Below are 116719 nucleotides of genomic sequence, written 5' to 3'. Positions count from 1 at the left end.
TTTTTTTAAGTCCTCATTTCATGCTTGGAACACTCATGAAAGTTTTCTTGTTAATTTACATTTAACTTAACTTTTATTAATTTTATCAGAAATCATTTTGGAGGTTGCCATTTAGTTTCTATGAAAAATCAAGAATTAAGATTTCTCTTCGACTTTCCCTTACATTCATATATCATGACATGTTTTGTGCATTAACTTTATAGTGCATTGTTGAACAAGAATGCTTTTTGAAATTTTTTTCTTTGATTGATTGAGTTCTCTAAACTACAATTCTGATTGTGAAATGATATGTGATATATCGTCCATCTATCTTGATGCTGCTTTAAATCATCATATTCCCATTTCATATGAACATGAACATACGCGTTCCATGTTCATATGAACATGGAACGCGCTAGAGAAATTAGAAATTGTGAATTCTAGTGACAAGAAGGTGGAACAGTCTTACTTTCTAGATACTAATTAAAAACTTTTTCACATACTTTCTAATCAAAATTTTCTCTTCCCTCTACCTGCAAAAAACTGTGGAATTTGTGCACGGTTTTGAAAGCTGGAAGCGTTGAGATCTAAATTTTTACGGTTATGAATATGAGTTTTGTGCTATGTAGACCGAAAATCATATTTGCATTTTAGACGCCTTTTTTTTTTTTTTTACCAAATTCAATAACCTGTTTTTATTAATAGAGCTTAAACGAATAGTTTCTATCACAACATTATATTATTGTTGATTCAGAATTTTAATTTTTTAAATTTTAATTGGGATTTTTTACCACTATAAATTACTGCACCGATTACTATCCCTGGAAATTAACCCTTAACTGGGGAGGTCAAATTTAAGGACTTAACTGGAGAGGTGCGGTCTACGAGACCGCATTTCATTCACACTCAAATTAAATTTTCTAATGAATGTATTAGTATGAAAAACTGCCAATATATTTTGCAGATATTTTTCTTGATATATAGATATGTTTTAGAAATTTTTCAAAATATATTATCAATGAAAAAAGTAAATGCGTTGGAACATACATTTTATTCTCAAATTACATGTTACAATAAATAATATTCTTGAAAAGGCATATTACTTTTTACTTTTTAAGCCATATTTATTTTTACAGTATATGAAGGTATATAGAAAACAATATAATGTAAAATTCAACATTTATATGAAAAATTAAAAAATTGACAATAGGTAAAATTGGCCCTTTTTTTATCGGCTTGTGTGACTTTCATAGCACGGTTTTCTAGCGCACTTGAAACATACAGGTAAAACTAGTATAAAAATCAACTAATACATTCTGTATATCTCTTGGTATATTAATATATTAAAAAAAATTTCAAAATACATTATCACTAGAAAAATTAATTATATTTGAACATACATATCAAAATCAGTTGAATGCGAACTTTCATCGAAAAACTCTTCTGTATAATTATCCTTGTCATTAAAATCACTTTCTGTTTCATTTAAAAGTGTCTGGAGCGCTGCTTCACAATAGGATCAGTAAACTGGATGATATTTCGCGCCCCGAGTGTTAGCGTCATCTGCTAAGCCTTGTTTATCACTGGGACACTAACAGGGCAGGGTCTTAGAAACCGCGCTCGAAGAGATAACTGAATTATTTAAAAAAGCATCTGCTGAAATCGGTTGAAAAAGTGCACGTGTATTGAAGGTCACAAAACGGGAAGCTACAGGGTCAATCCATTCAATTGAGCTAAAAATAGAAAAGAGGTGACAGAAAATCCATCGCTAGCGGTCTCACAGACCGCACGTCCCCAGTTAAGGGTTAAAATCTCATTGCAAGTGAGATATTATCATGCTCTGGAGTTCAAACAAATTTCAATACCCAAAATAAATTATAATTGAAGGGTTTGTTGCAAAAAGAATGTAGCTCCAACCTAGGGCAGTTTGGAGTTACATGCACTATAATGTAGTTAAATAAAATAAATGTTTGTTTGGCGGCAGAAAAATGTAGCTCCAATCATGAGTTGTCGCTTACTCATGAGATGGAGATGTAAGTCTCATTAATTTGTTGCAATATAGAGGTAGCTACCGCCATTTTATTCTGCAGATTCTTCCACTTAAAGAGTGCAAAATATAAAAATGTAATTGAAATAGCCCGCAAATACGCCCTACAAAATGATATGTGGTTCTTCGATGGCCTACAACCCGACGACGCAACAGTTGAACCCGACGTTACAGAGGGAGAGTGTGATGATTAATGGGAATATAATTTTTTTGTTTATAAAGTTAAGTTGTATGTGTATTTTGTTAGTCGACTTTAAATAAAACAACATTATAGTAAATTGCATTTTTATTGTGAAATATTTTTCATAGAGGTAGATATATTATCTATTTGGTTGCAAGAAAGAGGTAGCTCCAACATTCTAACATGTGCCCACGTCATCTTGAAAATGTATTTTTGAGTGAAAATACTGTAATAATATGTAAAAACAATTAAGAATATTGACCAAAAGGAAAATCTTTACACAATTTGAAATTTGGAATTTTCAAACTTTGTTTACGGCTTTCTGCAAACTTGAATAATTGGAGCTGCCTCCTTTTTACAACAAACCCCTCAATTTACAACAATTCGTTTTGATTTTGCTCTGGCTTTTACGTGTAATTTGTTTCGAAATCATGACTGAAACTGAAACTGATCAGCTGCACTTACACAGTTTAAAGAATACACACACTAACAATGATCGACATTCGAAATTGTTATATTTCTGCTGAATCAGCGGACACTCAAATTCCGACAATCATGTTGCTTTTAATCATGTGCTTTAATCATGATCAATGACGACAAGAGAAGTTTCATTTGAAAAATAAATCAACATCGGATTCAGACTATTATGTAAGCAATAGGATGATTTATTCTTTACAAATAATTAATGGAAGCGCTGTTGTTTAAAATGAAATTTTTCTCAAAGCTCTTATTTTTTCATTTCTGTCGATTTAACGCATTATTATTGATGTATGTATATAAATAAAATAAAAATAAAAAATAAAGAACCCATAACTATTAGTTCAACTAATAATATATTATTAAGGATCAAAAGAAATATTGTAGGAAATGAAATCTAGCAAATGGCTAGTTATTTCATTGAATCACAATTCCATAGAACACATTCAAGATTTTCTAATAAAGGTCTTTGCATGACGTAAATATTTTCACAGGATCTTCTACAATTTTAAATTCTCGCTGTTCCATGAAAGAAATTTGTTACTAAACGTATCGATCAACATCCTATTTTTAACATGAAAGAAAACTGTAAGGTTTATAAACTGTGTGGGGTATTAACCGAACACTTTTGAAAACATCAGATGTTATGTTTTCGCCATTTTTAGTCATATTTATAAACTTGAAAATTTTTTATTCAATTTTATAATACTTTTTACTGATAGCATCGAGCAGGTACAAACAAAATTTATGTATAAGTCGATTGCATTCCAAATAAGATTATTATAATCTTTTTCTTTTGAATTTCGTGCTTTACATATTTCTTGTTTGTAGTCTAACTTTTGGACACTAGTAAGATGTAAAAGAGAGATAATAACAAGTATAAGTGAAATTTAGAATTATGGCCATTATAGTTCGTTTAAAACAATTGAATTATCACTAAATTAAATTTAAATATATAACAAAATTCACTCCCAGGTTCATTAATTTGAAACAGATTTAATATGAGTGAGAATTTTACAGAAATAACAATCAATCAGTCAAAAATCATTAAATGGTTTTAGTTTTTTAGAAACAAGTTTCACTATCTTTTTACCTTTTCGTATACACAGTATAAAGAAAATATAGTAATCGTCAAAAAATTCGAATTCGAGATGTTGATGTACCTCCATGTTTTAGATATCTCCGAGTTCGAAAAACACATTTTTGAAAAATGTCCATCTCTCTGTCTGTGACAAAGATAATTAAAAAAGCTTTGAATTAGACGGATAAAATTCGGTATACCATCTTTATGCTAAATTTGTCCGTCTCTATACATATACATGTAAAGATTTCGAAATCTTTTCGGCTAAATAATATGTAACATATTTTGATTGAAGTAGAATGCAGGTTCGAAACAGTGAAGAGACTTGGTATTTTTAATTACGTTTTATTCTATTCCGAGTGGCAGGCATGATTACTATATACAAGAAAACGCAGCGCGGCACACACAGAAGTAGGAAAAGGGAAAAAAGGGCCAAACAGATGATCACTAGCCTTATATAACATTGGATTTCTGGCCAGGCGCCAATTCAATACACGTGTGACCTTTGACACCTTTTGAAGGGTAAAAGTATCACTTTCATTTAATAAGTAGTACTGATGGCGCATTAGTTTTACAAAGGGATTAATTAAACCGAAAGTGGAATTGGATCACGGAATAAGAGAATATTTTAGAATGAAGTTAGGAAGGGCTGAATTAAGGTAAAGTTTTGGAAATTAATTTGGATTAAATTAAGAGTTTAAAATATCATTACATACATCATCTATAAAGAATACCGTCTCTGTCAAATTTTGAGAAAAATCCATTCAGCAGAAGTCGGTCTATCCGGCTGCTTGAATATAAGTTAACATCATAATTATAAAACGAAGAACGCTAAGTAGATACAATTCGGTACACATATTTAACACCTATAGTGTAGATATTTATCAAATTTTGAGCTAAATCCAAAGAGGGGTTGACCATCTACTGATCTGTACTTTTAGAAACGTAAATGCGGTAACTCAAAAGCGCAATGACCTAAATATATCAAATTTGGCAAAAAATTTTGTGACTACAAGTGTAGTTTTGTGTCAAATCTTTATTCCAATAGCTAGAGAAAAAAGTGTTCAAAACGCAACTGCAATTTTCGGATACTATTAACCACATGCCAGGAATAAATCGCTAAAAAACTCCCCAAAGACGCAAGAAAAATTCAATAAAAATGTTAAATTCAGGCCTAAGGCTGTTATTTCATATCTATTGTATGCCAATTCCATGCAAGGCATTTTCTAGGATAGCATCTTTATTAAAAAGTACACGAGAAAGTTTGGAGGATACTATTCCAGTTGGTTTTATTTCAGTTTCACTGACCGAGTAATGGTGTTTATTTTTAAAGCCTTTATTTTAATGGCACTATGTAAAAATATCTTTCATTATATAGTTAACACGGGGCCGGATTATCGAATATGTCTAGGATTGAGCAAAATCAGAAGGGTAGGGAGGTGAAAAGGGAGACGAAATTTGTATTGCCTAAGGCCTGAAATTTTATCTGGTCCCGAGTTAACAGAAACCTTGAATAGAGTCATTTCTTGGTTGAAATAAACTATGTGTCATATTTTTTTCACGTAATGCTCACCTGTTGATATGCAACAGAAGGAATGAAGGGTATCACATATCACTCATTTCAAAAGCTTGCAAATTTAAATATAGACGTTTAGTTTGAGATATCTGATTCTCGTGCTTTCGCAGTTGACTCAATGTATCAAAATAGTAAAAAACAGAAAATTTCACCATTCAGAATATGCAAAGCGTTGACGTGAACTATGCAGATGTCAGTTGGAGAGCAGATGGTTGATTGTTACATCTTTCTTGAAGTGTCCACACCAGTGAAAGCTTTATAAAGACAGAGGTAAAAAAAAATTTACAATGTTTCAACTTTGTTATTTCTTCTCGAAACTAGGAATTTTTCTTTCTTTGGATTAAAATGTGGATTTAGAAAAGTTTTTCCGAAACATTATATTAAAAATACTTATCATTCTGATATTCTCGCCTTATAATATCGAAAAATGTTAATAAATAAAAAAAAATTCCGTGTAAAACAAATTTTTTACAAGCTAGACAGTTTGAATATAAAATGGTATCCCAAGATCTCCTTTAAAAATGTTTAGTAAAATCAATAACAACTAGAGGGAAATCATTCTCTCAACAGAAATATTTGATTTCTGTAAAGAAAGCTATTTGCAATAAAAGTAATTTAAACAAAATTTATACTATTTTCTTGTTTTGCATTTTAATATAAATTGAAAAGAACGTTTCACTTTTAATTGGTACTTATTTTTATATCTAAATAACTAATTTTGTTTCACTAGATATTGCGATAATATTTTTTAAATCTTGTCTCAATTTTAAATTATGTCGACAAGTCTGTGGTTAAGTTGCTATTCATCTTTCACCCAAAAGATTTGAATATCTAGGGAATTTAATTGCCTATTACAGAGCGTTTTATCAGATGTTTGACAGATGATATCACCGGAAATGTAGATATTTACCAATTTTTATGCATTCTAATTTACTTCCAAAATAAAATGCATCATGTTTACTTCGATAAATTATTTAAATAACTAATATAAAATCAAGATCAAGAGTATTTATAATACTTACATTTATAATACTTAATATATAATATTTATTTATAATACTAAAAAAATACTTAAATATAGTGCATTCCAAAGAATTACTCTTTTGGAATTCAGTTTTCTAAAAAAAATCTTTTCTGAAATTAACTCTTATTATTCCATTGTTTATTGCCCAAATGTAATCAAATTAATTAAAATATTAATTTATTTAAACAATTAAAATATTAATTTATTTTTTAAATTTTAATATAAATAAAAGTCATTGTTTGTGGCTTTGTATGCATATATGTTTGTACGTTCCACATACTATATCCTAAACAATTTGTGGATGTGCGATTGCGAATTGCCTATTTAATTCAAATTTTGCACTCTTATAATATAAAACATGAGAAAAAATACTGATAACTTTTCAAAGAATAAAAATTGTATTATCAAAAATTATTTCTAATTAATTGAATAAAATATACATTAATTAGAAATTAAAAAAATATTTCGTCTTCTACACATTATGAATTACTCTACCACTATTTTTGTTCAATTTCTCTTTTATTTTAACATGCCTTTTGGCAATGTTCTTATTGGTCTAGTAGTAAGTAGTTATTTAAACATGTTTAAAACTAAGCTTAAGTCAATCGCTCAAACGAAACAATCTTTCTTATTATCCAGCATTTGTAAACTTTGCAAGATTAATATAATAAATATTAATAATTTATGGGAAAAGTAGAAATTGGCGGTTTTAAAAAAATTATATTCGAATTTTAATTTAAAACAAGCGATAAATATTTAATCCCGTACAAAGCTGGTGATATCATCTAGTTAATAATAAAGCAGATTATTTTATTTTACAATGTTCAAAATAAATCTAAAAGTCATTTTTAGCTTCAAAGTATATGAAAAAAAGGAAAATAATTTATTTTATTATGATTTATTATTAAAATGAATTTGTAGATATTTTTAAATGTTTCTTAAAAATTAGTAATAATTGTAAAAAAAATGGAGGGAAATTAAAGAAATTCTAATCCTTGTTCAGAACATCATAACGTCTGGCTTGATTGCAAGACAGTTGCATTTTGCGTGTAACGATTTTAATATCAAACAATTTACTGCAGTAAATAAACTAATAAAACAAAAAATTGCTATCTAAAAGCAAAAATGAAATTCTACTTGAATTTATATCTAAAGAAAGCATTTTTTCTAAGATAACTTTAACATTGACAAAAACTAGCGAGTGAAAGATTTGATGAAATAATAAAATTGATTCGCATTTTATCATGCTAATTAAAATTAATATCATGCTGGACCTCAACATCATATCTGCAGTATAAGGCCATTTTACTATAATCTAACCTACAAATATTGCTGAATAATTTTAAATTCTTTAAAAATTTGTTTGTTTGTTTTTTTAAAAAATAAAACATAATTTCCGTCTTTTTATAGATAAAAATGAAGTTTGAAGCAAAACTGGTATTGACTGTTTTATATCTTTTACTGGCAACAACAGACAGCTGCAAGTACAAAAAATTTTCAGAAGATCACAGTTTTTGTAAAGAGCCCAATGAAGAATGCGATTTACAGGAATCTGAGGTAACGGAGGCCGATAAAAAGATGATTCTGAAAACGCACAATGAATTTCGAATGAAGATAGCCACAGGAAATGAAAGCGGAATGCCGAAAGCTTCAAATATGATGGAAATAGTAAGTCAATAGTTAATCAATTTCTGATTTAAATTAGTTTACATTTATTATTGCCGAAGGAATTGAATATAAATCTAATGTCAAGAAAGTCTTATAATTCCAAGTCTTATCATCAATGTTCTTCTAAAGGAAAAAGAAATGTGCAAATTAATTTACAAATACATGGAGAAAAAACAAAAATACTGTAAGTTACAGGTTCATTTTATTGACTTGAAAACAATAACACTTTATAAAAAGCTTTTAATCCGGCTTTATACAAGTTTATTTTAAGGAGCATATTCTTCATGAAATCTTTTATATTTGTGCTACGATTGATTTACATTATCTGCAACATTCTATTTGAAATTATAATCCATTCATATAGTAACAAATGCTGTTAGCACTCCTTCTGTTGAGGATTATTTAATAACCTTTTCCTTCCTAACCTAACCTCTTCCTCCACTTTCATTACTCAGTGCAGTGTCTTCATTACATTTCATAACAATCGTTCAGCAATCACAATCTCTTCATTAACAAGTAGAAAATTATACCACTTTAAAGCTCTTTAACAATTTACAGATGTTGTTATTTTTCATGATGTCGATTTGGTTGAGTTTGTTAGAACTCTGATGCCGGAATAAGGGTAGCTTGTCTTCCCCGTGATCTGGGCGTCCCGGGTTCGAGTCTTGGTGTGGGCATGGTTGTTCTTCTGTGTTCTATCTGTGAGGTGTGTGAATCCCCCCCCCCCCGCAAAAAGGGGTTGTGCAATCGAATGTGCCGCATGAAGTAGCTAAGTCGTACTCTTGGCCCTAATTGGCGCTACTGAAAGAAACAAGAGAGGCTCACTCGGCTTAAATCGCTGTCAGCGGGCTTGTAAAGTGCCTTGACTCATAACACATAGAAATCTGATAAATGAGAAGTCGTGGTATTGTGTAAAAATAAACGAAAAGGAGTTAGTCAGAGCAACTTCCTCACAGAAATTATCTTTCATATTATGAAGAGTAGATAATTTTTAAATGTAACTCAAATTTAAATATTATGAATAATAAATAACTTGTAAATGTTGTTGTAGATTTAAGTTTTGTAGAAAGTTTTCATTAAATAAAAAACTTCGTTGAATAAGGAGTATGTGTTTTAACAGAATTCCCACAAAAATAATGTGCATGCAGTAGCATTAACTCCTTGACGAGTTTGACTTGATATGATATAACTGCACAAAAAAATAGCATGAGTGACCATTCCAAAGATGTCAAGAACAATTTGAATTTACTGGTTCTTTTGTCTTCCAGAAGAGTAATATCAAACGTAGCAAATAGTTACGAAAATTTTCTTTTTATAATTGATGACAGCTCAAATTGAATATTCAAAGTTGACAGTGACCACTAAATCGGAATTCATGCAATGCCTATTCATTTCTATCTAAGTAAGAATTTCAACTATTGTTTCGGATCGTTATTAGAATTTGCAAAGATGGAGCAAGCATTTTCCAAGAGTTGCAGAGAGACACCAATAAAATATTATAGCACATTTCTAATAGCATAAATTCATTCATTTTTCCATATGACTGCTACAAGAATTCCTAAGGATATCTTTGTAATCCTAACTCATCTTTATATTTTGCAGCTTATCCACTGATATGCTTACGAAACGTTTATCAGCAGCTGAGGTTATTTGAAAAATAACCGCTCTTCCAACGTTTACTGTAAGGAATTAGCCGCTTCTGACTGAATTGTCAAATTAACTAATTCTAATGTTAACAAAAATTTACTTTGAATCGGAGCAATATTTTCAAACATGTGTTAAATTAAAATGTTTGCATTCATAAAAAATTCCCCTTTTCATAAAAATGGCGGAAATAATGCATGATGCTCATATCAAAGCTGTTGTATCAGTAAAATTATTTGCTGGTCTTTTCGCTGTAAAAAGATATCAACCAATTAATTAACCTGTCAAAGCTGTTATTGGCATTGTTCAATAGGACTCTGAGATGTTTAACAGATTTCTTCAGAACAAGGAGCAACATTTGCTTTGACAAGTAAAATTCTCCCCAACTTATTTCAGGCTTGAATCTAATCTTAACACAATTTAATTTAACTTTGGAAATAAGTCTTAGTTTGAAATTAAAAATGTTTGTTGATCACTTCCAGTTTAAAAGAGAAAATTGTAGCAATCATATATATTATTATCATAGCAATGTTTAGAATTTTAAACCGAACCTCATCCTCCAAAAGAATTCAAAAGTTCTTGTTCAAAACATCATATCATGATAATATTTCAAGTTGAATCGTCTGGATTTTCATCTGGCTTAAGTACGTACAAAAACAAAAATCACTACAAAGGAGTTACTTGTATTCGTAGCTTAAGACTCGGGAGGAGGATGACAACAGATGACAACGCTCCCTCCCTCCCCCCCCCCCCAATTGTTTTTCCTAATCTTAATTTTTTTTTCTATAATCATTAAAGACTTGGAGCAAATATGTGAAAAAAATCGATCAAAACTGCTCAAAACATTAAGTACAAAATTTACAACAATAAATTTTAAAATTCCGTTTTCTTAAGGAGCATTGTGTCACTGTTGCGGCAACCTTTGTGCTAAATTTCGTGGCTGTAAGTAAGATAGAATTGTTTGGACACCGCAAACGCACACAAACAGTTACTTTTATGAGTTTATATTAAATATGGTTGTTACGTAATACCAGAATTAGATTAAAACTTCTAGAAGGTCTTTAGATAACGCAAATTTCAAAGCCACTTTTCTGCTCAAAATTTTCAAAACCAAATATTTTAATTTAATATTTATATAAGTTATTTTAAGAAGCAAATTTTGAGAAACTAAAATAACAGAACGCTTCTTTACAGATCACTTTCTAAAAATTTGATTTCTGTATATCGCACATAAAAAAATCCTCAACTGAAACTTCAACAAAATGATTTTAAAAAAATGTCAAAACCTTTCTTGACACAATCTAAATAATATTTAATAAAAAGATCGGACATTTTTTTAATTATAAAGCACCAAATTGCTTTTTAGAACTATAAAATGAGATAATAAATACTTGAAAATGGTTATTTTGAAATGTTAGTAGATTAATGTTCCAAAATTAATTTAAATGATCATAATTTTTAAAAACCTCATGTTTCCAGGGCTCTAAAAACAATTTACTATCTACTCGTACGTAATAATAAGCAACAAATACAAGAAATATCATTGGTTCCAATAATAAATTGGTGATACGCCTGTAACTGCTGAGTAACGTAATATGGATTACACGTAATGTAGCTATTGGACTAGTTAGCTGAAATACTCCATTCCATAGAATATACTCCCTGTTTTTTAAAATATTTTTTATGAAAATAAAAAGTTATAAAATAATAAAGTTTACAAAAATACATTGATAAAAATTTGATCTATGAATGCAAAATTTCATTTCTTGAAGAAATTGTAATACAATTTACATATTTCAGAAATATTGGTAAAAAGAAGTTTAATACATTATTGAGAAAATAATAAAATGATTCTGATTTATATTTCTATTTTATTCATATTTAAAATGCTGATATACAATGCTAATAAGCAACAATAGTTCGAAATTACTAACCTTACAAAATTAAACTACAGATATTAAACTTTATCAAAAGTATACAAAAAGTCAATACTTTTTATCATGATGTATCACTGGGGCATTTCTTTCATTTCACTGTTTAGAATACATTTAAACAAATTCTCAGAATGGTTTCTTTTTGCAGGTATGGGATGACGAGCTGGCATCCATTGCTCAAAAGTGGGCCGATCAGTGCACATTCAGGCATGACTGTTTTGATTGCAGGAAAGTTGGTAAAGGCATTCTTTATTTTCTTTTATCAACCCGCTTGTTATTATAATATTCTTCAAATTTTCCTTTTACCAATTTACATAGTATTAAATACTCTTTAGATTTTTTCTATCACCGATTTTATACATTCAGTAAACTATCAGATAAGTCAAAGTTTCTGTGTTTAGAATTTTGTCTTGACCCATGCAGAAAAAAGCCTTGCTAAATGTACCATCCGAACGAAAGAGTATGAATCACAAAAGACTGACAACAATGATATCGATCAATCTAGTAATATATTAAGTACTAGATTGATTGATAAATACAAAATACAGTTTTAAATATGCAAAGTACAGTCTGACTGGACATATATAATATATGTCCAGTCAGACTGTACTTTGGCATAGAAGAAATACATTAGCATTTTCAGGGGTATAAGTTGTCGCGTAAGTCATAGAAAACATGCCACTATATGTATCTAGATATCAGAATTGGTAGAGCGTCGGATTCGCGTCCTTTAGGTTGCGAGTTCGAACCTCGCTGGCCGTAGAATCCCCGCGTGCTTGGTGGCTGACGCGCGTTAAATCTGTCGTGGTCACAAAGTCCTCCTCCATGTCGAGAGTAATACCACTGGGGGTACTGGATCAGGGGTGATCGTTCTCTGATTCAGGTCTAAATTACGATCTGTGGTTGAGTGAATGAAATGCGTGAATGAAGTCCGCCCCGTAAAAAGGGTTGTGACGTGTGTGTAGCTAAGTCGTTTTCTTGGCCCTAGTTGGCGTTACTTTAGAAACAAGTGGCGCTCGCTCCCTCAGGCTTAAATCGGCTGTCTTCGAACAGCGGGCTTGTCAATGACAAGTGCCATAAGAAACAACAACAGGTATCAGAATGGATTAGAGTGGGAGGGGGTATGAAACTTGAAGCATCGCTCTTACACATTTAGGTAAAAGATTATAAATCTGACAGGAAAAGATTTAATAAAAAAAGTTACAGAGAAAAATAAAGATATAAAATTATTCTTCCTTTGTTATGAGAACTTAACAAGACAAGGAAAAAAAATGTTTTGTTAAAGAATTTTTTTTATTTCTATTTTTTATTTCGTCTATAAAGTTTTCAGTTATCCATTTAAATATAAACGAGATAAGACAGAATATCTATAAAATTTTTAGATATATATATGTGTTATTTTTCAAAGTATACAACTTCAAAAAAAAAAAAAAAGTCGCTGAAAAATGCCTGTAATTGCCATTTTAACAGTCTGTATTCAGTAAGTGAAAAAAGGTGCTGCTATATAATTTTAAATTGTTTTTATATGATAGGTTAATTAGAAGAAAAAATGAACTTTTAGTTTGAAGTTCCCATTTTTTCCAGTTATTATGTTTGAACGCGTTCTTGGTTACATTTGAATGCGTCCAAGATTTCATCGCAGATTAACAGCATTTTATTTAAATTCAAAAAAATCGACATTTCATCTTTCTTTTTCTACTTCTTACTTGATTAAACTTTTCGTTGTAAATATAATGTATATTGTTTTGGGAAGCCAATTTAACAACTTAATATTATTTTTCTAAAAGCAGCAACATAAAAATCTTTTCAATAATGAAATTTCACAACACATTTATCACTGTTTCTATATTTTTAAGAGAATTTAAGAAAATTTCATTGAGATTTAAGCTGCAAACAAATTTAGTCATTAAAAGACGTAATTTGAATTATTAGCATTATTACTGTCATAATTTTATATATATATTCTTTTTCAGAGAGATTCCCCGTCGGACAAAATATATACACAATTAGTTCAACAGGAAGAGCTGAATCCGGACACTGGAAAGAAATGACAGAAGGTTTTTATGAAGAAGTAAAGGACTTCGATAAAAACGTCATCAAATCTTTTAAACCTAATTCTGCCTACGGGCATTTTACTCAGGTAAGGATTTGATACATACGACATCACAGTCATATGATATGCGTAACATTAGCATGTTCTTAAGCTGGCGATACACGATACTTCGAATACCTACCAACGTTGAACACTAGAAAGTCTGTAGTACCATTGTGGCGTAGCATTAACTTAAAGCTTCCAATGTCAAGCGACGAACATTCGCATTGGAAGATCTTTAGGTAGTTGGTTGTCGGTCTTTTACACCCGCGTCAGTCTCGAAGCTAAGCCATTCGTTTATGCAGGAGTACGGTTGCAAGAGTGGTGTATAAACAAGTATATAATCAGATACTGCATTTCATATTGTCTGTCCATCTGGCGGAATATATTAACTAATAAATCCGAATATAAATTAATACGACAATTAGAAAGCGAAGAGAGCTTGATGGATAAAATTTGGGACACAGATTTAACATCTTAAGTGTAGATCCTTTCCAAATTTGGAATCAAATCCGTCAAAGAGTTGACTTCTGTCGGTCTGTATATTTACAAGCTCGTAAATGCGATGACTTAAAAACGCATTTACTTATTTTAAATAATTGTGGTTTTGCATTTAAATGTTGCCTTAAGCCTTTCATTTTAAAGAAATTCGTTGTGATCTTATAACTAAAATTGTAATTTTGCATCGAATTTCGATTTTAGTCAATTGGGAAAAAGGGCGTCTCCAAATGGCATATTTGGTTTCTTTACGATTGTGTATCAAGCGCATGGCAGCTATTATTCACTATCGATAACACAGTAATAGCTCTTCCGTTATTGTTTGCCGTTGGCAACAATAACGAAACAATACATGTACATTTACTACAGAGAATGTGAGAAAATTTTGCGGAAATCACTCCCGCAGGTTTGAATTAACAAATTAGAACAACTCGAGCAACTGCTGCAATCTCTTCTTCCGCCATCAACTGGTTCATTCAAACAGTTAACTGTTGAATCAGATTTAACTATATAAAACATTTACAGCCGAAACACTTGTCTCTGCAATTGACGAATCACTTGACTCAAATATTAGATGAAACATTTAAGTCAAATGTTTGAGTCAGCTTTCGGCGCATCGTGTATAGCGGACATTAACATCTATTTACATCATTTAATACAAACGTGTCTACTATTAATATTTGGACTTTGTTTACACGTTATTGATAACCTTTTAGATTTTTTTTTTTTTTTTGCTTTTACATCAGTATTATTGGTTTCTTAGTTGAATGTCAACAAAACACAGACTTACTGCATATGAAATATTTTCAAACGAAATGACATTACATTACATCACATTACGTGAACTCAATTCACATTACAAGAAAGACAACATAATTGAAACTTGGCATCAAATATTAAAGTGAGCATTCATTTGCATTTTTAGTGACCTTTCCTTCCAGCATAGAGTACCGTATTATCAGGTAGGTAATGACTGTTGTCGTATTATATCTAACCAAGTAGTGCACCCAAGCAATTGCAAAATTGCCAGATGTACCAAAACTTTGAGTATCAGAAAGGTAGGGTCGATTTTTTAAAAAAACATTAAGTATAATTTTTTGTTTTTATTTAATTTAAAAGATATAAGTACTCGATTTTATTCAGTTAAAAGAATCAAATATAGCTTAAATTAAAGAACAAAATTCTTAAAATTATTTCATGTTTTCAGAAACGCTTGCAAATCTAAGGGATTTTTTCTTTCTTTCTATTTTGTAATTGGCTGACTCATTGATAAACCTTGAAAAATTTATTATTAAAAAAAACTCATATTGTGTTAAAAAGTTTTCATTTCTTTGCCATTTTGCTTAAAATTATTTAAAATTTTCCATATGCGACCTACTAAAACCAACCCCCTTGATCTGCAATTAAATGGTAATTTTTTTTCGTAACAATCATTGTTATTTAAAGCTGCCTACAATGATTAATATTAAATTAAAATCTATAAAATAACATCTGATTTTCGACAGATAACACCTGATTTCTTGGGAAAAAGAGTGTTTCTAAGAATAACCTAAAGGCCCTTCAGTTGTGGATTTTCGGGTAAGCAATTTAGGTAGATGCTTAGGGCCGCTGGTCTGAGAAGAGACCACAGACAAGTCAATTAAAATTGTTATTAGCCAGAGTGCCAAATAAATTTCCGAAAAATACAAATTCTACGAATTATGAAATATCTGGACCACAATGTTCGATTTTATTAAATTTTAAAAATAAATATTAAATATTTTAAATTTGATTCTTTAATTCAGATTGTATTAGAATATTGATTATTCATTTAATTGTTTGGTCACATTTCATTTGACAAGCCCAGTTAAACAATAAGTTTGCATGTTGTAGTTCATTATAATCTTTCGTAATAATTAAACACTTTTAATTATAATAAAAAAAATCTTTTACTAATAATTATAGTTAATATTATTGGAATGACTAGGATTTTATTACTTTAGTTATCTTTTCCACGATATATACTCATATGATAAAAAAAACTAAATAAATAAAACATATATATTTTCACAAAGTTATCAAAATTAAAAATATAATTAATATGTTAATAATTTGTTTTAAGTTAAATAAAAAAAAATTTAGAAATGTGAAACTGAATTGACTACGTATTAAAAAAGAGGTCTTATAATTTGCGCGCAATGTATTTAAATTCCTTCACACAAAGCTCGATCAAGTTCTCCAGCAATATATGCAATGGATTTAAAAATTGAATTGATAAGGCTTGTGTAATGTGAACATGAAACACGCCATCATACGATCATTATTAATTTTTATGTCTAATTTTCTTCTATTTGAAATTATTGAAAATTTCTCATTTGATGTTTAAATATGAAAATCAAATCTGACGGTTTTTAAATGTCTAAAAACATTTCTTGGAGGTATACTGTATGCCCTTTAAATCCAATTCACGATTAAGCAATAAAGTGTGCGGCACACAAAATCAATGTTAGAATCTATCTCGGTGCCTAACGGAATGAAAAAGAATCTAACATCACAAAACAGAGAAAGACAAAGTGAAATTATAAAATAGCAAGAACAATTTCTTTCGGGAAGTGCATGGGCACCATGGCATAAAAACAAAACAATAAATGCAACCAAATAATACTAAGAAATGAAACTAATATTTAAAATAAGGATAATTATGAAATAATAAATTTTATAATTGCTAATTGGAATACTTTTACAATACCTTATCCGATGCAGACAAAATAATGTTCTAAATTTCCGCAAAGCACTAGAATTTACATTTGCATGTGCAGAGATATATTCTTTCAATGCAATTTATGTCCAAAATTCGCGAATATCCAAATTTATTGTTCTTTATTTTCAGCAGATGTATCAATAAGTAGTAATGAATTGATCTATTTCCTTATTTGGAAAAAGCCAATACAGCACATTTATGTATCTCATTTTACATATAATAATAAGAAAACTAGAAAATATAAAGAAATTTATCTATTTAACTTTTTATTTTATTTCTTCCGTTATTAAAAAAAAGTTCCGTTTATTACATTCAGAACTGAAGCGAAACTAAATTCCATTTTTTTACAGAAAAATCTAGATTTAATTTAATATAAATCGTTTTTAATAATCATCTGCTTAGATAGATAACATAAAATAATTCTTTTGATATTTTAATCGAGGTTACATTGGAAAGAAAATTTTGTTCTATTATTATTTTTTATTACATTCAGAATTTAAACAAAACCGAAATTCTATTTTCTTTTTTCAGGTAATCATAACCTTCATTTAATATGGATCATTTTTAATAATCGTTTGCTTAGATAGATAGCTAAGGATCTATTTTTAAAATTTTTCATCATGGTCACAACGGAAAGAAAATTTTACTCATGTAGGTCTGTAATTAAAGATAAATGAAATAAAATTCATTTAAATAAAATTAGAATCTGTACAGCCTTGATCGTGACCTGATGAATGTGAGTGAAATAAAAACCATGACATACAATAAAGCTATTCAAACGAAATAAAAACAACATAATATTAATTTTACACATTTATTTTTCTTCGTTTGAGCCTGAAAAAAAAAAAAAAAAAGACATGATAAAAATCAAAACGAATAAATGAAAATGAAGACAAGCTAAAATAATAAACAGAGAATGAAATTAGAAAATGATTTTGCAATTGTTACTGCTAGATTTTAAATCATATAAAAATAATTTTCATGATTCTTGGTTTCCTAGTTTAATTCCTTAACAAATCAGCAAGGAAATGAAACTTCACTCACCAGATTAGCGAAGAAATTCTCGGCTCCTTGCCAAATCAGAGAAAAAGTAAAACTTCCCTCAACAGATAAGTTCTCTCAATCGCACGAAGAAATTTTTTTAATTCACCAGGAAAATAATTGATTTAAAATTAACGAAAAGACATATTTTGTTCGTTTTTAGAGATCGCTTTAAATTTGAGAGAAATGTCCAAATAATGATCTTAAATTACGAAAAAATAACGGAATTAGAATGTCAAATGCAGATATTTTAAGTTCAATTCTTAAAATTTCTTAGAAATATGTAGATATTAATTTTTAAAATTTCTCAAAATTCATTAAATTATGTCAAAGGCGAAAAATAAATTTTTTTAGAACAATTATTTGCTTTCATCGATGTGTACAGATTTTTTTTCTATAATAATTAAAAACGAAATTATGTGCGAAAAATCATCCAAAACAATACAAGACACTAAAAAAAAAATTACGATGAATTTTAAATTTTGTGTTTTGATTTGCATTGAATTACCTATATGACTACCTTTATGTCAAATTTGCAAGTGCTATAGATTTTTTCGAACACTGTATACACACAGAACTTTCCTTTATACATAAATAAGAAAAATAATACCACAAGGTAAAAATTTAAAATTGTTTTATATATATGCTTCGATAATTTGAAAAAGAATATATGATTACATATTCTTTTCAGCTTGCTTGGGCAGAGACGTGGCTAATAGGTTGTGGTGAAGCAGTGTATAAAAAAGATGGTGAAAACAAAAGTCTTCTAGTCTGCAATTATGGTCCAACGTAAGACATCTTTTTTGTATAGTTAGACTTTGAGAATCTTCTTAATTAAAATTTTCTCATCTACTTACATAATCTGGTGCTTTTTTATATATTTCGTAATATGAAGGCAGGTGGTGTAGTTTTCACAACACAGAACTAGTCCCTATAATTTGAAAAGTAGATAATTTGTTTTGCTAGGTCAGTAGAATTGTATGAGACTCTCAATATTTGAATACAAACGAATCAATGTAAAAGACAAAATTACAGCTATGATATGTGGAATGGCATAGATAAATACAGTAGACTCCCGATTATCCGCGCCTGCCGCACTAAGTGTTTGTTTTTGCTTCCAAGCAAAGAGAAAATGCTTCCAAAGCAAGAAGCAAACACAAATGACTGATTTCTTCAAAAAGGTGTAGTTTTACAGTTATGCTTTTGTAATTACATAATACATTACAGTATTAAAACAGTACATATGTATTCATTTTTCTGTGTATCCTTGACGCCTCTCGTAAGTACAAAGCACTTTCCTATTTTCATTAACAAAATGCATTTTAGGTTAGTTTTGAGTGATATTTTAAAATATTAAGCGTTAGTTAAACATTTCCTGCTGTTTATTTTACGTTTTATTGTACATAAAACGATTTTTCAAAATTGGAATGACTGTTTTCTCTTTTGCTATACCCGTTTTTAGCTTTTTTCGGATTATCCGCGATTTTTGTTATCCGCGGCGGCCGCGCCACCCAATTCCGCGGATAATCGGGAGTGTACTGTATATACATTATATAGTGTTATATATATATATATATATATATATATATATATATATATATTTATTTATTTATAAATATATACATTTATAATTATTTGGCGTAGATAAATATATACATTATATATACATTCATAGTCAGTATTTTACATATTAACTACTTTTGACATGTTTTCATTTTTCAGAGGAAATATTGAAGGTGCAGAAATGTATAAAGAAGGAGAACCTTGTTCTGATTGTCCGTCGGGAACTTGTTGTTGCAACAAATGTGAAGAGTCTGGTGTGACATCAGATTACCACGGACTATGCAGTAAGTCAGTGCTATATTTTACTTAAACCTTTCTGTATCTTTCTGCGTTGAAACTAGAATTTGGTATATATATTTAATAATTCTGCTCATTCTCGATGTACAGATAATTTTCAAATGTTTCGATAGTATTTGGAGGAGCACTTTATCACAGCAGAGACAGCTGGAAAGAAATCAGATTATTTTGTTGATAATTTATTTTTGGAATAATTTTTACAATTTTAGAAATTGAGCGGACTAGATTTTTCGGTAAATTTTCAGGATTCATAGCCTTATCAGACTTATTCAACTTAAGTTCACATTTTTTTTAATAAAATAGGTTAAGGTTGAAGAAATAATTTTCAACTCTGCTTATTATTTTTTAAAAAGTAAAATAGAACAAATATTAGCAACCTTATACATATTTCTCAATTTCAAATAAAAACACTGTTTTATTACTAAGTATATTTTAGGATTATGATGACACATCTTTGGCAATGAAAATTACGAAGAAAATGAATAACATTAATATTTATATAACTTAGAAAATATTTCCTAGTTAACATCAGCGCAAAGGAAAAAACTAATAGTATAAATACACATTTTTAAATTTATATTTAGATTTGAGACTCGGTACTATCATTTAAAGCACAGAGATAAAATTAATCTTAATCTGAAAAACGATTCCTTAGTATAAACTTTTTCCGTTTCAGAAGATTTCGAACATCCTGGAAGTGTTACTCTAAAGTTTATTTTAAGTTAACTTTGCAGGAATTATTTTCCCAACAAGTTTTCTTTAAGATGACATATCCAATCCTTTTTATATCTGTATCCGATTTAAATGCCAAAGAATAACAATGCATTTCTTATGGTCACATTTTCTTTTAGATGCCATGAAAACTTTTAAAAATAAAAAATCTTGTAAACTATTTGAAATGTAAAATGATACTTTTTCAATACATTAAATGTTTCACTTGATTTCATTAAACAATATTTTAATTTTTACAGAAGTGATTGATGAAGAGCAATTCAAGATGGATAATAAGACAGAATGAAAGACACTGTGAAATATTATGTACAAATCAAATGTTTTTATTGTGCCTCTATAAACCTAATAACTCAGCTAAAAAAATATTAGTTCATTGGAATTCCATACATTTTCAAATTCTTTATTTTTATTAAATTTATAATATGAAAGATATATGTGTGTATCTGTTAGTATCAATATATATATATATATATATGAAAGGCAATTACTTAAAATTCGTACATGACATTCTGAAGTATTTTTGTGCCATTTTAAATTTTAAAAGTTACTGAATTTTTAAAATATATAAATAGTAAAAATTAAGATAATTTACAACATCTTTTGCCACTAACTCATTGCACAAATAATATTTTTTTAAACAAATAACTTTAAAGAAAAATAAATTAATCTTTTAATTACATTAATTCCATTGCAGCTCAATTATTTTTGTAATTTTAAATTACACCCAAAATAACTTTAACAAAGCAATTTAGAACAATTAAATTCAAACAAATTAAAAAAAAGTCTCCATATGAAGACACACATACACATAGAGGAATGAATGGGAATATATATATATATATATATATATATATATATATATATATATATATATATATATATGGAGGCTTTGGAGGTAAATGAATTCTGAGGTTTGTTTAATTAGAATAAAAATGACTGCCATTAAAATCTCCAGCCATTTTAAATTCTAATTATTTAAAAACTCAGAAAAATACCATATATTGGAAGTTTTAAAAAAAATTAGCTTTACAGTTAATTTAAAAATAAATTTCATTTCAAAAGGCGATTATTGTCACCATTGCCATATTAGACAGAAAAAAAAGATGAAATCACAGATTGCATAAATATTTAGTATATTATAGAAATCCAATGAATTTTTTTAAAATTTTTTTCTCTCAAATACTATGAAAGGTCTTTGAGTTAGTTAATTAATTAATTACTTTATTAACTGAAAAATATATTTTTGTGTTTAAAAAATATTTTGTCTTTAGTGATCATCCATTTATATTGATTGAAAACATTACAAATACTTTAAATCATTTTACTAATTTTCCCCACCATTTCCTTTCATATAATTCTGTAAAAATTATCAATAATTTATAAGGGCAACCAATTTTATAAAAGGTGTTTTCTCTTCTCCCCTTAGCATGAAAATTGTGGACCTTCAGCAACATCTTGAACTGTTATTTTTACTTTCGGTGTTGCGTATATAAGCTTGAGTTTCACAGTACAGTACAGAAAGCTGTGTATACATGTCGGACACCTTTTTGCCCAAAGAATAAAATCAAAATTTGATTTTTTAAAAAAAGAACATGCAGTTTTGTGTCAAATTTGTAGAAATTTTTTTTTAAAAAACGATAGGTAGATAGATGGTCAACCTTTTAGGGTTTAGTTCAAAATTTGACTGTGTACCAAAATGTATCCATTTACTGTTCTGCACTTATCGTGTTCGCATGCTCTCAGGTAGATAAACTTCCTGTGAATAGAATTCTTTTAAAATTTGACAGTAATCTGAAAATTTTCTCGTAATTCTATGTATCAAATTTCATTCGTTAAGCTCAAAGTGCTTTCGCGTTATTACGTTCAGAGACATATAGTTATAATTCCAAAAATATGTTTTATAAACTTATGGTGGTCTGAAACGTGGAAACATCAAATATCAAGCCATTTTTTTTTGACGATTACAGTACCATTTTTTTATATACTTCAATTACAAAAAAGTAAAAAATTACAATTTCCGTTAAGAAATTTATATGGCTTATATTAAGACTGAAATGCCCATTAAGACAATTCCTATGCATATATGCAACATATTCATTCTATTTTAAACATTCAACATTTTTTCTACAAAATAACTTTAGAATTTCCTAATATTTTTATAACAAAATTTGTAAAACACATTTAAAGTCTGGGACAGATCATTATTAAAATGCCGTAAAATACAAATATCTCGCCAACGAAATTTTCATATGAATATTTACATTTTTGTTTGGTCTGTTTAAGTGTATTAATAATAATAACATTCAAAATGATTTCAAAAACAAGAAATTTATATGATCTATTTCTGTTGGTGTATGACAGCATATAAAAAAGAACTCAAAACACAGAATGAAAATAAATAACATAACAATTTATATTTAAACACAAGACTTTTGTGAAACAGAAACATTTAAAACATGAGAACATCGAGGGCATAATGAGTCTTTAGAACTAGAAGCAAAAAGTCTACACCTAGGACATTTCTCCAGTTTTGTTTTAGCCAGTGTCACAGCAAACATTTCTTTATCACCTAAACAAAAAACAATACATAAATGATTTTATATTTACAAAGAGACCAAGTATAATAAAATATATAAACCATGAATTTTTTAAATTTTTGTAAAGCGAGTGATAATCCAAGCCGATATTACATGGATAAGCAACATATTATATCATTATATTTGATGAAAAAATTCTGCATAAGATTCAAATACAGGGATTCTCAAACTTTTAAATACTCCAAACAACTTTTTAGGAACTGAATATATAGTGACATACTATATCCTCGCAGCATTACATTTTTTTTCAGCGAAAAAAAAAAATGGTATATGTTTTTTCCAAAAGTGTTTTTATGTGCCAAAAAAGGAATATTCGTGGAGAACCCCCCTCTCCCATTTATTATTAAATATAAAGCTTACATAAAGGATAACCAATCAAATAAAATTATGAATTCTTAATGTCCTGCTTCAAGATTATTATGCAGCGAATTCTTCGTATATGTCACCCATTTGGTGAAACCCACTTATTTGTAGCCTTTTTGCTCCAGAAGTCATTTTTTACTTTGTTGTATGCAAAATACACATTGAGGAAAATGATTCCAAGATTTTATCGAATTTTCACGTTTCAGACCCCACAATTCTGTCTGTGAACAAAATAACTCAAAAGGAACTTGACCTAGATGGATGAAATCTGTATGTAGTTTGTACACCAAATTTGAAGACATTTAACAATTTTTGAAAGAAATCCAGTCGCAAGAAGGTTTGACTATCTGTCCTAGCACAAGTGAACACGTTAAGTACAGAATGGAATGAAGTAGGTAAATAAAATTTGTCACACAGATCAAACATCTACAGTATAGAACAATATCAAATTATAAACCAAATTCATCCAGGGATTAATAGCCTATTTGTCTGTATTTCCTCATGCGATAGATAAAAAATTTAACAGCTTAAGATAACGAAATTTTAGTACGTGATTATGATGCTAACATTGTAATTCTGCAATAATTTTTGGTTTCGTACGGTGGGCAAAAAGACATCCAAACTACATATTACGCTTATTTCTCCATCCTACCAAAGCACAAAACACTCATAAGTGGGAATCGGAAAAATAAAAAAAAGATTTTGCTCAATGTCCACAATTTGTATGCTGAGGGGAGAGGGATAACATCTTTATTAAGGAGTATGTATGCGAGAAAGTTTCGAAGAGACCATTCAAACTGGCATGCTTCATAATTAATTCCTCTGCTTCAAAAGAGTGCACAAAATTTAAAATGTCCTTCTGAAATGTGTGCAATTTGTTTTTTTTTCTAATGATTTATTGTAATTTATATTCCAGGCAATAATTTTTAATGATCATAATTTTTAATAGCAATATCTTTAAATGGTTATAAGCACAATGATTGATATTCTATGTAAGGAGGCTTTATATTTAAGAAAATAGATTTCAGAAATTCATTATTTAATTTTATTAAAATCTTTTTGTAACCTCAAAGCATATAAAAAATTGTATTGTGGCATTTATCAGTAATGTGGTCATTCATAACAACTTATGTATAGACAATGTAACTTGACAGTTATTAAAGAGTTATACTGAATAAATATTTCGACTTTAATTTTAAACAATAAATCCATCCCTAGAAATACATTTAACAATTTAGTATTTGACATAAACAGCTACTTCATTTCATATTTATTACTAATTTAACTTAAATGAGTAATTCAAGTACAGCAATTTTAAAAAACAAACTTTAAAAAAATCATATTACTGCTTTTTTAATGTTGTTGCAGAAGTTATTAAGCTGCAAAATCCATAAAATCATAGCATATGTGTTTAAAACCAGAAAATGCACAACAACTAACTAAACTGTGAAAAAAAATAGTTATTTATTGAAAAGAAATAGCCATCTTTGGTAATCTGCTGATACTTCGGTATTAAATATTGCAACAAATTTCATTTCGTGTTACTATAATTTAGAATTTCTATAAGTTTCACATAAATATTTTGAATAATTATTTCATAATTGCTTTTATACAAAAATATTTTAAAACTAATTTTGTTAGACATATAACTCATACAATTTTAAACCCTTAAACTTTTCCATTCATTGTGCTATGCTTTTTTCTATCTATATCTTTACACATTCAATTTTATCATAGGAAAGAGCAGCAATATTAAAAAATGGGCATGCCTAAAAAAATTGGCACCTTTGCAAGATTTTGAAGTTTAAACCTTTTATTAAAAGTATGCCTAATACTAAAAATTACTTAAATGAATAAATAAATCAAATCTCCATATCTTGATCATAAACAATGGAGAAAAAAAAATACAAGGATAAAAGTAGTAACAATGAAAATGATTTGAGTTTCACTGCAATAATGAAATATGAAGTTGTAAAATAGCTTTAAAATATTCTTTAAAATTATTTAAAAAGTGAAAAAAAAATTGCTATCATTGAAATGATAATTACACGATCGAAACCTAAAATATATTAAGTTAACCTAAACTTAATATATTAAGCTTAAAACTTAATATATTAAGCTATAAACTTAATATATTAAGTTAACCTAAACCTAAAATATATTAAGAAACCTAAATAAATATATGTAAAGCATTAAAGCATCCCTCACCCCCAAAAAAATTTTTAAGTTTTCATTACAAAAACTTACTATTTCCGGTAAGCTCTAAATCTCCTTTTATGGTTAATCCTTGAGATGGCTCCTCATGGCTATTTGTAAATTTAATATCTGCAACTTGAAAGAATTCTTTCAACCCTGAATTATTTGTAACATTTTTATTTAGATCCTGTAACAATGGAAAAGATATATTATTATTAGCATCGTCATTCTGAATAATTCACGCTTAATAAAATAACTAAAAAATGAGCCTGTTCTAAGAAATACTTTAATTACTTGTAAAGTATCCAAGAGTTTGGGATTGCATGCTATAGTAGCTTCCATATCAGCTGTTCTGACATCTGCTTTTAAAATCGCATCTCTTATCTGATTAGCACACAGGATTGACAAAGGAAATGAAGTATTTGCTAAGAATTCATCTAAAGATGGGAACTGGTTTTCAAATAAGCTACTAGAATCTATAAAATAAAATACAAAAATAACTTTCATATAACAGTTAAGTAATTCATAAATAAGGAAAATGTATCTTCATAACAGAAATATTTTCATGAAACATCTTTGAAGCTAAAAACTTACCTGGAATAATATTCACCACAAGTATTATAATTAAAGATAATATTCATTGAGAAGTAAATTTAAATTGTTCTGAATTACCTCTTTAAGTTTCTGAACCCGGACACACTGATGATTTATAATTGGATTCCAACATTAACTGTAGTAAACTAATTGATTCATTTTATAATTTACCAGCGCAACAGCAACAACGTAGATCATTACATAATTTAAATATAAAGAAAATCATTTATTAGGATGATAAATGAATTGAATTGCATTCCCTCACCCATTTATATGCATTTTTATAACAGAACAAGAAAAATATTACATGAAAAGAATACACTTGCACTTTTTTCTTTTTAAAAAATAATTTTTTTTTTAAGAATGCAAATTTTTTTGAAATAATAAAATGAAATTAAGTTAATAGTTTAGAGGTAAGAGAATTTTGTTTGGTTAAACTAGAAAGCATTTGAAGGAAATGTTAATGTTCCATAATACACATATGCAATCTGATGAGAAATGAAATATTAACAAAAAGATTTTAGATATTTCATGATGCACTATATGTAAGATTTGGAAGGAATTCAATATGAATAAACAAATATTAAAAACGGGACATAAGAAGTTTTTCAAAAATGAATTGCAACTAAAATTTAAAACAATGAAAAGGCCTTGCATCATGCAAGTCCTTTTTAGAAGCAACTGACTGCCACTGACAGGCTTCTGAGTCGCCCTATCTATATATTAAGTGATAAAAAGTTTCTCAATACTTTCAAATTTCCATTAAAAAAACAAACTAGATTAATTATTTTTGAGTTTCAATTTGTAAAAAATATGCTTAAATTCAATTTTAGTTCACTGCCATGCCAATATCGTTCTGAATCTTACTAATATCCAACAGAAATTTTTATATAAATTGTTTTATAATCTGGTTTTAAAATAATGAAAGGAAATATTTATTATACTTCATGCAAATACTCATATTACCAAGAATGTTATGAGAATTCTCATCAAATTTTAATATAATTAATGTAACATTGTCACATATTCTGCAAGTTTTGTATAATTTGGCAGGAAAATGCTGCCTTTTATAAGAAGAAGGGGAGGGGGGAACCTTGTTGGAAATTTGTTTTTTATAACCTTTTATTTTTCTAAATTTAAGGGTTATTTTTACGAAAATGCATGTAAGTATTTTTCAAAGCAAACAAAACTATTGTGGAAAGTTTCAAATCATTATCTGTTTTCTGTAAAATGAGGTGATAAAATCCTTTCCTTCATTATCAATTTCTGGTTGGTCCCAGAAATGCTCCTTTGATCGATTCTTTACAATGAAATGTTAGTTCAAGTATATATTTTTTACATCATTAAAATTCAAAAACAATTCACCTAGTTTTTGGAAAAGCTTTGGAATTAAAAAAAAAAAAAAAATGGGATCTGAATCCGAATGTCTTGCAATACTTTTGATCACATTGTATATTACTTCAAATATATTTCATCACAGCACTTAAAACAATGATAAGTTTCATAAATATTTAAAAATAAGATTCTAAAATCTTCATAGCAACAATCAAGAATTAAAAATAGTAACTTGTAAAATATATTTACTTTTTCTATAAGGAGAAAATAGATATACTTCTTCGGCAAGATGTGGGCAAATGGGTCCAACACTCTGAAGCAAAGTGTTCAAAATGAAAAACAATACTGCTTGACAGTCTAATCTATCTTTGGAATTCGGAGCATCACAATACAATCTGAAATGCAAAGCAAATTAAAGCCTTCTCATTAAAAAAAATAAAATAGTTTCACTTAAGGTATAAGGTGTCCATATGTTATTCAACTGATAAAGATTTGTTATAAATAGTATAGAACAAGAAACAAGAAGATAAAACCTTACTGAATTTAATTTCAATTCAAAAATCTTTATATTAATGGGCATAATTAATTGCTTGAAGAATATCAATCCCACTTTTGATTTTCATTCAGATGTTTTTAAGCATTTGTGGAATCACAGTAGATGTTTCTGTGGTGATTCTATGTCTTAAATTTCTGAAAGCGTAAATACCAAGACGCCAAAGCTAAAAATTAAGATGGCTGTCAAGATAAATCATACTATGCATGGTAAAACTACTGCACTTGTTTGTTTTGGTTACCATATTGGCAACATATTCAAAGGGCATAATTAAAGTAAATTCCAACCAATATTTGAATGGAATGAAAGATTCTAAAATAATCTAATTACGAAAGAATAATCTTACCGATCTTTGACTAAATGGCAATAAAAAGAAGACACTTCATTGGTGACAAAGTTTAAAACATCCTTTGAAACACCTTTATATTGAATCAAACTGTATTGCTTTAGAATCTAAAATAAATAAAATAAAGTATTAAAAAATACTCAATGATTGTAAAAATATAGAACAATGAAATAATATTTTCAAAATTTTAAATCACATATTTAAAATTTTCTTCTTTAATTCTCCTTTTGATTTCTTTTCTTTGTTTATTTGATTCTTTTGGTGATAAGGTCCAGAATTTCATATGAATCGTCCTTAAAGAATGAATTAGCATCTCGTGACTATTTCTATTTTTTCAAATTGCCATTAAGAAATTATAGATATAATAAAAGTTAAGCTTAATTAATTTTTAGCTCCAAATTAGCTGAACATTTAGCACTAAAATATCTCTGAAGTGTAACTCAAACATGCATAACAACTATTCGACACTAATGCCAATGGCAGACTTCTGAGCAGGCAGTTGATTCGAATCAATAGGTTGAAGGGGTGAAAGGGAGATACAAATTTATAGAACTATAAAAAAGCTTATACTCCTAATATTTTGTAATATATAATCAGCCAAGTTCATATAATTTAATTATATCTGCTTAGCCATTACAACATTTATATACCCATTGTGCCTACTTAAATGGTATTGCATACAAATGTGGATCTTGTGTAGTCAAGTGTCATAATAAATAATAATAAAAAAAAGAAACATGTATTATCACAAAGTTACTAAATTAAAAAATTAAGCTAAAATAAATCATTAAACTATGAATTAAAAATGTAACTGATTTTGACCAATTTATTAACTCAAATGCACTGCAAATCATTATTTTATACACTTTTTTGAAAGTTGCATTAACTTTTTCCTTTAATAAAACAAAGTTCTTATCCTAAAGCTTTAAAAAGATTTCACTATGATGATTTTATTGTATCTTTTCATTTAGATAATTAGATAAAGACAGTTATCGTATTGCTTAGATACAACAGCTCAGTATGGTTTATGATTTGTTACAGAATATATTTTCAATAGCATATAAAAACCTTTTTTCACAGTATACAATTTCAAGGGTAATATCCTATAATAAATATTGTACATAACTACACAATTTATGTACAATGAATTTATTAAATTAAGACTATACATGTTGTATTATAAGGCATACAACAGGATATAATATAGAACAAAGTCTTAATGATTCTCACAAGAATGAAAAATGATAATGAAAGATTAAAAAGCAAAAGAATTCTGATATAAATTTCAAACTTAAAAAGTTTTCCACTTAATAAAATTTTAAATACTGTTACACAATAATCTATAAATTAAAAATTGTACACTAAAATTAAGGATAATATATAAAAGAATGCTCACTTTTTGATAAAAATTTCTGAGAATATGCAACATATACAAGTCCAAATCCCTCATTTCTAGAGGTGAAGTTGGAACGGAAGAAAGATCATATTCTTTTAAATTCCCCAAGAGAAATTTAAATGTATTACGCAGCTACAAACAAAAATTTCAAAATTAAAAGAACACTTAAAAAACTATGCATTTCTACAAAACAAGGAAATTTAAAATAAAATATATATATACAGGGAGATCAGTAAAGTCGTTTTAAGCCCTTTCAGTTCAAAACTGCATGTTTTATAGTTAATCTTATATTTCTTTAGTCTACATTTCATATGAAGATATATTCCCCCTTAAAGTTATGAAATTTCTATGACTTGAAAAAAGGTTCGGCTTAAAATTGAAAAATGTATTCCCAGGTATTATCATACAGTTTTTCTGGGCTAAGCAAAGGCGAAGCAAATTTAAGCAATTAAGAAAGTAAACAGAAATAATCAGAGAAATATACTTGTGGGAGAATTTCATGATACATTTTTCAATTTTACGACCAACCCTTTTTAAGTAATGGAAAGTTCATAATTTTAATCGCAAATATCTATACCAATTTACAGATAACGTCATGGAAATTTTTCCTGTGTTTTTATTATGGTATGGCATACATTGTTTTAATAGGATGTTTTGGCTGATATCTTATACTTTTGCACTTCTTTATCCCGCCGCTAGGGATGTTGTAACGTGTCTCACTAAATTCAACATAGTTATTTTACTGTAATTGATCATTACTTCCCTAGCTATATGACACTTCATTTTGAATTAAAAGGGTTTAAAGGGACTTTACCGATCACCCTGTATACTTATGAAGGAATCATTTTTTTTTTTTTTTTACACACTGTACCAAAAAAATAAAGGGTTCATTTAATTTTCTGAAAAAATATAGATATTTCTGACAGCTTTTTTGGAAAGAAAATAGAATGGATGTTTCTCTGTAGTCCTAGGATGACAGACAAATTGGTGCACAAATTTAATTTTATTCAGTTCAATGGATTAAAAGCTGCTTCAGCTTTAAAATTATACAAATAGAGATCAAAGATTTCAAACACTGAAAAAAAAAATTAACAAATGATTTCTCTTGAAATTCTTTTGATATCAATAGGGGGTTGTGGTCTTTTCAAACAGCTAATATGTGGCTTGGCTCAGAATGAACTAAGGGATCTTGTTAATTTGTACGCTTCTTTCCTATTTCTCTAAAAGAATAGCATCTAACTAATGATGTGTAATAGGTGATCTTTATCCAAACATTAAATCATATACTGCACCGTCCTTACATGCATTATTAAATCCAAATTGAATGAAATTGAGGGTGACTCTAGAAGTTAGATAGACTGTTTTAAAATCAGCTTTTGACAAAATCAGCTCTGACACTAAGGGTTGCAGTCCATTAAGATAAATTTACCATCAGTAACAATAGCATACGATAAAAAAAAAGAATGAGAATACTTTTAATGAACCATCACCTGCCATTCTGGATGATACAAATATGAAAATTCACTGAGCTTAATCTTATTAGGATCATCAATTAACAGCCTCAAATCTATGATCTTTTACACACAAAATTAAAATTGATTAGCATACTTTCATCTCTCTATTTGAAGATACAATGATTATCTGATCAGTTGTCCAGGAAGTAATTGATTGTGACTAATCATAACATTGATGTATTGCTCAAAATCATTCTATAAAAAGTATTTCAAAAAAGGTAAATTTGCACAAAAATCAGCATAATCTAAGACATCAAATTATGCTGATTTCTAATATATACTGAAATCAGCATAATCTAAAAATAATACATTTTGACGTCATTAACTTTGAACAAATAATCTTTTTTATCTGATGCCTTTGAAGTACTACATACGAATTCAATACATTTTAATTAAATTTCGAAAGTTGTACACAAATAATGAGAGTAAAAAAATAGTAATTTTTAGTAAGTAGTAATAAATAGTAAGAGGAAAAAAAAAAAAAAAAAAAAAAAAAACCAATCACATGTCTAGAATTTTATTGCATCATGTCAAAAAATATGAAATAAATACATCAAAGGGAAATAGTTTCTAAACATATACCCATAATTTTCAAATCAAGAAATGATAAAATCTCAAAGCATCCTGGAACAAAGTCATTAAAAGATAAGATCTGTAGTCGTTTTCAACTACTTGTGTTATTACTTCTTTATTCATCTATACTTATAATAAAGCTCAATGTGTGTGTGTGTTGGCGCTCTACAGGCCAGACCGTTTGACATACAGCTACCAAATTTGGTACATATATACCTTGGAGGTTGGGAATGTGCACCTGGGGTTTCTTTTTTCGAATTTTTAATTAGAATTTTAATTATTAATTAAAAACTAACTTTCCCGCCAAAAAAATCTTCCATTATCCCCAGCGCCAAACGAGAAAGGCTTCAGTTTTTTTTTCTCCCAACAGTAATGAGGCTAGGGTTAAAATTTTTCGGCGGATTATTTCAATCGGTTCTGTTTATTTTCTTAATGTTTGATGCATTTAAAATGAAACATTGTTAATGAATCAATCTTTCAGATTCATTCTGAAGTACTTTTGAATTAAAATAAAACAGAATAAAGGAAATTAAAAATTTCTAATCCGCATAGCGTTACCCCAACTGGCGTAGAAAAAATCACGTATTTGCATTACGTAACCGGCGAAGAAAATTCACGCATGCGCATTCTGTTCAGATTGTTGCCATGACAATGTTATCAATGGATGATTTAAATTATTTTTGGGTTAGTTGCATGCTTTTGTAAGTAAATTGTATTTATGTTAGTTATATATTTTTTGTATATGCTTATAGTTTTAAGTACATCGTTTTTTAAGTAGTTTTTTTAAAACCTGTTTTCAACCGTTTATTTTAAACGATTCGTTTTATTTTCTTAGTGTTTGATGCATTTAAATTTAAACATTGTTAATGAATCGATCTGCTCATAATGAATCTAAGAAAATTTTGTTGACCAACTCTTGAGATATTACATAAATTTAAAAAGATATTCTTTAGTGCCCATAAAGTTTAAACGCTGAGTGACTCTATTTTCAGTAATCAGATTATAAAAAAATGCTTTGTTTCAGTAAAAAATATTATTATATTAATTGAAGATAAATTCTTTCCACTTTAATTTAAAGCATAAATTCTACGGGTGCTGACAGAAAATGAGAGAGATACATATTACGTTATGACTGAAGGCCTTTATAATATTATGAATGAATTATATGATCATCAAAATGTGAAGTTTTAAAATATTTTGATGAAGAAGTTATTAAAGTAGAAATTGCATAAAATATTTAATTATTAAAATTTTAACGAACATTAAGATTGGCGAACCGGCTGGTCACCAAAGGCGGCTAGTTTACAAATAAATCAAGGAGAAAAGATAAATAACAAACTAATAAATTTGTCACTAGTTCCTTTGTCTCCATAAAACAGTAGAAAGGTAAAACAATCTATATCATATATATTAGTGTTGCTGAAGGAGAGAAATTTTATTACCTCATAAAATCTGAATGACGTTAAGGTTCATCCATCCTTCTAGTTCGTCTTTTATATTTGAAAATCGTTTTTTTTTCCTTCTCAGATTTGAAATATGTAAAGAGATGGTATTATAATCGTCAAATAAATAATAATCTATATCTATACTTATAATAAAGCTCAATGTGTGTGTGTGTGTGTGTGTGTGTGTGTGTGTGTGTGTGTTGGCGCTCTACAGGCCAGGTGATTTGACATAAAGCTACCAAATTTGGTACATGTATACCTTAGAGGTCGGGAATGTGCACCTGGGGTCCCTTTTTTTGAAATTTGAATTAGAATTTTAATTATTAATTAAAAACTAACTTTCCCGCCAAAAAAATCTTCCATTTTCCCCACTGCCAACTTTTTCGCCAAAATAATCTTCCATTTTCCCCAACGCCAAATGATTTAGGTTTTAGTTCTTTTTTTCTCCCAACAGTAATGAGGCTAGGGTTAAGATTTTTCGGCGGATTATTTCAAACGATTCTGTTTATTTTCTTAATGTTTGATGCATTTAAAATTAAACATTGTTAATTAATCCATGTTTCAGATTCATTCTGAAGTACTTTTGAATTAAAATAACACAGAATAAAGGAAATTAAAAATGTCTAATCTGCATAGCGTTACCCCAACTGGCGTAGAAAAATTCACGCATTTGCGTTACCGTAAAAGGCGAAGAAAATTCACGCATGCGCACTGTGTTCTGATTGTTGGCATGGCAACCATTATCAACTAACGATTTAAATTACTTTTAGGTTGTATGCTTTTGTAAGTAAATTGTATTTATGTTAGTTATATATTTTTTGTATATGCTTATAGTTTTAAGTACATCGTTTTTAAGTAGTTTTTTTTAACCTGTTTACAATGATTTAAATTATTTTTAGGTTAGTTGCATGCTTTTGTAATTAAATTGTATTTATGTTAGTTATATATATTTTTTATATATGCTTATAGTTTTAAGTACATCGTTTTTTAAGTAGTTTTTTTTAGACCTGTTTTCGACCGATTATTTTAAACGATTCATTTTATTTTCTTAGTGTTTGATGCATTTAAAATGAAACATTGTTAATGAATCGATCCATTCTTGATGAATCTGAGAAAATTTTGTTGACACATTCTTGAGATATTACATAAATTAAGAAAGATCTTCTTTAGTGCCCATAAAGTTTAAACGCTCAGTGACTCTATTATCAGTAATCATATTATTAAAAAAAATGCTTTGTTTCAGTAAAAAAATATTATTATATTAATTGCAGATTAATCCTTTACACTTTAATTTAAAGCATAAATTCTACGAGGGGTAACAGAAAATTAGAGAGATACATATCACGTTATGACTGAAGGCCTTTATAATATTATGAGTGAATTATATGACTATCAAAATTTGAAGTTTTAAAATATTTTGCTGAAGAATCTATTAAAGTTGGAATTGCATAAAATATTGAATTATTAAAATTTTAACGAACATTAAGATTGGCGAACCGGCTGGTCGCCAAAGGCGGCTAGTAAATAATAAAAACAAAACTCGGAAGTTTGGCGGGTCTCCACATTTTTGATATATCTGAATTTGTATAAAATATTTTTGGAATAATGATTGTTTGAGAGTTTATGAACATGATAACAAAATTTTTTTGAGCTGAACAAGTAGAATTTGGTATGTGGTCTGTGCAACCAAAATTTATATATTCCTATCAAATTTTAAAAGAAATTTATTCACATGAAATATGTTAGTCTGTCTGTTTTAGAGCAGATAGATATGATAATTATGAATCTTAAGAGTTAAATGGGTCAAATTTTATGCAAACGTTTAGCATCTAAAGAGTAAATCAGTATTTTTTGAATTTACAATACATTTTCCATCTCTGTAGTGACTATCTGTTGGGCTGTAATTTTGCGTTAAGTAAATGTGATACCTTAAAAATGTAACAATTTAGGTAAACAAAACAATACGTGATTTTGTTTCTAAACTTGTAGTTCTGTGTCAGATTTTGATTTCAATCAAGTGGGAAAAAAATGCGATTTAAATATATATTTAGTTTTCTTTAATATATTATGAAGTACTAAATTCTCATACGTAAGAAATAATAAAAAAAACTTAGCACTTGTTGTATAAGTCCTGCCTAAGGTTCACAATTTTATTGTATACAAAGGGAGGGGATAACAACTCTATAAAAGAACATGCAAGAAAATTTCCATAAAACGATTCAAATCTTTTTCCCAGTAAGAAAAAAAGGTTGCCACATTTAGTACGTGACTGTATATTAATCATGTGTTAGAGTCGAGCAATGTCATCGTGATCAGTGCAAACGAAATATTCATGTAGTATTTTAAAGATTTCAACACTGGTCTACTAAACACCATAAACTGGATCAAATATTAAATCTTTGAAAAATTCCTTGAAAAAATTGCCGGTACACCTTTTATATGTGTTCTATGATTATAAGAGCACTGCATTTAACAAATAATTTGTACAGAAAATATTTGATTGTCAAACATTGCACACAAACGAATTAAATTTAAAGTCAACCTTATTCAAGCTCTGTGCACAGTCATCCAAAATCTCCATTTTCACAGGTATATTTTCAGATTGGCAGGCATGGGATGCCACCCACCATCGTAGAACATCTATACCATATGGAGGATTGCCGATCTTCTAAAACAAAAAAATTAAAAAAAAAATTAAGATAAGAAAAATAATACAATACAGTATATATATTTTTTTATTATTTTACATTAAATAAAACCAACCTACTTTTGATCCAGATATAATATCTTCAGGATTTATGACATTCCCTTCGGATTTAGACATCTTTCGACCTTCGGAATCTGTTGTAAATCCATGAAGAACAAGTGCTCTGAAAGAGAAAAACTTTATTCCTCTATGACATAAGATTGATAAAACGTTCTAACTTAGATGGATTTTAAACCATATTACTGAAAAGGCAATCGTAAAACTCGTAACATTAATCTAAAATTTAAACAGATAGAGAAAACAGATGCATATAATTTTTTCAGTAATTTAAATATCTTGTGATATTTAGTTACTGTTGGCGATGGTCAAGACAATGTTTGGAGCAGTCTTCCAAGTTCGAAACATTACACTTTGAATACAATAAATGTTAACAAAGGGGAGTGATTTACCTAGTTTGTCTTCTTTGTCTTATTACTTTGAATGAATTATATTCTCCCTATGCAATGTATTGCAATGAAGTCAAAAATGGGGTCCTACCCTTTTTTTTTTTTTTTTTTGCTTAAATATAGCAGTAAAATCTAAAATATATATCAATACATCTTCTAGAAATCTGGTGTCATTATTCTAAAATGGAGAAAACGTCATAATGCTTTTATAACAAGGAACTTATAATATCTTTTCATACAAATTGAAACAGCCTGTGCTGATATTTGATGACAAAGTTTAATTTTCTTCAATTTAAAACTAATTTTTTTCAAACAGAATAAAATAATTAAATTTTTATAAGAAATTTGGGAAAAAATAACGTAAAATAATATCATAAACTCGAAAATTATAATAAATTGCAAAAACAAAGAATCGCTCAGAAGACTTATCAAAAGCTATGTAAGGTGGTGAGGCTATAATAGAATTAATTTATGAAATACAGATTTAAGGCGTTATATGCATTTCCATAACATACAAAGAGATATTTACGATCACATTTAAATCAGCTAATATCTAAATATAGAAAGCGTCTACAATTTTGCGGATGTGCCAAGAGGATTTGTTTTCATCAAAATAGGGATGAATTAGAAAATGGAAGAGTAGATATTTAAATTTTATTAGACAATATAATAAATCCCGATATCCGAAAAACTAAAGTACGTAACAATCGCGGATGGATCGCAAATTTGCACTTGTCATATAAACAATAAATACAACTAGTCATATAACAATAAATAAATACAGTTTGAATCAACATAAATAGTATCATTAAAAATAACACGCGAAATAAAGAAAAAAAAAAAAAAAAATTAGAAAACTTATCTAACGGACCGACAGTCAAGTCCAAACGAAGAATGGCGGAAATGCACCAATTTCATTCACTCCACATCATTTTTCAGTAGGGTAAAATCGACCAATCATTATGTGGTGAAGCTTTATAAGCCAGATAACAGCTCCTGGACAGGAGTGATCACTTTTGTCTAGTGGTCATGTTACTCGGTTACGAATCCAAATGTTACGAGTTCGGCCCTCGCTATTACCAAATCACTACAATTATGCCTTCGGTTCCTCACATAAATAAGAGTTCGCTTTAATGAGATCATTTTAAAATTTTCTAATCGTTTTTTAATTTTTTTTTTTTAAAGTTTAAAGTTATTATTTCTTTTAAATTTCAGAAACCAAATCATAAACTTTTCTTAAAACTTTTTTTCGGCACGCGTAAATTAAAATTATTTCTATTGAAAAAACAGATTCAGTTCATATGCGATGTACAATGAATAAAACTGAAGTAAATACTTTAGCTAAATTATATTAAGTTATAATTCCTGTTTAAAATTTAAAAAATAATAAGTACAAGAAAGATTCTACAGTTGAGTTCTTACTTATATGGTGCTTTTCCTCTCATTGCCACAGATGTCAGCAAAGACGAGTTGAACCAACCTCGAATCTGATCGATGCCCTCGATACAAATATCAGATATGTGCGGTTCTGTAATAGAATGATTCAAAAATCTTAAAAAGTTAAATGAAACAGATGCAAAAAGTGCGAGGTGAAAAATTTGTTGCATTTACCTGGCAAAACACATTTCCAGCTAATGCCACTATCAAACCAGATGTCCATAATATCACTTCCTTTCTGATACTCTTCGAGCGGTAATTCTAGCTGTAAATAATAAAGCATAAGGTTAAGGTGAAGACCACAATCTATGGCGGATCTAAGAATTTTGTATGTAGCTCCAGGGAATACATCTTATGAAGCTCTAATTCAGTGTCATAGTAGCTGTAGAGTAAAGACACACGCACGCAAGCACGCACACGCATATATATTCTTTTAGATATCTTCCTTCATTGTTTCGCGTTGATTCCCGTTTCCTTCTTTGTACTTCTTCAGGCGATAACTTCTTAAGATCCATGCCCTTTATTTTCTGCCTACATTTTGAAACTTCAAAAACTCCAACCCAAAACAATATCATGTTCTCAGATATTAAAAATAATAATAATAATAATAATAAAAAAATCGAATTACTGGCTGAGTGCTAATTATCTTCACTACGTCACAGCCTTGAACAAACTCCTCAAATAATTTTGATATTTTGATGCATTTTCAACTTAATCAAAAAATTAATGATTTATTCATTCATTTTAATATCTTTGTAAAAATATATGTCCAATTACATTTTTTTTACTATTTAAATGATAGGAAAAAATGAAAAAATAATAAAATTTTTGCAGTAAACTTTAACTATTAATTAATGATTTCTTATGCTTCTTTTTTACATCCTTATTAACTATATAAGAGAATTTAATTATTATGATAGATTATAAGAAAATTATGAACTTCAAGCAAACATATCATTAAAAATTTTTACTTCACAGTACTTATCCAATAGAACATAACAAGTTAAATAAATAATATTCTGATATATAAATGAATAATACTTTAATTTATTTAATAATGATTTTAATAATTCAACTTGAATACATTTTATAGTTTAAACATTTTAAACAAATTTGTGTTTCTTATAAATCTATATATTTCATAACTTGAGATGTAACATTCTTTAATTGACTTGTCAATGACCTTCCCACAGCTCAGTGGTCCTAGGGTATTACCTATTCAGAAATCCATTATTAACCTCAGAATAGGACATAATTGAAGCAGCAATCTAGTCAGACATGGGATATTATACTTCAAGAACCTAGATCAAATTTTGAAATTCTAAAGAACAATAGCCAAAAATTTAAAGCCAGTTACATCACAAAATACATTGAATTAAAAAATAATAATAAAATAGTGGAAATATATACTTTATTTTTCAGTTCTGGTGGTAGTAGTTCATTTGCATTTTTCTCCCACCAACAATGGATCCCATGTGTTTGAATCAATGAACATAGATGGTTAGTTATAGACCTGCAAAGATATTTGTAAAGAAAAAAAAATCTTTTTCAGAGAAACATTTGCCTTCTTAATTTTTTAATAATGCATGCAAATGGACTTCATAAATTCTAGCAAATATTCTAGAATCAAAATTTACTTCTATTAATCACAACATAAAGCCTTACAATTTCATAAATACATTGTATTTATTTTTAAAATTCAATTTCTTTTTTTTTATAAAAAAAATTCATTTCAATACATAAATAAAAATAATGCAACATAATATCGAATATAAATAATAACCTGTGAACGAGGGGTTTATTTCGGTCAGAAGAGTAGAAGGCTGGTATAGGAACACCCCAAGCTCTTTGTCTAGAAATGCACCACTGAGGTGCCGACAATAACTGATGCTGGAAAACTTTTTTAAAGTGGTCTGGAACAATAGTTACATCCTTCAAACAATCCTGTTGTTGAAAAAGACAGTTTTATTAAGACATAAACAATGTCAAAATTAATAAATGGCTATTTAACTAAGTTCGATTTTTATCACATTCAGTGATATCTTGAATAAAATAAGCAATAACTAGTAATGACAAAACAGAGAATGTATAAATTAATGGTTCCAATAAAATATTGTAATCATCAAAAAATTTCAAACTCGAGATTTCAGATCTCATTCAGAACACTGGGAACATTTGTATCTTTTAAAAAAAACAATTTTTCAATTTTAGTCTAATAAAATAGGTCACATTTAACTAATTATAGAAATGTATAATTTGTATAGATTTGAAAAGTCTAGAATTTATAAATTATCATTTAAAATGAATCTAACACGAGTTTCTATGATAGAAAAATACAGATTTTTGCTTTTTTCTTGAAACATGTTTTCCTCAAATTTCAGTAGACTTCGAATGCATATTGTTCATTACAGCTGTATGAAATTTTATATAATATTAACAAACACTATGCATCTATTAAACATATTTCTATGTTTTCTGTGCAATAATATTAATCTTTAGAGGCTATCTATCATGCAAAATATATTTTTTAACATTTCAAATATCATGTCATTCATTATTTTTTTGCAACTTTTATTATTAGTATATTTAAATGAAAATAAGTTCACTGTTAATTATTAAACTTATGTTCATATATTATGCTAATTTAGAGTAATTTAACCCCGATTTTTTTTTTGTGAGGTACTGCTTTTTGGTTATAAGCTTGAAAATTACACATCACAACAAATATTTGATTTGCCATTAAAAAACAAATACTTTTGAGCTAAATCTGTACAAGGATTGACCAGCTATAAAAAAGTACTAGTGCGTTCTTTTGTATGAATATAAATACAATTACTAAAAAATAAAGTGTGTCAGAAAAGTGAAAATTTTTATGCAGTATTTGCATTAAAGTGTAGATTTCCATAAAATTCTGCATCCATTAAGGGGTTGTTCGTCTGTTGTTTGTACTTTCACTCACATGTGAACATGAAAATTCAAAAATGCAGCGACTTAGCTAAATGAAATTTGAGATGCGATCTAGTAACTAATATTGTAATTCTTTTTCATTTAAAATCAAATAGCCATTTTTTTTTTGTTTCAATCAGTTGAAAAATATGCATGCCAAATGCATATTCGATTTTCTTCACTATACTATGGAGCACAAAATGGTTGTAAATGGTATTCTGAAAATAAAAATCTGAACACTCGTGGCTTTACCTAAAATTTTCGATTTTATAAGAGGAAAAGGGGACAATACCTTTATTTTGGGGCATGCGAGAAAGTTTCAGGGAGATAACTCATTGATATTAATAAAAAATGCACAAAGAAAAAAAAACATGTTTACTTACAGGTTACAAGCTTTTGATCAATTTTCTAACTGTTTATTTTAGAATAGCAATCTTGCTGCATATCATATTTCTTAAAATTGTATTCTGTGATGCAAAAATTCATTTTTTTTTGTCTAAGTTTAAAAATTTTTAATTAGAATCAGTCCGAATAATCATTTTCTTTTTTTAAATTTAATATCTTAAAAACAGTATTCAAAATGTCATGATGCAAATTTTTATAATAACTATAATTTTGATAATTTAAAGTTTTACTTTCAAAATATTTAAGGAATTGTTATTCATTAACCTAGATTTACATTACAAATTCAGTTAAACAAAGACAGAATTATTTCTATCCAATTGGACAGAACAATATTACATTACTCTGAAAATGCAATAAAGAAAAAATTACATAAAAAATATATATACAAAAACTCACAATGGCTTTATCTCTTATCTGATGAACATCAATAAACCATTGATGGGAACTCCTAATGATAACTGGAGTCTTGCTTCGCCAATCATAAGGATAACTATGAACATAATCTTCCAAATGAACAATGTCAGCAGAGAGAAGGTCCAGGATAAGCTTTGTTCCTTCTTTCAGGACAGCTTTCCCTTGTAATTCTTTGCTTGCTTGGCTATTGTAACATCCATATTCATCAACAAGGCATGGCTGAAAAAAGAATAAATAAATAATGTCGTTATAAAATGAACATATTATAGATTAGCCGTCTTTGGCAACCATTTAATTTGCAGTGAATATTAGCTATATTTAATTTCAATTAATTCACTTAGGTATAATTTCAAGTCCATGATTTTGCCAAATTGTCAGACATTAAAATCATTTTATTTTAATAGTTTTATATGTGTTCTGTTTATTGTGTACATGAATTTTCCAAATAAAATCCAATTTCATGACAACACAGTGCTATTAAATTACATAATTGTTCAATTAATCTCTCTTCTAAAGTTCACGGTAATGTAAATTCACTATTTATTCATTTTGTAAATTACATAGATATATAACAGAATCTGTCTTCCTCAATTTCCAACAATGGAAGAAAATCCTACAATTAAATATTTGATGAAACAAAGACAACTGCTTGATTTTCAGGTCAACAGTTGAATGTACAAGGTAAAAAATATAAATAAATAAACAAAAAAACAACAAAAAAAAAAAACAACCAAACATTAAAAATCAAACATAATAATTAAATTAATATCATTAAAAAATATTTTTAAAAAATGTTGAAGCGATGTAAAAACAAGTTTTGTACAAGAATATTTTCAAAAGTTATCACAGGCAAACTTGAAAATGCAGCTTAATTTTTAATTAATTGCAATTCTAATTAATATTTTTAAAAATCGATCCCAGATGCTCACCACCTCCTCAAGCTATATAAAAGTTAAATGTGTCAGCTAAAGGTCAAATGGCTGGCTTGTAGAGAGCCAACACACATACATTCATCTTTATTATATAGAGATGGAATCAGACATTAGTTATAATAATTATTTCATCAAAAAATTGAAAACAAAAAAATAAAATACACTCACAAGAAAATATACAACAATCTATCGATAAAATATTAAATTACTTAAGAGAGAAGAAGATTGGAGTTGTTCCAAATGACCATCTATTACAACATTACCATATATTAGGATAAAGTTTATCATGTTAAAATAAAATAAAAAGTAAGATTAAAGTTTAAATAGGGTTTAAAAATGAAGTTTTGAACTATGAATAATATTCAAGCTCATTTGAATTTCACAAATTAGGATGTAGTTTCTACTCATTCATTCACATCAGTAGAGATGTCATTTGACTATAATTTACAGTTATGAGATACACAACAAATTAGGCTTCCTATAGTTATCAGTGGGACATTAACATACATTAACCCCTTACTCAGACACCATTCCATTAAATGTAAATAAATATTTAAGAAAATGAGGAATATTCTGAGGAAATAAGAGAAAAACAAAATATATAAAATAAGACTACACAAATCAAAGAATATTGAAATTTTTTTAAAAGTTCCATTTTGATGTGAATGAGCCTTCTGTTTAATGCATTTGCAAAATATTTCCAATTAAAAAATTACAAATATTTCTAACTTTTAATATATTTCTAAGTACTTAAAAAATTACAAATATTTTGCTTTTATAGAACATTTTTATATTATTGTAAATAAATTTACATCTCTGATGATCTTTTTTAAATGCACTGATTTAATTACAGTACCTTAAATTTGAAGTATTTGATTTGAATCTATCAATTATTCTTTCATTAGTGATCAAAATAATAAACCTAGAAAATTGTGAATTTTTAAAATTTTATTTCAATATTTTATTGTTTAAGTTTCTAATATGTTGTTATTAATATTAGAAATAAAAATCCTAAAAGAAAAATTTAGATTTTCATCAACAGACAAATCAGTTTCTTCCATAGCATTGCTTTTCCCGTTTTAAACTTTCATATTTCAATATTCAGTGAAATAATGTAAAGCCACAAAAGGATAAGAGGTATTTAAATCTTACATCAAGAGGTATCTGATGTTTTTTCATTACAATGTAATCATCTAACCCATGATTAGGAGCTGTGTGAACTAATCCAGTTCCTTTGTCCATAGTCACATGATTAGATGGAAGGAATGGACACTCCCTGTCCTTTGAAATTGGATGAGAATATGTAACTTCATTTAAAAGCGATGCTAAAATAAGATAACAAATAATTATTTACAGACAATTTTATGAAGAAAATAAAAATGTCATTATTTTTTATCATGCAAGGTAAAAAGTATTTAAAATTTCCTATAGAACAAAATTAATCAATGATAATAACTTCAATTCAAAACATCATTTAATAATTAACTTGGTAATGATAGGTTAATTCATATTTTAAATGAAAATGTTAATTAAATTTAATAATTATTCAAGTTCACAGCAAGAGGAAGATGGTGACCTGTATTATTACCCAAACAATATATACAATTAATTATAATGACATTTAAAAGAATTAGATATATTTCATCAATTCCATTGTTAGAATGCCAGTAATTAATATTTTAAAAACATTTTAATTGAAAGTACAGCTGTTTGATTTCATAAGAATTTTTTTAAGGCTCTGCATTCCATAGAATCATGTAAAGAGAGAGAGAGAGAGAGAGAGCGAGGAAGGAAAAAAAACACATTAGAAATACATATCTAGGATATACTATGGTTTGGTATCTATATACAAGGTACTGACAATTTGAATTATTATTGATTACAACATAATAATTTAAAGTTTCATCTTCAAAGGTCATGGTATTTCTCAGAAAGACCATTCTGAAACATAAAAGCACGCATATACAAAAATTTAATTTAATTTTTCAGTTTGCAAAGCAAATATCTTATGTAATTCTTCACTTATTTATAATAATTTTACTAAAATGAAGGGATATATAACAAATAATGAGAAAAAATTCTTGATCATCACTGCAAAAATTAATTATTTATTTATTACAAGCATAAGGTAAATATTCAGATATTATATACCTGATTTATTAATATTTATTACTAATTTTAATTAAAGGAATGAAGAAATAATAGATTAATTGGTAACTAAACTAATCCTTGAAGGGTCGAATTTTATAAGAAAAATAGTGAATAGTACTCCATTGTTATACTTTTACTATAATTAAAAATAGATCATAAAAATAAAAAAAAAAATAATCACAATTTAAAGAAATAATGAGATATTCAACAATAAGCCAGAAAAAAAAAAAAATGAGAAATCATTAATAACAGACAATTAACAAATATGAATCATTACTTTTTAGAAGATGAGCGATTTTTCTGCAGCTATATTTTTAATGCAAATATTGATATTAAATGAATGTATATCTTTCTTAACAGCATGTTAAAAGGTCTTTTTAAGTGATGTAGATATAAGAAAAAAAATTCACAACAATAATAATATTTAGCAAAACTTTTTCATTTCATTATTCATACAAAACATTTAATAAGACAAAATAAACACTTGAAAAAACATTAAAATTAAACATTTGACAATTTTTAACTTTAAAATTTCAAAAAGCATGTTTAAAAAGAGAAAGGTAGAGAGTATACCTTCAAAAGTTGTAACAACTTTGAGTTCTAGATTCAAAGATTTTTCTAGGAATGGTAACATTTCTACTGCTATTAAATAATATTCCTGCTTAGAACTGCAGAATGCCATACAGTACCTAAAAAGGTTAAAAAAAAAATGAAAAATAAATAAATAAAAATAAAACAATGACAATGATTTAATACAAACAACAATTGAAAATTTCAACATGACTAAAAAAAGCAGTAAATAACCACATTAAAAAGTAGTAATAATATATTTGATTATATATAAAGATTTATTTATACATTTTGCAAAGAATTTTTTAAATGTTTTTCAACAAATTTAAATATATATAGAGAGAAATTATTAAATTTGATACAGTATTTTTATTAAATTTTAAACAGTATATCTGAAACTATTAAAATGAGATTTTTGCAGTGCTTTAAAGAGATTTGTTTAAAGTATATTTTGAGCATCACTCTTTAGCTCTAGAGAAATAATATGCACTAATATACTGTTTCAAATAATAATGTCAGATATGAATTCCTATAATTACTTGAATCCATGAAATACTCACATAACTTTATAAATGTCACATTGCAATTCAGCAAATATAGATTTTTTCATGTTTTTAAATATTTTATATTCATTTTTTTATAGTACTTTCAATGATTATCTATTTACATTTCAGGGTAGCTATAAAAATGTGTAAAAAAATAAGTTTTAGTAAATTTAGTTTTTACATACATCAAAAATGAGATAGCATTATTAATGAAAGAATAAAGATTTAATAAAAAAGGGCTACAGGAATTTGATGTTAAAGTCCCAGTTTCATGACAGGAAGTTGAAGATTCGATTCCACCTAACCGTCCATTATATATGTATGCCAGGTGTATGTTAAATCTATCATATAAAAAATAATTTCAAATTGGTTGGAATGTAAACACAAAATAATGGGTAGCAAAGTTAAGCATTATAATTATCATAAGAAAAATGTTTAAAATTACAAGACACATCACAAAATAGTCTTTGTGTAGTTCTAAAATTGTATATTAATTGAACTAATCTATTACTAAATTAAAAAGCAATTAAGAAATATCTTTCCAGGTTTATGGCATAAATATAAAATTAATTATTATTTGCAAAAATATAGTGATGATATTTATAGCTATGGTTTGAAAATTTATGGCTTTAAAAAGCATCAAAGATTCAAAAACAATTTACATCTCATTAAATAAAGAAGCAGAAATAAAAACTGCATTATTTTTAAAGAAATGTAGTATTAGAATTGACAAACTAATTGAATTAGGTTGGGTTGCTAATTAAGTTTCATTAAAAAGCGGATGAGAAAAGAAATGAATGTAACATACTTTTGATTTGGAGCATAACATACTGCTTGGTTAGCAGGGAGAGTCCATGGAGTAGTTGTCCATATTAATACACTGAGATTTGAACCTGATACTAATGATAAACAAAGATTTAAACTTCAAAACATTCAATTTTTCAATATAATACTAAAAGTAATTTACTCAAACTAATGCTATTATGTACAATAATCAATTGCATTTTTTTTTTCTTTATAAAAGGATAATATTAACAAAATGCTGGGTTTTTTAAAATATTATTTATAAAAGCTTTTATACAATCTCCATTTCTCTTTTTTTTTCAATTCAACAGCTGTAAGTAAAAAATAATAAAAAAATTATGGTGGTTTATATGTTTTCCATTATATTTAGTCAGTTTACAATTACTTTAATAAATTCATTTCTTAAAATTAATTTCCAATCTTGAAGTTACAATAAAAAGTTTCTGAAATATTTTCCATCAGAAAAGTGGTCACTAACAGAAAACATTAAAGAAGCTCTATTATAGTTTATTTTCAGAGAAATTCTCATCAAAAATAAACAACTTTATCAAGTAGTTTCCCAGAAATCATTTTATTTCTTTTTATTCATTTAAAGAGGTAATCACATTTATATTTGCTTCTAAATGAAGTATGTTAATGAGCTATGAGTATCAGTTCCACTTTTTCTTCAAATTTAGTGCTAAAATTGATGAAATTTTGCACTCTGCAGTAATTTTAATGAATTTAAACATCATCTTTCAAGATTTCTAAGGGATTGAGCAATTTGAAGAGATATGAAATTAGAAATTATGTAAAATTTAAGATATGTATCAATTTTGAAAATCATGCATGATAATGCCATTATAATTCAATTAGAAATTATTAAAGAAAACTCTTGGGTAAATGATGAATGATCATAATTCAAAGAAGACCTATGTATTTGCAAAATGGAAAAAAATATCAAGATAAACCCTCTCACTATAAAAATATTGATATAGTAAACAGTTCTATGCCCTATTAGAATAAACACATTCGCATATTAATAAAACATTACTGATATTTATTTTCCAATTTTGTTCAAATATAAAGGGATAGTTAATTCCATATGCTTGGAGACTGATTGCCCAATTTTGTGATAAATTGTAAAAACTTTAGCATTTTATTCACTTTAAAACGTTGAAATGAAAATTTACATTTCAACCAAGAACTTGAATTCAAATATAAAGTTTTTCAAAATGACAGTAATATTTTGATATTATTATTTCACTTCAAAGAGATTAAGATATGTTAAATAAAAATAAATTTCATATTTGCAAAGAAAAATTAAATTTCATATTCACTCATAATATTTTAGCGTTTCTTAAATAGCCTAGATGGCTTTATAATGCTTTCTACGACACACACATGCAAATGAGCAAATAAAAAAAAATTCACAATAAAACAAGCAAATATCTTACATATATGAGTCTTTATAACATCAGGACACTTCTTCACAGAAAATTTAACAAACAGGGATGGACTGGAAAGCATTTCATAATAAATGATTTATAAGTTTAGAGTATAAAAATATCTTAAACTGACTTTAAAATATAAACTAAAAACTAACTAAAAACAAATCTTAAAATAAAATAAATATGTCATTAGTAACAAGAGTAACTAATTAAAGTTTCATTATAATAGATAAAGAAAAACTAACCTGACATGGCTAGAATTATATTCTAACTCAGCTTCTGCCAGTGATGTTCTAAAAATTATAAATTTCTATGTCACTATGGTAACAAAATAAAAATAAACAACGTAATATATAGTAATTAAAATTCACCTCAATAAGAATAATTTAAAAGACTGCAACAATAAAATTTTATATATATGATATATTAACATTTTCACGTTTGATAAAAGATAGAACTTACAGACAAAATTTTAAATAAAGAAAGGAACGAGTGAAGAGGAAAAGCTACTATATCAATGATATAATTCAAAAGTAATTAATTGTCAGAAAGAAAACAAAACAACTTAATTTTTTTAAATGTATGATTTTAAAAAAATATGTAAACTAAAACTTTATTTTCCCTATCCAAATTGCAAATAAACCAGAAACATACACATAAGAAAATATATAAATAGAGAATACATTTATTACACAAACCTATTATCAGGAGACCAAAACACTGGTTTATGATCTTGAAATATCATTCCCTGTAAGAAGAAAAATTCAAATATGATTTGCATTACTTTAAGGATTCTTTGCATGTAAGTAAATATTTTTATATACTTTTTTAAAAATATTTCTATCTGAAGATGCTTGATCTTCTAAAGTATAGTCACAGTTAGTTTGGAAACATTTGACACTTTTTTAAAACAAAGAGTTAGATACAAATGTATTTTATAAAAAATTAATATTTGTTTTCAAACCCCATATATCTTCCTAAATTATATCTACTACTCATTAACCGACAAAGTGGTTTAAATTTTTAATGCTTTAATAAAGTATTTAAAGAATTACATTTTTTAAACAGTCTTCTCACTTTATATTTTAAAGCTTTCAAGTTACTCCCTATTTTTCTCCAATACTAAATTATTAACACTCAAACAAAATAAATGAAATTGAACTCTGAATTAACAGAAGAAAAATTGAGAATAGAGGTATATAGAAATTTTTAATGAATTTTCCTTTAATAAATTTCCATAAATTATTTTTCTACATTCTCATTATGAATGGACATTGATAACAAATTGCAAAAAAGTAATATTATATGTGCTCAGTCTCCATCTTTTGATAATCCTCCCCCCCCCCTTTTTTAGAAAAGAAATTTTATACACAATCAGCTCCAATCTTTTTGAATAAATTATCAAACAAATTTATAAATTTCATTACAGTATAACTTGATACAGCATGATGATGATATCATAAAGAATAAATAATATGCCATATCCATCATACAATTCCAAAATGCAAATAATAAAAATTAATTTCCAAAAAAAAATTTTTTAAATGAAAATATTTATTTAATAAAGAAATACAAACTAAATAGATAAATTAAATGCATTGATAATATTAACAATGTATGTTACAACTGATACACTATATAACAATCTTAGAAAATATATTTACTTTTTCATACAGGTCCTGAAATACATGCAACTGTTGAATAATATAATGTGGTCTACAAGTAATATAGCTATTGGACCAATCTGTTAAAATACCCCATTCCATAAAAGATGTTCTTTGTTTTTCAATAATTTTTTGTGAAAATGAAAAAGCTGAAAAAAATTTAAAAATTTACAAATATACATTATAAAAATTTGAAGATCTATGAATACAAGGAATCAATTCATAAAGAAAGTGAAATACAATTTAAATATTTAAAAAATATTGGTAAAAGAAGCTTCAAAATTATTGAGAAAAATCAAATCTTCCTGATCTTATTTATATTTTATGCACATTAGAAAATAGTAGTTCAAAAAATGTTAATGTCAAACAATAGAAATTGAAAATTACTGACAATGCAAAACTAAATTACAGACAGTAACAGTAATCAAAATACACTAAAAACTCAATAATTTTATTATAAAACACAAGGTTCACAAGGTTTTGTTCACTCATTTAAAATTAGCGTTAGCCATTTTTAAATAAGTAGTGTTATGACAAGATTAATAATGCCAAATAATAAACTTAGGTTAATAAAACATTCTTATAAAGAAAATATAAACAAATGAAACAATTTATTATATGTTAATTATTAAATTCACTTTTTTTTATAAACCAAAAGCATCCTAGAACTTATCTTAAATGCACTAAGATTCCAGTTTACAAACACATTTTGCTTGTTTATATAATCTTTCAATGCATTAATTGCTGCATAATCCAATTCACAATGATTACTATAAGTAAGCAAAATAATATAACATGCATGCAAAATAATTAAAAAGGTTCATAATTCTAAGACGTTGAAAATGTTGCACATTTTTTAAAAAATATACAAAGTTATATCTAAATTATGAAATATTGATTGGATGAAAATTTAATAAATTGAAATTAATCCATAGAAATGATTTTATGATAACTATTAAGCTTAAAATAAGGCTATTGCTTCCCAAAACATTATCTTCAAAATCCCTAGTTCCTAAACGCTGCAATAGTATCTTTATTAACAGATATTAAAAGAACATAAATTATGAAGATATGAAAAACTGAGAATGAAACAAGTAATTTCAAATGGATTAAATATAAGAAATAATTGTTTTACAAAGTATTTATTAAATGCAAATAATTGGTGATGCAATAATGAATATACTAAATGGTGATGCAAAAAATGAATATTTTTTTACAGTTTTGGCCTCATATGAGACTGAAAATAGGATTAATCATATAGAATTTATTGTATTATATAATTTAAAACATATAAATACTAGATACATAATTTGGAATAGGTTTTTACCTTTTTGGCGAATATCAATTTCTGAAATATTTGTTTCAGATTTGTAATTTTCCTTTAGAACCTTGAGCTCAATTGGCAGTCCATGACAGTCCCAGCCAGGAGTAAAAATAATTCTTTTGTTTTGAAGAAGCTCATATCGAACTGTTATATCTTTTAAAATCTAGATTGGAACACAATAAAAATATAAAACATATAGCATTTTATAAATAATGTTTTTGTTTCACATTTAAAATCCAACAAATTTTTCTAGTCTTGACTTCATAAACTGTTAATATATCAATAAACACATCAAATAAATTGAAATATGCATAATTTAAAACTTTAGTTAGAAAGTGATTGATTAAATAAACTTTTAACATTATCTAGATTTCAAGTTTATTATATCACGATTTGTAATCGTATGCTGGAACTGTTCGCTATACTTGATTTACATGTATAACTGGAACAAAAAGTAATGTTTTTATTAGAAAAATAATTAAATATTCAGTACAATGAAAGGCAGTACAATTATATATTATAACCTTTAAATCCAGTGTAACAATATTATAATCTTTAGAAATGATGTTTAATGCAAGAATAAACTCCAATGAAGTTTCATTCATAACAGATTGAGAGTTATCTTTAGTATTTGAAAAAATGTTTTCAAAATTTCAAAATGAAACCATAATAACATGGATTTTAAGAACATTTCTAGAAAATATATTAGCTTAAGAAAATTTTTTAGTAAAATATTTGGTAAAGCAAATATATTGATGTGATGGGAATTGATTTTATAAGAACCTGTTATCTATTTTAGTCCTAATACATAATTATTGAAGTCAGTAAGACTTAAAAATTAATTTGTCAATCATTTGTGTGACCTCACTTATTATCAATTAAGTATTAATTTGTAACTTGTTATTCCTACTATTAAGTTAATATTTTGGATTTATTAATGGATTTTGAAATTTCATATAAATATTATTTAATTCATTTTGAAATTTTGTATAAGTAATAAAATTTCTGTATAAGCATTACTTATTACCAGTATGATTACTTAAAGAGAATTCTGACTTGCTTTTTCATAAATTCTGGAAATATTTGAGCTTATTGTAGAATCAATTTTAGAAAAGTACAAATTAAAAATAACTATAAAAAGTTAATTTATTTTCTTTTGGCCCCATCTATCTGAGATCTCATAATGGTCTGCTTTTTTTTTTGTGTGTGTGTGTTTTATGTCCGTTTAGAAACTGATTTCGTTACTTTACAACAAAATGAAGTATCAGCTAAACAACGAAAAGGGCTATTATCAAAAGAAAATAAAACAAACCTATTAACATACGGTAGTATTAGACATGAGCTAATAAAAGCTTATATTAATATGCTTTTTGCCGAATTTATTATTTATTTTTTTATGAATAAGAAATATCTGTTGCCTTATAGGAAAAACAGTATTTAACATTAAAAGTCAACTCTGAATACTCATTAAATTTTATGCGTAGAAAGACAACACTAGCACAGTATTCATTACTTTTTGTCACTTGGCCATGATTGCACCTATTTGTAGATATATATAGATTCCAATCATAAAGATGCATTTACTTCCAAACATTTCTACATCACCCAAGGATTTGTTTCATATTTTTAGCACACATAATTTTATATAAAGTAACTCTCAGTTGCTTTAACATTTTCAAAAGGCAAACCACATTGATAAAACTTTAAGAAATACCGTAATTTCCTGTGTATTATATGTGACAATGAAAAATCCATGGCACTACTTTTAGCCCTGCCCCCCCCCCAAAAAAGCAGATAATTTGCATTGTTACAGATTACACAGTGGATTTCCATGGTGGCATATTATTAGCAGTGATTTCATGGTTTTTTTAACAGATGATCTGTGGATTATACAAAAAAAAAAAAAAAAAAAGGTAATTGGATTCCTGATAATTAAGAGTTTTTGCTGTAAAAAACTATATGCAAAGGCATTCTACCAAATTCTTTTTTATTTCCTTGAATCCTGAGAATGCATGTCTTTTCTCTTATATTTCAGACAGTTAATCACCTTTTGTTTCTTCTAATGTTAAATTAGACAGTCTGATAGTTGAATCTGTTTGCATTTATTTGATTTTAGTATTTGCAATACTCTTCATTAAATTTCTTTTAAAAATTGAGTTAATTATAATAGCTATTATTAGCAAGTTTTTTAAAAAAATGGTATTTCACTTTATAAAATGCTTACATATGTATGCTACAACAATCAATATATATAAGAGGATTCTTTCCTCATCTGTAGAGCTTTACTAAATATTTACATATGGTGTGAATAAATATAGGCCATATCTATTTTGCATGATAATAACAGAATACCCATTTTTTTTCTCAATGAATTAATCTAAATACAGAATTTGTTTCAATAATAAGTTTTATTTATTTATTTACATTAAATGATAAATCAGTAACTAATTTCAACTGGGTAAAATTAGTTATAATATATTTTAGAATGACAGTACACTCCTTTACCAAGTACAAAATAGGAACAATTCCACGTTCTATGCACACAAACTGTAAGTTAAAAATATGCAAATGATTTCTTTTTCTACACAACAATAAACTTTTCTAAATGTAGAATTTCTAATTATGGTTTCTCTGAATTCGAAAATTGATATATTCAAGCTCTAACTTTCAGTTTTTGGTCAAAATTTAATTAAGCTTTAGGTATGCAAGAAATGTATAGATATACAGATTCAGCATCATAATACTTCTTTGTATATCTTTAATGTAAAACAACCAATTAAAAATGTAAATTCACATTTTTTGAAACTGAACATGATAAAAACAGATTTCAGACTTTGATTAGCTATCAAAAGCTTACTTTATTGACAGCATGGCCAATATGTACTTCTCCATTTGCATAAGGAGGACCATCATGCAAAATGAATTCTTTTTGTTCTTTCTTTGTTTTTTGCTTATTATATAACTCTCCAAATTTTGCATCCTAAGGAAAAGATAAAAAAAAAGAAAAAAAAATCAATAAAAATAATCCTTTTAGGCATACTTATATTTTTTAATCTTAATATATAGTAAAAAAAAAAAAAAGAAACTTTACCAACAATGTAATTTGCAAATTAAACAAAGTGATTCAACAAAAGAGCTAAATATTGAAAGACTACATTACAATTCCAAAGTTATACAACTAAAAGTAAACACCCCAGTTTTAAAGTAAGATATCCCATTAAAATTTTTTAACTGAATTAATCTACAAAGTTTGAGTACAAACTCTTTTTTAATAAAATTTTTTAAAATCCTTTATTATTTATCAATTACTACATTGTAAAGTTGTAAACAAGATAAATTCCTAAGTAATAATGAATAACTGCAACAAGGCAAAATTATAAATATATGAGATCCAAATTCATCTCACAGACTTTGGGGCATGCCAAAGTTGTACTTTTGTCCTATTTGAACGATTACTGTTACTTTTAAATATGGTTTGCCACTATTATTTAGCAGAACAGAAAAAAAAATGTATTTGAAAGAAAATAGGGTAAATGCATGTTTAAAAAAATAAACCTCCAAGGGAAAAAGAAAATCGTCGAAGTTCGATAATCTCAGCTTAAATCCATAGTAAATTTTTAACTGATGAGAAAGCTTTTATTATCTTCCACGAAACAAATGAAACTAGAACGTTCAATTTATATTTGAATATATACATAAATATGCCAAGAAATCCCAGCTTTTAATGAATAAGTTACACACTAATCTTCACTTAGGCCAATAAGTTTTATGAGAATTACAGCATTAATTGAATTCGAAGAATTCAAGTACAATTTTAAATAAAACTAATCAAATCAGAAGTACAATTTCGATTGAATGGTCTCTTTCTCTGCGGTTCTTGTAGTTCACTTTATGAGGAAATTTTGTTTGTGGTAGAAGAAGAGAATCTTTATAAGATGTTGAAGACTGTTGACGGCACAGTAATTTAATTCTTGAAAAATTTAGAGTGCGTTTTCTGAGTAACATCCTTTTAATGGAACTCATTTTGATTTGGTCGTCGAATCAGAGATCTGAACCACAATGTGGTTACCACTAACACATTTGTTTATTTACATTTTAGTTTAAAGTTACGGTTATGAGTATATTTTCGACCGGTAGTCACCTAATATATTTTTCCATTAGAATGTAGTTTATTCATACATTTTATTAATATCTTATTTCTTGGATATTTCAGACGTATTTAATCTTTAGTGTGACTTGAAAGTTTGGGAGTATTAAAGGAAGAATTAATTTGAAATATACGGAATATCATCGATGTTAATGCATTGTTTTGATTCGTAATTCACTGGGATCGTAACTGTGATTTAGACCACCTGTATTTGAATTAAAGAAACTGAGAAATTACGTCAAGTAGTACCTGAGAGATCTTTCATTTATTTTTATTGTTTCTCCACTGTGCTAATTTAATGCAGAAGAGCAAGATGGCCTTGCATATTATCGCAGCGGCATGTGAAAATATGGGCATTGGAAACAAGGGGCAGCTACCATGGCGTTTAAAGTAATTAACATGAATTCCCTGTTTTTAAAAAATAAATATCGATTGTTTGAATTATTTTGATAGCAATGACATTCAGCTAATACTTTAATCAACTCATACACCAGGATCAGTTGAAGTTTTAAGTCAACTTCTAGGTAGATAAATTTATAATGTTATTATGTTGGCACAGAAGTATATGTTGTAAAGTTTAGATGGAGCAGATAATAAGAACATTGAAAAGATCGATTAAAAATATTTTTTTGATTTTTCGAAAATATTTATTATGAATTGTCGCATTTAGTATGCTTTTAATGTAATCAATATTTGAATCATGATCTCTCTTTAAATTCTTCTCATACCATCTGGAAGAAATGACTCAATGAAAAAGTGATTTTTATTGCAGGTTGCTAGTCTATACTATTTGAAAACTATTAGTAATCACATCACTGATAAATGACGTATTATATAAATGTTTTAACATACTAAATATAAAAAGCTGTTTGAAAATAATTATGTTAAAAGTTAGATTTCAAATATCTTATTTACGTCATCTTAAATACTGGTCTTAGATATTTAACATCTTAAATATTGGTCTTAGATATTTAACATCTTAAATATTGGTCTTAGATAGGACCATTTATGTATATATTATATAGTCAACTTGAAATGCTTTTGATTATAGAAATTAAAGGTGGCAGCAATCCATAAAATTGACAACTGAGAAATATTTAACAATTCAGTCTTTGACCATATTATGTCAATTTAGTTCTAAAATCTCACAATTATTTGGAACATTGAAGGATTATCAGTAATGTTCTCAAAGAACAAGGACTTCATATGTGACATTCTTTTTTTTGTTTTGTTTTTAATTTTTTATTTGATAAACCATGTACTGTCATGTATTGCTTTTACATTTCATACAAATGGTGTTACTGTCAAAAAGTTATTTATTCTCAACTTTTTGATAGAGCAATGGAAAGCAGAATGATGGGTAATTTGTAATGTCAATTCTGAAGTTTTTGTTTAGTCATTCTGGGCTATTAAAAGTGTGGAAAATCTAGCAGGAAGAATTTATGTTCTTTTTACTATGTTCTTTTAGACAGCTTTTCAAATGCACAATTGACATATTTGTATACCGATAAAAAATTAATGTTTTATATATTTTTAGTAAAATTAATTTTATTATAAATTTAATATTTCTAATTACACACATTGCATATTTTAATTAAGCTAATGGACAGAAAGAATGCTGATGAAAACAAAAAAATATTATTAAATAAATTAGATAAAATTTAAAAACTATTCAAGTTGTGAATTGAAAATCTTAGAATAATTAACTAATATTAGAATCAGACGACTAAAAAAATTTTTAAAGAAAAAGCAATTTAAACAAAATTTTTAATATTATGAGTAACAATAATAGGCTGAATTGAAAATTCCAGATTTGAATTGAAATGATGTATTTTACATGCATCAAATTAACATGTGCTTATTTGTATCCATTGTATTTAAAATTATAACAGATTTTTTTTTTTTTTTTAAGACTTGAAGAAATTACTTATTTTTATGAGTGACATTTTACTCTGCAATTCATGTGTAAGCTAAACATTACTTCATTCATACACATCAATCAGTGTTTTATTGAATGATACAAAGGTCTTTTCTTCTCAAACAATTATTCTGCATTCAAACACTAAAAGGGGATTTTCACTTTTCAAACAATGGATTCATTTAATTGAAGTTCCTAATATATTAATATTCTGTGCAATGTAATATTATATGCAGATAATTTTTTTTAAAAGATAGTTTAAACATAAATATAAGAATAACTGTTTCCTACAGTATAAAGTTTTTCTTCCTTTGATTTTCAGCAAAATGTGCACTAGGTTAAATGTAAATGTCTAGGAAATAGCTTTGCTTGACTTTTTTTTTCCCTGTAAAATAGTGTTTTTTTAGAAAAAATATTTATATGCCATTCACTTGCTGATTACATATGAATATTTTTCAATCCTACCTACAAATAAACTGGTAACATTTAAATAAAAAAAAAAAAATCATAAATGCACTTAGTTTTATATGTTATTTAAAACAATTTGCTATATTATATTATTTATTTTACAATTTATCTATCATTATATATTTGATTTTATATTCAGTTTTACTATGGTGAAATCGGGTCTTAACCAAATACTTCCTTTCATACTACATTGCAGGTATGGCTATAATTGCATTAACACTATTGGACGTGAGCTGAATGTATTTGTATTCGGATAATGTCATATAGCATCATCCCACAAAATTTTGAGGTACCAGTAGGTTATCATCTCATGATAACATTTCAAGCACCACAAAACTTTATGATGCTTGTCAGCATGAGAGCAAATAGGGAAAAGCTCTAATAGTTAATTATAAAAAATATTTTTTATGTGTGTGTATGTGTAAAATCACAATTTTTTTTTCCAGGAAAGGCACCTATATAGATAAACTTAAAAAGCAAAACCTTATCTAAATATAAAATTTGATTCAAATTAGTAATCATTTCCGAGATACCTAGAATAAATTTATAAGTATGCAAGAATTGCTTGTTAAAAGTTATAAGATCACTCCAAGAAGTTTTGTCTTGATAAGGCTGGACGAATTTTCAACCTTATAAATTGATATTGCCATGTTTTCCTTCTTTTTTTGCATGACTATCAAAGATTTTTGAAATCTCAATATTGCAGACAGTGTAGAATCTCAGTTTTCTTCAAAATTTATCAGACTGGTCTTTGCATATAAATTCTTTATTAGACTGGTCTTTGATTAAATTTGAACCATTTTGCCAGCATTGTCTATAAGTAATGATTTCCAATAGTCTATAATTTATTTAAAAAGATGAATCATCCTCAGTTGTTATTTATGAACTGACTAAATTTGCACTAAAACTAAAATTGCAATTGTAGTGCAACAAATCTAAATATCACTTTTAATGATTTTTTATGACTTTATTTATAGTGAGGCATTTTTCTTTTTGATACAACTATTGATAATAATAAATTTAAAAAAATTAATAATTATTATAACATTTGAATTTTTGATTTTCTGTTTTCTGAGTATGTTGAATTGTTTATAAACATGGTTGTATGAAAATGAACAATTTTTTTTTATATCTTACTAACTATATGTGTAATTAAGTAGAATTTCTTGGAACATGAATAATAATAAAAAAATAAGCAATATAAGTAATTTAGCAATGTCGAATTTGAAATGAAAATTTTTTAGAGTGGTAATGCTCATGATTGCTATTAATTTATGTAACAGTTTATATCATAATGGTAATTTATAATGTCATTTCCATATAATTTTAATTCTTTTTCTTTTAATTTGTTTATTTAATTAGATGACATTTTCTACTCTGGAAATGTGAATTGGTTTAGTTAAGAATCCATAAAATGCTTAAGGTGTTTGTTGATTATCTGTAATTTTTTTTTATTTAATTATTTTGTCTGAATGATTTAGTTAATCTAACAAGTTGAAGAAATGATAATTCGATCCCATATATGGTTAAATTGGTTAAGATATTTTAACAACATATATTCTGTTTTTTAGAACAATTTTTCCATTATAGTCATATTAATATTAAGAAATAAGTTTTTTATGTAACTCATTCATCGAATACTTTTCTTTAAAATTATTCTTTTTCTAATTTTCAGAAAAGAAATGGCATTCTTTAAAGAGAAAACAATGACAGCCATCCCAGGTAATTTTATTTGGTATCTAAAATTAAATCGATTGATTTTGTTTCTAAACAATGAAAGTATAATGTTAAAGGATAATTTTCTATTGTGCAAGTAGCTACTTGTTTTGTTAGAACTCAAAACTAATAAATTTTTATATTTTTGTCTATTACTAAAATAAGCTGTTATCAATGGAATATTTTGGATATGCTATGACTGAAATAGGATGATATATAAGTACTGATATATATATATAATCATCCTCTAGAGAAAAGTTTTTGACAATTAAAAAAAATAACATCCTAGTAAAGTATTAGTATTGTATTTATGATGTTTCCATTATCAAAACTTTTAAAATTTATATTGCCTATATTGATGTATGCATTCTCTTTTTTTGTTGCATCAATATTAGTTTACTTTTTACACTTTTTAGTTACTCTTTTAGTTTAATTTACTGTTAGAAAGACACTTAACAAATATTGATTAGTTCTTGATTATGATAGAAATTATATTATTGTAAATAAATATAATTAATATTAACAGGAAACATTGAATTTTATTTCAATTTTATTCAATTTTTTTTCAATTATCCAATTAGAAATCTAACAAAGTTTGAATATTATTCGTAGTGCTGCTTCTTAATCATCTAAAATATTGGTTAACAACCTATGGGTAGCAGAATGGCTTATTCATATTTGTTGGTGATGAAAACAAATGGACCAAAAACTTTTTTTGTAAGAGAATATACAAAGAAAGCGAATTTGCCTTCAAATGAATACTCACTGAGTGAACTATTAAATGAAATTATTCTTTTGAACATCAACCTTGGTCCTGTTCTGGATAAATGTTAAGCATTGGTATCTAGCAATAGCTAAACTTGCATAGAAAGATTTGCAATGTGTCTTAAAACCATTTATCTGTATGATTGTGCCTTCTCAACTTTAGTTTTATGAAACCGAAGTACAGAAATTAATTGAATGTAGGAAGTGACTTGAGATTGAAAATGTTATGTTTTAATCTAGATATTGATTCTTCCTAAAGGACAAACACTTGTGCAGGTTGAGGTTCGAACTCGCAACGTTAGGGTTCGTAGCCGCGTAACAAAGCCACTAGACAAAAGTGTACACTCTTCAACGGAAGTTGTTAACTGGCTTATAATGTTACCACCACAACAGTCTCCCACCAGTGAGTCGGTAGAGTTTATTGCGCCAGTTATGGTGAGCGACGAACGTGATTATCGCGCCAGGCGTTATGGCGAGTGACGAACGTTGATATCGCGCCAAGTGTTATGGCAGGCGACGGCGAGTGTGTGTGAGTGGTTGCTGCCGGTAGATGGAGCCACGACAGCTGAATGAATGAAGGATGCGGTTGTTCAGAACCAGGGTCACCAATGTGCGGGTTGAGGTTCGAACTCGCAACGTTAGGGTTCGTAGCCGCGTAACAAAGCCACTAGACAAAAGTGTACACTCTTCTCTGGAAGTTGTTAACTGGCTTATAATGTTACCACCACACACTCTAAAAATTCCCATTGATTTTGTTTTGTATAATCTTGATTGTACTCTTTCATTGTGACTGCTAAATAATAACAAGTAGAATTTTTGCCTGTAATTACTATTACTAACATATCAAAAAATATATTACAAAAATATATATTTATATTTTGTATTGATATATTTAGTAAGCAGGTTACAAAATATTTTTTTGCACTACATATGATCGATTCAACCAAAAAGATTAAAAAAAAAAAAAAAAAAAAAACTGTTGAACTGAAGATTATGTTTTCTCATATTCCCCCATATTTTTAAATGTCTAAAATAATAATTTCTGAAGCATCCATTTTTCTCTTTTGTCCCAATTATATTTACATATTACTGCATTCAAAATACCTTTACAAAAAATTAAACATCCCAATTTTATTACACAGACTCTTTAACTCTGTTAATTAGGGACAATCTCTCATATCACTAGGGTATGTTTTGTGTTTGCTCTTGAAATCTCTTAACTCGTTGTCTTGAGCCCTTTTTGCTATCTTCATAATCCTTTAAGTAGTTGAAATTAATGATCTTCTGACATCAGTCGGTCATCCCAAATGCCTGAAATGTAGTTATGATCTGACAGATTATTATTTCTAAAGTTGTAATGTTTTTATTTTCATTTTATATCTTTTGAATTTATATTTTTGCAATTTAATATAAAATTTATGGGGCTTTCAAGTTGAATTTTTCTAGAAATGGGGATTTAAAAAAAAAATATTAATGATACTACAATGATGGAATAATAGAAAAAGAAAGGGGGATAGTAATTGAAATTTGTGCCAATAAAATGTTCTACAATTTTATAAAATCAGCCACATAACAATATTGAACGATCAGAATTAAATAGTCAAATTGTGTTTATGCAATAAAGATATATTAAAAGTCATTTCTTCATAACTAATTGTTAGTAGAACATTAGCAAAGACTTTTAAATTATAATATTGTCTTTCCCTTATTATAAGTTTGAAAAGGTCATTACATCGAAATAGACTCTTTATTCACTTGAACAAGATGTGTTGAGAAGCCTACTCACCCTGTCAAAGCACCAAGGAAAGATAATTTACAGTATTTACAGGTTATATCTATGATGTTTATTTATATTTTAAATAACAATACATGACTGATTTTAATAAAGAAATACAAAAATACACTATAAGGAAAATACAAGACTGCTAAAATGCAATCACTAATAAGAATAGCGAATTTGATAATTAATTTTTTTAATTCCATATATTTTTGTTTCTAATTGTATTCTTAAATTGTCATTGCCTATACATAAGTTTAATATTTTAATTCAAAAGTTAATGGCTTCTAATTTGTGCTTATTTTAACAATCTGATGAATCTAAATGATATCATAATCAATGTTGTAAGAATCAAAAATTCATTTTTATATGAGTCAAAACTGGTTTATTCTTTTTTACTAAAACGCAAAATTACGATAGAATTTAATCTGCATGTGAGTACATCATGTGTATGAGAAAACTAACTTTTAATCTGATGGCCTCCATCATCTTAATAAAAGCTTAAATTAAAAGCTTAATTTGAGCTTTTATTGAAGTGTATTTAAAGTATTGAAATGTTGTTTCTGATTTGATGAAAGTTTGAAAACAGTAAAAGTTCTAAATCAGTTCTGGTAAATTTGATATGTTTTCTTTGAAGTTCTAAATTCTAGAAGAATTTCGGGAAGGGTTTCTATCCACTTTCTTGACTATTTAAAGCATATCTGAGGTAATAAGGAAGCTATTTAACCTTACAATTTTGATTGATGGTGATAAGATGAAATGAAATTTTTATTCATCTTATGCCAGGTAGTTGTGCTAGTTATCTTAAGATAAAGGATCTGATCTCAGTCAGATGTTCTAATAGAAGGACATTCAAAATGATGGATCCAATCTCTAAACTGAGCTGCAGATATATATCAAAAGGCACACCTTTGAGGTACCTTATGAATCAATCCATAATATTTGAACAATAGTTTTCCCTTCTAGTGAAGATCAAAAATCTATTTAAATAATGTGTTTGTGAGCAAACCTAGTATCAGGTAACAGAAATATGTGCTTAAAAGGTATGCCTACACATTTTTCATCATTAATATACAGTATAACTTTTGTCCCATTTCTTTTATATATTTCTTTTCATGTAAGGTCATATATGAAGTCTAATATAGAAATAGAAGATGTTTATTCTCATATTCTTGTTACTCTTGAGTATGAAAGATTATAAAAAAAGGTTTAAATAGGAATTTTTGAAGAAAAATAATGGTACAAATGATTTTATTGTATTTGATAAAACATCATACTAAAGTTGTGTTGTATCATTAAAATTGGAAAATTTTGTATCAGTAATTTTATTTATTTCTACAAAAGAAAAGACATCAACAATATTATTTATTTTGCTTATGTGTCAATATCAATGCTAAACTGAGAAATAAAATTTAGCTGTTTTCATTGATGAGGGCTGCATTTATTTGGGTTTTGTTAAAATGTCTGAATTAGATCTTTGGTCAATATATATTGAAAAATTTTGACCTTCTAGTATGTGTTCAAAATTTATGACAATAATTCCCTATCGTATATTAAATTTTTGTTAGGATTGTTTTGTATTGAAGCCATTCTACTCGGAACCCTTATGCATGGTGGTATCACAGTAAAACTGCCACTTTCTAAAAATTATTCCTAAATGTGCGGTGGTTACTGATCAAAACCAAAGGCTCTAAAATAATATTCTAACTCTAATAATTGCCTGTAGATGTCAGCTTACTTGTTGGTATCCCTCTTGCATACAAAAAAAAAAAAAGCATTATTTTTAATGCTTTTTCTCAATACTTTCAATTTATTATTTTTTTTCAGCAAGAAAAAACAAATAAATTTAAAATGCTCTCATAAATTTATTGTATGAAAGCTGTCTGCAACTTATACAATTTTTGCAAATCAAATCACAAAAGAAAAGTTAATCATACTTGATATCTTTTTAGGTGGTTTCAGAGACATACCACCGCACACCAACGGTATGAGATTCTCTACCACTTGAAACGCTTCAACGAAAGATTTTCCTTTCCTGTGTTTCTCTTAGTCAAGTGGCTCATAATTTATGGGGGGTGGGGGGTGCCATATGTTTTGTGAGTGAGGAATTTATTTACATTTAAGTCAAGTTTATTCGAATTGGATGCTTGAATTTTTTTCTTTTCAGTTGCTTTCTTGTATTAGTAAGCAGCCATATTCTGATGCATGTTAAATGTATTTTCTAATATATGATAATTTTCTTAATTTTTAAATAGTTAATTTAAATATTATGTTTCTTTATAACTTGAATATAGTGTGGATTGTATTTAAATTCTAAATGCTATGTAAAGAACTTGCCATTGCTAGCTTTATTTGAGGATTACTTGTTGTTAAAATTGTTTATTTTTCTGTTATAATTTTTTTTATATTGTAAGGTTGTATAAGTAGTTTTCATTGATAATGTTGTATGTTTTAGTATTTCCATAAATTAATAAGGTGTAATTATGTTACAAAATGAATTAAAAAGTATTAATTATTCATAAGAAGAATGTCTTTTGAGTGCGGTAGTACTCTATTACCCCCACCCCCTTGTGGTGCAGTCTACTATAGATTTTTTTAAATGTATTGTTTCTTTCTTGAGACCCTAAGCATGCAAATTAATTACATAATTTTTAAAAATTCAGAAAATTTATTCTTGTGCGCTTCAAAGGGTTAATGCCATTCCATTGCATCTCTGAGACACCACTTATTGGTGTTGATTCTTTGACAATTTTGCTCCAGGAAACAGATACTGAAGATGAATTGCTGTAGTTAGAGCCTTTTTGCTATTGTTTAATACCTGATTAACTGTTACCATTCATCTTATGGATTCTCTTTGCTCTTTTTCATTTGATTAGATTTTCTTTTATCTTTACTAATAATAAAGATGAAAGTGTATGTTGTTTTGGCATTCTATAGACTTGACCATTTGATTTAAAATTACCAAACTTGTCACATATATAACATGTAAAGTGTGATGTTTTTTGAAATCTTAATTAAAAATGAAATTTTGTTTCATGATCAATTTTTATATCATCTTAAAAGATCCCCCCCCCCCCAAAAAAAAATTTCAGTTAGATAAATTTTTTGCATTTTCAATTCATTAAAATAAATATTTTAAACATATTTTACAGCTATATATTGTTGTAGTAGAACTCAAACATTTTTCATTATTACTGCTAATATTTCATTTTGTCTTTTCATTGCTGATTAGCAAGACACAAAGATTTGGTATATTTTTCTGCATTGAGTAGGTCCCAGTATAAATTATGCTTTTAATAAATGTTTTGGAAATTCATTATACTTAAATTAAGGTTTAATTTCCAAATCAAGCAATGAAGAAAATTTTTAAAATAAGCCAATTTTTTAAACAGGTTGCTATTTCTTTTCTTTCGCAATATAATTGAATGTATAAAGATATAAATAAGAAAATAGGGAAATGTATAACAAGATTAGTGGAATGGAGTAAGGTTTCTAAATTAATATGAGTTAAATGTCCATCATAATTTAAAGTTTAAAATTATTTTTCTGAAGAGGTTATTAAGATAAACTTACACAAAATATTTAATTAAAATTGTAAGACATCATTAATCTTAGCAAACCACTGGTTGCCAAAGGTGGTTAGTTTTAATACTTTCCACGAATTAATTTAATGGTGCCAAAATGTGTGCAATTTTTGGTACAATCCAACAATAAAAGTGAAAATGACTGAGAAAATGTTATTGCATTTGATCTTGGAAATTTCAAACTGCAATGTACACCATCTATTAATGGCTCTACTATAAATTGCTTCTCTTTTTAAAGTAAAAAAAAAAAAAAAAAATAATAATAATAATAATTTCTTTAAAAAGTTAAGTATTTTTTCTTCAGCAGTTTGATATAATAAATTAAGGTATTATTTCTTGTTCCATCCTATTGAAATAACTACTTGTGGAGAAGTGATTGTCTGGCGATGTCTTGATTTAAAGCAAAGACATGTTTGATTACACTAAAAGACCATTCCTATATGAACTAGATATTTGTTGAATCTCTCATAGGTCAATTACTTTACTGTGATCAGCGACAACCGTAAAATAGTCAATGATATGAAAGTTTAAAGAGTTTATTAGCTCAGGCATCCCCTTCCATTATCTGATCAACTTAGAAAATAATGAATTTAATTCCAAAATTTCTTCATTTAACTTCAAAGAAAAATAATTATCTGACTAAACTAATCTGCTCTATTTTTAAATGAGTACTGTTTGGTAAATTAAATAATGAGATGCACTATTTTTATTAATAGCATTTTAAATAAACTTGCTTTTTATTAATACTAACAATTTTCCTTTTAGGCAAGCAAAATGCTGTCATCATGGGACGTAAAACATGGTTTTCCATTCCTGAACAGTTTCGACCATTATCAGAACGAATTAACATTGTACTAACTACCACTCACACGTATGTTTTTTTCTACTAAGAAAAATTGTATATCTTTTGTTGCCTGAAATTATGGTTCATTTGCTGCACGAACGAATTTATTTGGCATCAGAAAAGAATATCATCCATCTTTAAAAGGATTTCCTATATGCATTTGGAATATCCTCTCTGAAATTATAATTGAAATTAAATAATTGCTTTGTATCATGAGTTTATAGAATTAAGGCCAGTTTGCTGAAAAAGTGATTATAATTTTTTATTGCTACTAGATACTTTGTTTTTGTATTTTACCAATTCTTTTAAAATTTATTTATGAGTTGGTACAATTATGTAATATTAAAAATTAGGATGCCATTCCCATTCTTTTGGAAATGTCTCTTTTATAATCAATGACCTCTGATAGACTGCTGTGTGTTAATGACCTGTTACGCTCACCCTGTTTATAATAGATAGATTGACTGCTAATGAGGGAGGGGGGAATAAAGTCTATTAGTATTTGAAAAAGGTTTAAGCCTGCTTATTTCATTCTGAGAAGGAAAAATTCCTATTTTTATAGGATATTTAGGATTTTTGCTAGAATATAATATGATAATTAATGATAAAATGCTGCTTCTTTAAATGCTACTACTATGTTTTGGCTTTTTTTTTGTATTTTATTTTATCGGAATTCTTCTGTTTTTAAGATTTATTATTACCACACACCATTGTGTAATTACACATTTTTTTGAAAGTTTTATATTTTCATAATGATTCAAATTATTGTAGAGCATGGTTGGAAGGGGGGGGGGAGGAGAGTCAGGTTTTATAAAAATTGCTGAATTTCTATGCTGTTTATTTTGGAATATGTAAAAGCAAATGGTAAAAAATTTTCTGATTTAGAATGATAGCAATAATAAAAAAGATAAGCATAATCCTTAGTATAAGCAAAATACAATCACTGTCATGTAATAAATCATTTTTGATTTTGATTTATATTAATTATAGAAGTACAATCAACTCTAATAATTGTTGCAAGAATCCAAATATTAATTTTATTAATGCATATCATTATTGATTTTGTAAACATTACCAAATTCAAAATTCTTGATTTTGAGATATATACCTCATCAGTGCCTCTGAATAATTCTGTACAGTCAGGTGTGAGAATGACTGCTTTGCAACATATATCTGTATTTCTCTAAGTCATTCATTGCATAGCAAGTCAAAAGTATGAATTGTATGTCTCTAAAAACTATATTTTTGGAATTAGTGACTTTTACCTAAATGGTAATGATATAAGTTGATAAAATTTGGTTTTTAATAAATTTTTTTTTATTGAATATTTTTTTTTTTTTTTTTTTTTTTGTAATTTTTCTTTGTGGATGTCTGTGTACCTTGCTTCTTTCCATGTTCTAAAATGCATGCTATAAAGATATGGATCCATATGATTACTTTTTTTTTCTATTATGCTCTGAATAGAAATTTTTAATTCAAATTATCATTTATGTTTGTCTAATTTTATTATCTTCTATTGTAATCACATTTGAAAAAAAAAATGAAAGAATTGGAAAATCATCTAGATCTGTTGTGTGAATTCTCTATTTTTAATGTTTGATCTGTATATCCTGAATATATTAAAATTTTGTTAAAAATAATATTGTTATTATATTAATTGCTGTGCTATTATTGTTTTTTCTGTCCACTATTTGAAACACAATGAATTAAACATTTTTTTTTTCCCTTATGAATTTTCCAGAGATCTGCAAGGTCCACATTATGTTGCTGACTCATTTGAAAAAGCAATGGAGTGGCTGCAATCTCCAGAGATGAAAGATAAAGTAGACAAGATATTTGTGATTGGAGGAGAAGCAGTTTATAAGGTTAGAGTAGAAGTTAATTATTTAATTAAGTGTTACATGATTGTTAAATATTAATTCTCTGCAAAGAATTGTGAGAAATTAAATTTGATTATTTTAAGAGTATATATATTTTCTGGACCATCTTAATTGATTTTTAGATATTAAGAAATTTTGCAATTGCTTATTTGCAGATAACACAAATAGCTTTAAATTATCATTTTAAAGATAATATCAACCTTGACTGATCAGACATAATCAATTACTGGTTAATAAGATAGATATTGTGTAGTGAATATTATAATTTTTGATTTCTTACATTGTTGTTTAATGTTACTTTAATTCCAATTAACTTAAATGATAATTATGCATGATACTTTTGTTTAAATTATATATTAATTTTAAGAAACATATTTTCTTAGTTTGTAATTTATATTTCACATATTTTCATACATATGTTTCTGTGAAAAGCATTTATTTTGAACCAAATTAAAAAAAAAAAAAAGCTTTTAGTATTTCTTTTTTGCAGTAGCTCTCGCCTATTAATAGCAAGATCATATAGCTAAGTAAGTTATTTGTGTTTATGAGGATACTAATTGTTATAAAATTCTTTCATGCATAATTTTTTAAACATGAAAACTAAATTTGTATAAAATGTTATATAATACAAAATCCTTTTACTGTTTAAAATATTTATCATCTACTTTTAATTAAAATTAGAATATCGATTAGACCATACAATTTTTTAAAACCATTGATAACTAATTTTCTACATAAACTTTAATAACTTATTATTTTATTAGTTCTGTAAATATTGTTTATAAAGGCCAGTATAAGAAAGTTATCTTAGTTTGAATGATTGATATTAGCTTAGATTTTTGCATGGTTCAATCATTGCTTTAACATTAATGAATGCCTTGTCAAAAGACCAATTAAAATAAAAGAATAACTTTAAAAAATAGCTGTAAAGTAGTAAAAGTTTAAGAAAGACATTTTTTTTTATGTATATATTTCTAATTATTTGAATATTTCATTAATCTTTGTACCTTCAAAAGTTGACGGTATTCTTTCTCATATTTTATATTTAGTTGAATTAGGGCCAATGGTTTAGGAGGAAATATTAAACATTCATAACCACAATGACTTTTATTTATTTTTAGATAAAGTTAATATTATATGTACTTTTTATTCCATCATTATATTAATATTTATTATTTTGTTTTAGTGCAAATATATCTTTCATTGATAAATTATATGGATAATGTACTGTAGAAAATAAAAAATATTTTTGAATATCCTGATAGTTTAACTGTGCAATCTATGAAATGTTATTTATTTTTATCAAACAAAAATATATAATTTTTTAGTCAGAAAACTGCTCTCAAAAGAGGAAATTTTGTCTGTAATGTATGTTTAGAAATTATGTTAGATAATTGGACAGTTTAAATAAACTCCTTCCATTCCAGGAGTCATTATCATTCTGCTAGCAGTTCTTTATGTTTAATACTTGTTAATATGCATACTTTAGTTTCACATCTGATATTTTAAGAGTGAAAGAAATGGCCACTTTCTATATCAGCATTTTTTGCTAAATATACCAAACTTTTAATTATTCGCAAAAAAAATAGGATTAAATAAATTAAAAAATTAATGTGATGATTTCCAGAACTTAAACATACCCCCTTTCAAAACAGTTAGCTTAATTTTAAAAAATTGTTGACAAGCCAAAAATATGAGAAACTCTGATACTATACAATGAAATGAAAATTAATTTTGGTAATTTTTAACATAGTTTTTACTTAATTAAAATTGCTTGGAAACATATGTTTGTGCACCACATTTATGTCCTAAATTATGTTAGTCTTTTATTTGCAGTTGTTTTATGAAATAGGATCACAACCACTCTTTTATCATTGTTTAAATATTGGCCATTTATTTTGATTTAAATTCAAATATTGATTACTTTTAATATTAATATGACCATTGATGGCTTTTATCAGGAATATAGTATTTGTTGTTGATGTGTTTTTATTACAATATTTGAAGAGCAGTGATTAGTAAGAAATAACTAATGAATTTGCCAGCACCTGTATTAATACATTTAGGAAAGTTCTGAGATTTTATAAACAAAACTTCTCACAATTATGTCTGTCTGTGCCTTGTATAGAATGAAATGAATCAGTCTATGCACTTTTTGTTAAGCTGTCTATCAGTTTTCTATAAAATTCTTTCTCTGTGGAATCAAAACATTTCATAGAAATTTTCCTGTTACTTCTTGACTTATTAGGCTAATATGTAGGTAGCATGTTTCAGAGTTTATATTGAAGCAGGTGGAAAGAAATTCTAATTCATTGTGATTTATTTGAATTTCTGTTTTAAAATTTAAAACAAAAATTTTTCCATTTTGGAGTATGGAAGATACATGCAAAATTCAATGATAAGCATCTTTGTAAACTTCAGCTTTGGTGTGATAATTAGAAGGGTATGATATTTATGTGCTTATGAGCAAGAATTAAATTATGTTATATATAAAGTATGAATTACATATAATTTCATATCTGCTTTCTAAAAATGTATTACATGCATATATGAAATTCTTTTGTGTTGATATTTTATATATTTGAAGGTGCATAATTTTTATTTAATAATCTTTTGTAATCAGCTTATTGTTTTTTTTAAATGTTCTTTTTATTTTTTATAGATAGCAATGGACTCAGATTACCATCAAATAGTATATCTGACACGTATTCACAGCAATTTTGAATGTGATGCTTTCTTCCCTCATTTAGATCCTGAAAAATATACTTTAACAGCTGAGTAAGTTCATTTACTTTTATTGATTTCACATGATTGTAAACATCAATATATACAAAAGTATTAAAATCAAATTAATAGGAAAATCAAAAAACCAAATAAAAATTGAACCAAAAAAAAATATAATAAAAAAATATATAAAAAAGGAATCCGGTCTGAAGACTTTTTCAAGGGTCACCCTCGGGCAGTTCCAGATTCTTTTTTATATATATTTTTATATTTTTTTGGTTCAATTTTTATTTATTTATTTATTTTCCTATTAACTTGATTTTAATACTTTTGTATCAATTCATCTGTGTTTTAGAAGTAGCTGCAGTTGCGCTTTCTAAATACTATGAAGTTCTTTCTTGGTTTTAGTTTGAATTGGTAATAATTTTTAGTTGTGATTTTAAAACTGTTTTGTTTCGTTTTCATTTTAGTTTCGTTTTCAAACTATTTCTTACTATAGATTAGTTATATATATATATAATTAATATTTTGACACTGATACAAATTTAAATATGAGATGTCTGTTTAAAGTATAGATTTTCATTTATTAGCCTGATGTAGTTTTGGGGAAAAAATTGGTAGCATCTAAAATTATGGAGATTATTATCTGTTGAGTTATGGCACTCTTTATAAATCAGAAGAAATAGAGAAAAGCTTAATAAATATATGTGTGCAGGTTTTGGAGTTCTGCCTGATACATTTCACCTTAGAACGATTTTAAAAAAAATGTAATAAGAATGTTTATTAAAAATTTACTTTCTATCTATAGTATTTTTATAATCATTCATAAATTTTGGTGATGAAAAAAAAACTATTGCATAATTTTTAATGATGTTAATTTTTGTACAAAAATGATTAGTGCTTTGCTTCATAAAAAAATGATTTCCCTTCATTGTTGAAAGAAATAATAAATAAAGAATAAGAAAATGAAGTTACATTATCATAAATGCCGGAAGAATAGTTTATATATATACAGTGAATATGGAAAGCGTATAGCTATGGCTTTAATATCTGTCACTGTTTTATGCTTAAAAATATCTTGTGACAATCATGAACAAGTTATATAATTACAAGTAATTAGTTAAGTTATATAATTATAAGTAATATAATTACAAGAGAACATAACCAATATTCCTGGCCAAACAGGGGTCTTCAGAGATAGCTAGTATAAAATAATCAGATGGTTGTGGTTAATGTATTCAACTTCAGAACTAATTCTGAAATTTTTGTTGATGTGTGATTTAAAAACCTGCCATAGCGCTATGATTTTTTTGCAGCTTCCATGTCATCCAGTAACATCACATGGGTGTCGTACAAAAACTACTGAGAAAATGCTGATGACACCACATTGATACAAAACAAATTTTTATTAATTTTAATTATTTATATTATGAAAATTATTACTTTAACTAATTATTTATATTATTTATATTATTAACTAATTATTTATATATTATTTATATTATTATTACTTGAAAAACTGCCAGTGACAATAGTCCTATATATAACAAAAGAATTCTAATTAGACATACAGACATTATAATGCTAACATACAGTATTTATAATTTTATATTTTAATTTTCTCTTTTAACAAAATATTAAGCTTCAACAATGAGAAGCAAAGCTACAAATTTATATTAAAATTTTTATATATGAAAAAAAAAAAAAAAGCTTTAAGAAAAATTAGTATATATTTTTGAAATGCCAAAAAATTCAAATTTAAATTTTGAATTTAACTTATGTATTGTATATAATATTAATTTATTAAACAGAAAATTAATATTTAATATAGAATTAATATAATCAATATGGAGAATATTCAGTCTTCATTTATTTCAAAGCAATATATGCAGTGCATTGTAACTTATTACTAAATTTGGTTTTTTTACAAGAATAATTTGGTTCTTCAATTTTTTTAAATAACTATATTTGCAATGCTAGAAAGTGAAGAAACCTTGAGTTCAAGCAACCTGTCAACTCACCACACATATTAGTTACACCCATTAAATATAAAGAACTTCTACTAATAATTTATGACACTATTTAATGAAAGTTAGGTATTGAACAATTATTAACATCCGGATTTTTTTTTTTTTTTTTTGGCATAAAAAATGTCAATACCTGGTTTGCATTATCTATTTGTTCACACTCTGTAATCCTTTCTGGCGACTTTTAAAGTCATTATATAAAATATAATCATCGCAGGCACAAGTTAGAATTCCATGAACTTGCCTGTCCTAAATTTTTGATATACTATAGTAAGTTAACTGTACCCCTAATAAGAAATTATTTAAATATGGCCTGTAGCTCCTGATCATTATGAAAAGAACTGTTATGTTAGTGACTTAAAATAAATCATCAATGGACAGCTAATAGCTTAACTTATGAGAGAAAAAAAGTTATTTACATTATTTATATGTTTTTACTTAAGAGCCTGATTGATTCCAGTAAAATATTGTTTGGCTTGACAGTGCTAATGTCTTTCCAGTAGCCTGCAAAACTTCCTATCAATGTCCTAAAACAAACAAATACGATCACTTGTTATAGTTTTGATGTATTGAAGCCTCCATTCACCTGAAAATTGAATCTTTTCAATCGGAGTGAATTTTAGCTTTTAAAATATAATTTTATTTTCAGTGAGATGGCCTTATGGATGTCAACTTTCCAGTTTTCCATGTTTTATTATTTCGAATGGACTATTTACCAATTAAGATTCAAATTTTATTGAAGAAATGTATTATGCATTTTTTTTAAATGTTTTATTTCCATGTTTGTATAATTGAAAATTCTGTTCCTTTTAGGCCGAAAGATGTGTCTGAAGAAATCCAGGAGGAAAATGGAATCAAATATAAGCATGAAGTTTATGTTAAAAAATAAGTTTAAAATGTGTACTTTTTGTAAACTTAGAAGACAAAAAAAGTTTGCTTTATTTTGCATTTTAAATTGTTTGTAAACAAATCTATACTTATGATATTTTCATAAATCTCTTCAGAATAAATCATTTTTATATTTTATCATATTTCAATACCTAATAATTTGCTTCAGTTTAATTTATAATTATTATATAGTATAAAGGTGTGAACTAGTAAAGTTGCAGATTTCAGAATTAAGCTTGCTTTAGTGAGGAAATGTCATTGAATTCATTCATTCATTAGAAATTTCTTATGTTTATAAAATGAATATTGTGATATAGATTGATGACTGTTTAACAAAGTCTCAGCATTTCACTTAAATGAATTTTTTTAATAGAAACTTTAAGTTCAATTTTCTCATTTTCATAACTTTATACTTGATATACTAATTTTGACAAATATTACAAACTCCCCTTATAATCCTGCTTTGTACAGATTTATTATATACAATACATTTTCTTAAAGTAATATCCATTTTATATTGTATTAAAATGACCATATTTCTTATTAAAAGAAGAGCATTTATCAGTCTTCTTAGCGTTCCTTAATGCCTTGCAGTGTGTCACTCTCCTAGCTATCTCAACATCTTCGTCAATATGATAATGATCAGGCAGCACTTTATCTTTATTTAACATCTATTTTCTTTGAGAGTAAAATTAGTTGGAATTTTGACAAATTAGAAATCACATTCTGTGATTTCTAATTTGCCATAGGGACTTGAGTCCTCCCTAAAAAAATGTAGAGGCAAAGTCCAAAAATCTTCATTATTGAGAAATAATTACTCCTCCATTTTTTTAAAAAATTCAAATTGAAGGTTCTGAAAAAAGATTCATTTTTATGTAAAAAGCAACAAAATTTTAGTCTTTGTTTATAATAAAAAATTACCGGGAAAATAATTTTATATAAAGAGGTAATTTGCATGTTTTTGAAACTATTCCAATCACTATGAGCTTTAAATATTAATCATAGATGACTATTTAATGTTGAAGACCATTCAAATATATTCATAATATATTCTACATAATTGTTAAATAGGCACTTAATGTAAATAAAATTTATAATGTAATAGATTTTTACTTTTGATTAGCTTTTAAATTTGCTTCAAGCAACATTAATTACCTCTGCAATTAGAAATTATATTTTTTGATAAACTATACACAATGTATATATCTTTACATTTAAAAAAATTTAATTTGAAAGTAATATATCATTTTTTTCCTTTCTATGATTTTATTATATATATATATTTATATATGTTAAAATTCTTTATAAAATGATATTGGAGGCTTTAACAGATAAAAAAATCACAATACTAATTATTATTATGATCTGATTAGGAATGTCATGTGAAAAATAATTGCACAGTATTATTGTTATATAATTATATTATACTTATTCATCCAATGCATTCTTTCTGTTACGATGTTTACCATTGATAATTGTTTTGTTTTAAAAACTATGTTACTAGATTTTGTTTTCCCATCATGTGTTTTTGTTCTTATAAAGATATCTATGGTGCTTACATTGTTATGAAATTAGTTTATGATTGAAAAATGTCTATGTTATAAATGTATGTTGTATTATTATATTGGTACTTATTTTAAAAACAAAGTTCTTTTAATTTCAAAATATTGATAAAAGCATACTTAATATTTTGTTTCATTTGGTTTCCAGTTTATTTTGAAAAATATTTTATTTTTCCATGCACATTTTGAGGAGATAGCTGATATTTATAGAAACATACACATCTTTTTATGTGCCATTATTAAATTTTGTATGCCCTATTTCAGCCTTTTTATTAATAAATATTTTTATTCAAAAATTGGTAATTTGTGTTTATTCTGCAGAAGTGAAAAAAATTCTAGCTAATAATTTTTACAAATCTTTCGTTGCCAACTTATTGCTTTCCTTTTGCAGGACTATAAAGAGATTATGTCAAAATGTTTTTTATTTATATTTCATTTAAAAAAACACAATGCTAAATTTTTAGTTTTTTTCTTATATTGCATTAAAATCTTGGCTGTTACAAAGATTCTCTAGGTATTAATTGAACCACTCTCTGGTTTTGTTATATTAGAAAAGTATAATTCACCAATTTTAAAACTTATTTGAAATTTCCAGGTAAAAAGAAGATATTTCACATGCATGTATAGTAGAAGGTATTTACTGTGGTGATTCCTGTTTGTATTTTAAATTCTGTGACTGACATCGTAGAAAAGAAAATTGAGTAATTTTAATGTAGTTTAATCATGAATACTTTATAAATATTAAGAAGTTGATATATTTGTTGAAATATTGTTATTGTTAAGAAATCAAATGGCAATAGCTTTTAAATTTCTACACACAATCATCATCAGGTTGCAATGCATATTTCAGCAGATTTTTATTTATGAAAGAGCACCATGAAATTATAATGTAAAATGAAAGCTGCATTTTATTTCTAGAAATTTCAATTTTGGTATTTGAAATGGAGTTTTATTTAAGTGTTTTAGTTATTGCAAAATATTTTTTATTAAAATTTTTCTAATTTTAATGATGCATCATATATATATATATATTTTAACAACTGCCAATTTTGATTTCAGTCAATTATTAAAAAAAATTGTATATCCAGAATAGCAGTTTAATAAACACAAGATAAAACTTCAAATAATAATGAATGAAGATAATCATATTCTATGACTTACAGAAATCGCAAAAAACAGACAAGAATATACCAACTAATAATTAGAAAACCATGAAATACAATTTTGTAATATATTGAAAATTTCATTTCTAAAGCTACTAAAATTTACATACAAATTAATGGTTTCTTTTAAAGAAGATGGAGAAGGCGACTTAATACAATAAACGAAACAAATACTTCGAGTGATTTATTTTTTAATCTTTTATCTTTCTTTCTGAATACTGCAAAGTTCTTTTTATTATTTTAAGTTTACTCTATGCTATATAATTAAACATAGAACAATAAAACATATTTTTCTTGTTCACATACCTCCTTTGATCCACAGGAAATATAATCACAGTCTGATATGGAATGATATCTAAATAAAATATAAACCAAGAAATACTAGGCATTATATTGGATGTGCAAATATTTTTATAATGAAGTAAATTTTATTACAATAATGTAATTAAGTAATCTATAATAGTTTTACCATTTTAAATTATCTGTTTACTACCTTTTACTTTAATTCACCCACACTCAACCGAAAAAGCTTACCACAAAAGGGGCTCCAGTTAAAATACTAAGTCATATCTCATTATGAAATCTTGTTTGTTTGTGAAGTTGGGTAACTTCATTTTATGTTAATTTTCCTGCCATCATTCCTTAATAAAATTTATCTTGCGATAAACAGTACCTGGGCGATAAAAGAACGTAGAAAACTAATAAGTAAAACATTTACTAATTTATTCATTAGTTGTGTAAATTATCATATTTAGAAAATTTTTTATGAGACAAATGAGTTTAGTTTAGTTATATTAACGTTCCGTTTTAAAGCAACCGTAGGAATATTTTGGAATGGACCTCATAATTTTGAACCGCCGATGACGAGGACGACACCTGATCTGGCACCCTCCTCTCCAAACTTCCACACCGGCGGGAGGACGTTCGGCCCCGACTGATTTAACGTGCACCAGACTCACTTGAACCTGAAACCCCTCGGTTTCCGAAGCCGAGACCTTACCACTAGGCCACCGCGGTCTATAAGACAACTGAAATCATTTATCATTATAATCTCATACGATTCTGCACTTTTTCCATTAAAAGTCGACTTAAAATAGTAGTGCAAACTATGAAACCGATCATTCACATTGTTTTTGTGAAGTTTTAATCTGAGAAGTATACAAGTGTCTGCAGAAGATACTTGTTGATTTTCAAGATAATTCAGTATATCGAAATATTAAATTAGGAGTAAAAACTGTCCATGCTTTCTTTTAAAGTTTTATTTTAGTTCTGGGGAATAAGAGTTGAAAGAAGTACTTTCTTCTTAAATGGAACTTATTTATTCCATGATGTTGCGCCCTCGGGAAATAGCGCTCAAGGTCCTTATCTTTCTTGCCCCATCCTAGTTACGCCACTACTAGTACGCTCTGAAGGGTGGTAGGATTTTACCGAAACGGATTGTTTCCTTATCTTGTCGGAAATCATTTTTGTTCAGTTATTGTCAACTCCTTCTTTTGCGCATGTGTTATACGGTATTTGTTTCACCAAAATAGAGGTGAGACGAAAGACGGAGGAGTCACTTGAACTAACTATATAAACAATCAATACATACGTTTTTCGAATTCAAATAAAAATTCAGTCCAACACAACAAGGGTGGAAAAAATGGAAGAAAATTCATCTAACGGGACGGAATTCAAGGTGAAAGCCCAACAAAGAATTACGGAAATCATCTTAATGCATATCGGCTCTTTCCGGAAATAAAATCATCCAAAAGTGCTCATTTCGAAATCCTGAAACGAACAGCTGTAATCAATTCTATGTTTGCGTCAAAATAAACACTTAACACATGAAAGTACGCAATAAGTGTATTTGAATGCTCGGATGACACTTATTCCTCCCGTTCGCAATTCGTATGTGAATACATTGTGTATTTCATATACGTTACATAATATATTTCATATACAGGTAAAAAGCATTAGTGACTAGGGTATTTTGTTGTTGTTGTACTTTTATTAAAATGTTTTTAAATTTCCCTTCAAACAAATCCAAGTTTCTAAAAGCATTGACTGGGAATTCGAATGGAAAGTTTTTAACTCGTGAATAAGCCTGAAAGAATACCAGCCTTTGAGGTACATATTCAATAACTAAAGCAAAAAAATGTAAACTTCTAATAACAAAAACGCCAATTTACTATCTATTAGTGTGTTGGTATTTTTTGTATGCGCCACGGCTGCTTATGCTTCTGCGTTTCGTGTTTTTAGTGGAATAAAGCGCCGTTATCCAATATTTAGTTTGTACTTTTTGCACCGATTTTCGTTATAGATAAGGAGTCATTTCTAAGACATTTAAGAATCTAGAGTATTCTATAACCATATTTATCGAAATATTGAGACCACATTTTTTTATATCTAAAATTATACTTATTTCACATTCGATAAAAAATGAATAACCTGAAAAAAATTTATTTTTCTTACTTACGTTAGCATTTGTCTTCAAAAAATTCACGCATATTGGAGAAGCCTTTTTACAAGACAGGTCAGGGTGCAGCTCTTCGGCCTTCAGAAAAGAGTAGGCTCTGACTTTTTCCTTCGTGGTCAAAAACTTTTTTTTTTTTGTGAGTGCGATAGTAAATTATTTTGCATCCTTCCATTTTTAAAAATCCCCCCCCCCCGGTCTTTTCAGCCTCCATTTCGAATGCTGCAAAACCATCTATAAACGGACATTTTAGAAAAACACTAAAAAAAACAAGCAACCTCATCTAGAAAAGAAAAATTGCTTTTAAAATAAGTTGCCCCTTTTAAAACTCTTGAAAGAATTTAAATTTACTGATTTTTTTTATTTTTTTATTATTAGATTGTTTTATCTTTATTCCGGTTAAATGCTGGACTAAAGACTATTTAATAAAATGATATAAATTTAAAACACTAAAATTAGAATTCAGTTTTATAAAAGAAATTTATCAAATTCTGAAGATCAAAAAAATTTACAAAAGCAGAAATATTAATTAAACGAAGTAAATTGGAATCATAATATAGTTTTTTTTTTTATATTGGATAGTTGTGAATTTTTTTAAATGATATTGTGGTTTAGATTTCTGTGCCTCGCGCTTTTACGATTTATTTTGTTATCCAGATTTGACGAAAAATTATGCTGGTAAACATGTTGATTAAAAAATTACTCTATTTTTTATTTCTTTGTTTGTTATTTTTTTATGACATTCATAAAGTAAAACATCCGAATCTTTTACCAGAATCGATTGCGGTCATGACGAAACTGCGAGGAAATATGCGAACCATGTGATGCAAACTACTATAACGACTTCTGTTTTTCAATTTACATCTATATTCTAGCCATAAAATTCAATCGAATATGAAAAAAACCCTTTCTTCTCTTAATATTCTAGATTTCTAAGTAAAAAATATTCTCATTTATAAATAATGTTCTACTAGAATAGTTCATACTCTTATGCGAGTCCCCAAAAAAACGCATTATTTAGCTAAAAAAATCTGGTAATACCTAATGGGTTTGATCACGTGATTTCTCTTTCGGAAAGCGAACACGTGTGAACTTTGTTAAAAGCATTTATTTTATATTGCATTATTACTTTATATTGCATTTTTGGCCGTGCTGTTAAATATTGTTAAAATATGAGAGAAGACCAATTCAATGTGGAAATGAATCATTTCAAGATTTGAAAGACATTCAGAAAGTAGATCGCTTTAAGACACTCAGCAAGCTTAGATCTATGTGAACTGTCAGAGCGTTGATCTGGAAGCGAACTGTATTGTAACAATATTAGAAATTTATCTGAAACATTCATATAACCATTTTGAGATAGCTCAACATGGGTACATTAATCTGAAAATATTTGTTGGGTAAGCATTCATTCATTCATTCATTCATTCTCTCTCTCCCTCTCTCTCTCTTTTCGTTCTCCCTCTTTCTCTCACACACATAATTAAAGTTGATAGACTAATCTAATTTATTTCTAGTCTAAAAATACCTGTACTGATTATGTTTTATATATTGCTAATTACAGTTATTATACATATTTAAGAAAGCAATAATGTAAAATTAATGAATTAATAATATTAATAAAATTAATGAAAGTAATAATTATAAATGTAAATTAATATTGTTTATTAAATTAGGCTATGATTATTTTGTAAAATACTGAAATTCTGAGGATTTATTTTTATTCAAATTTAAAATAATGTGCAAATTATCTACTAATTTCAATATATGGAAAGAATACTTCTAATAGTAAAAGATTAATAATTCAAAAGTACACACATATATTATATGCGGTTCACTACTTTAACCCTTTAAAAGGTCTTTTTTTTTCTTGTCATGGGATATTGAAATATTTTTAGGATTGAGATTGGCTTAAAAAGTGATTTATTTAGCTTATTATATAAATTTAATTTGATTAATTATTTAAATCGGCTAATTATTAACTGTCACAAATCAAGGCACACACAATTTTATGTGAGCTAAGGAAATGAATCATCTAAATTTTTGTCTTATTGAAAAATTTATCAGAATTTTTGTCAATCTACATAACTTCATACAAAAATTGATGGATTTTGTGGTAAGCATACTTCTCACGAACCTACAAAAACAAGTATTTTAATTTTGTAAATGATTGTGCAAATCTATCAATAATTCTGCATCTAGATTATCTAATAATTCCTTTTCAGTTAAAAGCAATACAGAAGGTTCCAGGTTTTCCTCAGGCAATAAATTTCCTTATCTATTTATAATTATAATCGGTTTCGAAAATGTCCTTTTGCTGTGCATTTGAGTGATTGATAGGATGCAGACGACTTTATGAAGGTCATAAAATTATATAATATACTTTATCTTCTAGCCTGTTTGATGCAAAAATCTTTAATACGTACGTTGTATAAGTGCTGTAATTTTTAAAGTTATTGTAACTAGGATTCATTAAATTCTCATCAGAATTTCAAATATCAGTTTAGGTGTAATGCTGACTTCTTCTAATATAACATTATCCATAATTTTAATAATCTTAAAAAAAAAACATATTTTATGCATAATTTTCGACATTGCTTTGCAACATCATAATGAAAATTAAGTCAATTCCACCTTTCTGTCAAATCGGTAATTCTAATATTGCTCCTCTACATAAACAAGAGTGCAAAATCTATTTTAATTCTTCCGATATAAACTATAACCTTAAACACATGAATAAATATAAGATAGGACATGTGTGACCCTTTCCGAAATGTGGGTTTGATCATTAAATACATCATTTGTTTGCCCCTTGTAAAGATTTTGGCTGACCAAGAAGACATTTTTTTTTTTTTTTTTACTTTAGAAAGGCCAGTTAGTTTGTCCAACAGTTTTATAACTATAAAATGCAGTTGTAAAAAAAAAATACTTTGTTCAATTGTCTCTGGCAAGGATCACACACTTCTAGCGAAAAGCAGAGGTAGCATCCCTTCCGTCTTTTTTATTTTACGAATGTGCATGATTGTATTGTACATAGCAAACAAAACCATTGATAAGAATGTTATGTTCAGCTTTCTGCAAAATAGAGTGAGACAAAATTATTTACTTTTTCATCGATTTATGCTAAATTTCCTAATTGCCTTCATGGCTGAATTTTTACTGAAAAATATGAATTAAAACATATTCTTAAATGATCAAAGTTTATTAGCAGTTCATCAAAGTTAAAGAAATTCTGGAAAAAAGAGATGTAAATTTGAAATTGTATCGATTTTTTTATACAGTAACTATATATGTAGAGAAGCTATTTTTTTATAAACTTTTTCCCATTATAAAACTATTTAGACTTTAATATATATATCATAACTCAATGTTAAATTAAAGCAACAAAAAGGCATTACTTTGTAGGATAGTATGTGCTGCCATCTATGGGTAAATTTTTACATTGACTTTTGAACTGGAAAAGGGTTAACAAAGAATATTGAAGAGTACGATAGACTAGAGTCTAGATTATCAAATTAAAATTTAAAATAAGAAAAGATTTTCTGCCATGAAATAAATGGATTTAAAACTAAACAAGTAAGCTTGTGCAAAGGGCAATATATGATTTCTATCTTTAATAAATTTGCAACCCGATAATCGAATGCATGACTATTGGGTGAACCACCCAATCATCATTTTTTTTAACAACAAAGGGATTAGTTGCATTTTTTTTTCCACAGTCAATCACATAGCTAAGCCATATTATAGTTATTTATCTTGAAGCTGATTTAGGAAGTCTTGTTTATGAAAGAATTTGATTCTTGATCCATAGTTTTTGCTTGATACCCCGCTAAATATGAAAAGCATATATGCATTTTCAGCATATTTTAATTTTTTATTATCAAAAAAGAAAAAGTGTTCAAACAAGAAAAAAATATTCAATGCTTGTGGATAAAATATATTAATAAAACTGGTCTGCAAAATTCCGCTCCGGCAATTTTGATTTTAAACTTGCACCATGTTCTGGAAGGCCAGTTGAAGCAAATGAAGGCACTGATTGATGCAAACTGCTGGATAACAACTCGTGAGGTCGCTAAAAGATTAAATTTATCTAATTCTAACGTCAGTGAACACGTGGAACACTTTAGTTTAATTTCAAAACTTAGTTCTTAGTTTCATGTAGTTTCATTAATTAAATTTATCGAATTCTAAAGTCAGTGAACACGGGGAGCACTTTAGTTTAATTTCAAAACTTATTTCTTAGTTTTATTTCTTAGTTTAATTCATATGGGTTCCACATGTTCTTACAGAAAGAATTTTGCTTGGTCGTATTGACGTCTACTATTTGCTTCTTAAAGTAAAAAAAAATATCAATATTTGAAGCGAAACATCACTGGGGACCAGAAATGAGTTGTCTACAATTATGTTAAATGGAAGAGATCGTAGAATAAATAAGATAAATCGATTCGAATCAGTTCAAAAATCGATATTCAAAATAGAAAAAAGTATGATGCTGTCTTTTGTGGTGCAATTCCAAGGGAATTATTTTTTTTAGAGGCTGGCCTGCTATTGGAAAATACATGATCAATTCTGAAGTGCACTAATCAATAGAGCAAATGCAGAGTTCCTAAAAGATAATACAAGATCTCATACAAGTTTGATAACTCACCAAAATTTTTACAGCTTGGATAAGATGTACTGCTATACTTACCACATTTCCCAGATCTAGCACCTTCGAATCCTTACTTGCTGCATTCTATGAGAAATTTTTTAGATGGAAAAACCTTTAATTTAAGTGAGAATATTAAAAATGACTTAAATCAGTTTTTTGAAGCAAAGATTAGAAGTTTTATGAGTACGGAATCATGCTACTGACAGGAAGAGGGCAAAAGACGTTGGACCAAACGATTGTACATAATTCAATAAAATATTTATACACTATAAAGAAATCAGCTTTCATTCTTACCAAAAAAAATTATTTTCCGGACCACCCGATAGATATTGTAAAAAGATATTCAATTTTTTTTCTCTTACGATTTATTACGATTTTAATTAATTAAAACTGATTTAATGAAACCGCAATACAATAGAATCACTCTACAGATTTTATCTTAATATTTTTTTCTTACTTTTTAATTAAACATAATTTAGTTGTAAAAAAATTCTATATGAAGCATTCTGTATTTGAACATAGAATTTCAGATGAAAGTACTAAATTTGTTTGTCAGTGATGCATTTAAGTTTTTAATTTATTTACGAGTACAATCATATAAAAAAATATGCTAAGTAATAAAACCAAAAATATGAAATTTCTATTTATGCCTCTAAGCTGTCATCTGGAGTTAAATTTCATGATCACAAACATTAGAATTATTTCGAATTTTGATACGTGTATAATGAACTGTGTCTGCTATTATCACTAAGCTACACAGTGCTTTACATGTTCAATACAAGTGATTTCAGTGTTTGATTATATTGCGATGATTTTTATCTATAAATTCTGTTATAGATAAAAATATATGTTACCGTTATTAAATAATGATGAATCACAATATTATATGTGAAGAGATTACAAAGAAAATGCACCAAAGTGCTTCAAAAGATAAAACTTTAATACTTCATCATAAAATCCATTTTCTTTCTGTTATTTATACACGAGACACATTACTAGAAAAACGTTTTACGAAATCATATTTTTGATGGTTACTTTAAGGTATTGTTGCAGAAATATAGCCTTATTCGAGTAAAACATAGTCTATATTTCGCTGCATGAATTCTTCTGACAAAGAAAATTGCTTCTAAGGGCATATTAAGATATCTGTATCTATGCGACAGAGTATTATACATTCAGGAATATAATCAGGAAGACAATGCGTAAATTACCAATTTTACCAATAAGAATTTTATCAATTTAAATTTACCTACCTCAGCAAGTAATAAAAAATAAGGTTACCAAAGTTCAACAAATATATCTTATCCTTGAATTCAAAACCCGATTATAAAGTAGTTATCTAATGCCAATTAAGAATTATTTATTGTCAATTCATTTCTAATTTTACTTTTCGCTCATAGATCCAAGAATTCATAAATAATGAATAGTGCACAAAAATTTACCTTATCATATTAAAATATTAGTTGGGGTTCGTTTCAGAAAATTTTAATAATCAGAAATAGTTATAGAATAGTTATCAGAAATAGTTTTTTGTAAATCCAAGTATATGAAGTAGAACATTTTAAATTTTAGCATATATTTTAATTACTAATCGATATTCTTCAAAAAATAAGTATCTAATACCTAAGCAGAAGTCTAGTTAGAGTTTTATTACTTGTCTTGAACAAAATGTAGAAACTACAACAATAAATAAAATCTTCATAAACTTGAAACATAAACATATAAAATATCGATTTAAACAAAAGAATTAATATGGATCTATCAATTATTTTTATAATTTAGATGTTTCCATTCATTATATTCCTTTTTACAATACTGATTCATTTTTCTCGTTCATAATATTATGCCCGATTCATAACCTATATGTGCAATATATGCCATTTTATAAATTTTCTTCCATTGAGGCCAATGAAGACTTGAACAAAGAAAATGAAGTTATTTCTTCCTAATAGATTTTATTTCCATAAACTATCATAGGAATATTTACACGAAGGAGTTATAATACTATCAATTTATAAATTTATTGTCTAGTATCTTTGGATGCTTTGTACTAAATACAAAAAATTAAGCGTCTGATGCAAATATAAAAAAATACTATATTTGCTATAAGTTAAAAAAAAAAAAAAAAAAAAAACTGATGTAAAAATTTTTTTAATGTTTTCTTTGTTTTATTTCATTATGAAATATTTCGATTCTTTGCTTCTCTTTTCGACTTCTATACATAGGGTTAATTTCAAAAAAAGATGACAGTGCATATTATATCAATTCGATTTCTATTAACATATAAACCATTTATTATACATTCGATCGTATGGAATCAGGCAATGAATTAGTACTATCTAGATAATATTCAATTAAATACTACTTATATGTGGAACGTTATAATAATTTTTATATTCCTCTGTCAGCTTTATGTGAAAGAAAGCGCCATCTGTCAATATTATGTCAAGACATTTATTGTGATAGAGTTGTGAAATAAAGAAATCGAATAATAGGGGATATATCTTACCATATATTACAATAACAGTAAATAAAGTCTCATAATAGGAGAAGAAATAAAGTCTCACCGTAATATTACATTATGACTTTCTATAAAGGATTTTTTTTTATTTACTTTCTCTTATCTATATCTTCTATATCTATATCTATACTTATAATAAAGCTCAATGTGTGTGTGTGTGTGTGTTGGCGCTCTACAGGCCAGGCTGTTTGACATACAGCTATCAAATTTGGTACATGTATACCTTGGAGGTTGGGAATGTGCACCTGAAGTTTCTTTTTTCGAATTTTTAATTAGAATTTTAATTATTAATTAAAAACTAACTTTGTCGCCAAAAAAATCTTGCATTTTTCCCACCGCCAACTTTTCCGCCAAAAAAATCTTCCATTATCCCCAGCGCCAAACGAGAAAGGCTTCAGTTATTTTTTCTCCCAACAGTAATGAGGCTAGGGTTAAAATTTTTCGGCGGATTATTTCAATCGGTTCTGTTTATTTTCTTAATGTTTGATGCATTTAAAATTAAACATTGTTAATGAATCAATCTTTCAGATTCATTCTGAAGTACTTTTGAATTAAAATAAAACAGAATAAAGGAAATTAAAAATTTCTAATCCGCATAGCGTTACCCCAACTGGCGTAGAAAAAATCACGTATTTGCGTTACGTAGCCGGCGAAGAAAATTCACGCATGCGCATTCTGTTCTGATTGTTGCCATGACAACGTTATCAATGGACGATTTAAATTATTTTTGGGTTAGTTGCATGCTTTTGTAAGTAAATTGTATTTATGTTAGTTATATATTTTTTGTATATGCTTATAGTTTTAAGTACATCGTTTTTTAAGTAGTTTTTTTAAAACCTGTTTTCAACCGTTTATTTTAAACGATTCGTTTTATTTTCTTAGTGTTTGATGCATTTAAATTTAAACATTGTTAATGAATCGATCTGCTCATAATGAATCTAAGAAAATTTTGTTGACCAAGTCTTGAGATATTACATAAATTAAAAAAGATATTCTTTAGTGCCCATAAAGTTTAAACGCTGAGTGACTCTATTTCCAGTAATCAGATTATTAAAAAATGCTTTGTTTCAGTAAAAAATATTATTATATTAATTGAAGATAAATTCTTTCCACTTTAATTTAAAGCATAAATTCTACCGTTTTCAACCGTTTATTTTAAACGATTCGTTTTATTTTCTTAGTGTTTGATGCATTTAAATTTAAACATTGTTAATTAATCGATCTGCTCATAATGAATCTAAGAAAATTTTGTTGACCAACTCTTGAGATATTACATAAATTTAAAAAGATATTCTTTAGTGCCCATAAAGTTTAAACGCTGAGTGACTCTAATTTCAGTAATCAGATTATAAAAAAATGCTTTGTTTCAGTAAAAAATATTATTATATTAATTGAAGATAAATTCTTTCCACTTTAATTTAAAGCATAAATTCTACGGGTGCTAACAGAAAATGAGAGAGATACATATTACGTTATGACTGAAGGCCTTTATAATATTATGAATGAATTATATGATAATCAAAATTTGAAGTTTTAAAATATTTTGATGAAGAAGCTATTAAAGTAGAAATTGCATAAAATATTTAATTATTAAAATTTTAACGAACATTAAGATTGGCGAACCGGCTGGTCGCCAAAGGCGGCTAGTATATAATATATAAAGATAAAGTATTGTAATAGTCAAAATATTTAAATTCGATATTTTGATGAATTTTCACGTTGCAAACTACTCTGAATCTAAAAAGGCAGCATTATCTTTTAGAATTACATCTGTTTGTCATTTTGAGAAGTTATTAAAAAACTTTTTGAGCTAGATGGATGGAATTTGGAATGCGGTCTCTATTCCGAATTTGTAGATATCTATCAAATTCTTGAACGAAATCCATTCAGAGGAAGTCTATCCGTCCAACTGTCTGAATATAAGTTAACACGATAATTGCAAAATGAACATATTATTTTTAAAAATATTTTTTATCATATAAATGGAAGCATATTTTATAGGCAGCAATAATTTGAGAAATTCCGATTTCATTCAAACTATCTGTCACAAACCGAAAAAAAAATAATATACATTTACATAATAATATATAAAAATTAATATACATTTATTAATTAATTACATTTATAAATTAATATACAACATATTGCCGCATTGAAAATAGGCAATCCACTCTCCATGGCCGAATGGTCATAGCACTGGTCTCTTAATCAAGAGATCGTAAGTTTGAATACCGCTAGAGACAATGCGATTCCCAGTCTGTGTAAATATTTAATTCCTTGATTTTAAGCTTTCCTTTATTTCATGTTCCAGAAGATTCTGGACATTTCTTTAGTTTACCAGACAAATGTCCTGGACTTTTTTTACTGTCTCCAGAAAAGTATTCTGGGACTTTCTTTGCTAGTATAAAAGCAGAAGATCTGTCAGTCACTGGGTTCTCAGTTCAGAGTTGAGTTAATAAATGGGTTTAGCTCTACTTCTTGTGTGTGTCATTGAGTTCCACACTAAAGAGCCTACGTGACAATATTAATATACATTTGTTTAAAAAAAATCTTTTCAAGGCAAAGAACAACAGTTAATTTTTTTATTCAAATGTTTACATGTTTTTTTTAAAGAAGTTAACAGCTGGGCTTTTTCTGTAATGTCATAAACAACATCAACAATAATAATTTCTTTTTCTTAATATTCCCATTTGTCGCCATTAATTCATTAACATTTAAATGTTAAGTTAGGTGCCATATATATATATTGCAAAAGCGGAATTTTATCTTTTGCCAGCGGCAGGAACAGATACTATAGATGCCACTAAGATATTAATATTTCACTCATTATACGATAATAACCCGTCTATCCTCTGATCACACAATAGACAGATTTACTCCTCTATCCCATGCATGTTAAGGAGAATCCATTCGGAGGGTGTACGGCGAAATCCAACAAGCCTGATAGTGGATAACGAAGCTTCATTTTACAAAAAAATAAGAAGCACAGGTAGTAAAATACAGTGGAAACATACACAAAGACAATGTGTACAGAAAACAGCAATGCACTTGACGGAAGCAAAAGAGTACTTAAATAGCAACACAATAGCAGCTAGATTGCAGCTAGAAAGGTTGCTCCGTCATTGCACTCCAAAGAGAAAATCCGTGTTACTGCATGCACCTCCGCTTATATAGCGTTCATGAGACCCGTAGAATTACTTAGATATCGATTTCCAATAGAAATATCTCCTTTCATTTTCGAAAACCCACCTTTTGTCACTAAATCCATTGCAAGTCGTCTAAGGATCGCCAAATTCCACACCATGACCGATGGTCATTGACTTGACATCTGTTCAGCATCAAAATAAAAATATATGTAAAACTCTTTTCTTTACTACGAGACTAACCGCGTAAGGAAAGCAACATTACAGATTCGTAACAAGGTAAATTGATTTCTAATGGAGTGGAGGGAAAAATAACTATAATCACGGATGCCCAAAAGAGATCACATATCCCATTTCCCATTAATTAAAAAAATACTGGGAGGGTTATTGCTGATTGTTCTACCAGGACCTTCGCTTTAAAAAGTCATTTTGAGATTTTGTACACATGTCATTGCAGTTTAAAAAAAGATAGTAGATTTCAAATTAAAAGTGTATCAAACCACAAGAGTATTGCATTTCGAGGCAATAAATGTCTCGGCTTAGAGATTTATGTTAATAAGTTTTAGCTTATTAGCAACATGCAGATATATTTACTTATAATAAAAGCAGAATGAGAAAATTTGTAATGAGATTAATGCGAAATAGCAGCGGCATCTTCAATAAGTTTCTGTAGAATTTAATCTATTTTCCCATAATTCTGCGTGCTCTGCCACAATAGTTTAAATATGGATATTTTCAATCAATTTAATTAATTTTATGAAGAGCCTTAGCGTGTGTATCGAAAACGAATCTCATCTGCTTCAAAACTCGATTTAAACAACCGATATGCGCAAACAAAAATAAGCAATAATAAAACGACGATGAAACGAAGGGGGAAAAAAAGAAGTGAAAGAGTGGAAAAGTTTTAAAACACTCCAGGATTCTGATTAATGAGAAAAGGCTTTAATGATTGCCATGGAAACGAAACATCTTCTTCATCCGGGTCTCTCGGATTCTGCTGTCCAATGGAAAGAGATAACCGAAATCGATTCTCCTTCAATTTCCGTTGAGCGTCGTAGCGTTTTTCAGCTGTTTCCCTTATTTCCATTTAAGGTTTAATAAGGCGAGTTTTCATCGATGCCTTTTCACACATGTCTTTTTATTTTATTTTTCTTTTATCATGATGAGGGTCTTTTCCGACACCTTTTGCATGTCGTCGCAACAGAATGAATGTTAATCACCGCCCATAGATGGCGTTGTTGGGCCTTTTGCTTTAAGAACATTGAATGGGGAAATCTTTCATAAGGGGCTCTAAAAAAAAAGGGAATTATATTTGTTAATTTAAATTTATGAAGTAGATATTTTTTTCTTGTATATAGAAGAAATAAGAAAAAAATTATAAATTAAAAGAGGTGGGGATAAAGAAAGGATGTTTTTGCATTAAATGTGCAAATATAAAGCAATTTGGTATAAATAAAATAATCTAATTAGAATTTGCTTCAGATATTTTTTTTTAACAATAAATGCTTTTAGCTAAATTTACTAAAAAAGAAACTTAAATTGAGATTTATTCAACCTTTTTAACACTAAATGTATATTAAAGGAAAAGAAGAAATATACACAGTAATTAGAGAGTGCAATGAACACGAAATAAGTTTTTATGAATATATTTACTGTTATACAAAATGCTCGTTTAATAGAATAATGTACTCTCTTGTACCTAAAATGATTGTAAATGGTAAAATGCAAATTAAATGTGTCTTTGAAAAAACTTAATTATGTTAAAATTTTTCTCTGCCTTTTAAAATACACACCGTAATACAGAAAATATACAATTAAAAATTTAAATACTTCAAGTACATATATTTATACATACTTCATACTTTACATTCTACAAGTATTTACGAAATATTTAATCATAGTTTATTTAATCATAGTTCACATATCACCAATAAGTTATGAAATTGTAAATTTATATGCATACACTTTCATATAATTAAACATATACAATTAAAACTTTAAATACTTTTACCTACACATATTTGTACAAACGTCATATTTTATGTTCTACAAGTATTTATGAAATATTTAATCATGCTTTAGCCGAATAATTTTGAAACTAAAAGTTTATATGCATAAACTATATTTATAATACCAAAATATGGATATAAATAACATGTAATAAAACTGATAACTAAGCTAAAAAAAGCAACATTAAAATTAACAGAATGATATTTGTATAAATTGGTTGGCATAATGAGAAAATATGGAAATTTGAAATCTGTAACAGTAAATTAAGGATTCCAAGTTTAAATTCTTATTATGTAAAAATAAAATTATTCTAGGAAAAAACTACTTAGGAATAGAAATAAATAAAAATGCTCTATATTATAGTATTAAATATGTAGAGGACATAACATTCACCCTAAAGAGAAATATTATTGTAAAATTTCATCTCCAAAGAAATTTTTAAGATTCAAGTAGAAATGTATTTTGGATAAAATGCAATGAAATCTTATGAAAATTTGAAGCATTTCAATGAGATAGCGCATGAATTAAAACTTAAATGTAAAATTGATAGACTAAGTTATTTTAAAACAAACAAAGATATAAAAAAATGAAAAGAGAAAACATTTGCAACAAATTCTTCCGAGAATCCATGCTTTTAATTTAAAAAATAAAATTTCTGGTTATGAAATAAATATGGAGTAAGAAATATCTTCAAATGCCGATAGGATAGCATATTCCATCGGAAAAGTTTACAGACTAGGAAATGTGAAACATATGCTATTAATAAAACTAAAGAAAAAAGCGACTGCTATTAGAAGTGTCGGAAGCGGAAATATTCAGTTCTTACTTTAAAACACATTTTAAAAATTAAATGAATATTTTTCATAATAAATTATGTATTTTAAATCACTGAAACAGTATTGATTAAACATTACAAAAATAGATAAAAAAAATATGATGAAGTATATGCTGATACATTGTCTTGTTCGCTACAGAGCTTAATTTTCTTTAAAGAAATTTTAATAATATTGTGAATTTTAAAATTCTCAAAGGCAATATGACATAAGTCTTCTTATTTTTTTAAAAAAGAAAATCAACTTTTTAATTAACATAAATGATCTTAATATGCGATAGCCAAATTACTCAAATTTGTTCTTTAAGTAATTCTATAAATTTATTCAAAACTTTTCATCACATAAAAAAATGCAAGCATATATGTGATTCTGCAACTCAGAAAATTGCAAGTTTTGTGAGGAAAAAGAAAAAAAAAAATTCTTCCACCTTGAATTTAGATCATTACTATTTATTACAGAAATAATCCATAAGTATGTTCATTAGAGATGAATTTCCGGATTGGAGAATAACTCAAATTTCCAATTAATTGCAAAAGCAACGAATGTTGTGTGGTAAAACAGCTTGAATTTTACACATATTTCATTTTTACTTTCTGTTCAAAGCATAGAGAACGTATTATAATAGACAAAAAAATTCATACTTGATATGTTTACGAATATTAATCTTTCAGATTTCTCTGAATCCGAAAAATACATTTTTTTGGCACAATACTGTACTTCGATACTGAATACTATAATTCCAAAATAATTAGAGCTAAACGAATGAACTTGATATATGGATTTTAGACTAAATTTGTAAGTTTATGCTAAATTTTCAATGAAATTCATTCATAGGAAGTCTATCTGACTGACTGTCCGAGTATAACTACAAAAGAGCCGTCAGATAATATTTAATTTACAAATTTAGCATTTGAATTTTAGAATTTTATCGAATTTTGAAGTATTAAATGTCTGCATGTCTGTACTTTGGCATGCACGTTAATCCAATAACTTAAATCAATGAAATTCTATATGTGATCTTGTAACTACAATTGTAATTCTGTATAAAACTTTGGTTTCAATTACTTAGACAAAACCCTTTTCAAAATTCATGTTTGTGCATTGAATTCAATAAAAATGATGTGGTCTTGCAAAATGACCACAGATTTATGAGGGAGTAGATATATGAATTTTATTGGAAAATATGCGAACAAGTTTTGGGGAGACTGCTTCTACTGGTTCATGCATCAATATTTCATATATCAGGCATCAATATCTTGAATTTTCTCTTTCATGATCACCAATTAAATTTGAGAAAATTGATAATATGCCGCTACTGCTTAAAAAATATGCGGTCTTCGCATATTGTCATCATATCGGTCCGTAGATCTATTATAAAGTACAGAAAAATAAGGCTGATTGTGCGAATAAGTGAGATATTAAATGACAAAGACATTGCCTTCTCTATATCAATAACACACATTCTTGAGTTATTGATACAGAGAAGATGATAATAATGATTTATAGATTATTGCCAAATGAAACAATGCCTCTTATCAATCTACGGTCCCTCTATAAATCTACTGTTCTGAAAACATTATCTTCAGTAAAATCTTTTCTGAAAGGATTAAAGGTAAACTGCATATTAATGGCGTATCGTTTAGAGTGCAGATTACTTTTATAAAATCTCTCGTGCAAAAGACTTCAGGCTTCTTTTGACAGAGACTGTATATGAAAAATTTAACTTGATTAGAGTTTAGTTTGTATAGTTTTACTTGTGCATAACAGTGAAAGTCGTCATTGGCATTCAAGGTATCTCTTTGCTCTCTTTTTTAAGTGCCAAATTTGTGGTTTGAAATTGTTACCGTTGTCTATCATTTGGCAGGATAATTAACAATTATCCTGCCAAACATAAGTTTTCGAACATAAGTTTTTATTTTTTGTCCTGTACAATGGGCCTTCATTAAGATTCTTCAAGTAGATGAAGTCATGAAATTATTATAATGTTTAATCAGGCTTGAAATTTTGTCTTTTTTATGTCTTATATAACATTTCTTCTGTGTGAATAATTTCATTCAAAATGTGATGTTTTTGAAATCTTATTGAATAAATTCCGAAAAAATAAAGTATTGTTTGATTTTTAAAGAATGGGGTGGGAGATTATTTTCACTTTAAACGAATATGATATGCGTGTATGTTGAAAATTTTACCATGCCAGCGGAAATAATAATCTTTTCTTGAAGAGTTGAACATTTTTTTTTCTCATTTCTGATTGCGGTCATTTTAAAATCTATACTGATGAGCGCTAAGAGCAAAACAAATTCCCGTCTCTGGACTGCATTTACTCCCTCATGTTATTATCGTAGTGCCATGATAATTAGTGTAAACAATTGCAGCAACCTGCAAAAAATATTTTTTCAGGATTCGTTAGTAAATATGAAAAAAGTCCATTATATTACAAATGGATGAAGATAGTATATTTATTAAAATATATTTTTACAATAAAAAAATCCCACGAGAAGCTAAATAAAATAATCCTATGGCCATCAAAGTGACATAAACAATGCTTTTTATATCACATCATTACACAAATTTCTTCTAGAATGTATTCCTGAAATCTTTGATATATAAGCCAAATACTATTATTATTTGTTAATAATTTTGTTTTCGAATGCAATTTCTAGACTATTGCTTAATAATAGTTTATTAATAGTGAAGTTCGATGTTCAAAGCTATATTTATATAATTTAGAACATTTTTCTGAGAAAAAGAATGCTGAAAAGTGATAATCTCAGGATATTAAAACTAACAGTATTCAACAGTGCAACAGAAAGCCTTGCTGTGGTTCAACAGAAAGTTTTGCTGTGGCACATATGCATCGTTCTGTTTATCGGTTTTTTTAACCCTTTACACTCGGAGGAAGACTCTCATTCAACATTCAAGACGGTGCATCCTTTTGATATTTTATTGTTAATTTTTAAAGTTTAATTGTTGAAAATATCTACAAAATGGTAAGAAGATGGGGAAAATAATTCGGGAATTATAAATTAAAACAATTATATATATATTTATTTTTCGGAGCAATGAACAAGTCCTTGTCTTAAGTAAATAAATATGCATATAATTAGGAGTACTAAGGGTTAAATATGATTTGTCATGATTAGTTTTCTAAATATGGATAGTCAAAACAAGAAACCATTCCGGTTTTGACATCAGACACCAAAATTAATTCTATCCACAGCTCTTAACTTTCTAAGATATTAATTAGATAAACAAATATAGTTTAGATTCAAACCTGTAACATTAAAATGTTACAGGTTTACTCTAACATTGATTCCAAATAAATAGAGTTTCAAAAATGGAATTTCTGATATGGCTAAGCATAGAAATAATAATAAAAAAAATACGTTAATAACAAATAGCTTGCACGGTATAGATGAAAAATAAAATCATACTTCTTGTACTGATTTTTTTTCTCTCGTTTTAACAAAAACAGGAAATATATACACAGGAGATTTTTAAATCCCCAGAAAGATTTCTATCTTTTCCAATGATAATACCAATAACAAAAAAACCTTAAAAAAAGAGAAATATACTTGAAAATAAATGTTATCCAAGAGTATATTTATCAGCATTACTTGCTGAAAATCAAGCCATAAGGGATTACTAGGGTTTTGAAAGAAAAGTCTGGAGTGTTAGGATTGTTCTCGAAGCTTTAGATTTGTTCGCATTTCTGTAAGTCAGTTTAGGCAAGAGAAGCTTTGAAAGAAAAGGAATTACATCCCGCTTTTATTTGAACTATTCTGTTTCTTCACTTACGTTTGACATATGGTATGTGAAAGCTAAGAATACATAGCGTTTCCATACAACATTGGGTTTCTTTTGGAGCACGGATAGGTAAATTTGCTGGAAATTTAAATGTTATTTTTCAATTCTTTCAGTTCAAAAGCAGTATCTGGAGCATTTGTTTGGATAGTTTCCATTCAAATAGAAATTATTCCTACCTTATAGTGCATTTAAATTCAATAAAAGGTAAATGGATTAAGTGGAGAATAGAATCTGTGTAAACATATAAAGCACTGAAGTGAACTATTGTATCATTTTGAAAAAGAGCAGGATCTTTCATGCATACTCTGTAATAAGGTGTTATCCCAGCAAATGACTTGCATGGCAGTGGCGAGTAACAGCTACGATATACTGATGTTTGACTTGTATTTAGCATTTTTACTCAATATATCGCGTCATACTTTGGCGATGAATCCCTGGCTTACGAAAATCGAATTTGTATTTTAGATACGTTTTTCTCAATCGATTGAAACAAAAATTTGACACAAAACTACACTTGTAGTTACAAAATGCTATATCAAATTTGATATAATTATGTTATTGCATTTTTGAGCAACCGTGTGTACGTGTTTCTGAAAGTACAGATTTACAGACGATCAAACCTTGCTGGATTTGGTTCAAATTTTGATACGTGTCTGTACTAAAGATGTTAAATCTGTGCATGGAATTTTATCTATCTAGCACTTTTCATTTTGTAGTTAATGTGTTAAATTATATTGGAGCAACCGAACAGAAAGACTTCCTCTTAACAAAATTACTCGAAATTTGATAGAAATCTAAAAATTTGGTATAAAGGTCACATACCAAATTTTATCTGTCTATCTCAAAACGTTTTTGAGTTATATTTCTCACAGACGGATAGAAATTTTTTATAACTGTGTTTTTCGAATCAACGAAGTCTGAAACGTATATATTTGTCAAAATCTCGAATTCGAATCTTTTGACGATTATGATACTTTCTTTATACTACATATCCGAGAATGATTGTTTGAACTATTGATTTGTTTGAACAATTTGATTTTCGATGTCTCTTGTAAAGATGAATAAAATAAATTTTAAACTGTGGTGACGCTTTATAAGCCAGATAACAGCTACGAGACATGAGAAATTTCTTTTGTCTAGTGGTCTTGTTACTCGGCTACGAACCCAAAGGTTGCGAGTTCGATCCTCGCTTATCGCCAGTAGCAACATTGGTGACCAGATGACGAAAATACGCAAACTTCACCTCCGACGAACTGAAGGGGGAGTAATGTGGTGACGCTTTATAAGCCAGATAACAGCTACGAGACAAGAGAAATTTCTTTTGTCTAGTGGTCTTGTTACTCGGCTACGAACCCAAAGGTTGCGAGTTCGATCCTCGCCTATCGCCAGTAGCAACATTGGTGACCCGATGACGTGATACGCAAAAAACCTTCATACAACTGTTGTAGCGCCCTCTACCAGAAATAAAATAAAATCAAAGCTGATAAAATAATCAGCCAATAAAAAATGAAAAAAAAATGAAGCTGATAAACAATCGGCCAATAAAATAAAATGAAGCTGATAAATAATCGGCCAATAAGAGAGAAAAAAAAATGCAGCTGATAAATAATCAGCCAATAAATAAATAAAGCTGATAAATAATCAGCCAAAAAAAAAAAAAATGGATAAGGCGCAACAGCCAATATATCACCACAAATAACAGCAAAAACAGGACAAAAAAAAATCGTTCGTCTCAGCTCCGACGAACTGAAGGGGGAGTAATGTGGTGACGCTTTATAAGCCAGATAACAGCTACGAGACATGAGAAATTTCTTTTGTCTAGTGGTCTTGTTACTCGGCTACGAACCCAAAGGTTGCGAGTTCGATCCTCGCTTATCGCCAGTAGCAACAAAACTTTTGAATTTATTGTCTTATTTTTATTATTCCCTTGATGGCAATATTCTGCCATTTTCTGATTTTGCTTTATCGTATACAAAGCAAAGGCATTAAAATCTTCAAAAAAAGTTGAAACTGTAAATTCATATGAAAGTTTATAATTTAGATCTCTCTGAGCTCAGAAAAACCATAATAGGAGATATTCGTAATTATTTGTTTGTGATCGTAATATTTCAAAATTACAACAAGCTAAACGGAAGAAATTTACTATGCGATCTTTAACAAGATTTGTAGATTTTTATTAAATATTGGACGAAATCCATCCACAAGAAATATATTTGCATATCTTTTATTGTGCATGTAAAAGTTATTCCAGTTAAGAATAAAACCATTTTATTCCATAGATGGAATAAGATGAAGAACAATTCCTGCTAAACTTTTCAAACGTTTAGTGTCGAACAAAATGATGATTTTTGAAAGGATCTGCTATCAGACAATGAGGGATTTATATGTTAATAATTAATCTCTTGGAGAATTTAAAAGAAAATTTCAGATATGAATTTACCATAATCTAGTTAGTAAAATCCAGTTACATTTCAAGTTGTTCAATGCTCTCTACAATATTGCAATGATATTCTCAAGAATTCATCTAAAATCTATGAAGCAGTTCAAAATGATAAAATGTTTGTTCTATGTTCAAAATGATTCTATTTTGAATTATCTATGTTGAAAATGAAAACTGCGTAACTCCTAGAATTTTGTTTTGGAAAAACTTTTACAGATCTTCACATTTCTCATTTTTGAATTTGTTTTATTCTTTTCTCGTTTATTAATCACTTGGTAAGCGATCTCGACAACATTTTATAATCCTTTTTGTATTTTAATCTCTCTTGCAGTAGTATCAACATATGATAGCTGGATACAATTCTATAAATCGTGTATGAAGAGTCATTTTACCTTGTTTTCAGTGTCCTCGTTATGCGATTTGGTTTTTGCCATTTTTTACATCATAATTTTTGATTCGTTGCTATTTTTTTCTTCATAATTTTTCTTTCGTTGCCATTTTTTTTCATAATTTTTCAATCGTTATTAATTTTTTATTCATAATTTTTCACTCGTTGCCATTTTGTTCTTCTCGGTTTTTTTATTCGTTGCCCTTTTTTTCATAATTTTTCATTCGTTGCCATATTTTCTTCACAATTTTACATTCGTTGCCTCTTTTTCTTCACAATTTTTCATTTGATGCCATTTTTTCCTCACAATTATTCAATCCCTGCCATTTTTTCCTTATAATTTTTCATTCGTTGCCTTTTTTTTTTCTTCACAATTTTTTATTTGTTGTCATTTTCCTTCTTTATATTCTAAATTTTTTGTTAACCAATCTCTTATTACATATACTATATCACAGGATACATTTTGTTAGAGTCAAAATCATTTTTGCTTCTTGATAAATTTCATTTTATCTCATTCGCATCTTTTAATCACAATTAGTTGAATAATACAAGCTGCATTTCCTTCCAAGTTCTATACAAGGCTTATTTCATCCAAACTTCAATTTGATTGCTAAAATAAACAAATAATTCCAATTTTTATTTCTGAAGTATATTTTAGCAACTGAATGAAGAAATAGTTTGAATAAGTTCCATTAATTTTTTCATTGTAAAATTGCTGATTAAAAATGAAACAATTGATATTTGTTCCACTTTTACTCGCTGTGTGTTAAAAGAGCAAACAAAAGTTTCATTTCCAGATGTTTGATTATCGTTGAAATCATTTGTTTAAACTTTTTTTTTGATTTTTGAATATTCTTATTTCAGTAATTTCTTTTCAGTTCAGTTTGTTTACCTGATGTTAATTCTCAAATATCGCAAAGAAATGAAATGTCTTCGGAACATTAAAGATAAATGATTTAATTTCGTTTCAATAACGATCATTTTTAAGATTACCTTTGATGTAATATTTAATTATTTCACTTTTTGGTATTAAATACCAACTAATGTAAATACTGAAATGGAAATTTACATAGTGTAAGTATTATTTGACTGTTAATTAAAAAGTTTTAATAACATTGATTTTATTTTTAAAGAAAAAGTATTTGGCAGGGTTTGCAAGTTCTCAGGAAAGATAGTTTACTTTTAATTTTAAAATCAATCTTATAATATTTCCTGCTATCAAGGAAGAATTTTTGTAAGAATGGTAACCACGACGACTGAGAAACATTTAAGGTTTTCATAAAGATTTCTATTAGACAATGCAATCAATTTATTAACACATTTTCTTATACAAAGAAGGAAGTAATAAATTATATGAAATTTAAAAGCAAGAGAAAAATTAGCGGGTGCGTTTTTCCGTAACTTTCTCATTTATTCTCTAATAATATTCCACTAAACTCTTTCTCTCTACATGGAATTGTGGTCCTTGGGTAAGACATGAATGTAGCAAGTGTCGAGATTTTCGTTTTATGTTCAATATTTGAAAATTTTATATATTAACTTAAATGAAAAAAAACGTATATGTGCGCTTTTTTCGACAAATTGAAACCAAAATTTGGCATTATAATGACAATTTCACTGAAAACACGATGTACTAAATTTCTTTTATTCATATCTTTTCGTTTTCGAGTTATCACGTTTAAATGTATGAGATAATATAAACAGGCAGACAGTTAATCTTTTGATAGATCTTATTCAATGTATAATAAAAATTCACTTTAAACGACAAATTTAGTTACTAAATGTTACTATGCAAACACTTAGTAGTTATTACATTCATTTATACTCGGGTAAACTTGACTGAATGCATTTTTTTTTTCAAATTGGATGTACAAACTTAATGTAAATACTTCATATCAAATTTCCCTGTCTAGTTACCAAATTTCATCCCTATTCTTAGGCATCGGGTTCACAGATAGATTCGATCGATAGGACAGAATAGAATAGAATCTTTCGAACTCGATTTTTTTTTGACAATTGCAACATTTTCTCTGTACTACATATAATAGAAAGTTAAAAGATACATAGTAAATTTTTAATCTTTGGAAGTTTAAGATCCATCAACGGAAAAAGGTCTTTGAGTGTTTACCCGGGTACTGAGTTATTCTTCACTAGCTTTAAAGGACATACAAGGGGGCCATTGAGGATGTTCCTCTGATTGTGAATTATGAGTAGATGAGGAGCCACTTTTTGTACATTCCTACTTCGCGGCAAAGAGAGGACGTTTTGCATGTCTCGAATGAAGGTAGAAGTAAAAAATGTGATGCTAATATTAATATTGAGACAAAATAACACGATAATTTTTGATGTGTGATAATGTGATACTAATATTAATATTGAGAAAAATAACACGGTAATTTTTGATGTGTGATAATGTGATACTAATATTAATATAGAGACAAAATAACATTATAATTTTTGATGTGTGATAATGTGATACTAATATTAATATTGAGAAAATTAACACGGTAATTTTTGATGTGTGATAATGTGATACTAATATTAATATTGAGAAAAATAACACGGTAATTTTTGATGTGTGATAATGTGATACTAATATTAATATAGAGATAAAATAACATTACAATTTTTCATGTGTGATAATGTGATACTAATATTAATATTGAGAAAATTAACACGGTAATTTTTGATGTGTGATAATGTGATACTAATACTGAGACAAAATAACACTATAATTTTTGATGTGTGATAATGTGATACTAATAGTAATATTGAGACGAAATAACACGATAATTTTTGATGTGTGATAATGTGATACTAATATTAATATTGAGATAAAATAACACGATAATTTTTGATGTGTGATAATGTGATACTAATTTTATATTGAGACAAAATAACGCTTTAATTTTTGTTGTGTGATAATGTGACACTAATATTAATATTGAGACAAAATAACACGATAATTTTTGATATGTGATAATGTGATACTAATATTAATATTGAGACAAAATAACACGATAATTTTTTATGTGTCATAATGTGATACCAATATTAATATTGAGAAAAATAACAAGATAATTTTTTATGTGTGATAATGTGATACTAATATTAATATTGAGACAAAATAGCACAATAATTTTTGATATGTGATAATGTAATACTAATATTAATATTGAGACAAAATAACACGATAATTTTTGATGTGTCATAATGTGATACTAATATTAATATTGAGAAAAATTACACGATAATTTTGATGTGTGATAATGTGATACTAATATTAAGACAAAATAGCACGATAATTTTTTATGTGTGATAATGTGATACTAATATTAATATTGAGACAAAATAGCACAATAATTTTTGATCTGTGATAATGTGATACTAATATTAATATTGAGAAAAATAACACGATAATTTTTGATGTGTGATAATGTGATACTGATATTAATATTGAGACAAAATAACACGATAATTTTTGATATGTGATAATGTGATACTGAGAAAAAATAGCACGATAATTTTTGATGTGTGATAATGTGATACTAATATTAATATTGAGACAAAATAACACGATAATTTTTGTCTCTTGAATCTTTAATCATAACAGAAGACATTATTAGTGAAAACGACAAATCAGAAACGTTTTAAATTGGTTCGATGAAATATGATATTTGATCTGTACAACAAACGTGTAGAGTTTTTTTTTTTATCAAATTTGAATGTAATCAATCCATTTACAAGAAGTTTGTCCGTCTGTCTCTTAGAGTACGAGGGAACATGGTAACTGCAGAACTAGATGAATGAAAGTTGATGCACAGATTTAGAATATAAAGAATAGACTCATATCAAATTTGGAACCGAATTCATCTATGTATTGGCCAAATGTCTGTCTATACATTCGCATACATGTAAACTCGATAATCCAAAAGTGCAACGAATTAAAGAAATGGAATTTGGTATGCTATTTTAAGAAATGTTGAACATTCACAGATAGTTTGTCTGTATGTAATTATAAATGTGAGGAAAACGTGAGTGCGCAGTAGAAAAAAATAAATGTAGATCTTTATTTAATTTTGAATCAAATCCGTGAAAAGGTTGATCATCTCTCTCTCTGTTGCTATGTTGCATGTATGTGAACATGAAAACTCGAAAACATAACTCGAAATTTGTTATGAATTTTAAGATTAAATTTGGAGTTTTGTTTTAAATTTTGATTTCACACGGTTAAAATATGCATTTAAAATACATATTCGGTTTTCCACATTATACCATGACGTACAAACCTTGCTTGTTGTCCAATTTTTATATAGGATGGAGTGGGTGATAATATATTTATTAGGGAGCAATCGAGAATATTTTAGAGAAGATTAATCCTCTTTACATTCTAATAATAAGCCGATCTGACATTATCTGGAACTAAGCAATCGCGAATGGCAACAGCGTCATTTTCTTATTTCCTGTAAAGGTCAATCTCATAGAATCTATTCATCAAAAATGCACGTCATAACCGCATGTTGCAGTTCCGAATCGATCCCTTTGGCGGAAAACGATGATCAACAGAGTTATATTTATGAAGGCCTTTCTTCCCCGTTATTCTGAAATTGGCGTCATTTTCGTTAAACGAATAAACATTTTATTGCTACGAATTTTGTTTCGAAGATGTTTGAAAAATTCTACTATTTCTGTTGCTTGACAACGCTATGCATCTCCCAATAATTTCTAATTTATTAACAACAAATTACATTTCATCAGGATTAAGTAATGGAAACAAGGCATAAAATCCCATTTCTAAATTAATTTTTGTCTGTCTTTACAAATGAGTAAATAATTCTTTTAACCCTTTAAATGGCCATTTTTTTCTAGTCCTATTATGTTAAAATATTTTTAGGCTTGAAATTAGAATAAGAAAAGGAATTCATTTAACTTAGTAGCTAAATTTAATTCGATTAATTAATTAATTTGGTTAATTAATAATTAAGTAACAAATCAAGACACATCATTTTGTATGAGATAAAGAACTGAAGCATCTAAGTTTCTGACTTACTAAAAAAAATTGTCAGAACTTATGCCAACCTACATCATTTCATACAAAGATTGATACATTTGGTGGGAAGCATACTTCCTACGGCCCTAGAAAGGTTAATGGAACATGAACAAATAATTTTTTTATAATGTCAATAATTCTTGCATATCTGCAAATAATTTTTATAATAAATATATACGTATAAGAGCTTATTTAATGAGAAATGGATGAATTTTATTATTGTGTTTATTACCTTTAATACACGCAGTAATAAATGTGAAACTAATTGTTTTTTAGTTCTGATAAATTTTGTTCTTGATATAATTGTATGAGTCTCTCTGCCAGTTCAATATGAGCCAATAAGCCAAATATGGAGGCCATTCTTTCGATAAATATAAAAGTTTTTTATAAATAGTTTTTTTATTAAAAAAATTGAATCATTTATTATATCACATGCTTTATAGATTATTTTCCATTATTCATTCTATTTATTCTCAACATTTCAGTATCATTAAATACGTTTTACCGTTTTGGTAATGAATTGGAAACATTATAGAAAAAAAGAAAGAAACCTTCAGAATAGTGTAATAACAACAGCAAAAAATCGAGTTTATATATTTACTTTCTTGTATAAATAATACCATTCCGTACTCTTGCAACTATAACCATAGTGTTACTGGTAGGTGATTATGTTGAAAAGTCGATTTTTTTTAACGAAATTATGAATGATTTAAAATTTTAATATCTTTAATGTTTGTACAGGTTTCTTTCTAAAACCATTAGAATTTTGTTTCTTAATTTATTTTTTCTGAAGTTACATTGATTTTGATATTTGTATTTACATACATTTTAATGCCATTTTGCCTCTTTTAATGTTATTTTCTCACATATAGAAAATGATAGAATTTTTTTTACAAAAATCCTTATAAATTAAAATCTGATGCATATTTTTTGTTCAAATTTGATATAATAATTTCTCAATGTGTAATAGAGTTCCTGAACTAGATAATAAGTAATTTAATTATTTAAAAACATTTTATAGTTGTTTCAGTGTTTCACAATATGAAAAGAATTGAAAATTTCGTGTTATTTATCATTTGAACCACAATATTTAAAGAATGAATATAAATACAGCTTATTTTTTAGTTTAGATACTAGATAATTTATTTTCTTAAGTTATTTGCAAAAATTTAGGCAAATCGTTTACTTTATCTCTTTTTAGTAAAAAAAAAACTTTTTCCCGATTTAAAAAAATAAAAAAACTTTTACCACATAATTAGTATATTTTGGTTTCATAGACATTTTTTAAATCTTTTTTATGTAAATATGTAAAAATGTAACTTTTATGTAATAATTTAAAAATGTAACTATTTTCGAACGTTTTTCAAGAACTTCATTCCGAATTTAGTCGCATATCTTAAGCAGTTTCTTGAATATGAAATCCCAACCCGTGAGATTAACGATCTTTCTTAGCTCTTGCCAGCTTATCAAAATTTAATTGTTTAAAATAAAACAAATTTAGAAATATTGATCGGTATTGGATACATGAGGCTGGTTAGAATTCTCAGTTGCAAAATTTGACAGAAATATATTGGTAACAAGAACTCTGAAGAAATAAAATTACACAAATACACATTAAAAAACCCCCAATCGTATACAAATGAAGATGCATTATAAACGGCAAAAAATTCGAGATTTTGATAAATATAAATGGCACGGAATGATTTAAAAAGCAAATAATTAGAGAAGTTCTATTTAGTTCGTAGCCTTTACAACCAATATTTGGAATTCTGCCTCATTTTGGACGGAATCTGCCATGAGCGAAATCTGTTAGTTCGTTCGAAGAAAACCATTTGCCTAAATGTTTGAATGATTTGCCTAATTTTGAAATTTTTTAATTAAAGAATGAAATTGGGAAAATTGTTTAATTAAGAAAATTGTAGATCTGTATCATCTTATAGACCAAAACTGTCTATTATTTATCTCTTTGTTGTATGTAGATGAAGCAGGTAGCTAAAAAATGCAACATGCTGTATGGATGAATTTCAAGACACGATCATAAATCCAGAATTTTAGTCGCTTATTCCTGTGTACACACAATTATTCAGTAATTTGTGATTACTACTTGTTCACCTGAGTAGAAGATTTGTATGGTAAAATAAATGATTTGTACTAAACTGCCAAAGGGAAGGAGTCCGAAATACTTATATGATTTTCACCTCAAAATGAAGAAGTTAAGCGCTAAATGAATTATGATAAAGAGAAAATCTAAGGTGATAGTCCCACTTTTGAAATGTATATGTATTAACCTTGAAGAAAATAGCTAGAATATCACTATTAGTCCAAAGTCGAATTTAGTCCTTTTTCGAGATAGAAAGGGCACTTTAGAAAGTCTCTGATTTTAAACACTGTATAATTTCAACACATTTGAGATATTTATAATTTATTTTATATTAATTTAATGAATTATGTCCTCTTTTATTTTAATATGTGAAAAATGTAAATAATCTTATTTATTATAATCTTCTTATTTATTATTATGTTCTTATTTCTTATAGTATTTCTTATTATATACTTATTTTTTATTATCTTCTAGGACGGGCACATTAAGAAGTTCCTCAATTAGTAATTGATCTGATTTCAACACATTTTTAACTTAATTAAGATATTAATGATTTATATTAGTTTAATTTTTTTTGTTTCAATTTGCGATTCATGACTGCTTCGTTCCAGCGTTTGTACATAATAATATTTAAGCGAGTGTTTGATACTTATAAATACTGCAACATCAAAAAGTAAAATTAGGGAGTGAAATTAGAAAACTGACTAATAATACTTGGCAAAACATTGATATTATTTAAATATTTTTTATTTGTAGAATATGTATTTTTTATAACTTTATTTATTTAAAAATTTGGCTAGTAAAATTTCCTGCTGTTCCTCCTCAGTCAGCAACCATAGGCAGCTGCCTAGTCAGAAATCCACCAATGTATTTATCATTATTTAAATTAAGGGATGCAGTGTTTCTTCCAAAGAATCGAAGTAGCATGTTTCTAGAACTGTTACATTTAACAACAAATTAATACAACTTTTCATAAGGCAATTAAAAATCTATTTTTTTCCTCAGCAGCATCTAATCACAATTAAATTCTCATGATAACAGCAATCTTTTTAAATCATATTCGTTCCTATCATGCCTCTTTTGATGAAATCTTTTAACAGTTGATAAACCGATGCATGTAACGTTATCTATGATGTGGAATTGTAATTGATCTTCGTTTGAATTTTATTGTGAAATGTTATTTCAAAATAATGGACTGTAATTTTTATAAGTGGGAACACGAATAAACAATTCTTTTATGAGAATTGTTTATTCGTGTTCCCACTAATAAAAAAAGAACTCACAAAAAAAGAACTCACAATTCCACTCACAAAAAAGGGGAATGAATCGTCTTCTATACTGAAAATTAAGAATTCAAGATTAAATTGTAATTTTATTTCCAATATTATAAAATTGATTTTTTAGTGAATATATATTTAACAAAAGAAGATTGTACCGAAGTTTTTAAGCATTTTGATTAGTTATTATGTAATCAAAAATGACTTTTGGAATTTCGTCAGTAGAATTTCAAAACTAAAATTGTTTATTGCGTGTGACTATATTTTTACGCTCTAACAAATTATTTTAGAAAGGAATTAAAAATTGAGAATTTCCTTTTCAATTTCTTAAAGAACAAAGAAAAATTGACGTCTATTGCACTAAAATAATTGCTTTTTGTCTGTTGTATTAAAATCCTCGAGATTATAGTAATATAAGTAACATATTTTGTTGTGAAGCAGAATGCAGTTTGAAGACAGCGAATAGACTTTTTAAAATTTTAAATTCTTTTTAATATCCATCGGGAAAGCATAATTATTTAAAAACATAGACGCGGACAAGACGTCCGCCGCAGCTCAGTACTAAAGCCGAAGTGGGGAAGAAGGGCCGAAATAAATTATCCCTTGCCTTATATAACCTTAGATTTTGATAGAGAAAATATTTCTCCACAGTGCAAATATATTAATAAAAATCTGATAGGGATTTCTGACGCATGTCAATCACATGTAAGGGAAACACAGGGATCTTTTAAGAAAGAATGTGCTTACTGGACATTTTTTATCCCTTCATACTGAGCGTGTGAAAGTATCGGCTTTTAGCCGAGTCAGCAATTTTATAAAGCTTATCTTGAATTAATTAAGTAGAGAAAGTGAAATTGGATCATAAAATAAGAGAATATTTTTAGAATTAAGTTACTATGGGCTAAATTAAGATAAAAACTTGGAAATTAATTAAATTGAAATTAAAAGTTTAAAATATCATTATATATCATTAATTCTCTGTTCATCAATTATTTGAAAAGTTAAAATCATTATCAAAAACGTGAAATTTTTAAAAAATATTCAATATTTTATCATTATTGTAAATATAAGTTTAATAATAAACTAATATTATTCTCATTAAAAATTTATTTATGCTATTATACTTTATTGCTGAAGTCAGTATCAAGAAAACAATCAATAGCAATAGCAAGACCATATTGTAAAGAGATTCGAGTGGGCATCACGTTTGTTTTCTCGGCGTCACTGAATGACGCAAAGAAGCATTTTTATCTGTTTATGCATCACAGTATTTCTTTCTATATTGTAAGCGAAGAATAACTAGTCTTATTAATTCACCAATTTTATGATTTAGAACTTTTTTTAAGAAGACAGATAACAGTCACATTCGAAAGTAGATCGCATTACTTTAAGACTTAACCAGACTTTTACAATTTCAAGAAACATATATGTATTTTACATATCCGTTTCTTTTGTTGTGAATAACAATTGACATTTACTTCGTTTTACAAATATGACCTCAAGTCAACATAAATTGCACTATTACTTTTTACGAAAATATATTTCGTTAGAACGAATCAAAAGTGACCTTGGTTCGCACGGACTATATGGCACCGACCAGTCAACTAAGTGTCCGTTTACTTCCTGGCGTCGAAAAATCTAAGCCTTGTAGAATATTCTCTTTTTCTCACGACTCTAAAAGTCAGTCCTTGTCGATCAATTTATTAGTCTGATACTCAGATCAAGAGGAATTAAATAAAATTACAAACAAATGTCAGCCCTTTGAATGATGGTAACAACCGTAACCGTAATGATAGAGATTTAGCTAGAAGTCTCGACGATGTCAATGAAGACAATTTATAAAACAGTGGGAAATAAAATGGAGAACAAATTGGGACAAAACTGGAGAATCATTATGTTAATGTAATTGCTTTTTGTCTAGAGAGTAATCGATTCTAGAAAATGCTAAAAGAATAATTTAACCATTGGCTAACTAAAAAAGCGTTAAACTAGCTTTGACGTGCAAAGGTGAAACCACAAATAAATTGGTTAAAATCTGTATTCGATATAATAATATATAAAATATGAGATAAGGAGGAGTAATTTAATCTATTCAAGTTTCTGTGAATTGAAAATGATTTTTGAATTTTTTTTTATACCCCAGAAGTGCAGTATAAATGCATACTTCAAGATGTAATAAAGTAAAACCTACGAATCGAAATGGAGACCAAGAATTAGTCAGCTTCAACTAATTCAATAATTTAAAAAGGTATATGAGATATATATAAAATATGAGATAAGGAGGAGTAATTTAATCTATTCAAGTTTCTGTGAATTAAAAATGATTTTTGAATTTTTTTTATACATCAGAAGTGCAGTATAAATGCATACTTCAAGATGTAATAAAGTAAAACCTACGAATCGAAATGGAGACCAAGAATTAGTCAGCTTCAACTAATTCAATAATTTAAAAAGGTATATGAGATATATATAAAATATGAGATAAGGAGGAGTAATTTAATCTATTCAAGTTTCTGTGAATTAAAAATGATTTTTGAATTTTTTTTTATACATCAGAAGTGCAGTATAAATGCATACTTCAAGATGTAATAAAGTAAAACCTACGAATCGAAATGGAGACCAAGAATTAGTCAGCTTCAACTAATTCAATAATTTAAAAATGTATATGATAATAAATATTTGGCTATAGGAGAATTACCTAAAAACTGAAGAATTGATTTAGTTTCAAAAACGAATATAATAAAAATGTATTTTCTTTTTCAAAAATGGACATGCTATTTCTCCTGAAAATAAAACTAAACTGCTCTGAAAATAAGTCTTATACTAGTTTTTTGCTTCAAAGGCGATTTAAGGTTTATATTATGCTCTTTTCGTATAAAATTTGCATATTCATGAAAAGGAATCACATTTAATATTTTCTCAAATATAAAGTATACAAAGAGAAATTATTGTAATCGTTAAACAAATTCGATTTCGTGAGTTTTATTAATCTCTCCGTTTCCCGCCTTTTAGCATTCGAAAAATACATTTTTGAAACTACATCCGTAGGTTTGTAAATACGACATTTCAAAAACTCTTTGAGATAGAAGAAGAAATTTCGTATGAGATTTGTACATCGAATTTTTGGATTTAGTTGTGTCTATCCAGTTTTGAACGAATTCTATACACTGGGAATATGTCTATTTGTCTGTATAAAGGCAAGTGACGGCGATTACTACAAAGAATAAAGAAACAGATAGAAATTGGCATATAGATTTAACATGTAAACTGTATATCCGTATTATTTTCTGGATTAAATCTGTCCAGCGATTGAAAGTCCTCAGTTTGAACATTTGTATGCATGTAAAGGCTTATATCAAAAAGGGAAAGGCTTAAATAAATTAAAATTTCTGTGTGATCTTGTTTCTAAAATTGAAATTCTGTGTAAAATGTTGGTTCCAGATGGTGGAAAAGTGTATATAAGAAGCTCAAAATGGTCATGTCTGGGATTCTGAGAATAAAAATCTGAATACTCAGGGCGTTTCATGACCTTGCCCAAAGTCACCAGTTTTATGCGATTTGAAAAATGATTACACATTTATTAGAAGACATGCTAAAACGATTCGGAGAGATAACTTTCGTTAATTTTTTTTTTTCGTATATTCATGCACAAAAATTTGAATTTATTTAAATAATAAATACAAATCCACATTTAATGATAGAGACAATTCACACAGCTGATAGAATTCACTCATTCAATGTATGAAGGCTTGAATATTTTTGGCGATTTGTCTAATATTGTTCCATTTCTAGGAAAACTGGTCACATGTCAATCTATGAACAATCGAACGCTTTCTTCTTCAATAAGTAATCCCTTCAAGGAGGATTATTTAAAATTTGGAAATAATTGTTATCGATCTGATCCAAATTTATGCTTTCTCAGCATTCCCCTTCCCCCGTCCACTTGTTTGTTGAGGGTATCGTAGGCATCGACTTTCTCCACTTATCAAATTTGCACATATGTTGAACCTGAACTCAGCACGGTCATTAAGCAATAAATAGCCAGGCGCCCGTCTGCCTAGAGGTTTGAATGAGTCTTATTTCGAGAATAGGACTTATATACGGACATCTTGAAAAAGCATGCATTTCGATTATTTAATTATTATCGTCGATAATTATAATCGATTATTTCGCGTAAATGTGACGTTTCTTCCATTACGATCATATAAAACGATTTATTAAGAATACAAATTATTATTAAGTATATTAAGGTGTACGTACACACTTGAAGATATTTTTTTAAATTTTAACTTTAAAAATCCAGTTTTTTCACAGAAAGTTATTAATATATGTTTAAACTCATTTCAGTGAGAAAAAACCATATTACACTAATTATTAATTAATTAAATAATATTTAATGAGCAAATTAGCATATTTTTTGAAACATGATATCTTAAATTCTAATTTGTACAGACACACAATTCTAGATGTAAATGATGCCTAATATTAGTCTTCATGTTGTCTGCCTCAAACAAGTTATAAAAATGTATAGTTTTTTTTAAACAATTTTTTCATCAACGATGAATAGAAAAAGCGAGATTTTTTCTGTAATTTTACCTTTTAAACAGCTATTAAAAATTTATTTCTATAAATATAACTTTGATTGAGGCACAAAACATCCGCTATTTCATACAGATAATTTTGATATATAAATAACAGTATTTGGTTCATTTCTTGTTGAGTTATGATTGTTTGAATGAAGTAACATAGTGGAAAAATAACATTCTTCATAAAATGAGTTTTAAAAACACCGTAACTAGAGTTTTTAATGAAAGCACCTTAAGAAAAATAATTATAACTTGAGATATATTTCGAATATTGACAACATCTTGGTATCGTTTGAAAGCTAAGGGATCAGAGAACTTTATTAAGCAATTAAAAAAATATTCGATATTTTGAACGATTTTCGAAGTTTCAAGTGTGTACATACACCTTAATTAGTGTATAAATTTAAAATTAATATTTAGTTTCATTTCAAATGCATTGATTGAATTCATAATTATTTGTGAAACTATGCCTATTTCAATTGCAAGAGCGCATCGTAGATTGTATTTACTTTGCATTTATTATATTAGCTAGCCGAATTCGGTGACCAGCTGTTTCACAGAGCATTTTGGGTATATTTAATTTCATTCAAATTGTTTAGATATAACTTCACGTCCATGATTCCCATCCAGTTGTCCGACAATAAAGATATGTTAGATATTTAAACTAATACATGTTTTGTTTAATATGTACATGAACCTTTCTAATCGAGACTATCCCATTACATTATAGCGCTGTTAAAAACGCAAATATTCGGTGCATCTATTTTCTGCGTATTGCAATTTCACTGTTTATTCATCTTGTAAATTAAGTAGATAATAAACAGAACCCTTCTTCTTTGTCTTTCAACAATATTTGAAAGTCAAAGAAATCAATATCGTGGTCAAATATTAGATGACACAATGAATTGAATTTCAAGGCAAAAATGCAATCCATTGCCGAAAATTGGTGAAAAAAGTACTGTAAATCTAGAAAAAATTGCAGTATTTTTAAATTAACATTACTAAACTTTTTTGAATTTTAAAATTGCAAAATTTAAGTTGTAAAATTTATTTTGTAGCGCTTACATAACTTTGCTACCTACTCGTTTGATACAACAGATGGGGTTACTTTATTAACATGAAGGTATTTTTCCCATGATTCTTCTTGGGGGGGGGAGGGTCATTATTAGACTATTTCCAAGTGAGTGTCGTGTATTTTCGAGTTTGTTTTGTCTTGTGTAACGAGGAATTTAATTAAATAACTGTTAATTAAATAGTAGCTCCTGAAACTAGTCAATGATTTTCTTTTACTTCATAATGAACTTATAAAGAGTCTCGTCCCTCAACAATCCAAATTATTAACAGTTCCCACAGTTATCGCCAATAAATGACGTAATGCAGCTTAATTTTAAATTTTAATTAATTAAAATTCTCCCTAAAATGCATATTCCTACCCTCCAAAATATGTATGAGCCAAATTTGGTAGCTGCATGTCAAATAGTCTTTTCCGCAGAGCGCTTTTTGGATCGGAATTATTTTTGATAGTAAGTCATATTACTGACTCTCCGACCCACACGAAGGCACACGGATAGAAATACTGAATGACCAGACCACCGCAACAGCAACATTGGCGGGAATTGTGGTTGAGTCATAACGACCATCACCGGCCTAGGTACAACCCCTCCCATAGGAAGTATGTACCGTTATCGATAAGAGGAGTCAAATCCCCCACCTTTTTGTGTATCCTCCAGGGTGGCGAGATCCAACCACCATACCGGAAGCATCTCATCCTCATTTCAAGGTGCCCCCTCCCCGGAGGTTTATTTTTGATAGTAAATTATTTAAAAATTATTGCAAATATTGTGATAATTAATTTTCCTCCTGGCATACAAAATACATATAAAGAAGATATTGCAACCAACAAAAAATTCGAATGCGAGATCTTGATAAATCTCCAAGTTTCAGACCTTCCCGAATCTGAAAAAAGCATTTTTGGGATTATGTCCTTCTATCTGCATATGAATACGATAGTTAAATGCTTTGATCTAGATGGAAAAAATTTGGTACATGGTTTCTTACATCACATTTGCAGATTTCTATTAAATTTTGAAATAAATCCATTTATATGAAATTTGTCTGGTTGGTTGTCCGAGAGCAAGTAAGTATACAATAATTACAAAACATAACGAGTTAGATTAATGTAATTTGGGTGAGAATAAAATTTGCACAAACATTTAGCATTTAAAGTTCAAATTTGTATCAAATTTGGAATCACGATGAATTTTCCGTTCTATTGGTTTGTTCTTCAGCGCACGTGTAGAAACAATAACTCAGAAACACAAAGACATAAATGAGTAAAATCAAGTACACAATTTTACCATCTAAAGCGCGGATCAAATTCTGAACAAAATCCGCCAAAGGGGTGACCGTCTGTGAATCCGTGCTTCTCATCCATGTGAAAGCGATAACTTTAAACACGCAATCAGTTAAATGAATGAAACTTGGTATAAGATCTTATTTCTCAAACCACAATTCCGCTATTAATTTTGATTTCAATCGGTAAAGAAAGGGTTGTCCAAATAGCACATTCAGTTTTGTTTACTATCATGCCTCTAACCACCAAGTAGCCGTGCCGGCTCCATGGCAAAAAGGAGATGTGAGAGGAACAGTTGTACGGGGGTTCTTGACCGATACCGGTAAGAGAGTGTGTTGCTAGGGGCTCTGATGTGAACTTCAAGAAATGAGTTTAAATTTAAGTTGGAATTTAATTATATATATATATATATATATATATATATATATATATATATATATATATGTAAAAGTTATTGATCATTCAATTCATAAAATATAATAAACTGTGTTACCAAGGAAAATGTCATCACTTGTGACATGGCACAAGACATTGATTATACGGAGGGGAACAAAATGCTCTTTTATGAGGACCTAAAAATAAACATTTGAACATTCGTTGAGTTTAAATCTTGCTTCAGTATTCACAGTGTTATGCAGGGAGGATTACATTCTCATTAGAGAGAATGTGAAGAAATTAAAGAAGAAATCATCCACCCTCTCCTTAATTTTATAAAAGAAATATAGCGACTTACCTATCACACATGATAGATCAGTTTTAGACGGCTTGATATGTCGATTCATTGAGCTTTTTGCTTTTACATTACTCTCTTATTTATCTTCTCTCTTAAATGGTTAGAAATTCTGAAAAATTATAAATTAAAATTTTAAATAGAACAAATTGCGAAGAAGAATTTTAATATAAGCATTTAAATCATTTTTCCTAATTCACAAAAACATTTCTTGGTAATTGTTTACAGAAAATTTAAGTTTATACTATAATTTCTGTTCAATGAAATCCAAATAATAAATTCTATTAAAAAGTTTTTGGTGCTAAATATAATAAAATCAATTTGGATTAAATTTTTTTCATCGTTTTAAAAGAGAATTGATAATATAAAAAGTAGATTACATGAGTAACTTCAAGGAAGAATTATTAAATCAGTAACTTTATAAAATTCACCCAAAAAACATTCAGATATTTATGAATTAATTCTAAACATTCAGACATGAATTGCAGAATTATAATTCGATTTTGACATTTATAAGTGATACCATACACACAAATTAAGTTCTGCTATCGCGAAAAGGACCATAAACTGATTATTTTCCTTAATACTCTACCCAGGAAAAAGAAGATAGCAGATGATAAATTCATATTTGAGGCGGTTCTAGAACATCCATTTGGAGAAATATTCTGTTGCTTAAAATAACGACACAAAACGTTTTTTGGTTCTTTAAACGTAGAATTCCTTACCTGCCAACACAACATTTTGTTTACATGATGTGTTGAATTAAGTATTCACCATGATGATTTTAATGCAAGTTCTATACTAATAATATCTCTTTGTTAAAGTGTTCAATAACCAATACTGATATAAACAAAATAGGGTAATTTTTATATTATTATGTAGCCATTGGTAGTGGTTTCCCCAAAACTTTCTCGCATACTATATAATAAACGTGTCATTCCCGAGAACGCCTTACATGGTATTGGCGTAAAATAATTACGAAATATTAACTTTTGGCTTCAATTTAAAATTTTACCGAATCTATCGTATCATTCTTGGCGAGTTATTTGGTGATTAATCCCTGGCATATATTCATAGCATCCAAAAATCTAATTTGTGTTTTAGACACATTTTACCCAAACTATTGAAATAAAAATTTGACAAAAAAACTGCATTTGAGTCACAAAATCCCATTCCAAATTTGATATATAATAATTGATATCCAAATTTGATATATTACATGTTTTTGAAAGTAGAGACCAACAGAAGTCAAATCTATGGTTAGAGTTGGCTCAAAATTTGACAGATGTCTACATTATAAATGTTAAATCTAGGTGCATACATAGTATCTAAAAATCTAATTTGTGTTTTAGACACATTTTAACCAAACTATTGAAATAAAAATTTTTCAAAAAAATTGCATTTGAGTCATAAAATCCCATTCCAAATTTGATATATAATAATTGATATCCAAATTTGATATATTACATGTTTTTGAAAGTAGAGACCAACAGAAGTCAAATCTATGTTTCGAGTTGGCTCAAAATTTGACAGATGTCTACATTATAAATGTTAAATCTAGGTGCATACATAGTATCCAAAAATCTAATTTGTGTTTTAGACACATTTTAACTAAACTATTGAAATAATAATTTTACAAAAAAATTGCAT

At 27.5% G+C, this 116719-nt stretch overlaps 3 protein-coding genes across 3 annotated transcripts; 2 read left to right on the top strand and 1 right to left on the bottom strand.

Moving 5' to 3' along the window:
* The first annotated feature begins 5420 nt into the window (after positions 1-5420).
* On the top strand, positions 5421-20929 carry LOC129975946 (CRISP/Allergen/PR-1-like). The gene is made up of 7 exons (XM_056089250.1): positions 5421-5611; positions 7776-8033; positions 11760-11847; positions 13585-13751; positions 18674-18771; positions 19705-19829; positions 20814-20929. Exons 2-7 carry the CDS (start codon positions 7782-7784, stop codon positions 20858-20860), a joined length of 777 nt encoding a protein of 258 aa, XP_055945225.1. The 5' UTR covers positions 5421-5611; positions 7776-7781; the 3' UTR covers positions 20861-20929.
* A 2034-nt stretch (positions 20930-22963) lies between these two features.
* Positions 22964-55341, bottom strand: LOC129978537 (isoleucine--tRNA ligase, mitochondrial-like). Its single transcript, XM_056090642.1, has 23 exons — positions 55105-55341; positions 54119-54241; positions 51265-51424; positions 49938-50086; positions 48972-49021; positions 48519-48566; positions 48280-48341; positions 46848-46938; positions 45498-45613; positions 43926-44098; positions 41824-42060; positions 39860-40020; positions 39487-39589; positions 38251-38341; positions 38062-38167; positions 36254-36356; positions 36029-36154; positions 29955-30086; positions 28559-28665; positions 27909-28054; positions 26025-26206; positions 25782-25917; positions 22964-23143 (listed from the first exon to the last, which is right to left on the bottom strand). Exons 1-23 carry the CDS (start codon positions 55282-55284, stop codon positions 22992-22994), a joined length of 2934 nt encoding a protein of 977 aa, XP_055946617.1. The 5' UTR covers positions 55285-55341; the 3' UTR covers positions 22964-22991.
* A 264-nt stretch (positions 55342-55605) lies between these two features.
* LOC129967382 (dihydrofolate reductase-like) lies at positions 55606-75201 on the top strand. Its single transcript, XM_056081882.1, has 6 exons — positions 55606-55798; positions 59470-59516; positions 66402-66507; positions 68222-68345; positions 71023-71138; positions 73925-75201. The coding sequence occupies exons 1-6, from the start codon at positions 55707-55709 to the stop codon at positions 73998-74000; spliced, it is 561 nt and encodes a 186-aa protein (XP_055937857.1). The 5' UTR covers positions 55606-55706; the 3' UTR covers positions 74001-75201.
* Positions 75202-116719: the final 41518 nt, after the last annotated feature.

The sequence above is a fragment of the Argiope bruennichi genome, chromosome 1 (genome assembly GCF_947563725.1).
Source record: "Argiope bruennichi chromosome 1, qqArgBrue1.1, whole genome shotgun sequence".
In the NCBI taxonomy this organism is placed as follows: domain Eukaryota; kingdom Metazoa; phylum Arthropoda; class Arachnida; order Araneae; family Araneidae; genus Argiope; species Argiope bruennichi.
This window is presented reverse-complemented; position numbering and strand designations above follow the sequence as displayed.

Coding starts and splice junctions, on each gene's coding strand:
- LOC129975946 (XM_056089250.1), top strand. CDS start 7,782: ATGAAGTTTGAAGCAAAACTGGTATTGACTGTTTTATATCTTTTACTG. Junction 8,034..11,759: donor CTTCAAATATGATGGAAATA/GTAAGTCAATAG, acceptor TTCTTTTTGCAG/GTATGGGATGACGAGCTGGC. Junction 11,848..13,584: donor TTTTGATTGCAGGAAAGTTG/GTAAAGGCATTC, acceptor ATTCTTTTTCAG/AGAGATTCCCCGTCGGACAA.
- LOC129978537 (XM_056090642.1), bottom strand. CDS start 55,284: ATGAGTTCCATTAAAAGGATGTTACTCAGAAAACGCACTCTAAATTTT. Junction 48,342..48,518: donor TATAATTCTAGCCATGTCAG/GTTAGTTTTTCT, acceptor AATGCTTTCCAG/TCCATCCCTGTTTGTTAAAT. Junction 26,207..27,908: donor ATTTTCTCCTTATAGAAAAA/GTAAATATATTT, acceptor TTTATTTTATAG/ATTCTAGTAGCTTATTTGAA.
- LOC129967382 (XM_056081882.1), top strand. CDS start 55,707: ATGCAGAAGAGCAAGATGGCCTTGCATATTATCGCAGCGGCATGTGAA. Junction 66,508..68,221: donor GTACTAACTACCACTCACAC/GTATGTTTTTTT, acceptor TGAATTTTCCAG/AGATCTGCAAGGTCCACATT. Junction 68,346..71,022: donor GAGGAGAAGCAGTTTATAAG/GTTAGAGTAGAA, acceptor TATTTTTTATAG/ATAGCAATGGACTCAGATTA.